Source organism: Thermobia domestica, chromosome 5 (assembly GCF_964235325.1).
Source record: "Thermobia domestica chromosome 5, izTheDome1.hap1.1, whole genome shotgun sequence".
Lineage (NCBI taxonomy): Eukaryota > Metazoa > Arthropoda > Insecta > Zygentoma > Lepismatidae > Thermobia > Thermobia domestica.
The window spans coordinates 102196628-102340806 of NC_137458.1; positions in this window are offsets into that span (position 1 = coordinate 102196628).

Genomic DNA, 144179 nt, shown 5'->3' on the forward strand with positions numbered 1-144179 from the left:
CCAGTGATCATACATAACTTGACAGGATATGACCCACACTTGTTTATAAAAGAACTTGGATGTAATAAAGAAGAAATAGATCTAATACCCAATAATGAAGAAAGATACATATCATTCAGTAAAAAGTTTGGAACTATTAAATTGAAATTTGTAGATTCATTTAGATTTATGGCTTCTAGTTTAGACAAATTGTCATCGAACTTGAAACCTGAACAAATGATACATACCCAACACTTTTATCCTAATCAAGAACAGTTTCAGCTTGTAATAAGAAAAGGTGTTTACCCATATGATTATGTTAACAATTGGGATAGGTTTAGAGAAAAAATACCGCTAAAGGAAGCATTCTTCAACAAGCTTATGAACACACATATAAGTGATGAAGATTATGAACATGCAAAGAAAGTGTGGGAAACGTTTAACATTAAGAATCTCGGACAATACCATGATTTATATTTGAAAACAGATGTATTATTGTTAGCAAATGTGTTTGAGAACTTTAGGGAGACATGTCTTAAAGCTTATGATCTTGATCCAGCTTGGTATATGACAGCACCAGGTTTAGCTTGGGATGCAATGTTAAAGATGACAAATATAAAATTAGAATTGCTGTGGGATTATGATATGGTATTAATGGTAGAGAAAGGTATAAGAGTTGGGATTAGTCAGTGCTCAAAAAGATATGTCAAAGCAAATAATAAGTATATGGAAGATTATGATAAGAATAAGGAAGATTCTTACTTAATGTATCTAGATGCCAATAACTTGTATGGGTGGGCGATGAGCCAATATCTACCGTATAAGGGATTTAGATGGTTAAGTGAAGATGAGATAAGAGAAATAGATTTTACAAGTATAACTGATAATTCTGATACTGGTTACATATTAGAAGTTGATCTTGAATATCCTAAAGAATTACATGACTTTCACAAAGACTATCCATTAGCTCCTCAAAATATATGTCCGCCTGATTCAAAACAATCGAAGCTATTAACAACCCTATACGACAAAGAAAAATATGTAATTTACTATCGAAACCTAAAACAGTGTCTTTCACTTGGATTAAAACTTAACAAGATACATCGAGTAATAGAGTTTAAACAATCAGATTGGTTAAATAAATATATTAATTTAAACACACAGATGAGAACAAAAGCAAAAATTATTTTGAAAAAGACTTCTATAAGCTCATGAATAATTCAGTATTTGGGAAGACTATGGAAAATATTAGAAAGAGAGTTAATATCAAACTTGTAAGTGATGAGAAAAAATACGAGAAACTTGTAGCAAAACCGAATTATAAGAGTACTACAGTTTTTACGGAAAATTTAGTAGCAGTTCACATGAACAAGGTTAAAGTGCAATTTAACAAACCGATTTATGTTGGTATGTCAATTCTAGATTTGTCAAAATATTTAATGTACGATTTCCATTATAATGTGATGAAACCAAATTATCAAGACAAAATAGAAGTATGTTATACAGATACCGATAGTTATATATACCATATCCAAACAGAAGATGTGTACGAGGACATGAAAAATTATATTGATTACTTCGACATTAGTGATTACCCTAAAGATAACAAATATAAAATACCACAAATCAATAAGAAAATACTTGGTAAGATGAAGGATGAAATTAAAGGTACAATCATAGAAGAGTTTGTGGGTTTAAGAAGTAAGATGTACAGTATAAAAGCACCTCAAATAGATTTAACAGATAAAGACTTTAAAGGTAAGTTCGATAAAGAAAAGTGTTGTAAGAAAGCTAAATGTGTTAAGAAGAGTGTCGTGTATAAAGAACTTACTTTTAACGAATATAAGGACTTTTTGATTAGCCAAAGAGAATATTATAAGAAGATGAATTTGATTAGAAGTTACAAGCACGATTTGTACAGTATAGAAGTAAATAAGTTAGCTTTAAGTTGAGTGGATGATGAAAGATCTGTTTTAACGGTGGGGTCAATACCCTACCATGGGGTCATTATAAGACAGAAATGAAATAAAATATATGCAATTCATTTATATAATAAACGCCTAAGCAAAACATAATAATATTAGGCTACTTTCGGTATTATTGCACAACATGTAAATCAATTGCAAGGCAAACAAAAAAGAATGTACGAATGACTCCTGTAGCTTTGGAAGATGTAGTAGATGTGAAGATTATGGATATGATTATATTTGTAAATACGTAGAATAATTTATTTGTAGTTTTAGTTTTAGTTAGATATAAGTTTTTATGATTTTAAATGTCATAAAAGCCTATGCGATCTCACTTTAACATTGTAGTTATGGTAATACTTTGGGCCGTGTAACTTTGTATAATTAGCTGGATCCTTCTGCGCTGGTTAAAAATATGTCCGAAATGTGTTTGTCAAGAGTTTTGGCCCAGAAGTAACCATGATTACCTACTATCAAGATATGCAAAATTTTGTTTCCTTTCCCCACTTGGACATAATTCGTAATATTCAGTCTATATTTGATAAGTGTAAGACCTTAATATTTAGGACAAACACGTGAGTTGAGTTGATTTTCATTTTAAGGTTCCTTTTAGCAGCAAGCCTATATGAGACGGAACATAATGATTAACATGGAATTCGAAACACATCAGCTTCAAGCGGGAATCGAACCTGAGTCTCCCACGTCAAACGCGCTTACGCTAATCGTTTGTCCACGAAGGATCTCTTAGGGCAAACACACACACACACACACACACGCACATATTTATATATATATATATATATATATATATATATATATATATATATATATATATATATATATATATATATATAGCGTTTCAAAACAACACGGACAACGTTTGCGAGGTGATTTCTGACACCAAGATAAGACAAAAATTATAGACCAACCTGGGTGCACAGATGCTTCCTTTCGGATTTATAGGAAAAATAAAACATAAACAATGAACTTTAAAGGTCCATAGCTCCAATATTATGGGACCTACCATAGTCGGGTCAAGACTTCACTAAGGAACTATATGTCCCCTATTCAAACATCTATGTTTCAGAATCCTGAGGTACTTCCGCAATATGTTTATAGAAATAGTTCGTGAGTACTTTAACTTATATGCCCGTAGACAAACTCCATCTATAAAAATTGTTGCATGAGTACCTTAGGATTATGAAATATGGATCTTTGGATAGAGCACATGTTACTTCCTAAGTGAAGTCTTGACCCGACTACGGTAGGTTCCATAATTTTGGAGTTATAAACCTTTAAAGTTTATTTTTTCATGTTTTCGTCAGCTTATAACTCCGAAAGGAAGCGTTTGTGCAACCAGGTTGGTCTATACTTTTTGTCTAATCTTGGTGTCACGAATCAGCTCCCAAACGTTGTCAGTGTTGTTTTGAAACACCCTATATATAAAAACTGATATTTCAGTATTTCTTGATTTGAGGTTTGATTACGTGAAGTCACATTGTACTAACTTCATTTTAATGGGAATTATGTTTCAATTATTGCTTAGCTGTACTGTTAACCGTAGTGTTAGCCGTAATTTTATCCCCAATTTGATTATATCAATTCGCGACAAAACTGTAATCGTAGTGAAGGTAAGAGAGTATTTATTCTTCGAGCCAATCATGTATATGAATAGTGTACGCCAGGAAGGTCACTATCATTTTTGTAAATATATCGACACATGAATTCTTCCAAGTGCCGAAAATTGTAGGCTCTTTAGAGTTTCAATCTGTTGAAGATAAGGAAGCAACAACGATAAATATACTCCAACGCACATGCTGTATATTTGCGATAACTATATATGTATATACATATCACATTTACTTAATGTTCATGCAATAAGGCACGTAAGTAATAAGAGTCAGCCATATTAGTTAGAATGTAAATGGTTGGAAACGATTCCAAATTGAAGACATAAATCGCAGCACTAAACTCTCTTATACTGCATTCTTAAATTTAACCAAGATATGCTTCATTTATTAGTAATATATTTATTTATGAAATCTGAAAAAAATATCCTAGAACTTTTCGAAAAACCTTGAAGAATACTTACCTTCAAAACTAAACTACGAGTTAAGTATTGCAACTTGTAGATATTTAATTAGAAATTGCATATGTTACGCTCTAGGGTTATTACAAAATTGGAACACTACCATCTAACCAATTTTCAAGAAAATTGTCTGGAGCAATCCCCTTCAACAATAAACTACCACATGTAAATATCATTTGAAAACCTCCTTAAGCTCCATTGTAGAGTTGTTGAAAACCTTTTTCTTTTATATGTGACCAAAACTAGCTGAGCAGTTTTGGGAAAATTGTGAAAAAGAAAAAAAAAACTAAGTTAAACTGTTCCTGGTTGGTTTGTCGAAGAGAAATATGAAATTAAGTCATGTTATAGTGTTGTTAATGAAGTTATTATACTTGAAATATGTACAGAAGTCGGCTCAGCGGTTTCGAAGAAAATTGTCAACAAAATTCGCACCCCGTAAACTAAACTATAGTAGTAGGGACTGAAGTATATCTATTCGATCAGCAAATATTTGACGACTCTGATTGGATGACAGAGATCACGCGATCTTAGGTCACGCCCCCACGGAAAATTCAAAATACATCTCGTTGTGTCACACGCTACGACGTGAAGAGGTCACATAATTTTGGACACCTTAAAATTAACCCTACTCTCTTTTGTGACGTCATTCAACCGGGAAGTTTGATTTAGGTGAGGTGCTATAATAGTTCAATTCGTTCTCGTATTACGAGTATAAGCTTTAAAGACTTTTATCCTCTTTGATGAACTCTTTATTACCTTATATTGTTATATAGTGGAGTACAGGGTCTTGCAAAGACGTACATTAATGTTCCCCTGGAGAGCGCTTCTATATTCCATCTTAAATTTTCTCATTCTCTTTTATGGGTACAAAATATTAATTTTGGCGTTTTTTTACCCTCTTTGATGAGATCTTATTATTTTATATGGCTACATGGGTCTGATAGGGGTCCATTCTCTTTTATGAAACATATATACACTAATGCTACAAAGGATTCCAACTGGGTGGTCGATCTTGTTCCCTTTAACGGTTAAAATATACCAAAAACATTGGAAAGTATGGCTAGCTTTTGGGATCAAAAGGTTACTGTATGGAGTCGGTATGTATACGGTATGGCGTCATGAAATCTTACTTACTTATTTGGTTATATGGATATGTATAGTGTCATGGACGGAGGTGCAATAATGCTTCTTACTTAAGGTTCAGGGGTTTTTAAAATTGTCAGAAATTCAAAATTTGGAGAATTTGGCCTCGCCTTTGACGATGTCCTATTATCTTATATGGTTATATGGGTCTAGGAGATAGGTACATTGATATTCCCCTCTTGAAATTTGGAAGGAGGTAAAAATTACCAAAAATTTAAAATTTAGAGACTTTGCATCTTTTAAAATGAAATTTGGAGATCAAAGGTCAAGGTCTTTTTTTGGCAGAACCAAAGTCATGATAAAGGAATAATTTCGTTCCCTTGGGTGGGCATAAAATTTCCAGAAAAAAATAAATTGGAATGTTTTCCACCTCTTTAATGAAGGTTTATTACGTTGTATGGAGATAGACTTTTACAGGGCAGGGGTATGTCATTATGACGTCACGTTTACTCCTTGCTAAATTTTGACTATAGCTCCTCAAATCACATTGATTCTTTGTAGCATTGACTAATCATACTCATCGAACGAAACAATAAAGAGGTGTTAATCATTACGATGCTAACTTGGTTGGTTTTCCGTCTAATGCCATCATAAGACGTGGTTTTATTACTCTAAGGATAAGTGAAGGGTTAATTTTCTGATATCATATTTCCTCTTATACTATTATTTGTTGAAACAGCAACAGTTGCTCAAGTCTTACGTACTGGCCTAGGATTGACCACTCTACATTATTCACTTTTTATTATTTTATAATCGTTGAATAGGTACAATATTCGCTTTAAAAACTACAAGTTTAATAGTATTCCTACTCTCTAATTTTAGAAGGATGAAAGTCCGTCAAACGTCATCTAGTTGAATATATCAATTTTATCGTTTCGATATTGAAGATCATGGTTGTGATAAGTATACGAAGATCCTGAGTTCGATTCTTAGTTAGAGATTATATGAAATAAACTTAAATTCTTGTGGTAATTAGTTTCAATGTTCTACATAGATATCTTGCTTAGCTCTTCAGTTTAATGTCACTTTATTCAAATATAATGAGGACATAAGCAAAATTAATACACTCTTTTTAAAATTTTTGACAAAAGTCAACCATCGGAGCTTTACGATTTATCAAGTTTTAAGTTTATTTTCCTAGCCCTGCTCGTAAGATTCGAGTTCTAGATTTTTATCTAAAATAACCTCAAAGTTTTAGTTTAATTTATTAACTCAAGATATTTTACTCACTACGAACCAAAAATTTTCAGCAAATGCAGAAATATTGTAAATATTTTCTTCAAACTAAATATTTTCAAAAGGAAAAGTTTCGGGATTAAAGGCAAATTTTATTCCGTTTTCAGTTATTCAATTAAACTGTGAATCATCACTAATTTTCGGTTGTTGGAAGAGGTCTATGAAAATTTGAAACTCAAAATTTTTAAGTCATTTTTACTTCAAACGAAAACTTTTGAACTTTGAAAGTTACAAAAATAATTAAATTTAAAACTTAAAATTTTCTAATTAAAATTTACAAACAGAATTATAAAATCAAAATTCTTGAACTGAAATTTTCAAATCAACTATTGTCAAATTAAAATTTCCAAACAAAAATTTTCAAAGAAAATTTTCAAACTAAAACTTTTTAAACAACAATTTTCGAACCGAAATAGCAAAACTCAAAATTGTCTAACCAAAATTTTAAAACTCAAACAATTTCAAAAAACTTGAAAAGTTCTGAACTGAAATTTGAAAGTGATCCCTTAATCAGATTTCATCAAAATAGTGACCTTGGGTTGCGAATTGTAACTAAAGTTCAAAGTGTAAAATTATTGTGGTTATATATCATTTGGTTTTAATAACCATCTATAGCAACTTTCAGTTCTAAAAGCTCAACTACATTCTTCAACTAAACAAATATTGCCAAGTAGATAAGAAACACGTTTCATGGTTAGCACTTAAATTTTATCGGTTTGAGAGTAGAAAATAAACGGTTTCAATTATTCGTTTAACAAGTAAACGTTTTTCTTTCTTCTTTCGATTACATCTACACTATGTGATCAAAAGTATCGGGACACCTGGCTGATAATTACTTACAATTTCGTAGGTCCCTCCATCGGTACTGTTGGAATTCAATATGGTTTTTACCACCCTTAAACTTGATGACAAATGACTTTCAATCAGGTGCTGGAATGTTTCTTGGGGAATGGAAGCCCATTCTTCACGGAGTGCTGAACTGAAGAGAGGTATCGATGTAGATCGGTGAGGCCTGGCACGACGTCGGCGTTGAAAAGCATCCCAAAGCTGTTCTATAGGATTTAAGTTAGGACTCGGTGCACGCCAGTCCATTACAGGGATGTTATGGTTGTGTAACCACTCCACTCCACCTATGAACAGGTGCTCGATCGTGTTGAAAGATGCAATCGCCATCCCCGAAATGCTCTTCAACAGTGGGAAGCAAGAAGGTGCTTAAAACATCAATGTGGGCATGGGCTGTGAAAGTGCCACGCAAAACAACAAGGGGTGCAAGCCTCCTCCAAGAAAAACACGGCCTCACAATAACACCACCACCTCCGAATTTTACTGTTGGCACTACATACGCTTACAGATAATGTTCACCGGACATTCGTCGTACCCACACCCTGCCATCGGATCGCCAGATTGTGTACCGTGATTCGTCGCTCCACACACGTTTTCCCACTGTTCAAACGTCCAATGTTTACGCTCCTTACACCAAGCGAGGCATTGTTTTGCATTTACCTGCGATATGTGTGGCTAATGAGCAGCCGCTCGACCATGAAATCTAAGTTTTTTCACCTCACACGTATCTGTCATAGTACTTGGAGTGGATCCTGATACAGTTTGGAATTCCTGTGTGATGGTCTGAATAGATGTGTGCCTATTACTCATTATGACCCTGTAACGAACTCTTGAACGATTTCGTTCCATTTAATTTATAATAAATTTAGTAATAGATAGATTTTTTTATTTTTATTATACTAAATAATATATATATATATATAGTATTTCTGTTGACAAATTTTACTAAACATATTTTACAATTAGTAATTGAAAAAATAGTCGAGTTGGTGTCTTGTCATAATATAGAGGTGACATACTTCATTTCGGTGCTTTCGGAAAGGAAGAGGAGAATAGTTTTTATTTTCTTCACCAGATTTTCCATGAATTTTATGATTGTGGCCAATCAGAATTGTGAGCCAAATCACGCTTGGTATAGACCAATTAGTAGTTTTCTTCACTTCTCACTCAAAAAGAACGCAAGAGGGAGAGTGTATTATTGGCGGCGGTCGAAGAAAGTAAAATCTTATAATTTAGCTTCCTTAGGTTTTGTTCTAAATCTAGGGAAAGAATGTAAGAAAATTGATGATATCATCCCCAATCTAAGCGGTAAATTATAACGGAGAGAGAGAAACTTAAAGTTGACTCCCACTATTCTACAATCAGGCCTACCGGAAATTTAAATTCTGATATTGGCGTTTGAAAGTGAAAGGAACACAAAAAGGTGTCAAACATAATTCTTTATTTTGATGTAACAGAATTTATTATGATGACTTGTTAATTTCCGAATCTCTCTTTTTCCTCTCCGGGTTAGCACCTTAGTTGTAGTAATTATCATTGTATATGACAACAATTACTTCTTGATATGAAAAGTGGAACATATAGAGACATTTAAATTACTTGATTGTTAAAATTTGTTTTGTTTATTACGCCATGTTTATTGTTAACATGCTTGATATAAGTGATTATAGTAATTACATAAGGTGAGATCTAACATTTCTTTGAAGCGTGCTCATGTCTTACCGATGAAGAATAACTGTAACCCTGTGTGGCAAAATTGGATTGTGGAAAGGATAAGTCATTTGGGATTTAGTCATGTGGCCAATACTGTTTAATATTTGCATAGTAAACACTGAGGATTAGATAAAGCCCGACTTTTCTGTTAGTAATAAATATGCTATTTACTGTGTCTGTTATTTTGTTCTGCGAATGTTCAGTACGTACAAAATTCCATTGTTGAGTTTGGGATTATGCAGGCCTTGAATGCCCACTAAACGCGACCTAGCGTTCTTTTCAGATGTGCTCTCGTGCAATATAACTAAACAGTTAAACGCAGTTCTCAGTTAATTGTTCTGCCTCAATATTTATCAGCTATATCTAATTAAAATAACTATATTTATCACCTGGTACAATTACAGTGTCGAATTTCAATGTGAACGTCTTATGCTGGTGTTTAGAAATTCAGAGCTTCTCTATATATGAAGTACAAATTTCGTATATGAATATAGATACATCAAACAAGAAATCACTTATTCGTGAATTTGAAAAAAGGCATGTTTACAATAATAGTTTTAAAGCAAATCAGGACTTCTTGTACTTTTCCTGGTTACCTGCGTAAAATGAACGTATTCGTAATTAGGCTTAAAGAAATGTATACCTGTGGAAGACGGACCCGTTTTTTTTCTGTAGTCAGTATCAAGAGATAGTTGGAGTAGACCCAAAATAGGACATTAGGATCTTAATTGGTAGTAGATGACTAACCACTGAATCTTTCTAGTACAAAGTTTAATAATCACTATTTTCAGGCTACTATATCAGGTTACAAAAACTACTGTATTTTGACATATGAGCGGCGGAAGCTCTCGAATCCTGTTGTATCAAAAGTTTTACCCGAGCCTCCTGAGCGCCACAGCGTTCAGCAAGCTAGGCCAGGCGACTAGAGGATTTCTCAGTTTGTCAGTTATTGTTTTCTAGAATGGTTAGTTTATACAGAAATTAGACACTGTATGTTTTGCTAGATGATACTAGCCCATTAATCCAACAATTTCGTACACATTTCGTACACAAGTTTAGTTTATTTGTAAATTGAATAGTTAACCTTCTTATTTAATACGAATTGAATAGATATTGTTCTGTCTAAATCGGAGTATACTGTGAAATTAGTTGCACTTGAAGTTAAAAAAAAAGCGTTTTGTAATAACATATTCGCCCCGTAAGTGATTAGTTTTAAAGTACGATGGAGTTGTACAGTTCAAAATTATTATTATAGTATTTTAGGATAGTTTGGATATTAATTTGAGATCATTATTTTGATTATTGCATATGGTTATATGAGTAAAGCTAATAGCTGAGAACAATCCATTCAATTACTTATACTAAAAGAATTAATGTAGGGTTATGCAGTAACAATCAGATTAATAGGGGAGGTGCTCGGAATGGGGAGCCATAGGTTCAATGCTCGGTTTACACTCCATGCACTTCCCCTAGTTTACCAAAAGATGTTTTTCGTCTGGTAGCAACTTCAAAGTTTTAAATAAATTATAGTAGCCAGTTCTATAGTTGAACATAAGGAATTTTGTACTAGATGTATTCGGTTCGATTCTCGTCTATGCCATTTAAGATCTTGTATGTTGGCGTAGTGACACATGTTACGCTATTATTTTAGTATTTCGGAAGGAGAGCCATATGCTTTAGCTAACTAAAGGTTACCCATACCGAGGAATGGAAAAAGTAATTGTTGGTAGATGTTATTTACCGTGTAGTTTCATGGCATTGTGTACATAACTATTTATGGGTTAATACTCCGTCCTCCTCTTATTTACTATATTCGAAATTAAAGTTTACTAAGTTTGAGGAGTTGTCTACAGCGCAAACGTTCATTTTGAATGGCTTAAATTTAATGTCCTTTTTTCCTTCGTCCCTGAGCTTTTAACTACATGTAATGGTTACGCTGATTATTGCTAGGCTAAATGACATTTGTAATTAGAATTTTAAACTTGTGGGATGATCATTGGTATTTCGTCTGTTTTAAAATATGATTACTTTTATTCCTTTAAAAATTTTCATTGTTAGTTGGATTTCTTGAAACTATGACCCTAGCTCACAGTTGATGTTGTGTAACTAAATGTTTTGCGTTGAGTGGGATTCGAACTCAGATGAGTCATAGAGGATTATAGTTTCTCAAATTTTTTTCTAAATCCCTCTTATTTTGATGTCCCTCGATAGCTGAAAAGTGTCGTGATTTTGAATATCTCTGTTTCGTGATATTACTCGAAAATTGATGTTAAACAGTAAAGCAGCATTCTAATAAACTTTAAAATTCTCTCATTAGTTATACTTTAAGTCTGGTGTTGATCTTAAACTGCTACTCTGATATTCTAGACACAGTAATACTGTATTTAACACGAATTTTAAAACTATGTAACAAATTAATTCGATTCTCCGTTGGCGCTTCCCCGGTAGCAATATCGAAGGTAGTTACATAAATCTTGTAAAAGCTCAGACTGTTGTTTCTGCTGTATATTTTGAAAACTTCATGCAAAAGGAAATATAAAACCATACATTCGTACGAATTATTATTATTGAAATTTAAAGTTAGTCGTAAGTTATGTTTGTGGTAATAGAGCCATCGCAGGTAGAATTTCGAAATGCGATGCGTTAGTATAGTGCTTTTGGTTATGCGGGGTTTTGTGATTTAGCTTTTAAATAGTTTTTGATTTATTAATATATCAAAGATGAGAATTAACCTTCGCGTTTATGAGTAACGGTGTATGAAATAACGTAATGTTAAATATTGTATTGCGATGAATATATGCTAGAATGTTTGTAATGATGCAGAAATATGTTAAAAAAAATGGATAGTCGACGGAGGTAATTTGATGTTGATAAAAGGTATATTATTCGAGGCCGGAGCGTTTTCTTGAATAGATCCGTACATTAAGGAGACTATCCCCTGCATTCTAATGCCTTACTATTGTATTACGAAGTTAATGTTGTAATTGTAGTAAAACTTTGTAAGACCCCTCGCGCGTATGTAAATAATTATCTATAACGCCAAGTGATAGAGATGCAGCTGATCAATAGTGTTCTATTGACACTTCTCTCTCTTTTGTTTACAAAATTGAACAGACAGTTTAGCCACTGGTTGGGGAGTTGAAATTTAATCTTTCGTCGAACTTAAACTGTAGTGTTTGGAAGATCATCTTGAACATTATATAGGTCTTTCGGAAAGGACGATGCCGCTTGTACCGCCCGCTATTTACGTTAAAACTCAGTATTATAACATCCTAGTTCTAATAGATCGAGCCTCCATTGTAGAAAACAAAAACCATCATCGTAAGGACATCCAGCTATTCTGTTGTGGACATTCCCAGTCTCCAGTTTATAACAACCCAAGTTTAGTCTTGTTGATAAAATGGTTATTGATCAATCTTTCTTGGCAAATAGTGGAGAGGAAATTTGATCAACCATATATATATTTTTTATTGTTTACCTAGGAAATTTTTTGAAAGGTGTAGTACCATCTGAAAGTTAATTACATAGAAAAGATATAGTGAAGTGACGTTATCGGAGAAACAACGTATTGAACAGTATTTCTTTTCATTCCTTGCCTGATATTAAAGACGGCTATAACAAACGATGATTATCCACGTAGTGTGACATACCTATGGTCCCTCTGTGATTTTTTAAAACTTTTTCCATGTTAGAAAAGAGGAACATAGTAAAAGGACTACCCACTATAAATCTACAACTTATTAATCAAGGACTTGGAAATGACAGTGATTTAGTTATATATCGTTTAAAGACATTTGAAAAATTACCTTCATTTAATGTTTAATGGATTCTTCTTTGTCCTCCTGAAATGTGAGATTACATTGGCCTCAAGAATGTTATTTGATTCCACATGTAGATAGACATTTTATATTATTATTGAAAGTTTCATGTTATATAGTCATACTTCTTTGAATAAGTTAATCTAAAGCTTTAAACAATTGATTATTTTTTTTCCTTGATGAAGCTGTGAGTGAAATACAAGTATTTTTTTCTTTCATCCTCTCTTGAAGGACTTAATAATTGAATGTTTTGTCAAAACAATGTTAATGTCACTCCATGAATGTTACTGTTCTATGAAGTTGATGGGAGAGTTCTTCCGCAACTGTTTTTTTTCTTTTATGTTTTAATATGTTGATGCATTAATTTGTCTTGACAACTTCTGCTTTTTGTTTGTTTTTTCTTTTAATTCATGGAGAAATAAATGTATCCTCTTCTATATTTACTATATTTTATTTCAACTTTCACTATGATATAGTGGTATTAAATGATATAGTACGCTTACTGAATATAAGCAACAAACTTTTCGCCTTCTGGAAAGAGAACCAAAGGATGACCCGTGTGTTTTGATGAAACAAGGACCTGTTCCTTCCAGTAATTTGAGGATGAATAATTATAAGTTTAGAATTTTTGTCTTGTTTTGTTTTAGTAATAATAGATAGTAGAATATAAATATATATAAATGGAGTTATATTCCAATCCTCTTTAACTGTCGGCGGTCTCTGTCAATCAACATACGAGTTCCGTCCGTATGCGTTTGTGCTGTACGTGTCCCTTCATGTTTCCACTTCACTATCACATCACACACAGTGGACCTAGGGATATTTAATAGTGTGGAAATCTCGCTTTCAGACTTCTGACAGAAGTGATACCCAATCACCTGACCATGTTCGAAGTCCGTGAGTTCCGCGGAGCGCCCCATTCTGCTTTCCCACGATGTCTAATGACTACTGAGGTAGCTGGTAATAAGTACCAGGCAGTAGGAGGCAGCACAATGCACCTAATATAAAAACGTATATTTTTGGTTGTATCCGGATACTTTTGATCACATAGTGTATAATCTTAGATTATAAGCTTAAGATTTAAAGAGTAAAATCATTAGTCGATTGTCAGTTTTCATCTCAAAACCCAAAGTTATTGGTGGGGTTAAACAAATTTTTCACCGAAGTAACTTTTCATCAATGATCTTAAACTATGTCCTATACTGACTCATATTCAATAATAGTCTTTCATCTTAGATGAGGTGAAAACACTCATAAAATTTAAATGTTGGCAATGTAGTATTCGTTAATAAATTTTGGTAAAATTGTAATATCATAATTTGATCTATTTGATCATAACTCCTTTGATATATCATGTCCTTTTTGTTTACCATAACCATTTACTGATTTTATTTTTGACATTTAAACCTACAGTCAGAGGTAACGTGGAAAAATCACATGAATTGTAACATTGGACCTACTGGACCTGTATAGTTCTTTGCCTTATAGGATGAACTGAGCTTTACATCTTTAATACATTTACAATGTTAAATACAAACAACAATAGGCATTGGTTATATATATATATATATATATATATATATATATATATATATATATATATATATATATATATATACAGATGGTGATCAGAAAAATGGAAACACCTGAACGAAATTGCAACTTACCAGATTAATATAGTGTCGAGCCACCTTTCGCCTTCAGAATAGCCTTGATGCGACGTGGGTTGGAGGCATAGAGGTCGGTCGTGAATGGTAGCAGGTGGAATTTTACACCATTCCTCGTGCAGGGCATCGGCCAGTTTTGTGAGAGAGGATGGAGGTGGAAATCGTCGCCGGAGTCGTGTTTGCAAGACGGAACACAGATGTTCAATTATGTTGAGATCTGGGGATTGGGCGGGCCAGGGGAGGTGTTGAACTTCATCCCGATGTTCCTCAAACCACGCTGCAACAACGCCAGCCGTGTAAATGGGTACATTATCATCCTGGAAGATGGCGTCATTGTCCGGGAACAACATCCGGACCATAGGATGCAAGTGGTCTCCTAAAATTGCGACATAATCGTTGGCAGTGATTCGTCCGCTAAGTGTGACCACATGACCCAATGAAAACCATCATATTGCGGCCCACAGCATCACCGAGCCGCCGCCATGTTTCACACTTGGGCGGAGACACTGCAGATCATAAGCTTCTTTGGGGGTTCTCCACACATAAACACGGCCCGTGGTTGGGAATAGGGTGAAGGATGACTCATCCGACCATATCACACGTTTCCAGTCCTCAGCGGTCCAAGTTTCATGGTCGAGGCACCATTTGCGGCGTGCGAAAGCGTTATGGTCCCTGATGAGCGGTTTGGCCCGTGCAACACGACCCCGTAAGTTCATGTCATGTAATTCACGGCGGACTGATTGTCGAAACAGGGTGGGGGAGGTGCTGATTGAGTTCCTCCGTTACTTGCTCTGCAGTGGCACGACGGTTCTGTGTGACAATGCGCTTTAATACCCGGCGTGACCTGTCACTCATGATTTTCTTCCTCCCATTGTTCCGCTTCACCGATGTGGTTTTCCCGTGTGTTGTGTAGGCCGGCATCACCTTCGACACTGTCCCACGCGACACACCTAACACAGTAGCCACTGCCGTCACACTCACTCCACATAACCGCGCACTAACAATTTGTCCTCTTTCAAAATCTGAGAGGTCTCCCATTTTACACTACCTCCGTGTGCTGCAGCCACTGGACACTGCTGTTCCACTGCGCCTGACGTAGTATGGGGACCGACCTAATACACCAGCACCAGTGGTCCGGCGCTGCGGGCGACACGACACCACTGCCAACCCATATATCTGACGTGTTGCCAACTACAGGTGTTTCCATTTTTCTGATCACCATCTGTATATAGTGTTTCAAAACAGCACCGACAAAGTTTGAGAGGTGTTCCTGACACCAAGATAAGGTAAACAGTATAGACCATCCTGGGTGCACAAATGCTTCCTTTCGGAGATATAGGCTGTCGAAAACGTGAAAAAAAAGAAATTTAGAGGTCTATAGCTTAAAAATTATAGTAGTCGGGTCAAGACTTCCTTTAGGAAACAACAAGTGTCTCATCCAGATATCCGTGTTTCAGGATCATGGGGTAATTCAGCAACAATTTTTATGGAAGTTGTTGGAGAGTACTTCAAATTACTGATGCGCAAATGCAAGACGAAGACCAAGACCAGGGTGGTTTTTATCTTGCACATCTAGTCTTGGTCTTGGTCTTGCAGTGGACCCCTGGTCTTGGTCTTGCTTGCAAGAGTTTTGCAAGTCTTGCTTTTAAGAAATCTTATGCAATTCGTAGGTAAATTTCACTCTGGGTATAAGGGATAATAAATTTTAGCGTGGTCTTGATCTTGTACATCAGTCTTGGTCTTGGTCTTGCAGTGGACCCCTGGTCTTGGTCTTGCTTGCAAGAGTTTTGCAAGTCTTACTTTTAAGAAATCTTATGCTTTTCGTAGGTAAATTGTACTCTGGGTATAAGGGAAAATAAATTTTACAATGCACCAATAGCAACGAAAATACAATGTACGTTTCTAAATATAATATAGTTACCGTTCTGTAAGTTTCTTTATAATGTCAACATAGGTGATGACCTTTATTTCTAATGGGTGCGCAAACATTATTACTTGTAACATAAATCACAACGTTTCGTAATCTATTTATGCTTAAAGTTCATTTTTTCATGTTTTATGCAGCCTATAACTCCGAAAGGAAGCAATGTTCATCCAGGATGGTGTATACTATTTGTCCTTTCTGGGTGTTAGGAATCACTTCCCAAAAGTTTCCAGTGTGGTTTTGAAACACCCTGTATATATGTTAGTATATTATAGATCATACGAAACGGAAAATAAAATTTTATTAAAGCAATATGTTTTGTTTTGCATTAATTTTCATACCTATGTGATTATTTAACTCATTAAATAGGGGTACCCGAAATAAATACATATTAACTAGAAAGAAGTAAAGGAGTATTTCTCCTAATAGCGGTGTATTACATATAGGAAAAGCACGTGTCAATTCTGGAGCAGTCTTCACTCATCACTATTGCGTGACATAGGCAAATCATCTTACTGCACTTTTTGCAAAAGTATCTGCTCTTACTGTTTTGCACATGTAACATCTTCCTCGTTTCCCTACTTGAGGAGGTACATATATTGCTCTTTTGTGACAGTTATTTTATTGCTGAGCATCTACAGTCAACCCAGACAACATTGCCGCTGATTTTCGAAGGTCTATAGGATTCAGTTTATTCAGTGCTCTCTGTATCAATTCATCCTCTATCCAATATTTTTTGTCAGTTGCTTTAGATATTGTTTCCGTTTCAACTTATTCTCTGTGTTCACTCAATGTATAACATTACCATAGATGGCTGTAACATTTAAGATGTGATAAAAACATTACAGGTATATGACGAGTCACAATATTACTAGCGCGGGTACGTACTTTTACATTTCGCACTTCTTTTCTCCATTATGTTTCATTATCTTTATCCACACAATATTGACTATAGTTAGTTTCATCACTGACAGAGTCTTCCCCATTGGATTGCGCGTACCTATCAGTATCATCCTCACTGCAAATACAGAAATCAGGATTTTGATCACCATCATCCTCTTCAAATGATATGATTGAAGAGTGTGTTCAAATAGTGTTCCGTTTACGGTAGCTTGGCGCTGTGTTTTGACACAAAACCTGGCTAGCGAATCTTAGCAGGCCTTCCATTTCTTTCCCCTTATCGTAGTGGTAACAGTGGCACTAACTCATCAACTTAAGCACTAGTACGGTTTGATATTTCCAAGTTGCATACATTTCGAAACAGTTTACTTCTTCTCCAATCAGGGCCCGTAACTTGTGTGGTACAGGGGAGTGGTAACCGCCCCCCAGGAAGGTTCCCCGCCGTTCGAAGGAGCCCATTTTGAGGCAAAATTTTCTTAATCCATATACGATACGAACATGAAATTACAAATAAGCATCAAACAGTTTCACTAAATTACATAAAGCAGCGCGCAAAAGGTAAATAAAACAAAAGTGAGTTGTGCGCCCACTTCAGTAAAAACGTGTACTATTAGGGGCCCTAGAAATAACATTCTTTCGTATGATTTTGAGATTTGTCAATGTTGTCCCCTGAATTAATTTCTCATGTATGGAATGGGCCCAGGGGCGTAGGTAACAGCCCCGCAGACCTTGCCGTGAGGGAGCGCCACAGGCTCGGGGGGAGGGGACATAAATAGTAAGCGAAAGATAGAAAGAGGAGGGCCCTAGAATGAGAAAAAACTTTTTCTAGGAGGCCCAAATACACGTATTAATGCTTCCCTCCAGAAAACCTCTAAGTCTCTAATGTGAATTTATTGGTACAGTTCTGCTAATAGTTAACTATAGGTTGGTCTCTTTAAACCTTGTGTCGTGGAGAGAAACAATCTTACAGGAGGATAGTATTCAGATTTTAAGAAGGTGGGGAAAAGAGAGCGAGGATGAGAAAGATGAGAAGAAAGAAATAAAGATAATGAAAGAAACGCTTCTACATTTACTTCATAATGAATGTAAGCACATGTAAACGAAAAAGGGATATCGGAACCCACCACCACAATATTTGTGGAAGTGTTGGCAACATTCTGGCGTAATATATTTCCCGCCAATTCTGGGGCCTCGGTGTTTGGCCTAATTCTGGTCTTACAGCATTGGCGTATCCAGGTGACGGTCAGGGCCCCCCGGAGAGAAAACTTTCCTATTTTATATATTTAAATAAAACACATCCTAGAGTTTGAAGCTCTTAAAAGTAGCTCTAAGTAGCAGTACCAAAACTCACCGTCCCCCAGAAGTCCGTCCTCTATCCACCCCTGCCTTGCAGAAGCTATCGTCTAGGCATTCACCTCGTGGGACTGAGGAAAACCTTAATAAGGAATTCCAGCCAGAGCTAGGTTCATGCTCACCCTCGATCTACCTATTTTAATGCCGTCTTTGTGTTGGACAGTGTCTGCTAAGGCATCCAAACAGGGTAAATGCGTAATGCTTTAAAATGTTTAAATGTTAAATTCGCTTTATACTGTACTTTGAACACGTAATTCAATGTGTATTATATTCTTCTTGCAGCAGCATGCTTTATTTCCTAATACTTTAAGTCTATGGTTGTTAGTATCTATAATTATTGCATTATACTAATCCTTCTCAAAGCTCATTCCATTAGTATGAAATTCTAGACTTGGCAGTTTGCAACATTGCAAACCTTCAGCACAGGCAATAATGTGGCGAGAACATTTCCACCTATACTCGCATCGAAATTCTCAGCCTCAGTTTACAATCAGTACAAGATGTTTCTGTCGCCTTATCATGAAAACAACGCTGTCCAGCGAACCTAACAGTCTTCGCTGTCTCTGTACAAACTGCATGCTTCCAATATTGCCAGGCGTACAAGGTTTTCGCACACTTTCGAATAAGAACACTTGTACAAAATTGAGTGTGCATTATATGTAAGATTGTATTACATAATAACTAACTCGATTTGTCATAACGTTAATATCTCAGTCATCCCCAAAGTAGCAATTTATGTAGTAATAATAATTGTTCTATGACTGTGCAAAAGTAGGTAGGCCTACATTCGGTTCGGCGATTCATGTGCCTGGCAACCATGAATTAACCATGTAGGGGTGAAAAGCAAGGTGTTGACGCTCGCACTACAATTGTTGTTTGTAAACAATTTTCCATCCTTGAGTGAACGGACAATACATATTTGTTACTTTAAGAGAGATGTGTGTGTATGAAGATAAATTGTCCACGCTGCATACACATGTTTTAAAGAGAATATTTTACAGGGATTCAGTGGGTAATGACATGAAGAATGATCTGGAGACATACGGAATACATGATACGAGGTTTTCATATTTTCTTGGTTTCCCTCCGAATGGATTGAAGGCAAGCGATTTATTTTATATTTATATTTATAGTAATTATAATAAAGTAAAAGTTAAAATACACTTTAGTTTTTGTACTGTTAAATTATTGATAGCTACCTGCATATAGTTGGTATATTATTTCTGTATATATTGTATGTATTGGTGTTGCCTTGAGTTCACCCGGGAACTCAAATTAGATCAATTTGAAAGAATTTGTATGAAAATAATGGAAACAATTATTTACTTTAACTTTATTCCGTTCACATTATGTGTCGCAGTAGTTAATTATGAAGCAGTACACACTAAGTAGTGAGAAATATTTTGTGTTAGACTTTGCTGGAGAAATATGAATGAAACTACACAAGATTTTCAAAATATCAAATAGTGAGTACACATTTATTTCGAGCAATTATATCTAAGGCTGTCAGTGTGTTATGTGTGTCGAGACCAATAACGTTCTAGAGAGGATGACGTAAGTAAATGTTGTCATCCAGGAGCAGTAGTGGTCTACGGAATATACATTTTCATATCATGAATCGCCGAGCATTGAAGAGGACTATCATAAAGACTATTAAATGTAGTCGGAACACCTGACTGAATAACTCATCAAGCATCTACAATTATATTAATAATAGTAGTTAGGCTTAAGATGCATTACCTCAATATCCGAATTGGGAAAATGATTTCGAAACATCTGCCAAATGATTTCAGAACTGAAGCGAGAAGAAAATTAGATTACGAATGCATATCTTGGATCACCAATGGCGGAAATATGATAGTATTAAATGAATTATCATTGCTGTCATTGTTTCTTTGGATGTCCAAAGTGGAGCATTCTTGGGACAGTATACTGCTGTCGGTTCGGGGTTAGTGTGGACAGCAATTTTATATATCATTTTTTGTATTATTATTATTCTTATTGTTGCTAATTCCGGAAAAGAAAATCACAACCAGTAGAAATCAGGATTTTTCCGGGATCTAGGAGCCTCTTATAATCTTTCCAGATATCATCATGCAAAACAAAAAGCCGGATGTATTAATGTGTAGTCGGTTTCAATTAGTGATCTTCTATCAATTATTTGAGTATAAACGGAAGATCATAATCTTTGGAATTATGTGCCAAACATGTATTTATGGATGTTAGTTGTTCGATGAAGGAAATATGCACGAATTAATTGACTGTGTCTTCCTGAGAAATGTGGTTTCGCTCTCCATCCTTTTTAGAGGATGTTATATATATATATAAGGTTTCCTAGGAGGAAGGGTAATATGTTGGGAAATGGTTGTATTGGTGATGCTAAGCAAAAGAGTTCGTCTGATCATAGGTCCTAGTATCAATGGTTTGAGAGCTACAGGTTGTGAACCATTTTTACTTTATGTTGCGTAGTGTTCAAGCGTTATATACTCTACAGAGATGAGACATAGCGATTTTAAAGAAGATGGAATGGCTTTCGAACGGTATGCAACATTTGCCAGTGGTATGTCTAGAAGGGAAGCTATTGAGAGAAATTTGGGAAAATTAAGGTTACTTAAAGAAACTGGATGGCAACATTGATTGCCAAATATCGCTCAATAACATTTCTTCCAAAGACACCACTGCTACATATTGCATACCATTGAAAAGGCCATATCATCAACTTTCAAATTTGCTATGTGTTGTACCTATGTATAATAAGTACAAGGTGAACAATATGCAATATAGTCAAAGATGGTTCGCAACCTGTAGCTCTCAAACTATGGAGATTAGGAACCATGTTCATATAAACTTTTTTGCTTAGAATCACCCATACTACCATGTTCCGAAGTATTGTCCCATCATCCTCGGACACCCTCTCTCTCTCTCTCTCTCTCTCTCTCTCTCTCTCTCTCTCTCTATATATATATATATATATATATATATATATATATATATATATATATATATACACAGGGTGTCTCAAAAGTCCCTTACCACCCCTATTAAAATCCAAATTGATGTACATTCAGCGAATTTGACGTTGTAGGTGAACTTGAAGGTTAGAGGGACACTTTCTGGCGTAGGGTATGCGGACTGCGGCCATCCTGATGCCGGCAACTTTTTAATTACAAACGCTACGTGGGTCATGTGATACATGACCATAGGCAAAAATTTCGCCGGAAAACCGAATCTGAAGTCAAAATACATTTATTTTTATGTGGTAAACAGTTATCCACAATTGAAGTTGTGAATTTGACTGAGTTTCATTTGTGTTGCAGGTTCTGAATCATGCCGTTAACAAGGGACAAACGCATCCAGATCATCAAAATATAGGGCGAAAGGAGTGCCCGCGCATTGGCTGCCGATTTCAATGCGCGTCATCCACAACGATCACCTGTATCGCATGTTGCAGTTTCACGGTTATTGACCAAATTCGAGGAAACGGGAACAGTTGTTGATAGACTCCGTGGTGGACGGCCAAGGACAGCTACCGACCAAGAAACAGCTAATGCCTCCTTCTCGAAGTCACCGCAGCGAAGCACACGTCGTTTAGCAATGCAGTGTGCCGTGAGTCACAGTTCAGTGCAAAGGGTGCTCCAAAGGTATAAGTGGTATCCATATAAGATGCAATTACAGCAACATTTGTCGGAGGACGATCACGATCGTCGCGTCCAGTTTTGCGAGTGGGCTATTGAGCAATTGAGGGTAAATCTGCAGTTCGCTATGCACACACTTTTTTCGGATGAAACCCATTTCTATGGAAATGGTGAGGTCAATAGGCAAAACATGCGCTATTGGTCCCATGAAAACCCGCTTGAACAGATCCCTTGAAAATGACCGGTGCAGGGAAAACTATGGTATGGACAGGCATATGGGGAACAAAGATCGTCGGTCCGTTTTTCATTCCAGGAACGTTAAATGCAGACCGATAACCTCACGTTGTTGCAGGAAAACATAATGCCGGCTCTGATGTCCGAGGATGGTATCTTCCTGATGTTCTTCCAACAAGATGGTGCACCTCACCATTATGGTATCCAGTTGCGTCAGTTCCTGGATGAACAATTTCCTTGGACGTGGATTGGTCGATGTGGACCAGTGGAATGGCCTGCCCGATCACCAGACTTAACCCCTTGACTTCTACCTGTGGGGCTATGGTGTATACTGTGAAAATTCGTGATTTTCTCCATCTGGAACAACGTATCATGGCTGCCTGTGAACAAATATCCCCAAAAACCTTAATACGTGTCCATAGTAATTGAGAGAAGCGTCTGAACACGTGCATTGCCCAGCACGGGCAACATGTTGAGCACATTATGTAATACGAAAGTCACACCTGCAATTGTGGATAACTGTAAACCACATAAAGATAAATGCATTTTTCACTTCAAATTCGGTTTTCTGGTGCAATTCTAGCCTATGGTCATGTATCACATGACCCACGTAGCGTTTGTAATAAAAAAATTTAATTCAACATGGCGGCCGTCCGCGTATACTACGGGAGAAAGTGTCCTCTCGTCCCTCAAATTCGCCTACCACATCAAATTCGCTTAAAGTACATCCATTTGATTTTTAATAGGTTTGGTAAGAGACTTTTGAGACATCCTATATATATATATATATATATATATATACCACAAAATTAGTACCACAGTATTAGTACTACAAAATTTAAAGTTTAGTAGCTTCTAACGCACATGCAGCGCAACAGAGATGAGGAGGATAATGCACATTTAAAGTACCTTAGTTTTGGCTATCATGGTCATGGTATAACTTAATTCGAATGAATAGGAAGAGAGTTACAAGAGCTTGAAAATTTTATTTTTTGAATGACTTTATTGCGAAAATATCCTTAGACAAGTATCGCATCTAATTCCTTGTATGCTTTGTAATGTAGCGGTTTACAGAACTTCTATATCTCAAACCGTTCCGGAGATATAATAAGCAATAGTAAAGTTGGCAACACTACAGAAAATGGCGTTTTTGTTGAAAATATTTAAAATGATATTTGTCTTTATTCTGTTTTATGTCATTAGAGCAGTACATTTTATTAGCTGTAATTACAAGTTCTCGCAACTACATAGTTTAAGAAGTGTTGCAAACTTCGGCAATGTTTACCATATCTCCGGAACGGTTTGAGATGTCAAAGTGCAGTAAATAGTAAAAAGAATTTACGCATTTGGATAGTTTTCAATTCAGGGAATTCTAATCTGTACATACGTGACCATTTTCTTTATAAAAATTAATGATGTAAGTATGTTGATAGTATATCTTGCTTACAGGCTTATGCTAATATTATAAGACAACCTGGACAACAGTTACACTGGTATAGAGTAAATTTTATATTGTTTAGATTTCAAGATAATATAATAAGTTTAATCTTTATCTATATAATGTAAATTTAGAGCATGGCAGGTAAATCAAAATGATGTTTCCGATTCCAATTGCCAGTTATTTAATTTTTGTAATACTTAAAAAAACAAATGTACAGTTTGTCATTAACAAAGAAATGATGAATTTAAACGCTTTAAATTTGTTATTGAAATACTTTCTTACTCCGAAGAGTGCTGTTAAGGTTCTGTAGGCAACATTATTGTTTTCAATATGTTGTCCCAACAGAAGATAAAAAAGACAGTTTTTTATGACATAGTAACATATATTTGATTAACTTCCAAAATACCATATAAAATAATGTTAGGGGATTTCAAATGCAAGGAAAGGATGTGAAGATGCTATAGAACCAATTATAGGAACAAGAGTCTACATAAGGGAAGTAATGAGAATGATGTTAGATTGGTGAACTTCGCAATATTCAAAGGCTTTATAGTACAGAGTACACAATTCCTACATCTTAACATCTACGTAGAAATATGCTTGAACCTTGCCAACTGCAAAAAATTAAAAAAAATGTAGCGTACAAAATAGAATTGATAAGTTTCAGTTTTGTTAGGCAAATGAAGGTAGACTATCTTGAATGGTATTCGATCGTTCAAAGGAGCTGGCTGGGATACTGGCTACAACCTGATCGCAGCGATTATAAAAGAATGTTTATCATAAGAAAAGGAAATAATCGTTAACTTAAAACGAATAGATTTAGTTTATATAAATTAAAGTGGAGTCAAGAGAGAAGGAAAGAACAGATTAAATTGTCTAGTAGATTATTACTTTTAATATGTTTTGAATGCACTAGTGTTGAAGATACTTGAATTTGAATCAGGGATAGTATTAAAACTCTAGCAAGCGAAAAACTAGAGCACACAGAAACACAAAATAAGAAACCAGGAATGCAAGAAACTGACTTGAATGCAAAACAACAAAACTGATCTATGCGATGACGCTCCACGTACTGACATTTTCATCAGAAAAGAAACCTTCATTTATTTCGCAGAGGGGCGTAAGTTTTCAAAATCTTAAGTTATAGAAATTTACCTAAATATCCAGGACGTGTACAGTATAATATAATATAAACTTCTCTACAGAAATTAAATAAATGTAAATCTACTGTTGTGCATAAATGTCCGTTAAATTTAATTTACATAGACGAAAGTATAATACAAACCTTTTCTCATCGTCTAGAACAAAGAGAAATTGCAACAGAAGTGTAAGAAATGAATCAATTTCTAACTCACAAGAAAGGTGACAGAATTGACTGTAAAAATTAGTAACACGTCTCTTTGTCTCTTTGTCAACATCTTACAAAATCTTCTCAATCATTGTGTTTGCAAAATTGAACCTCTTACATATATTGAAGTTTACCAACAGTAGTTTTAGGCGAAATATCTCAAGTGTCAACCAGATATTTATATTTCGCCAAATCCTGGATAATAAATGAAAATGCATTCATATACATCAATTATTTATTGATTTCAAAAGTGAATAATATTCAAAGGGAAACAGTGTAAATTTATTTTCAAAATTCATGCATGAAACGGCAAAACTAATTTGATTTCGTAAAGCTGAGTTTAAATGAGAAATAAGTCAAGTATTAGTAGACAAATGTCTGTCAAGCTTTCAAGTTGATAATAATCTTAAATACGAAGATATTTTGTTGCAGTTATAAGCCAATTTAGTTCTTGCATATAAGGAAAATTAAATATAACAACTAGAACCTAGATGGTATTCACCAGATTATGGCTTAGGTTACTGATGTAAATGTTTTGATGCCAATTTGAAAAAAAAAATATGTAAGAACATTAGAAAGAAATGGAGAGGTTTTATTATAGGCTTACTTTTATATAGATTTAGAAATGAATGCAGAAAAACAAAATCGCGGTGGAAGAAATGATGAAAATTCGGAATGCGTTAAACATCAAATAACACTATCAGGATAATGGAGATTTAGGATCTACATTAACAGACCAAAACCATATCAATTAATACAATGAATGTTAACACGTTGGCTGCCGCGTTGGGCCGATGGGACCAACATTGTAACATTGAGTTTATGACTCTATTCCCAAACGTTGGCTCATAACGAAAACTAGTTATTCGTGCTGTCGGACCAACACCGCGCACGAAAGTATACCGGAACTAATGGGCTGTGAAAAACGTTTTTGCTTACTAATTTTATGGGAGGAAGAGGAAATCTGTTATACTTTTTTTTCGGTAATTCCAATTAGTTTCTTTCTTAATCATTTTAATGAAGTTTTATACATTTGGGTAAAGATGTTTGCATATTTTTACTATAAAACATGAATTTAGAAAACAAAGTACATGATATACATTTAAAATTAAGATAGCGTGCCCTTGACAGGAGTGGCAAATCTAGATTGTAAAAGTTTTGGGGGCAGCCAGATACCAAACTATGATAGGTGTATCATGAGTTTTCGCAAACCATTTTAATTTGAAACGTATATATAAATAATAGCTTCAATTATTTTTGACGTTCCAAAATTGGGGGGTGGGGGCTTGTCCCCCATCCCCAAACTAGATCTGCCACTGCTTGACACGATAAAACTTTAGACCGAGTTAAGGAGTATTTTTATCAAATTGAATTTTGATCATGCAAGATGCATTGTGACGTACAACTTTAAGTGACGTCAGACATTTGCTGTTTGATGCCCCTTAGAATATATTTTACAGTGCGTCTTACATGGAAAATCTTTAGTTTGATAGTAAAATTGGTGGTCACTTTTATCTAAAGTTTGATCTTGTCAAATGTCCCTAAGTAAATTATTACTACGGAAACGTACATGAATATTCCAAATCTTAAAAGAAGTAACTTCGAACATCACTTTCTATTTACTTCTTTCTTCATATAAGAACATTATAAATAAACGTATCACATTAAACTAAAACTTTTATGCATGTTCGTAAAGTAGTGTCCTCCCAGCACTTCCTATTGTGCGCTGTGCAGTTTGCTGAAGCAGGGCAGACCCAAAGTGGTTGCCCTTCACAATTTTGACAGTAGGTAACTATTATCTTCACTGTGTTCATCGCGGTTTTTCTTCCTTTTTCGTAGAGATTTCCTTGTAGCAGTTCTTCCACATATGGGCAGAACTATTTATTGTTAGGAGCTGGAGAGATGAGAGACGGTTTGCTCCTTTCCTCTGAGAAGGAGAACATCTTTCTTCTTCGCCTTCGGATGTACACAGCCAATGAACCACTCTCTCTCTCTGACATGCACAATACTAATTGGATCATTTGTCACTGATCGATACATAAGGTATGCATTCACAACACTAGTATTCTGAAGAAGCTCAACTACTATTTTTCTGTACAAGACTTTAGGAAGAGCCACTTGAGACTTTTACGAAGCGGCGAAGAATAGGCTGTCATTTGATCCGACAAGTCAACAGATGATTTTCCTTTGTTGTAGTAAAGTACCACTTGCGGCTTTTTTTTATGGTGCTCCTCGTTTCCGGATAGTAGCCATGTTTTCAGTATGTTTTATAGACAGAACAAGAAAATTCCTTTGATCCTTGCAATTCAGAACAGTTATTCCACGCTCGTTTTCCCTTGCCACTACTTCGTTCTTATTCAGTTCCTTTTGTGTCACTTCCTTTCGGTTTGAACGGATGGTTCCTAACAGATGCGTGTCTTTGTCAAGTAATTTATTAGCCAGATCAAGGCTTGTGTACCAGTTATCTGTAATGATCGTACGGCCTCTTCCCAAACGTTTATCACGCAATTTCAACACAACATCAGCAGGAACTATCTTGCCTCCATCAAGCTTCTTTCCACAATAGATCATGACGTTATATGTATATCCTACACCAGAGCAAATTTTAAAGAGTTTAAGTTCATATTTATGTCCCTTTCGTTTCATATACTGATGTATAATGACTCTGCCTCGAAAAGGAACAAGTGATTCATCAACACACACAACTCCTTCCGGTTCGTAGTATTCTTGGAACTTTAAATTCAGCATATCAACCAAGCTTTGAATTTTATGCAATCTATCACCTGACAAGCAATCGTCGTTATTAGCAAAGTGTAACATTCGTAGTAGAATCTCATAGCGATTACGACTCATGACAGATGGTACGAAAGAGTTCTTATTGAGAATATTCCTATTTCAGTAGTCGGCAAACTGTGTCATTTTTACTAGTCCCGTGTAGACGATCAAACCAAAGAAATTTCTTGATTTCAGAACGTGACGTGGGAACCCACTCATGCAACCGGGAGCCAGGAAGTATGTGTGTGTTCTCTAATGTAAGAATTTGCTTTGCATAGAGGTTCGTTTGATTCGCAATTTCATCAAAAATTCATCTGAGACTAGCAATACATAAATCTCTTCTGGTTTACCAGCTGCTAGCATTTCAGCGACGTTGGGGTTCACAGCAGTGGAGCAAGTAAACGCTAGAACAACAGGTAAGTTACCTACAGGCTCAATCCATTTTGAGACTGTATTGACCGTTGCTTGCTGTACAACGGGCACAGAAAAACTGAAATCTGATACACGTTCTTCATGATCCAATTCTGATTCATTTCCAGATCTACTTGACTTGTCGAGGTGTGGAGAATAATCTGGATCTTCATCTGATGTACCAACATCCTTACCAAAAATGATCAACTTGATCAAGCAAAGAGCTAATTTCCTCACTCGATAAGCGTTTTGCTTCCATTCTGATAACAAACTCGACATATGATAAAGCGTGCACATAGGTAAACTTACTTATTACTTTCGAAACACAACAGGGCGCCGCATTTTCTATTTAGAAAGAAATATTTGCTTTTGTGCCGACAACAATTACTAAACTTTAAAAGGAGTAGAGAAATATTGTTTGCGCGGTTATAATATAGATTGTTGGCGTAAGCACCTCAGCCCCAAATACAGAAGGTTTATAAAATTTACAAAATGAAAAAAACAATTTCAGCTTGCAATCGAACCAACGTAACGATCAACACGGCGCAGCGATGCAAAAAGTAATTGTCACGCAGCGTTAGTCCCATGGGACAAACGCCAGAGAATTTGAATTTTTCAGGAACCGTTAGTGATATTTAAAAATTATAGCAACCAGGGAATATTTCAGTGAGAGTTATATAATACTGCATAAATGGCACCGGGGTCCCAATCAGCTAATTTTGGCCGGCAGTTAACGTGTTAACTGAGAGCTGTGAATTCGTGCTACTACTATTTAGCCCAATTGCTTCTCGCTTTCTGAATTTTTAGTCCAAAAATTGTATGCTTAAAATAACTAAAGTGATAATTTTTTACACTGTTTAAAGGACAATTTTTAGAACATGAAATCTAAGATGATCAGTTAGCTTACTTTGTTGGCAGTATGGGAGAAAGTATGAACTTCTCAAATTTAAATCTGGAAACGCAAAACAAGAAATGAAATTATAAACAACTTAGCAATATTTGTGGACAAGATTAAGGTGGATTGGACAGAAAGAGGCACTTAAAGGAGAAACTGCATACAGTTGCCTAAGAACAGAAATCAATAAAGTTTATGTGAATATAGCATTTAGCCTTTGGGTCTTATAAGCCTCAGATATAAATTAGTTAATGTCAGTAATTAAACGACGGTCATGCATGCACACACTTTGAGCAGCTGGAGAAAGATTTTCTGGTATATCATAAATGTTGAGTTTGCAATACAATGTTACAGGATACACATCTGAGATATGGTCAATTTCCCGGAAAATTCACCGTAAGATGTCCTGGTTAACTTCAGCGATTATGCAGTTCATCCAATGGCACATTCACCAATGCAGTTCACCAATTCATAATCTCACTCAATTTCCTGGCCATCCATTGTTCTAAAGCCACTTATTGAATAGTCACAAACTTTTCAATAGTAACGGGGTGTAGCAATATGCTGTTATAAGTAGTAGAAAGCATTGTGATCTGAAAGCTATGGAAGTAACTATTGTTGTTTCACGTACTGACATGTATTAACTATCATGGGATTTTTTCAAAGGAAAACGTATAAAATTGTTGATTGGAAATGACACAAACGATATCTAATTTTGGGGAGTGATGTTAAGATTCCAATAGAGCAGTACTTCCAGAGTCGCCAAAGCCTCACCTTATGATGTTTCAGTTAGCCCGAAATGTGAAATGTTATTTGGTCGTTGAGGAACAAATATTTAGCGAATGCACTTTCTTTGAGGTACTGCTGTAACTCTTCACTGAAAAACACTCTTAAATGCAGGCTTATTGGTTTTAGAGCGCCTATTTTCTGTAAAAGATGCAGAGCACTAACGAGATATTTTAGCAACATTCGCCAGTCTGTTTTCTGTGGACTATCAAGCTCTCGGCTTGCTCTGTGTGTGGACTTTAGATTCCTCCTATTTGTTCCTCACAAATGCTTCACTGCATCATTCTCTACTCAATAACTACAAGTTAGTTTCCTTTCCAAGTTCAACCGGTTTCTTTAAATGCTGCATTCAACTCATAATGGAGTGAACAGAATGTGGGCCAGTCAAAATCATACATGAATAATCACGATACGTTCGTTTATATGAAATTAAAAAAATCGAATCGAGAAAATGTGCATGGATGGTTTTGAGAAAGAATGCACATTTACACCTTGATAACACTTACCATCTGTGAAAACTTCACAATATTTCGACTATCCCACCAAAATTTTAAAATATTCAATTTTGGCCATGTATGATCTGATAATTCGGTAAGGAGAGGGGTAGAAGGTCAACAAGGATATTGAACTTTTTTTAGGTAAATTTAGGTCAAGGATAACATTTTGGGAAAATAGAGACCCAATTACGATCAAGGGCAGATTTCACTATCTTACAAGAGAAGACCCTTTATTTCACAAAAATGCGTTAATTAACGGAGATGATCAAAATACCAATCTTATGCATGTATTTTAAAATGTTTCAGAGTGTACATTCAGCATTTCTTAAGTTTGAATATATGTGTAAATTGCAGTATGAAAATGTGTGTTTTACGCATAAAAATGTTAAGAAAGATTTTGTAATATTTTTTTCTATAAATTTTAAGTGTTATTGCCAATACATAGAAACAGGTATATCATCTACTTTTGTTGTATGCCTAAAGGTGAATTTTAGTGTAGGCAAATTAGATAAAAAGGTTGAAAAAAATCAAAAAGAGAGAAAAAATGCAGCGATGTGTGGAATAGTGGTCAAATCAACATACTAAAAGTGCTGGAAAATCCGAGTGTAACTTCGGCCACCACCTTAGAAAATGGCTGTCTCTCATGGCATAAAACGACATTTTCGTTATTTCGCATACAAAACGCCGGAAAGAAAAACATAGAGAGAGATAAAAATCAGTAAAAATGTGTGGAATAGTGTTCCAATCAACATACTAAAAGTGCTGGAAAATCCGAGTGTAGCTTCGAAAAATCCGAGTGTAGCTATCTTGGAAAATGGCCGCTACCAGTACTGTGAAACGATATTTTCGAAAGGAGTATGGTAGGTTCCAGTATGATAGATTTTATTCCAGCTCAGGTAATAAAGACCTAGTCAATGAGCTTTAACAGACGTATGCGTTGTACCCTCAGTTATTAAAACATGCAGTTTTACATTACAATGGTGTGAGCCAGCAGCTACATATGGAAATGAACAACAATTTTATAACGTAATTATTTATTGATTTTGAAAAAGTTAGCAGAAAGATTTGAAACGGGGCGGTAATTTTGTCTGTCTAAAGAGATAAATGTACATGTCTCACTGATATATTCAGATTACAACTTTCGCCTTTTTACTATTCATGTATTCCTGAGGAGTGTTGTCTTATTTGCTGACACAACTAGCATTGTCCATTCACATTTTTCAAGAGCAAAATCAGTTCATACTATTGGACCCAGACTCTGACTCAGCGATCTCGAAACATCAAGACGAGCCAATCATAGTTAGCATAACAGACAAGGATATTGAAAATAAAACTCATCTGATTACGTTTTACGAGAGATTCCTGTTTCTAGATTCAGTACAGAAGGAAAAGCAAATAGTCAACATATGGATTGAGTATTTACGTCAAGTTCAACTCCTGCGACCATTCGTACATGCTGAAAGAAGTGGAAACTGGGCATTATGTCGTCACTATGTTAATAGTATGCTTCCCTCTCTAAACGCTGCAGGACATTTAATTTTGTGAAGTCATGTCACTTGTACCTTCAGAAAATGTGTGCTCTCCAAAACTAAATGTTCACAGATGAGTACGGAAAGTACTGTGATAGGTATTTTATCATCAGAAGAACTGTCGATTTATGGACCGACTTGACTATAGAGCAATGTCTCATCCGGTCAGATAAGAGTATTGAAGCTCTGTCCCACGGTCGGATATTGTTGTCACTAAATAGATTTTGAGAGTCCCAACCACAACTGGAATTAGCGACAGCCTTGAAAACGTTTGTCGTATCAAGTACAAATCAGGTGCGCGATACTTAGAACATAAGAATTCAAGGAACGCTCGTGACGATGCCGATGTTAAGAAATTGGTCCACTGGCTTCGATGCTAGAATCCTTTTCCTGAACACAGCAAATTTGTGTTGAATGCTTTATTTATCACATGTGAAGATACAATAAATTGTAATGCGGCTTTTGAGATTGGGATGACAGCTGTACGAAGTAATCTTGGAAGCAATTTCAAAGATGTAAAACTAAAGCGACGCTATAAGGTGACAAGCAACAGTGATAAGTGGTGTCCGGATGCATGATGTCATTGTACCTGTAAACATTACTCTACTGTTTCATCGAATATTTGGAGTCGTTAAACGCGCCGAAGATTAGGAAGTGTGCTTCGACTACGAATTGACCAGGACCATTGTCTCTATTTGATAATATGCCTTTAAGAAAAACAAAGATGCCGGTATTGTTCGAATTTTTTAATTCCATCGATGGGGCAAATCCAGGTCATCCCGAACAATCTTTTGCATCGAGTTATATAACTTCAACAAGGAATGTTTGCTGATATTTTCGATTGTAACAGCGCCTACCTCACTTGACATTATGGGCGACAAACAACTATTGTATTGGACGGTTATAGCCAGCAAAGCAACAACAATTGAACAAAAATGACGCTCACGAACCATTTGATCAGCAGATTTCAAATTCACAGCTTCAATGCCAGTAGCAAAGCCTCAAGAAAAATGTTTTGCTAACAATTGAAAAGAGTCGCTTCATTCCCAGTTCTCTCGTCATCTTTCCACAGCTGGATTCTCTGTACTGGCAGCACTACTGAATTCTACTTCCACTCTGAATAATCTGTGACATCAAAACTTCTTGATTGTTATCGCAAAGACCTGTACCTATGTAAGGACAACGCTGGAATCTTTACCACCAACAAGTACGGCTGCCCTCAAACTTCCATTGCGAGTGTATCACTAAGCGCAACAACGGCTGGAAAATGACCTGCCGGCAATAGAATGGGGAAGGCAGCTACTTGGAGCCAATCTATCTAGGTAATACCAATAATGACCGAAAAGCCACCAGCCCCTGATTGCCTGCCGAAGATCATTTTTTGTAACTGCAAATCCGGTTGCAAGAAAAGTTGCAGCTGCAGAAAATTGGGCAGCTCTTATTCTGAACTATGTGGATAATCTTGCGGCACTAGCTGCATTAACAGTTCATATAAAGATAAGGATTATGTAAATGATGACCTACTGATTGATACTGAAGAATTCGGGAATGTGGACGAACCTCATGATTTTGAAGATGTGTGTATCGATACATGAATAGCAAAAAGATGAGAATTGTAATTTAAATATATCAGTGAGACAGGTGTATTTACTTTTTAGACAGACGAAATCACAACCATTTTCAAATTTTTGTACTAACATTTTCAAAATCAAGAAACAATAACGTATATGTTATAAAATTGTTATTCCTTTCCCTATATTGCTCCTGGTTCTCAAATGTGTAGTGTAAAACTGCACATGTTGTAATAACTGAGGTTACAAATAATACGTATGTTAAGGCTCATTGACTTGGTCTTTATCACCTGTGTTGGAATAAAATCTACCATACTCGTTTCGAAAGAAGTTGTTTCACGGCTATTTTCCAAGAAGGTGGCCGAACCTCCACTCGGATTTTTAAGGACTTTTAGTATGTTTATTGGACAATTATTCCACACACCTGTACCGACGTTTAACCCTATCTGACGATTTTCTGGCGCTTTGTGTGCGGAATAATAATAATTGTGTTCCACGGCATCGCTGGCGGCCATTTTCCAAGATGGTGGCCGAAGCTTCATTCGGATTTGCCAAGATTTTTAGTATGTTGATTGAACCATTATTCCACACACCTGTAAGGACTTTCAAGTCTCTCTGACGATTTTCTGAAGTTTTTTGTGCAGAATAGCGAAAAAAGTAATTTACGGCGTCGGTGGCTATCCAATATTGCGGTTTAAGCTCCACTCGGATTTTTCGGGACTTTTAGTATGTTGTTTGGGCTATTATTTCACACATTTCTGTCAATTTTGATCTGTATTATTTTCCCCCCCATCTTCATTATATTTGTCTAATTTTCCCACACTATTTAATAGTGTTAAATTTCTGTTCTATCAGTGACGTGGATAACAATGTAATATCGATAATACTAATAGCAATTTATTATTTTCGGAATATAATAGTTTGAACATTAGCTGTTCCTATTCTTTTCCACCATTATGTCTTTTTGTATTAGGCATTATTGCTCTTACTATTAAATTATTATAATTTGCTACTACCATCTTAGGTTATAATATAACCATTACAGTAGTTGGAAGAGGAAAGCAGCCTTGTATTTATGTTTCTACATCTTCACTCTTCTATTTTCAATTCTTCATTCCTTTCTCCGTTCCAACTTGACAATGAAAGTTATCTTCTCAGATGATCTGCTAGTAATTCTGTAAGCTAGCACTACAACATAAAAGACTTACCATTCAAATTTGATAAAAAAATGGCAACGCAACACGAAGTTTTATTTTTCAAAATGGCATCCGACACATTGTTACATATTTTATGTTCATATGTTAAACGATAACTTACAATATCACATTTCTCATTCAGTGTTCGAGGATGGTATAGTATCAGAAAAATTCAATTTCGAACGCATATACAACACCAACAGTAATAACTAGACGTACACGGCAGTGCACGTCCAAAATGTCTTAGTGTCAAATAATGTATTCGTGATACGATGTATTTCGAATAAAAAGAAATAAAGTTACAACCGATTGAATAATTTGATTTTTGTATAAAGGCTTTACTTCGAAAAAGTTCTTAAATAAGTAAACATCGAATCACGTAAATACCTTTTTAGAACCCGTTAAGATCTCATGTCTTTAATTTTTCCGAAGTTATTTAAAACATGGGTAGACTTTGTCATATTGCTCACAACAACATATTTGTGAAATTTTAAAGAAGTGATATTGTTGTGTCCTTTCGCTTAGGTAGCCATACAACAAGAATTTAAGCAGTTACAATAACGACAGGCACTCATATTTATATAATTTTGAAAGGCGTTGCTACCTTTAATTATGCTTATCATATTTCTGGGAGGTGTAAGATATCATATAGCTGTAAAAAGGCATTATGCGATTTACAGCTATTGAAAAGTATCTATCAATCTATATCTCTCTCTCTCTCTCTCTCTCTCTCTCTCTCTCTCTCTCTCTTTATATATATATATATATATATATCATTGGATATGGTACTTATCTAAGCAGATGGAGAAGCCGCTTACTGAAAGAGCGCTCAACTTGTGGTAAGAGTTCCTTACCCAATACTAATTCGCAAAAGGTACACTTTGATTTTTATAAGCAATTGATTCCACTATTTTATTCGTTATCATCAACACAGTATCCCATACCCTCGGAGCATACGTATATGTTCGAAATAAATACAATTGATAAAAGTTAATTTTTAAATCCTATGTTGTACTAGTCTAATCTTAGCCCAGTCTTATCAACCCAAAACTAGTGATCCTAGCAATCCTGATAGGAGCCGATAAGTCAATGACAAGCGCGACGGAATTAATAATGACAAAGTTTTCATGGGAAAAAGGAATTTGATTTAGAGCCATGATCTTGACTTCAGAAGATGCAGATCGGATAGAAGAGAAAAGGAAAATCTTATGAATAGAGCATACTTTAAAACAATACTTCGAAGAAAACAATTAATTTGCGTAATCCTCGTTTTCAATTACCCCTTTAACTTAAGCTGGTGTTCATACGTTCAATAACCTAAGCAACCTCTCTTAAAGTGTACATTTATTATCTTACAAACCAATATTCATTATCACAGCATGTACTTATCACCAATTCAAGCATCACAGTAAGTTTATCCTATATAGTTGCAAAAATCAGAAAGGAAGAAGAAAGAAAAGAATCAATTACAGATACTGAGTTTAGTATAAGCTTGAACAGGTTCCGCTCGATAAAAGTTTTAGTCCAACCTTTTAGTAGATTTTTACGGATAGATCTCTTCCTTTGAATTGGATAGTTACTCTCTGAAACTATCGTTCTTTTTGACTTTAATGGTTAATTACTGAATGTATAATTTCGATTAAGTCTAATAGTTATTCACTGAAGATTTACTTCGAAATGATCACTAAGAGTATCGTCGTTCGAGAAATCGTAGTTACCTGCCTAGAACACTTTCCACGAAGTTTACATTTACTCATGTTAATAACCATGAAAGCCTTATACTTTTACATATAACATTACATGAATATTAAAAGTTAAAAAGGATTATTTATTATGTTCCTCCAAAGCGCGTGTCAAGACGAGGAAGTGCGAATAATTCACAAACTGGCTCAGGCGTCACCAGAACGAGAACAAAGTGGAAACAGAGAATATTGATGTACTAAGTAAATCGTCTCCGTTGCAAGACAGCGCAATACCAACAACACTGTACTACTAACTTAAATTACAGACACACCTGAAACAGAAATCAGCTACTTCCATTCAATTATAAAATTCCTGTTTATTCCTCGAAACTGACAATTCAATGCCGCAGTTCAAGTGAAACTAATTATAGGCAGCCGACGTAGCATTTACCAGAACGACTGAAACAAGAGTTTCTAGACCTTCACAAAACATAATTAGGAACATTAGCTTTAAGCGTTTGTAAATAACAAATTATCAAGTGATGAAAGCTAAAGAAACTTATACATTTGTTTACCAAACCCCGAGCGAATATGTCATATCTATTACGCACTGCCAGTTACTATAAATACATCGGGACACAGAAGAATAAATCTAAGCGTGCAAAAAATAACCAGTGATACCGGAACTGCTGCTACACTATATTCCGGAAACATCATAGCAGCCAAAAAGTCCCATGTAGTCAAACATATCTTCACTATACAGTATTTTGGCTTTTCCATTCTAATTTATCCTTCATTCCGTTCCCTCTCCTACACAGTCGAATCCTCTGATTGCGCAACTTCGTTACGATTGACTAAGTCAATAAATGGAAAATAATAATGGCAACTTATGAAGAAAAGACCATCGAACAGCGAGAAACACTTTAAACGGCTTACTACGCAACCAAAGAGAACATTAATAATAATAATAATAATAATAATAATAATAATAATAATAATAGATACCGAATATATACAAAACAAAATAGTAAGTTATAACAAATCTTAGGTAAATATGGAAACAAGACACATATATAATTCGTATCTAAGACATTTTTCAGCCAATCTGTAATGAACAAGGTACGTTACATTGTATCTTTCTTTCTATTTATTCAAAATACACTACATGAAGATTATAGTAATTGGCACTAACATATATTGCATGTTCCTCATTCCTTCCGTCTAGCTTGTGTTATTTCTATTGTAGATGACTTGGATATTTATGATACTGCAGTGTTCTTATTTTTAAAACTGAATAAGAAATATAATAATTTAGGATTGCATTTAGCAGATTCGGAATGTATAATTTGTATATTGGAATTTGTATTAGATTTGGAATATGTAATATTCTGATGTATCACTAATACATTTTTAGGTTATGTTCGCAATACTATGAGTGTGGTTACATTACGAAATATGTCAAACAACTTACTCTCATCGATATTTAAATAGTACTTTTTGAATCTTTTTATGTATTAATTTAAAAGTTACGGGTGTGTTTCCACGTAAATGAGACACCGTATTTGTATAGTACAGACAGGATTTTGTTAATTTTGTAGAATTCATGATATTTTAGTACGAATTAACGTCTTTTTCAGCTATATTTACTCGTATATCATATATACAGTTTCGGAAATTTGTTAATACAAAATTATTTATATATAAACTATATTTTAACATATTATAGTTATGGTACAGCGGATTTGGGACAATATTATAAAATAACTGTATCGTTCCAACTTTCGAAATTTCGTCGTAGAGTGAGAGTTGTTCGAGGATTGCTTGACATCATTGGTAAGTTTCGAATTCGTCATATTTTTAATATCAATTTTACTATTTTCGTTTTTGACAAAATTTTATAAATACATTGTTACAGAGATAAAATATTAATTTTGAACATGGACGGAACACTGTGACAATGTTCAAAATACCAAGAGAATATTTATTATAAACTTGTTTCATTTTTAGTAAAGAGTCATATTTTAGATTCGTTTCATAGCATTTTAGGTGGATGCTACTTGCATATAATTTTATACCAACAGGAAGTCTAATATTAAATTTAGAGGAAATATATACTCATATTCCATGTGTATCTATAATAGAATGTTTTTAAACACTATTTCTGTAGTAAAAATTTGAAAATGATACTAGGTAGATTTATTAACTATGTGTCTTATTATGTATATTCACAATGGGTGATTTGATACAACGGGTGAATATACTCAACGGATGTTAGAAGTTTAGAGGCTGATTGTGAAAACACAAACTCGAAAAATACATTTATGTAAAATAACTTTTTTCAAAATATCATCCACTGTTTCTATGATTGGTAGCCCACTGCGAGTAAGAGTCTAAATGAACGAAAACTTCAGAACCATTAATTTGGCTGTCGCTTTCTGACATCATATTTTTTTTCCAAAATTTCTTCACTGGCCTGCGCAATATTTGTCCCTTTTTGAACATGAAATATGTAATGCAGTTTTGTGGAATATTCACACATGTTCACAACTCATAACATTATAAGAATTCCAACATATTTTTCATATCTACTACCTTCAACTGTCGGCATTCGAATGCCATTAAGCTTTACCCGTTGCACCTCATAGCTTGAAATCTGATTTACTAACGTTATGTAGTTCATAAAGCTGAATACGTCTACAATACGAGACATTTTTACAGTTTAATGTTGTAGACCACTGTATTCCAAAATTAACTTCTTGCAAATTAACAAACTACTTTTCTACATACATTATTATTTAGTGCATGACAGACGTCAAATTATACTAAAACTTAAATTGAATATTATCTGACCCCCCTACTTCGCTCGATTGTGGACGATTTCAGAGAAGCTGGACGGACCAAATAGGCTCATCGGAACCAAGATAGAATTACAGGACGTAAACACGAACATTAGGAATCGAACACGGATTACTCAGTTAGCGACAGTCGCCTAATTGGTTATGCTATTTCACCGCAAAACATATTTCCTTTGTTTTAGAGAAAGACGAAACAAGTGTACTAAGTACTTCGTGGAATGATTTTATGTTAGGATTCAAGGGATAATAGTCGCTTAATTAGAATTTACCATCCATTTCAACAGCAAGCCTAGAGTGATGTGAAACTACTGCTCTGCGTAAAATCCGAATCACACCATCTCATACTGAGAATCGAACCTATCTCTCATTGTCCAGAAGATCATAATAACAAAGTGAAAACAAATAATACCCTGGTTTCAGTTACATTTAAAATTCCTATAATGTTTCCTAAGCGAATTTGAAAAGAAAAGAGTTGATAAAGGCTTATTGAAAGGAATGTATGAACTCTTCCACATATTTCACGTCTAATTTCAATCTATACTCATTGTGATCAGTAAGAATGTTTCGTGTGGAGAAGGAAATAAATGTTGGAATTACGAGAATAACGAGGAATTGGAAAAATGGAATGAAATGAAATTTTTAATGTTTACGTTATACAGATATTCCTGCTACGCTAAAGAAGACGATGATAATGAGAAATGAAGGAAAACGGTTTTATGCAGATAGTTGGAGGAAACGGGAGAACTCCCAGAAAACCCACGCACACGGTATTTGTTCACCCCAAAGTTCACTTCGCTCGTGCTGAGATCGAAGCAAGGAGCCCATGCAGCAGAAGTAAACTCTCTACAACTGAGCCAACGCGAGTCTACGTGGAACTATGATAGGATCATAAACGGAAATAAGGATTTCAAAATTCATTTTACTGAAATTGCTGCAGATTCTTTACTCATACATGATCAACGTTCTTTCTCTTTCCTCGCATATGTAGTATGTAGGGAAATAATACATTATTTATGTAACAAGTTATAATTTGTTGATATATACCACTCATTTCGCAACATACTCCAAACAATATACATTAACTTTAGTACCACCAACGAGGGGGTGGGTATTTTGTGCCCACTACAGTGTGTTTCTGGCAATTATTCTTTTAATCGTTTCTTTAAAAGTTAAGAAAATGTTATTTTTCAACATGTTGGGCTAAAGGTTATACCTAACAGTGGTGGAAATTGAACGTTAGTGTATCTAATAAATTTGCTATTTTGTGTTGGTGGGCACAAAGTACCACCCTGTTGGTAAGAGATGTGACTGGCACGGCAATATAATAATAAGCTGTATCCTGCCTTTTCTGAGTTTGGCGGTTAGCCTTATCCCATGTACTGTTCACTTCAGTCACAGTAGATTTCTTTCTTTTCCGAGATATATGCAATCTTAACAGGTTTGAACAAATAACCCCATCACCCCGCTTTTTAGTCCGGGTTAAAGGAGCAGTTCGAGTTAAAACAAGTTTGGTGCAATAGAAAGAGTAACAAAAAATAAGAGAACCGTATTTTTTATATCTTGATAGACCGTCTCGTTCAGCTTCTACAGGCATTTGTTTCTGATGAGTCGTAAATGCTGACGTCACGGGTGTGATACACGAGAAACTCAATGTGAGTCAGCAACCACTCCCTTGTACGCAGCTGATAAACCTTTAATAGTGCATTGGATTGTGCTTTTGATTTGTTAGCAGTCTTGCTGTGTGTTGATTTCGTGATGGACGTTTTTGTTAGTTGTTTTTCCTACAGCATTAGTATAAAAAAGAGTAGAGAGAGAGCAGTAATTACGTTTGTTGTGCGAAACAGTGTTTCTTCCAGACGTGTTTATAGGGTGGCACTGTCTCTAGGAGCTCTGAGAGATTCCCACGGAGGAGACCAAAATAATAATATAATATAATAGTACTGTGTAAAAATAATGTGCCTCTCCGAATACTAAGTGCACCCCCCGGAATTTTTTTCTGAAAGAAACACTAGTGTGAAGCAGAAAACACGTGTTAGTACAGCGCTTGCTGTGTCTGTGAAGTGAAGTAGACATAAGTAGATTGGGTAGCTAACTTCTGGTCCACTTTTCCCCCCACCCCTTAACTACCAAAAATTACATATCCGCCACTGACCATTACACTTTAACACAGAAGGATAGCATAAAGCGAGATTGGGTAATTGCACTGCGCATATGCTTTTATGACATTTAAAATCATAAAAACTTACATCTAAAAACTTACAATGGAATCCTACACAAAATATATCTATTGCATCTTAATTTCCAGTTTATAAGCTTTCATTTGACACTTGAATCATGAAAATCCGTTAATAATTAGCTTTAAAAACTCAATGAGAAGGAATACATATAAATATTACATCTACTCGGGAACACATGATCTGTCACTGATTCATTTTGAACGATTCCAGTACTAACATTGGAACACCACAACACGAACAGCAATTCAATTACATAGTAACACACAACCTGCTCAGCGACATATATAAAAATTGCCTGGAGCATGCATGCATACTACCATCCCACACAGCCAGTAGACACCAGATGGCGCTGTTATGACGTAATCCCGCGAGATGGGACTACGCAATAACTATGACATAATCCCACCGCATGGGACTACGTAATAACTATGATGTTCGTTGATACACGTCATTATATCCTTCCACCTTCAACAAGAAAGAGAGAGAATGACTTACATATAGCTCAACATGATTTCCTCAACATCATTTCCTCAAATAAATGAAAGAAATTCAGAACTCACATGCTGTTCTCACTAGATCTTTTTACCATGCAGTGTCTCCAACTCAATATTTTTTTCGGAACGTTCCAGGATTTTAATTTTTCAAGATATCGCTTTAAAACATATCCACCCCATGATGAATTCACCCCATTACTAATAAATATGATAATTGTTAAAAGTGAGTTGGCAACACTTGCAGACCCACCCCAAATAACGTTATTATTTAATACCTCGGCCCCTAATTAACCGATTTTCAAAATTCAAACGACATTCGACAGAGAAATAAATTTGCCATCTTCTGAATTTTATTGTGGGTTGCATACCTCTAAGGATACTATTCCGAATTTGTTATATCTCCGTTGTTTATTAACCGATTTTTAAAATTTAAACGCCATTCGACAGAGAAATAAATTTGTCATTCTCTGAATGTATTGTGGGTTGCATACCTCTAAGGATACTATTCCGAATTTGTTATATCTCCGTTGTTTATTAACCGATTTTCGAAATTCAAACGGCAATCAATAGACAAATAAATTTCCTATCTATTGAATGTCTTATAAATTGCATAACTCTAAGGATATAATCACAAAAAACTCAAATAACACTCTTATTTATACATGTATCTTTAAAATTCGAATGACATTCAAACGTACTGCTTCTCCTTATGCATTGTGTATGTTTAAAGGTCTTAGCTTTTATGGCATTACCATAAAAACACTTAGAACATACTTAAAATTACAAGTTCGGATACTGATAATGGAATCTTCTGTTAACCTCGTTCTCTATAGGAAACAATGATTTCTTAAACTCTGTCCATTGATCGTAATTCAAGCTGAATAGACTACCATTAATATCAAAAACTTCTTGAACTTCGGTTTGCACATTTTTCACAATTACATTAAAGTTATTAGTAAGAATAAACTTTTTTTGAGGATCCATTTCTAAACACTCCATTTTTACTTATGACAACCTATTTTTGTTCATTTTTGTTCATTTTTGGATTTACATACAGACCTCAACAGTTGGATAATTACCTTTTAGACCAGTCTATTTGATTTTTATTCCATCTTTAACGATCTCATCAATCATTTTATCTGTTAAGGGTTTTGTAAATCTAGGTGGAAGGAAAACCTTAAACTTTTCACATTCAGCCAAAATGCTCTTTCCAAACTTAGTTTTAATCTTTTCCATTTTCACAATCTTATATTCTGTATTTAATTCTAATTCTCTTAATCCAATAACCTCTTTTGTTCAAGACTTCCAAGCTTGTTTAAAAAATCAACGTGTTTTGCCATCGTATTTATTATATAGAAAATCAATCTTCAATTTTTATCTTCACTAAAAAATATTTAATCATTTTTGTTAATTTCGTTTATGGAAAACTTCCGTAAACAATACAAACATACAATTAAATAGACCAGATTCGTTGATGAAGGTTGCTTTACCATCACAGCGGCCGTCGATTTTCCCGACGTGTGTAAAAAACTTAAACTCGCGCCTGTCTTCAATATCAACGTGATTGTTTACAGAGTCTCTAGTGTTTTGATATCCAAGAATTTCCCCAACGTCCTTACCCTTAAACCATATAGTTCCGTTATCATCGATCACAGTTAGAAGCTCTTGGTCTTGAAATTTAAATACACTCATGATAACTGGTTGTCGTATGGTTGTTTAAGGCTCAAGTGGTTCATTTTCGTTAGCGTGTTGAAGTTTGATTAAGCGCTTGATAGACTAAGTCTATAAAGCAAGGTTAGGGGTTAAGGACAGTGAATATTACTATCTAAAACTCTTCTACTACTTTCTCATTCTTGGGGTCATATAAAGTTCTTTCGCCCAATTAAAATCGCATAACATATAGTATCAGCAGCCACAGCTTCTGCAAAGTCTACAACAATCTTTATGTTCGTTCTCTCATTTACCGATACATTCTTCCTCTTACTACAATTAATCACATACATTGGCCTGTTATCTATAAACTCTTTAGGGTCATAGTACATTTCGGTGTTGCCACACGTTATTCTCTTAAATGCAGTATAATCTTCATACATCTTGAAATAATCCTTGTTAGCAATATCTAAGTTTCTTGATTCTTTTGGAAATACCTCATTCCTCCCATTCTTAAGATAGATATTCTTTACCTTACAATGATCGAACTTACTTGCATCTGCTGTTTGTTTGTCACTTCTATCAGTTTGGAACATTACAACTACGAAATCAGGCATATCAAATTGTCTAGAATTAAATTGAGTAGTAACATCAAACTCCAAGAAAGAACCTACAACAATCTTCTGAACACATTGATAAGTATGGAATGAAAACATGATTTTTGGCTCTTTAAGAATATTCAAATTTAACTTGTTTTCGTAATTAGACTCGTATTCAACAATAGGCATTCTTATCTCCATACTTTTTATTGTTATTTTTCCATCATGAGGAGCTGCTCCCGATCCAGTCCATTTGTACAAGACATCGTTATTGTTGTTAGCTTTTGTAAATGTTATTCTCAATCCACCTTTCCACATAACCTCTTTATAATCACTTAAGAAGCCTGGAATTAATCTTAATGGGTACAAAACACTAAAGTCCTTTCTTAGACCAAGCTTATCATCTGTTTCAAATCCTGCCTGTTTTAGATAGTCAACTTCTGGCTTGGAAATTTTTAATGTTCCGACAGCTGTAGATGTTATTCCAGGTAGCTCAACCTTATCTATAACAACTCCATGCTTTCTAACCTCAATTTGAGAAAAGAAGAATGGGAAGAAGTTATCTACAAGTTTTATAGTATCGTTTGCACCAAATGTTCCTCCAACTGATGCACCAACAACTTCAAAAGTCATATGACAATCTGCTTTGTGTGGATGTATAAAGCCATCGCCCACGTCGAAATCAAACTCAATATCTTTGTTAGCTTCATTCAAATTATTAAATGTTCTTGTGTTAGCTTTAAAACTTTGTAACTCGGAACTCTCAACACTATCCATTTATTATAAAGAAAATCTTGAAACAACGCTTTGATGGGATATACCCATAAAAGAATCATTGGCCCTTCACATGTGAAGGGCATATTAACAGTCAAAAACTTATAATCCCCATCCCAACTTAACCTTAGCATTCATAGCAGTACCAACCCCAAAAGCAGCTAATCGTTCACCAATTGGCGCATCACTACTAAATGCTCTTTTCCATGCTTTAGTTTCCAGTTCCTTATTTGCAATATGTCTCGACTCTCTATCTTTATTGTCTCTGTAGTATATATCGTGTTCTTTACAAGCCTCATCTAATGGGTTAATACCTTCATCACCTCATTCTAACCTTTCTTGAAGCTTAGTCCCAGGCCCGCAAAATCTAAAACCTGGAATATGTAATTCAAATGGGAGTTTATTAATGAAATCATTTTCTAATCCTTTTCCAAGCTTCTCATCATTCCAGAATCGTGGTGGTAACGTATTTAAGATCCTAATCAAATAACCTATACCTTTTGGATCATTAGGAATAAATTGTGAAAGCTTATTATTAATCATACTCACTATACCTACTTTCTCATTATAAAAGTTATGATTACCAGCCCTTTCTTCTCCATCTATAACTATTAACCGATCAATTAACTTTCTCACATCATCCATCCATATATATTCTTTAGGTATCTCTGTATATTGTTTAATTCCTTCACCAGTCCTTTTAGGAGTCGTGTTCTTTTTAGGAGTTGGGGGTAAAGTTTGTTTAATATAATTATCCCAAATAGGCTTGATAATATAAATGTACTTTGATCCTCTACTAGACGCTACCTTTTTATCTCGATTATATTTTTGGAAGGCAGCATCTGAGTCTATTATTATTTCCTTCTACTGTTCAAAATCATCATCATCATAATCTTCAATGGTTTTAGTAGTATTCGTCGTTAACAATTCCCATAGACCTACTCTTCCTTTATAAGTTTTACCGTTAATTATCAAATCATCGCCATTCACTTTAACTTCTAAATTTCCTTTCTTGTTTATTATTTTTCCATCTTCTTCTACAGTTCTTATTCCAAACACAGTATCATTTCTTTTACTATAATATTTCGTTGCAATCTTACCAAATGACTGTGCTGTTGTTAAAGGTTCTACTCCTTCCACTTTGTCTTTAATTTGTTTCCTCATTTGTTTTATTTCTCCCGTTATAGGCGTATCACTACTACTTGGAGAACTACCATAAGTTATCTTTTTAGGTGTTTCTAATAGACTGGGATCTGTTGAGACCGTCTTATGTGCAACTGGAACAAGTTCAGTTATTAGATTTTTATTTTGTTCTGCTACTTCTTTGATCTCACTTCCCAAGTTTTCAATAGCATCAATTACAGGTTGTTCTTGTGTTTTAAATTTATCGTATATATTTGCTCTTTCTTTCTTCCAAGATTTGAAGCCCTTTATCAAGAACTCCTTCAACTTAATATTCTTATCAATTTCTTTCTCATCCATTTATTGTAAAGCAAACGAACGAACGTCAATGAACGTCAAAGAACGTCAATAAACGTCAAAGAACGTATAACGTTAAAACGTCAATAAACGTCAAACGTCTATAAAGTGTTTTATCTTGTTCCTATACTTACCATTGTTTACCTTCCTTGTCATATCAATTACTATGAAACCATAATCTTCTTGCCAACATTTTGAACATATCTCTTTAAACTTATCATAAGACATATCTCCTCCAACAAACTCATTATACACATGTTTGAGATTAGTATCATCTTGCCTGAATATACATAGGAGGTTGAGGTTATCTCTTATAAGCTGTTTAGGTACTTTTGAATATGTTTGTGCAAGATAGAAACAGTCTAAATGTCTATGCCTACCTCTTGTAAAGTAATTTCTAACAGTATCTTGATTCTCCAAAATGTAATCGTCAAACACAAGAACAGAGTATTTTTCACATTCATCAATAGGTACAATATAATCATTACCGCTTAAGAACGTTGCTATTTGCTTCTTAAACTTTAGTTCTGCCTTTTCAAATCGATCTTTTAACTGCTCATACTTTGGCTGATTCATGCTTTTAGAATATATGTAGAAGTAATTATTGTTTAACCAACCTGGGTGTAATAAGAAGTTAAATAGCAAAAACGTTTTACCACACCCCGACGAACCTACGATAAGACATCGAACATCATCAGGTATAAGCTCCCCATTTCTTTTCTTAGCTGTTGTTTCTTTTATCATCTCTTTTACATCCCAATTAATAGTTTTCTTACTCATTTATTATAGAGAAAATCAGGGGTCCACCAGCACTGGACCCCTTTCAAACAGTTTGAGGATGAACTGTAAGGCGAGCGTTTTGCTCACATTTTCAGGCCCTTCACATGTGAAGGGCCAAGGATTAGAGTTCTTTATACAAATACGAAACATTTTGGACCTCCGAATACAGCGGGGCAAATTTTATGATCTTATATCTTTAAGTTGTTCTCTGATTTTAAGCAACGTATCCTTTATATATTCGCTATCCATTTCACCATTCAATGTTATTATCATCTCTAACTGTTCTTTAAATGAGTTAATACACGTAACAATGGTTTTATATTCGTCTTTTCTTTTGCTTATGTTTAACTTAGAAGACAAACCTGTTATTATAGCACTTCCAGTTGCAAGAGACGTTGTTAATATTGAGTAAATTGTTACAGGTATAAAAATATTAATAAACCCAGTTGTTGCAGAAAGAATAACCGACAACGCGATCAAAGTGTAGTATGCATATTTAACAATTCGTAGTTTTCTCTTTTTCTTCTTTAAACTATATTCTAACTTTCGAATGACATCTTCTATTAACTTGATTACTTTCTCTCTCGGAATATCTCTAGGTAAATCAAACTCATTCATTTATTATATAATAAATGGCTAAGGTATTTAAGCTAACGAGTGATACTTCTGTTTTAAAGAAGAAACTCCATTACGAATTAGACAACAAGAGCAACTATTTAAGTATAGGACTAGTTGGGTTTTACAGTACATATCTGACACCAAACATAACAACACAAAAAAACAGTTTCTCATATGGTGATAGACAAGTTTTTATACCAGAAGGTCAATACAGCTTAAACAGTCTTAATGAATATTTAAAATCTCAATCCATCAACATAACATTATCAGAAGATCACTTAAGAAATAGAGTTAAAATTGAAACTGATAGTAATGATGTTACAATTGGGAGTATAGGCACTGTCCTCGGGTTTAATGTTTTTGAAGTTTTAGAAAAGAACAAAACACATATTGGAAGTAAGTTGCCAAAGTTTCATCCGTTTGATACTATAAATGTTCACTGTAATATAGCAGATGGCATGTTTGTTAAAGATACAGAATACACGCATAGAGAAACAGGAATTATTGCATCATTCAAAACAGATGCTGAGTTCAAACATAGTATTATTTACGAGCCTACTTATCCATTATTTTTCCCTATATCCAAAGACAAGGTTGACCATTTTGAGATAAGGATAACAGATGAGAGTGATTCCTTAATTGATTTTGGTGGAGCAACAACAACTGTACTTTTACAAACCAAGATTTTCTCTTAGATAAATAGAGAAGATGTGCTCCATTAAAGGTTGTATGTTTAGTGTTCCTTATAACGAACCAAAGGATTTAAATATTGATCATGTATTAACAAAGAAACAACTTAACGATAAATCTAAGAAAATTAAAGAAGGTAAAGGAGTGAATTTAACTTTAACTACTGCACAAATGAAAAAGATTAAGAAAGAGCATATTGGCGGTTTTATCTTTACAATTCCAGCCATATTAGCAGCTTTAGGAGCAGTTGGCGCATTACCAGGTGGTGCAGCAGCAATTACTAAAACTGTACTGGATGCTAAGAAGAATAAACAAGAACTTGAAGAACAAAAAAGACACAATATGGCTATGGAAGAAAAGCAGGGAGCAGGTAAACCGAAGAAGTCAAAAAACTAAAACCATTGACCAACTTCGATATAGGGAGGTTGGCTAAAGAACTAAAGATAAAACGATTTAGAGGTATATTTATGAGTGGTGAACTTCCACAAAAACCTTATGTAAATGAGTGTGGTGTAGTTAACCTTGATAAATCAGAAAACATTGGTACTCATTGGATATGCTATTGGAAAGATAACAACATAAAGTACGTGTTCGATTCTTATGGTGGTGTTCCTCCTAAACAACTAGTACAATATCTTGGTACCGAAAACTTGTTTTACAATGACGAACGAATACAAGACTTTAACTCAGTTATATGTGGTCATCTTCGTGTTAAGGTTTTAAATCTTCTAAATCAAGGGTATCCTTTTAGTGACGTTATGTATATGATTAAAAATGATTAAGTGCTTTTATGGTTTGTATCCATAAAAGTTTTTCTTTAAGATAAATATGGAAGCTATACACAATAGATTTTTAGACTATTTTGAGAAGCATGAGGATGAACTAGATGCATTAACTAGATATAATTTTTATCAGTATTTTCAGGATGTTAGCGAGATAGACTTAAAAGATAAAAACAACGTACATAATGTTATTGATCTATGGAAAAGGTTAATACCAAAATTTTTGTACACGGAAGAAGAGTTGGAAAAGTTACGTCCAATAATTACCTTAAAGGACTTGTTGTCGAATTATAGCTCTAGACCATTAGAGTGCAGTAATTGTGGTAGTAAGTCGTTAACAAAAGGTATGAGCAGTTACATTTGTGATGATTGTTCTGTAGAGAGTGGTTGGGTTTACGATACTAATGAAGGAATGAGAGCTGCTTGTGCGAGAAAACCATGGTACGATACTACAAAAAGATTTAAGTTACAGTTATCTCATTTACAAGCTTTACAGGATAGAATTATTCCCGAAGAGGTGCTCAAGGTGTTATATGATGAACTTAGAGATATACCAAAAAATTTAATATCAACAAAAGATGTTCTAAAAGTACTAAAGAAAAACAAATACACAAAATATTACGATGATGTCTATTTAATACACTATCACCTTACCGATCAAAACCCATTAAAATTACAACATATGGAAGAAACACTTATAAACGACTTCGAAAACTTACACGAGATCTTTAGGGAGCTGTATCCGGAAAGAGCATTGTTTATTAACCTAAAATGTGTATTGTACTATCTGTTGAAAAAGCATGATGTTCATGTTGATATTGATTTTAAACGCTCACCTAGACAAATAGAGATGTTAGAGAAATGTTTTGAAAAACTAGGATGGGCATTTTCTGTATAATAAATGAGTATGGATATATTTGGTAATGTTAAAGACAGAAAAGGTGATGTTGATATTAGTGAGGAAAAATTAAAATTGTTGGAGAATTTAAATGATGTTGTTAGCGTAAGTCAACTTAGGTCAATAGAAGCTCAATTAGAGAACGATAGAAAACGATTTGAAGATGCATTAGAAACGTTACAAGACACATACATAAAGAAAGAAGATTTTCAAAAGATCAGGATGGATACTACTAAATTGATTATGCAGAAAGAAACCATACCTCTATTATGTCGATTGAGAGCTAAAAATGTTAAGGAACCAATCTTTAGAATATTTAATCTCTCTAATTGTTACAAATTTCTCTATAATGGGAAAATAATGCACATGGAATTAAGTTTGGATAAATACTTTCTAGAGATATATTTGGGTGATACTTTGATTGAAAATTTACCTTTTAACTTTAACAAGAGTGATATAATTACAATTAAACCAACTAAAAATTCAGCTATGGAAGAAGGGCAATTATTGTTTGTTGTAATGTACATAGAAAGAGAGCTTTCCTAAGGACGTTTTCTATATAATAAATATGGATATCTTTGGTAATGTTAAAATGACATCAGAGTTAGATAATACAGTTGTGAGAAAAGATATTGCTATGTTGAAAGAAGAGCTTAACTTCATCAAACGGAGTTATGTTATAGAGCTTCATAGTAGATTGATATCAGAAAATGTTGAAACTCCGTTCTTTTTAATACATAATCTATCTATCACATACAAATTTCTTTATAAAGGTAGGATAATGCATATAGAGTCATCTTACAATACGTATTATATAGATATATATTTAAATGATTCTCTAGTTGAAACTTTTCCATTGCACTTTAATACAAATGATAATTTAGCAGTTAGACCATCTAAAGATTCTGATCTGAAACATGGTAAATTACTATTGCTTCTTATGCATGTAGAAAGAGAAGACGAAGATAGTGATCATGATGGTGAGAATGTTGATAGCATAATATTAAACAGCGATAGTTATTGATTTTCTATATAATAAACAAGATGTATTGTGTTAAGTGTAAGAAATTGACAGATACGAAGAAAGATACCATTAGAATTGAACAAACAAAGAATGGAAGATATCTAAAGAAAGGTATTTGTTCTGTAAGTGGTGTTACTAAAACTCAATTTGTTATAAAGCCCGATTGACTAGAAGAAGGTAAAGGTGTTAGAGAAGACATTGTAGAAGAAATTCACAAACCATCTAGAAAAAACTTTGACAGATTAAGTGTAGTTATAAAAGGTATCGATGATCTTTGGCAGGCTGATCTTGTAGAAATGGATAGTGGAGTGTTAAAAGGTGTTTCCAAAATCAATAAAGGTTATAAGTATTTGCTAACGATTATAGATGTGTTCTCGAAATATGCGTTTGCTGTTCCTGTTAAAGATAAGAGTGGGAAGAATGTTACAGAAGCATTCGAATCCATATTAAGAACGAGAAAGCCTAGTAACTTACAAACAGATCAAGGTAAAGAGTTTTACAATAAAGAGTTTAAGAAGTTAATGGAGGAAAATAAGATTAATCACTACTCAACCTATAGTGGTAAGAAAGCTTCTGTTGTTGAGAGATTTAATCGAACACTTAAACAGAACATGTGGAAAAGGTTCACAACACAAGGGAATTATAAATGGATAGAGATATTACCAACACTAGTTAAAGAGTATAATCATCAAATTCATAGAACAATTGGTTTAAAACCTATAGAAGTTAATAAGAAGAATGAGCGAACAATATTGGAGAAAGTGTATCAAAAAGAATATAAGCGTGTTAGCCCCAAATACAAGTTAGGTGATCATGTTCGTATAAGTAAGTCGAAAGGGTTATTTGAGAAAGGATATACACCTAATTGGTCAACAGAAGTATTTGTTATCAGCGAAGTTATTCCATCTAATCCACCTACATATAGAATTAAAGATTTAGAAGAAGAGGATGTGCAAGGTAGATTTTACGAACCAGAACTATTAAAGACGAAACATAAGGATGAATACTTGGTAGAAAAGGTGTTGAGAAAGAAAGGTGACAAAGTATATGTCAAATGGCTAGGGTTTGATGATTCACATAATAGTTGGATAGATAAGAGTAATGTTGTAGTGTAAATATAAATGTTTGTCTTTTATGGTTATTATGCCATAAAAGGTTGGTTTAAATGAGATAAGGGGGTAACGAAACGATGCCCCTCATAGCATATATTTCCAGTGACCGAATTCGGTCCGATGAAATTATCGAAAATTAACAACCCAACAAACTTCGAATTCGTCGGGATTCCGACCACTTCAGAAACTCATCAATACGTTGAGTTTTTGCTGGCTTGGATGTATGCCAGCTAATTTTTGAATTGATAAGATACTACGATCAAAAAAGCGTAGGTCGACTTTCCGGCAGACGCTCTACTTATCATATACGAGGGATTGCTCCAAGACAAAGTTAATAACAAACTAAGTGGACCGAATTCGGGCTACTTTGAAAATTCATCTTACACAGTAATGAAACGTTACTCTCATAACATATATTTCCAAGGTCGGTATTCCGGCTGTGGAAATTATCAAAAATTAGCACCACAACAAACTTCGAAGTCCCAGGGATTCCGGCCACTTCAGAAACTCATCTTACACAGTAAAACTAGCTGGTAACGAAAATGAAGTTAAAAATAAAGATCTTCTATATAATAAATATGAGTACTATGGATAGTTCACTTAGTCTTAATGACATTTGCTATGAACAGATCAAGGACAACTATTGGTATGGGGTTTTTTGGCGACTTCAAGTTGATTATAGACAAGAGTACAGGATACTTTAACGCTACTAAGTTGTGTCAGAGTGGTGGTAAGAGGTTTGATCATTGGTTAGAAAATAAACAATCAAAAGAACTAATAAGGTACTACAATGAAAAATTCAGCTCCCGGAATTCTGGGAAGTGCATTTCCACATTTCTAGTAACAGGAGGAGACAAAGAATCAACTTCGGTTATCTCAGGAACATATATGTATAAAAAGATATTTCTTGCTATTGCCTTATGGATATCACAAGACTTCTACGACAAGTGCTATGATATCATCGAAGACTATTTCGTTTCTAGTTTTAAACAGCTCCGACAAAACACAACCGCCCTAGAAGCAAGAGTTAAAGAAGTAGAACAGTCAATGACTGACCTCAAAATACACAACGAAGAACAAGCAAAGGAGATAACAAAGCTTGAGACCATAGCAGCTGAACACACAGAAGACCCAGGAAAAGTACACAAGTTAATCATCGTTAAAAAGAACCTCACGGCTACTCAGCTTCAAGACATAGTAGACAAGTACGACACAGACAAACATGATCAGGTTAGGCGTTACGAGTCATACAAATATTGGGTTGGAAGGGTTCAGCAGCGAAACATCAAAGCAAGACTTCAGTGTCTTAAAGAAAAGTACCCAAGAATGTCAGTGTTATCAGAAACCAAAGATCCAAACTCGGTCAACCTCCTAAACAAAGTAAAAGAAAAGTATGATTGTGTTATTTCGCATCGTTGTCATGTAGACCTACAGAATGCGGATGGAGGAGAAGAAGATGATGAGTTTGTTATTGATTTGTTTTTAAGTATAAGAGATTTGTAGAGGTAAAGGTAATGAGTTTTGAACATCCCTACCAGAAGAAGTTTTGGTTACAACTTTTATGGTTTAATAGCCATAAAAGATAACTAGTTATGCATTAACCCTCTGCTGCAACAGCGAATGCTACATTCAACATATCACCTAAATTGGGATTATTATGATATTTTCTTATTATAGCTCTCCAATCCACAAAATATTTGTATGCATATATAAAGTCTATAGATAGGTCTTGATAAGTTGAAATGTTAGTCCAATGAACTCTGCTTTCAAACTCTGCAATAAATTCTTCTGTTAAATTTTGATACATTGAAATCATTTCCCAATCTACTTTGTCAGCGTAATCTCTTATAAGGTTTTCTGATAATTGACGAGTTCCAAATATGTACCACCAATTAACTCTATCTGCATGTTCTCGTATAAAGGCTTCAGAGAGTTCGTTTTTGTAAGATATAGCATCAAAATCAACTTTATCTATAAACTCATTAATAAATTCTTCAGATAGCTTTAGATGATACGATACTTCTTTCCAATCAACTCTATCTGCAAATTCTCTTATAAAGTCTTCTGATAAGTCTTGACTTCCTGAAATAATCTCCCAATCAACTTTATCAGCGAATTCTTTCATAAACTCTTCCGATAACTCTTTCCATAAACATATTTCACCCAAATTAACTTTCGACAAATGTTTGCGTATAAAATCTTCTGTAATGTGATCATAGTTATATTCCTCCTCATAATCATCATAACCTATAGATAACGATTGTTCATCAGTCAGTGAATCTAATATCTCATCTGACAAGTTCATAACGTTCGCATAGAGAATGTTTTGTGTAAGAAATGAGTTGTTTTCTTTAGTGGCCTTCTTGAACAAATGATCTAACATACCTATGGACACGCTAAAATTTATTTTGTCTTCATCATTATAACCACCAATATCTAAATATTTACATACACAATCAAATACAGGTTTGTAAGACAATATTTCCTTAGCACTAGTCATGTTTGTTTTTTATTCTTAGATTTAAATTTATTTCATTTTTTGTTGGTTTTCTATATAACAAATATGGAAGCGCATTTTGATTTATTACATGATAGACTTGAACTAATTCATCATGATCTTAAACTCTTAGCAACACTACTAGAGAAGCAAATACTGTTAAAGGAAAAAGAGTTATTAGTAATGCAACAAAAAACATCTGATTTGAGTAGTGATGATGAATATAAATATGGTAGTGATGATTATGGTGATGCTGCTGCTGATGATGATGATGAGTAAGCTTACAAAAATGATTCAGTTTAAAATGTGTATATGTGACTTTGATGGGGTATTCCCATGAAAGCCGTGTTCTAATACAACGCGTAATATGTAGACAATAGCAGGGGTGTACAATGTTAAGCGTTGTACTAGGACAAATGAAAATGAACTTAAATAACCCGGTACTAACGAAGATTTTCTATATAATAAATAAGATGAGTAATTATAGTAAATTTACTGTAGTAGAGTTAAGACGACAATGTAAAGAGAGGGGAATCAGAAGATATTCCCGATTAAGAAAAGCAGAACTGATAGACCTTCTTAAACAATATGACGATTAACAAAGCAGAAGGCAGATTAGAAATATATTCCCATTTAAACAAGAAGTAATTGAAGAACCGAAAATCAAAGTTGAATCACAACCAATCGATGTAAAACTTAAAAGCACAGCATTCAAATCAAGATTAGAAACATGGAGATTTACAACAGATTACAAAGAACATGATCCTCTAGAGCAATATATCACCTCAACATCGAAAGCTTTAATAAATAGATTGAACATCAGCTTACGAAAACATGGATCGTTAAAGGCTAATCTCCTAATAAGCTGTCAATATAAGAAAGGTAAAGAGATTCAAGACAATTACTTCAACATTAATAACAAAGGGGTATTCCAATCATCCAATCTAAAAGAATTCTTAAGTGATGCTAAACAAATATTACGAGCAAGAATGGATGAGTTCCAATCTAGAGGTTCTGGATGGGCTCTTACAAATATAAACTACTTAGAGTTAGCTCTTAATAAATATGCACCATATAGAGGATCATCATACATAGAACTACCAAATGAAATTAAAAAGAAAAAAGCTGTTATCAATGTAAAGAACAAAGATGAAAAATGTTTCTTATATTCAATTGCCTCTGCATTGCATCCTGTTGAGAAACATCCACAACGACCACCAAAGTACAAGCAAGATGTTAAAGACTTAGAAACAATATTAAAAGATATTCATTTTTCTGTAAAACTAAGTGACATCCCAAAAATTAAAAGACGGCTCAATATATCATTTAACGTTTATACATATAGTGATGATAGAAAATATACAATATACGTTTATATCATACTAAAAACAAGAAAGACATCCATGTGAATTTATTATATGTAAAAGAACAAAATGAAGACCAAGTTAAAACACACTATTGTTGGATTAAAGATCTAAGTAGATTAGTAAGCAGCCAAATAACTAAATGGAGAGCTCGAAAATACTTATGTGATAGATGCTTGTTATATTTTTACTCACAATGTGCATTAGATAAACACGAAAAAGATTGTTCCACTCACGAAGCTGTTAAGATAGAAATACCACCGAAAGATACATACGTTGAATTTAAAAACTATCAATTTACGATGAAATTGCCATTTACGATTTACGCTGATTTTGAATGTTTGCAACATAAAGTTATGGGTTGTAAAGAATGTTATCCGGATAACGAGCCATATACCAAAAAATATCAACAGCACAAACCATCTGGATTCTGTTACTATATTGTAAAAAGTGATGGGAGTAAAACTAATCCTGTTGTGTATAGAGGTAAAGATGCAGCAAAAAGTTCATAAGAATGTTAAAGAAAGAAGCTAAACAAATATCAAACATATATAGTCAAAATAATGAATTACCATTAACACGTAAACAGATAAAAGAGTTCAACCAATCCGAATCCTGTTCTTACTGTAAAGTAAAATATACACCAGAAAACCACAAAGTTAAACATCACGATCATATAACAGGAGAGTTTGTAACTGCATTATGTAACAACTGTAATTTGAAAGTTAGAATACCTAAGTTCGTACCAGTGATTATACACAACTTACCCGGATATGACTCTTACTTGTTTATAAAAGAGCTAGGATGTAATAAAGAACAAATAGAATTAATACCTAATAACGAGCAACGCTACATATCATTCAGTAAAAAAGTTGGAACTATCAAATTAAAATTCGTAGATTCATTTAGATTTATGGCATGTAGTTTAGACAAATTATCATCAAACCTAACGAGAGAACAAATGGTGCACACACAACACTTCTATCCTGATGAAGAACAATTTAACCTTGTAACAAGAAAAGGTGTTTATCCGTACGATTATGTTAACAATTGGGATAGGTTTAGAGAAAGAAAATTACCACCAAAGGAAGCATTCTACAACAAGCTTAACAACACACATATAAGTGATGAGGATTATAAGCATGCAAAGAAAGTGTGGAAAACATTTAAAATTAAGAATCTCGGACAATACCATGACTTATATCTAAAAACCGATGTGTTGTTATTAGCAGATGTGTTTGAGAACTTTAGAGAAACATGTCTTAAAGCTTATGGTCTCGATCCAGCTTGGTATATGACAGCACCAGGTTTATCTTGGGATGCAATGTTAAAGATGACAACTATAAAACTAGAGTTATTAACTGATTACGATATGGTATTGATGATAGAAAAAGGTATAAGAGGCGGGATTAGTCAATGCTCAAAAAGATATGTGAAAGCAAACAATAAGTATATGAAAGATTACAATAAGAATAAAGAAGATTCTTACTTAATGTATCTAGATGCCAATAACTTGTATGGGTGGGCAATGAGTCAATATATGCCGTATAAGAGATTCAGATGGTTAAGTGCAGATGAGATAAGAGAAATAGATTTCACAAATATACCTGATGATTCTGATACTGGTTACATATTAGAAGTTGATCTTGAATATCCTAAAGAATTGCATGACTATCACAAAGACTACCCATTAGCACATCAAAACATGTGTCCACCTGGTTCAAAACAATCAAAACTCTTAACAACCCTATATGACAAAGAAAAATATGTAATTCACTATCGAAACCTAAAACAATGTCTTTCACTTGGATTAAAACTTAACAAGATACACCGAGTAATAGAGTTCGAACAATCAGATTGGTTAAAGAAATATATTGATTTAAACACGCAGATGAGAACTAGAGCAACAAATGACTTTGAAAAAGACTTTTATAAACTCATGAACAATTCAGTTTTTGGAAAGACTATGGAAAATATTAGAAAGAGATGTAAACCTATAAAAATAGAATGTGATCCAACAAGAGTAGAAAAACTAATTGCTAAACCAAATTTTAAAGATAGAATTATTTATACTGAGAATCTATGTGCGATCATAATTTATAAAACAAAATTAACTTTCAATAAACCAATATATGTTGGAATGAGTATCTTAGATCTATCGAAATATTTAATGTACGACTTCCATTACAATGTGATGAAACCAAAATACCAAGACAAAATAGAAGTATGTTATACAGATACTGATAGCTATATATACCATATTCAAACAGAAGATGTGTACGAGGACATGAAAAACTACATTGATTACTTCGATACCAGTGACTACCCTAAAGATAACAAATATAAGATACCGCAAATCAATAAGAAAATACTTGGTAAAATGAAGGATGAGATTAAAGGTACAATCATAGAAGAGTTTGTGGGTTTAAGAAGTAAGATGTACAGTATAAAAGCCCCCCAAATAGATTTAACAGATAAAGACTTTAAAGGTAAGTTCGATAAAGAAAAGTGTTGTAAGAAAGCTAAAGGTGTTAAGAAGAGTGTCGTGTATAAAGAACTAACATTTAACGAATATAAGGACTGTTTGATTAGCCAAAGAGAATATTATAAGAAGACGAACTTGATTAGAAGTTATAAGCACGATTTGTACAGTATAGAAGTAAATAAGCTAGCTTTAAGTTGTGTAGATGATAAGAGATGTGTTTTAAAGAATGGGATAGATACTCTACCATGGGGACACTATAAGATAGAAGAGAAATAGTTTTCGATGTAAGATTTTAGATTGTAAGTTTTAGATGTAAGCGTTTTATGAGTAATTTCATAAAACAAATGTTTATTTAGCTTTACTCCCAATTTGAATAAGGCATCATCCTTACCCTCCATTTCAAAAATGCACTTATATAATCACTCCACTTCTTATTATTAATATGATTAATAAAGATATGATGGTTCTTAAAACTAAAATATTAGTCTAAATTCTTATAGGGTAATGCATTATTCCACAGCTCGTGTATTTTATTAAGATGATATTTTGCTCTTTCATCAAGTTGAGCTTTCCCATTCTTGTAGTCGATGTAAAATTCTAAAAACATTAGTTTGATATCATTCAATTCGTTTTGTAAGTCTCTAAATTCTTTTTCAGATAATTGTTCAGGATTTACAACATGATAAGCAAACGCGCCCATTTTTTCTATTTCATCATTTTGTTTGCTCATTTTATTCCGGCATGCTTTACACTCATCTCGTCTTGTATTACCATTTCTAGAGAACTCTTGGTATTGTTTTAATTCTCCGCAAATTACACACTTCTTCATGATTTGTTAAATATAAAATATTCAAAATACTTAGTTCATTTTTGTTTGATTTTTAAATGTCATAAAAGCATATGCGTAGTGCAATTACCCAATCTCGCTTTATGCTATCCTTCTGTTTTAAAGTGTAATGGTCAGTGGCGGATATGTAATTTTTGGTAGTTAGGGAGTGGGGGGAAAAGTGGGCCAGAAGTAAGCTACCCAATCTACTGACATGCCTAACACCTGCTGTGTTTTCGGTTGTAATTCTTGTGCAATTAAAGCTGAGGTCATAAAGTATCATTTTTTACGTTTCCAAGTCGTGAGAAATCACCAGATTGATATAAATTATGGCTCAAGAAAATCAATGGGAAAAAATGTACCAAAAAAAAAATCACTCGTGTTCCAAACATCTTGAAGATCCTGCCTTCGAGAAGTCAAGTTTACTGAAAGAAAAGTTAATGCCAGTGGCGAATCTAGGCTGGGGCCGGGGCCTAGGCCCCCCAGTTTTTGAGTGACAAAATTGATTTAAGCTATTATTTAGATATCGTTGAAGGTTTTTAGTAAACATGATATACCTATCATAGTCTGGGTTCTAACTCCCCCCCCTGAGTTTTTACCGTCTAGATCTACTTCTGACTAATGCCAGGAGAACTATTTACACCCAAACTGAGAAATAATGCTGTTCCAAATATATTATTAAAAGGTTTAAAATCCGAGCTATTGAACAAACACCGATCTATGTCCAGTTACCAACGTACAAATATCGTACAAGACGCAATTGACGGTTGTAGTCAAGACAAGGCAGTAAAGGGTAATTGAGACGATGTCACTCATGATTCTGAAGATACTGCTTTAGAAATAAGCTATACAATGTGAATTAGGGAGTGAAATATACTGGCTTGTAGATGGAATCAGTGACGATGACTGTTCCTCAAAACATTGATTCATCGTTTATTTTTTCTGTATCACGTGACAATGATGATCAAACGGGTAATAAGAGGTGTTCTGCGGACAGCTATGCGAATAAAAGAAATTTAAGCGGTGAAACGTTTTTCGTATTCTGGCAAACTTTACGGATGTTATTTCATTTTTGCCTCATATCTTGCGCTCCTGTACATACCTTGAAGCACACAATTATAGGGTCAGCGTTAAAAATTGCAACAAAATGTGAAAAAGAACATATTTATGTTTGGGAATCGGAAGAATGATTAAAGGAAAGGTACTTAGGTGTCGCAGCACTCTTGTCCGCCATCTATTAACATGATATTAGTTTCGATTTTTTTTGAAACGCTGAACTTATGCTTTATAGAATACGTTTTATAATATTATAAAAACGTTTGAACAGCCCACCATCAGATATCCTTTTCTACATGCAGATGATATTTGTAAGTCTTTGGAATCAGTTCTGGAAAAGGAAACCGCACTTAGAACGTGCCACCGCATCTCTCACAAATGAAATGCTTGGAACAGTGTAGTATGTAAGCCTGCTCTCGATTCTTGACCACCCATGACGTCATTACAAAATCTTTCTTGCTCTGTTACTCGCTAACGACTGAACGTATCGCGATCAAACAAACACCATTCCTTTTAGAATTTTCAACTCTACAAATGGAAATTAATTGTAAAAAATGCATTTCTAAGTCGAACTGCTCCACTTAAAAAATACCTTGGTAGTGCGGGAATTAATCTTAAAGTGGAGAAATTTTCTTGTGCATCAATTACAGAGTAAATGTTGTTTCAGTCTTGCGCAGGCATCCAACTGCTTTAAAAGTTACATATAAGTGTGGTTCTATGCACAGCCGTTTGTGATATCACAATAGTACTGATCCCGAGCCATAGAGCTATAACAGCTAGCAGTTCAAGTACTTGTATCGCTGATTATATACTCACCGCCAAAACTGCTTTTACATCGCCGTGACGGATATGTGACCGCGCAGTACTCCAAGGAAGGGATGGTTGCATATGAATTTGTAATTAATATTTGAAGTGTTTATATTTTAACTAGGAAAATAACGTACATATAGGGAGTAAAGGCACAGATTTCAACCATCAGTGCACTGTCATCTCTGCAAATAATCGTATTCCCAGTTTTTCGATTTATTGTCTTATATGTTAAGTTAAACACCACAACATCAATCGCTGATAGCCTAGCTCGTCTTACTTTTTAAAATTGACTCTGTAGCCTATTTGTCAAACATTCATCTCTAGACATGATGTACAGACAAGATTAAGGACGAGATTCATCATCTGTAAGATCGTCAGAAATCTGAACTTATAGAATCTTCCAAGAATGGTAAAAATATACTTAAAAATTCGAAAGGGAATTACGTAATTTATATTTCTTTTCTTATATTATAGTATACTTATTTCAGAATCCAGACATCTCCATCTAGGATTACAAGAGAAAGGGAAGAGAGAATTATTTCCATTTCAATAATTAACTCAGAAAAATCTATTCTATTTCAACGACACTCGAACTCTCAGACTTTCAATTTCAACATCAGTGCTCTACAGACTGAGCTAATACCTCCTACCAGCGCTTGTCTCTCTTCACGAATTTACCACGACCTGTTCGCAGGACACTTTTCTAAGTCCTGAATGTATGCATGAATTATTTCATTATCCTCACTATCCTTATTTGAGAATGGAAAAAGATTACGATGAACGCAAATATATTTCGCTATCGTAAACCGAGGGCCATAATATATGTAACTAAAGATCTAAATACACTAGGCAAAAAATTGAAACTTTTTTTTTGTAACTCAAATGAAAGTATCTGTTATTTACTAATTTGGGGTCGCTGAATTCAATGGTGTATTTAGATATTTTCTATGAAGTCACATTTCTGAGTTACAGAATATGGCCAGTTTCCATATTCCATATAGGCCCACTATATAGAGCGCATCATGTATTGGGATAGTAAGTGGTAAATCATTCTTTTCTGCGCTGAAACTGCGAAGACACACTAGAGAAATTAGTTTTACAAGGCATTTACTTGTAACTGCTGGAAATAAACCCTGATGATCTTCTTTGTGTGATTTTATGTCGGACTCCCTGCACGAAAACCAACAGTAGTCGCCCATCATTGAAGCATCCCATCTGCCTTGGTACCGGCGTCCCATTTGTGTAAATTCTTGGTGGAATCACTCTCCGTGTTCATCACTCACGTCACACAAGTTTGGAGGGAAAACGTCCAAATAAGAATCAAGGAAATGTTGCTTCAATGACATGCGACAGCCTAGAACTTGATAGGTTGCTATCAAATCATCGAACAACTATACCTAGTGAGGACTCCTGCATTTTCTAGGAAACCGTCACATAACGCAACAAATGCATTCCGTACAGACACTTCAAAATGGCTCATTTTATTATCAAAACCTGGGTAATGAAGTAATTTCTTTATCTGAGGGCGGTAAAAATCAAAACACATTTACTGTGACTCGCTCTGCATCAGCATTTTATTACGTAAGCACAACGCATCACAAGCAAGATACATAAAATATTTAATATTGTAAATAATTTCAATTAAAAAAGAATACAAGTCCTATTCAATTGAATGGTAACATGTGAAGTGAGAAACATCTCAAACGCTTGATTTGAGAACGGTCCAGCGACTACTGCAGCATGGTACTGGTATGTTGGAACAACCTCTGTAGAATTTCAGGAGCAACAGAACGGCTTTGCGCCGTAAATTTTGGAGATGGTAATAGAGTATATCGAACAAACCCTTCTTCTAAAGAAAGCCAATTATTGAAGCACTTTGGTGTGGAGCAAGTGTTACGAGAGTGGCAGGTTTATTTTTATCGATTGTGACATTGTCCTAGGTGATGACAGCGTACAAAATTCACAGAAAATCCACATTAGCAATTAAAAAAGAACACTGATCGAGAAAGAACTCTCTGTGACAGATTTTGCTGACAATTAATGTTCTATTGACATCCAAAATTGTTAGACGATTGTGGTGTAAATGACGGACGATCACAAGCCCAACTTTCCACAGCCAGTGTGAAGAATTACAGGAAGGTATTTAGGTACTAGATCGAGCTAGAGATGCAAACCGCTGGTACTGGAAGTAATGCATTACCACGACGCCATTGGTTCAAATCACGGTGTGTCACCTTTCGACAAACGTCCAAAGAAACGCATGATCTATAGTGTCTTTGCCAAACTTTGAAGTAGCTCTGTCATATAAAATCTACAATATTATGATTTTCTTAGATCAGTGTGCTGACAGTTGTTTGTTACGGCATGGTCCATGATTATGTCACGATTTCCATGGACCATATGAGACTTAGGGTCCAGATGGTTAAAAGTAATGACTGCATATTCCAGGATATTAAAGCGTTCATTCACACAGTAATTGTGGCATCGATAAACATCGATCTTTCTGGGACAACAATTTCTCTTGACTTTAACATAATAGGGCATGGTGTTCCTTTTTTAAGACACGACTCAGACGTAGATTTTCGCCTTCATGTCCTCCTACGAAACAAAGTGATGCACTGCACCTAAGATGTGCAATATTCCACTTATTATCATTACTTATTATTATTCAAACAACCACTATGCCTTCATTGCACATCACATCAGATTTGTCGTTATTGTGTAAGCCAGGCCAATAATATTTGTATCTTATAATTTGCACTTGTTTTGGGATTTCCGATAAAATCGATAAAGTAACTATAAGTATATTCATAATACAGTGGCATATTTAAGGGGGGCTTCCCGCCTTAATCTCCCGCAAATTGTATTTACTGTATTAATGAAAATCAAATATCTTGCTGAATTTTTAGGTTTCCAATAATAAAGTTTGCAAAGCTCAAAGTAATTGATAATACAGTCATACTAATGATATAATAACATCTGTAAAGAGCAAATATACGTAAAGGATACGGGGAACTTCTAGATAAAAACTTTGAAGTGACTGTATTTTATCTGTAAGGTCGCATAATTGTTGTAAATATTTAATTATATTTTCGTTTTTAAGCCACATATCCACACTTTTTAAGCGTTAGTGACGTTGGCAAATAAAGAAAGTATTTTTTCAATACAGGGGTCTGAAGATTAAAAAGTTATCATCCAAATCTTAGTTCACTAACGTTAGGCACACAGTTTTATCTACGAGTAAATTAGCTTTTCATTTTCTGAGAAGATACTATATGTGGGTAATTGAAAAAAATATATGCCTGAATTTAACACATATATTAAGAAACGAAATTGCGAATATTAATACAATATTATGATTATGAAATTTTCATAAATAGAATTATGTTTTATCATTAAAAATGTCTGGTTTTACTACATATGAAATGATATCGCTAATATTAATAAAGTGAATGATTATGTAAGTTTATGAAAAGAATTATGTTGTTTCATTTTTTGAAGGGGTTTTTAGTTTACTGCAAACTATTGAACTAGAACTTAACATCCTTACGAAAATTAATGTTATTATTTTTAAAGTGACGTTTAGTTATTAACTTATTATTGCTTGTCATTATTGCTTGTCATATTGCTTGTCATTATTGCTTGTCATATTTAATTAAACTCAAAGTTTTTTATTTTATTTACTTCTAGTGTCCATTGGAGGTGTTTTCGGGCTGTTCGTAGGAGCTAGCTTCATGAGTCTCGCAGAGGTTTTCTATTTTATAGTTTTAAAACCAATGTTCAAGCTATTCAATTGTCTCTAACAGGTTATAACGTGGCCAAATGTGTAAAGGACGTATTTTATAAATTAATACTAGCACAATCAATAAATTCGTGGACTGGTACCCTAAATGCAGACAACCAGTAGATCCCATGTTGCCGTGCTTGAAGTGAACACAGAGGGACCATTACCCTGATCCACACTAAAATTCAAAATAGTTCAAGCATCATTTTCTCCTTTGACCTGTCTTGTCTCGGGTTTTTGCGTTTTGGCGATAATAACGATTTCCAGCTGGCTGTTTGTCTTGTTAGTTGTGGATCGTAGAGAAGACACAATGTTTAATTTATTGTTATTATCCGCTTCAGGAACGTTCCATCAGCCTCGGCACTTCTGATCGTTGCCCTTGTGTCAGAATGCATGAAATAGGTGCTGGATGATACGCAACATGCTGAAATCCTCCGTCAGAACGTTGTGACAGGTTGGTACCATGGCTGATCCGTACTGCTCCTGGGATGTCATCTATCGACTGGGAACGGCTAGCGTATACAACCAATACCTCTTCGATCTTGCGTTCTGTTCAGACTGTTGTTCGTCGACTTACTGGTTCATAATCCTATAAACTGTTTGTCTTCTTCGCAAATCGTTGGTGCCACTTAAACACTGCAGTGCGACCCAAGGAGTTGTCACTACACACTTGACTGATCACCTGCAATGTTCCTGCAACGGATTTGCCTAGCTTATAGCTGAACTTGATATTTGCTCCTTGCTAAAACTACAACGTTCTCCATGTCCGGCGCGATGCACTCAACTACTTTCTCAGAAGAAACAGTAAGTCTGTTTACACTCTACGCACACACCTGTCTCTTGCTAGTTCGAGAGATGAACTGTCACTACTTTCTCCAGGATATCACTTATCAGCTGCAGTATACCACTAGCGCCACACTGCGTCCAGTCCACGAACTTACTGGCTGTAGTAATATCAGACATTTACTGGATTTGCACTCTGTTTTAGTCGCAAGTACTTTATTAAATTGAACAAGATCTGCATATATCCATACTCCTTTTTTATTTAACGTTATATTATTTACGTCAAAAATGAAATAAATATTTATGCACAGTCTAAAATTTTAATACGTTTGGAATCAAAGTATTATATTGAACATGTTATCTGTTATTTCAATAAAACCAATAAATAACCTTAAGTTATTCATAAGAATATCACATTATATAAAGAAACACAATGTAGATTATTCTTAAGGTGTACATTTTCTTACAAATAATTGAAATATCATAAAGCCAACGTAACAGCTATAATAAAATAATATTTCTAAACTGTGGCGGATCTAGAAGGTAAGGACTGGGGGGACCTGCAAAAACCCAGACTATGATAGGTATATCATAAGTTTACTATAAACTTTCAAAAATATATAAATATTAGCTATTCAATTATTAGTGTAACTCAAACACTGGGGTCCTAAGCCCTCCCGGGCTAGATCGGCCACTGTTTGTGAAGAGAGTAACACGAAAGAAAACACTGCTTTTTGTATCAGTTATTATGAAACTATTCAAACTTAAATTATTAATAGATGTAATAATAGTAAGTATTCAAGTGGCATTCAGGTGAATAAATGCCAATAGCTGCAACAATTACAAAATGATTAACACACAAAAAGTTTTGTACATGCATATTTATGTGTGTGTCTGTATATATCGATAGATATAGACATAGATGTATACAATCTAGTTGTAAACGAGTTGATTTCTGAGTCTCTAAAATTGCACTAAACATGAAGTAATACAAAATGTTGAAGTCTATTGTGTAAAGTTGAGTGAAATTATGTTTTATCTAGCTATTGCTTTTAGCATTTGACTGAATGAAGTTTTGTAACGAGTAGCTATAATTCAAATTCAGGTAGCGATAAATTTACTTTTATAGGCTATACCCATTCATTCGAGCAGCTAATGGACTATGTGCTTTTATAATTTGTTATACTTAATGTTCTTGTGATTCAATATTTTGTGATTTTATAGTGTAAATCAATTTTTAGAGTCCGAAGTAAACCATAAATATTGTAAATTAACCAAATAATTTAGAAATAAAAATAATTACAAAATATATATTTAGTGGTAATTGTAAACTTAACTTTATATGTAACGATTCCAGAAATCGAGTATTGACACATTCAAAGTTTCCTATTTAAGAAGCGACACACTTTGTTCCACAATAATTTCGTTACCAAATTTCCCTTGGTTCGCTTTCTAGAATCTTGAGGAGTATATTTAGCGCAGAGTACTAAATTTCCACAAAACCATAAAACATGAGACTCGTAAATGAGACTTTTAATTTTGAAATATTCATGAGTTGCATGATTCAAGTTAACAGAATTTGATTAAATTAGTCTATTAAATTACGGAATGCATGTCTAGTCCACAAATCGTAAACTCTTAACGAATACTTGCGCTCAGAATAAATTCAACATTATTGTTTAACTCCTCCTAAAATTCAAAGTGCAATTTTATTTTGTACTCTTGTTTAAAATCATTTGTTCTATATTTATTCGCACACATTCTTTTCGATCTTATTTTATACATTAACTATCTTGATTGGAAGCTTGTGCAGTTTAATGCTGTTGTTCTATTTTACTTTGCTTACATTAGTAACAAAAATATTTTTTTATTCTTTATTCTTAGATTAGGTTAGGATAGGGTTAGGTAAATGGAAAATTGATTTTATATGTACTTAGTTAACGTAGAAAGGGTGCTCAAATTTGCCCAAGTAGTTGCGAAAGTGTTGTTAACCAACGTTTGTTTTCTAGCGCCGTAAACCATTTTCTTACTTCTGAACCAACATCATAGACGTCTGCTTTGTCGCTCATATTTCAACTCTCAATTTTCCAATGATTTTAGTACATTGAACCAAAAATCCAAAAAGATAATTTGGCCCAATCTTAGTTTTGAAAGGTTGGGCTATCAGCTAGTCAACGTTTTCCTGCTAAAATTGCGATCACTAGTTACCCATTTGCAACACTACGTACGCACCATTCGTGCAACTAATATCCAACCATGGCACAGTAAAGTAAGTCGAAATTTAGAACAAAATGTTCTCACCGTAACTCGTTACTTTTTAGTCCAATCGCAGTAATATCACGTGAGAATCATCCTTTTCAAATTTCTTCAAGCACGAAAGCTATATTAGTAATGATAACTCAGAGTATAGGAATTGTGGCTCTTAAGAAAGTCACACTGGTAATTTAAACATTATGGATACAAGCAAACGAAACAAACTACATCCGAAACTTTAAAAATTAATACATTTGGTCAACTTTAGTCTCTTATCATGAAGCATAAAATTTAAATTTTTACAAGTGTAACTTTCAATGACTGCTATGTACGACGATTGAATTGTCATTACTAATAAAGACTAATTGCTAATATGAGTTGAAGGATTGGTCTCAGTGATAGTATCAATGGATTTTAGACTAAGAAATAACTAGGTTTTATTTGTCTGATTCTTTGTTTAGAATATTGACCAACTCTCGACCGAAGTACTCCACTGAGCGAGAGCATAAGAATTGTCTGCAGTCTTATTGTTCGTTATTTACTAAAGAGGAGAAATGGAGTTTGGCACAAAACGGAGGGTTGTTGAAAAAGTATTGCACATTTATATGTTGCCATCGTAAGACGGTGTTACACTCGTATTCTCAATATATTAAACTTAATCTGTAATCTACCATAGATGAGCACTTTAATTACCATCGAGTCACTCTGACTTCCACACTAAAAATTTATAATATCAGTAAACAGTTGAACTTCCATTTTCTTCTTCGAGTTGTAATCAATACTTTTTTTCTAATTAATATACAACAATAATTCCTGGGTTGTTTGCAAGTAATATTTAGGACTCAAACGTGGTAGAGCGTTCACCCCTGGTGCTTGGGGTCCCTGGATCGATCTCAGCCCCGCCAAGTGAACTTTGTGGTGGACAAACATCCCTGTGCGAGGGTTTTCTCGAGGTTCTCCCGTTTCCTTCCACTTTCTTTATTCAACCATTTCATTTATTATTTATCATTACCGTCTCCTTTAGCCTAACCGGCATTTCCGTGGGCGTAAAACTCAAAGATTTCATTTCATTTTTACTGTCGTAATTATACACTTCCATTATTCATTAGTTACCATTAGCCTAAAGAGCATAATCAAGAACTTTAAATCATATTGCATTTTCTTCTTAAATTAAAACAAACAACTATATCTGTTGGTAATATCGACTCTTTCGAGATTTGAAAAAAAAATGATAAATTTAACTGTTCATGGCTATCTTCCAAAACTAATTTTAGTTATACTAAATGCAAAAAGCAATGAAATGAAAATGATTGGGGGGAAACACAAGTACAGCAAAATAAAAACACACGTTATTCGTCCACCACAAAGGTCATTTCTTGGTAGAGCTAACGAACCAGGTAACCCACTCGCCAGGGATAGTGTCCTTTAAGAGCCACTATCCGAAGAGATCCCAAATATACGTCACTTAAATTAGTCAGTGCAGCTCATCGAATAAAGCGGATGTAGTCCCTGTTCTCAGTAATTATGTAGGGGAAGAAACATTAAGCAGAAAGTAATCTAACATTGTCTTAAACTGATTTTTATTGTTAAACCTGAAATTTCGAAAACTTTATTGAGCTCAAAAAAGTCAAAATATGCAAGCGAGGATTTCAATGGTTACAAACTAGCTTTCATCAATAACAAGAAAGTGGGAGAAATCGTTCCACTCAAACATTTGAGTGATAAAAAAAACATATTTGAAAAGCCCAGAAGGAAAAATCATGAGTCCCATGCCGGTCAAAAATAAGACAGTAGTGCTTTTAAGACGAATCAACATTTTAAGTGTGTTTCCTAAAGGAAAGTCGACAAATATTGTAAGATTCACAGAAATTTTTAGAAGAAATACTTATGTAAGGAAGGTGTAAGAAATTTAAGTTTGATATTCTTCGTTTCCTTACGTTTGAACTAACAAAGGTTTACCCTGGAACTCCAATATCTCCGTGTAACAAACCACGGTGCGAAATCATTACAATCGAAATGCGTAGGGGAAAGAAGTGAGCAGGAAATCTTTACATTACAATATTACGACATTGAGTTGAAATTTGAGCATGCATAATTATCAAACTTCATAAGACTAACGATATCGCTAACAACTAATTCATTGCGATTTTCGGCGATTATTTCTCAATAGTATGTACATTAGAGTCATTCGATCCGTGATAACATTTACTGCGCGCTCTTCAATCACCACTTGAAATTTGGTTATGAACGATTTAGAAAAGTATCAGGAAAACGAATTCCTAAATCGATTAAAAAGGCGCTTTTGCTGTGAAAAACTGAGTTCACAGAACAAATCGAAAATATCTTCGTCCTATCTCTAATTCTGAAAATCTTAGTTTTCTTGCTTACAATGAGAATTAGGGCACAAAATGCTTTTCCACTGTTAAGTATATGGACACGGTGATTGTGAAAAATGAGTGAAATGGTGGATCAAGAAAGTGGGAGGAAACGGGACAACCCCGAGTGAACCCACGCACATAGTGTTTGTCCAACACAAATTACACTTGGCTAGACGTCGCTAGGTAATGGTCGCTAACTCTCTGTGACCCACTCCGACCCACCACCGACCAAAACCCATTTTCATTAACTCGGACCAACGATCCACGCCCTCCTCTCCATTGACTAAAGAGATTATACTTGTAATAAAACTAGATTGATTTCTGCCACTTCCGGTTTCAACAGAGGGTTAAGAGAAAAGATGGTAAATATTTTTAGAACGTTAACTCGATTGCAAGGAGGAAAAGAACGCTTCTCGCTATCTATTACAGCTTCGATATATGTAAGTCAATATCGAAACCGAAAGTGGTAGTGCATTTTTATCATTTCCGGTCTCAGTAGAGAGCTAAGGGTTGAAGCTGGTTATATTCTTGGGACACGTAATAAATTTCAGAAAACAGCTTCTCCTTACCTGTTACCATTTTTACTCTATATCGATCAACGTAACAACGAGAAGTGGTTGATTTCTGCAACTTCCGGTTTGAATAATGGGCTAAGAGTTAAGATAGAACTTATTCTTAGAATGTTAAATCAATTACGATAAGATAAATCGATGCGGTTTCTCAGTATCTCTAACAATTTCTGCTCTATGTAGATTAAACTGAAACCTGAAGTTGTAGAGAATTTCTACTAGTCAGATTTTATTAGTGTTAAGGACGGAGATGAAATGTATCTTTGGGTCGCTTAATCGATTCCAGAAACTGCGTTTCGTTATCTATTACAGTTTTGGCTCCATAGTGGTAAATGTTAAAAGCGAAAATGGTAAATTTATACATTTCCGGCTGGTGGAGCACCTCCATTAAGGCTGGTGGATCTCCAAGATAATTACTCCTGCTATCGATTGGAAACAACAGAATTTTAAAAAAAAATTATTTCGTTAAAGAGTTATATTGCGGAGTAAAGGACAGACGAATGTACTCCGTCCATTGACTCCATGACATTAAAATATTAGTATAAGTTCAATTGCGTGACCCAAATGAAGATGTAGATATAGTAAACATACTGTAGTAATTTGCTTAGTATTGTATGATTTACGAGTAATTTATATACGTGTCATTTACTATTAAAACTTTACTGTCAAGTAATACGACAAGTTCTAGTCTAAAACACTTTGATCACACTTATTTTCTGAAAGTTATCTACTGAATGTACATGGGTCTCTTAAAAGCCAGCCTCCGAAACTGAGTACTGAAATTATTGCAATTGCGTGAAATTTGTCCACACCAAGCATTCAGTTTAATAATATACAGTATTACTTGAACGTAGCCGTTTCATTGCGTCAGACCAACAATTGATGAACCGCGCCTCCTCATGCTCATAGGGACTAAACTTAAACAAATTCGCGATTCCAAAACTATAAATTGGACAATAACGCATGTCAATTTTTGTTTACACCCTTCCCCGTTGAGCTAACCTTGGACTTGAACTGTTTCTGGAGTGTAACTATTCATCTCACCTACCCCGAAAAGTAAGAGTTCGACATTAATCTGGGTCAATTTGAATATTTTACTTTTCACCTCCGCCCTTCTGCATTCCATGCAGATCGAAGATAAACTTGTAAACCTGAACTTGAAATGCTTTAAGATTGTCACTATTCATCTCGGCGACTCGAAAAGCTATGATTTGACTCTCGGTTAAATTGGATTTTAATTTTTTCTCCATTGCCATTTCCTCGTGCCGATGGGGATAAACGTGCACTTGAACGACTTCGAGATTGTTACTATGGATCTCAGCAAACCCACAAACTTTGAGGTCGACACCAATATCGATCGCTTTCGATTATTTTCACATATCTACCCACTACAAATTTCCCATATGTAGAAAGTTCCCCTTTCAAAAAAGATAATTGTAAAACTGCCAGGACATGTTCTGTTTATTTTAAGTAAAGAGTTAATATACTGAATTTTAGCTCCCTACGCTAAACAGCTGTGAGATGTCCAATTTTTTGCAAACATTTAGACCCCCCTTACCCCTTAGTATATGTATTTTAATTAAAGCTATATTATAACATCACAGTTGGGATTGAGGCCTAAGCTCATTTCAGTTGGCTTTACCATTTGGCAGTGATTATCACGCACATATTTAACATTCATAAATAATTAAAAAAATGAATTTTTGTATAACAATAAAACAAGGTACTTGTTCAGAAACGTTTATAGAAGCTTCGGACCAGGACTGATAACTTGGCACGATCTAGTTGGCTAGGATAAAAGTCAGTGTAGAGCTTTTGTGAACGCGGCATTGAACCTTCGAGTTCCATAGGCCATAGAGACGATAGAGTTAGTTACTTAATTAGAAAAAAGAAAGAAAAATGGAGGCCTTGAAACTAAAACGTAGACAAATTCACCAGTGTTCAGAAAATGCTGCCTACAGTGCACTGAGCAGAGTAGGTCATGGATGGGTCACCGTGGTTGGGAGGTCGCAATGGGTCACGTCTTGTTGACCCACGACCCACTGACTCACTCACAAATCTTAACCTACTCGACGCACGACTCATTCCATCTTTGCCAGTAGAGCGAAGGTTAACATTCGAAATTTCTGGTGTCGATCCCTATAGCCGATATAGTACAACAAAATACAGAGTGTTATATATCGCTGGACCAAGTGCCAAAAACTCATTTTGAGATAATTGAGTCTAAAGTTAATAGATCATACTTTAAAAACTTCTGGATGTTTACTTACTCTTTAGGAATATACTTGGCAACCATTGCTAAGTGATTGTTAGTGTTTTGAATAGTTTATTATATTGCCCAACAGAATATGTCATATACAGTGATTTTAAGAAATGGCGCTTGGTTTAGTGATACATGACGTTGTTCATGTAATAAAAACGGCGAATTAAACATACCCAAATTCATTTGTCAGAGAACATTAGAAAGGTATATTGTCTTAGCTAATTAGTTCATCAAATTATTCATAGACTAAAAATCACCCTTACCTGATATGCAATCTCTGTTCCACTAGCTGCAAATACGACACAAAATTTACAATATTTTCCTTTCTTGGGTTCACTATATGCAAGGCACTTGAAACGGTTTAGCCATTCTCGCTGAAAGCGACGTAGCTGTTTGCTCTCTTGAGCAGTAGGAAAGACATAGCTTTGACTGGACGTCCACATTTGTGTCAACATTTGGTATTTTTCTTGGTCCTTCAGAGCTTGGTCCTTGGTCCTTCCATTGTACTAGCCCCAGACAGCTCGCCAGGTGAAGGATCATTCGTTAGGCGAAATAACTACGGAAATCTTGGCACGGAAAGCAGTGTCTCAGTACCAATTCGGCCTTTATGGATACTGTATCAACAACTGTTGATGTGTACGGCAACCAGAAGACAACGATGACAGATTTGTTGCTGTAGCTGAGGTTATCTCTTAAGAAGATATTGCACTAACGATTTTTAGTAGGACATTCTTCAGGCTTACAATAACATTTTGTGAATCACTGCATATAAACATACCACCTAGCAAAACGATTAGTAGAGTTCGAATACACGGATCCACTGTGTAGTTATAGCCTGTTTCAGTCAGGTTATCAGTTGTTTTCACCTTTGAAGTACACCGCCAATGGTATTGAGTTACTTTACAAAGAGGTTTATAAAAATCACTTCCCACATTTTTGTTTTAATCAGAAACAATATAAATTCAACAACTGTAGACAATGGTAGGAAATTGACAAAATGTCATTATAGATGGTTACGCGTTTGTGGATTCATAATGCTATTTTCAAATCTTATTAATATCTTCCCAATTTTGACCTCCGAAATCGCTATACTGCTTACACAGCTAACCCGATTAACTGACGCCAACGCAGCCAGGAGTGCCGTAACCAGTATTCGTATTATTTCAGAGAAGGTCTCAATAAGTTAAAACATAATACTTCGTCGGATACAAATGGACTTCTTACAAATGGAGCAAAATAGTTCAGACATAAGTTGTTTCAACTGCTCAGGATAACTGTTCAAACAACTAAGGTGCACTCAGGAGTCTACATACTAGAAAGACTGACGTTGAAGTGTACTCTCGCCTCGGTATCCAATTACCATCCCGTTAATTTTCATTAGTGTGTCTTCTACCAAATCAGATTTCAGTGAAATCGAAGTCGATCTACGAACAAATTGGTATTATTTTCCGTCAGAACGTCGTAAAGACATAGCTATTCTTCTGGCCGAGTATCAATCCATGATTTTAAAGCAAGTGGCAGTGCGATGTTGTGACTTTTAGACCACTGCTAAGAACAACACACGACATCCTTGACTGTGGGCTGAGCATGGAATGAACTAGGGTTTCAATTTCTACATTATAACATTCAGTAAACGGAGTTTAGGAAACGCCATTCCTCTGGATGGAAACAAATCTCTGAGAAATTGCGACTACGGACGCAATCGGAATAGGAAGTAGAGCTGAAACTCTAACCTTTGGACTATATTTCTCTCTCCTCAGTATCACTTGGATTCGTTCATTATTCCCATATGTTGGACAATCTATAGGCTAAGAAAAATTGTTGCTTCTATAGTTAACACAGAGGAGCTTGGTCACTGTACAGGGATTTGGAGCTTGGCTTCCTTGTCCACAATTCGTGTAAATAGCAGTAGTAATATTGATGTGTCCAAATGTTCACACATAAAGCAACGAAATGAGGTAGGTATGTTGAAGCGCACATTTAATCTATAATATCCAGCTTTATAGAATTCTGGAAGAGTTGACTTTGTGTGTAATAACTTTCAGAATGCTCTTCAGATAGTGAGATTCCGAACTTGTAGTTTCATCTTTCTTTTCTTGTGTTACAAGATATCGGACAACATGAGTCAGAATATTTATCTCTTCCCAATTATCTTCACTAGTAATACTTCGGTTTCGTTCATATTGATATGAAATTTTTCTTAGAGGGATGAACCAGAACTTGAAATTAATTATCTTTCCATAATATGTTTAGTTTAAAAAGATGTAACTAATAGCTTGTTGTGGTCGTTCCAACACCACACCGAAGGGTTCATGAGGATAGTCAATCTGGTAGGTACGCCCTCACCAAAGAATCAGAATGGAGCCAACGAGATCAAAGAAAAATCGTGGTGAACAAGCAACTATTAGAGTGCACGAAGCAAGTGGCCACATAATAAAGGGAGAGATAAAAAATAAGAAGAGAGTGAGAACTAGAATTAGCAAAACCAAACCGATCGGCGATAATATATAACGTTGTTCTTCATTAATACATGCGCTGAGTTTAAATGAAAGGCAATGATGTACACATGGGTCTTTTTTTCGATTTAATCCTCTAATTGCCAAAATATGCACCCATACAGAAACAAAAAATGTTCATTTTTATTAATGGCGAAATTGAACATTGAACATTGAGAAGCAAATGTTACTCTACCACTAATGTAGCAGAAATTATCCGAATACTGAAACCCTTCCGAAATTTGTTTTCTTGCTCTTCTGTGATACAAGAATGGCAACGGAAGGTGTCATAACGCAATTGACTTTGAAACACATTGCAATTCAAGAAACAGGAACAACAACAATATCATGTTTGTACAATTTTCGTCTTATTTATACAGACTTAATATCCTTGCAATCAAATTTACTATAATAATATTTTGGTGAAGAGCGATGGTATAATTAACAGGTGAAACGTAAAGTAAGTTAACAAATGTATAAACGAAAAGTACTAAAATAACACCAAATCGAAAGATTCGTTAAATGCAAAGAATATAGTTATTTTTTATAAATTTAAAAAATATATTATAGAAAAAGTGGATAAAACTTTAATTAACAACTTTCAAATTAATAAGTTCAAGCTTTTAACTTTCTGAGAATCCATATGAAACATATTTTTATTTCTCAATTGTTTAGAAAAATAAACATTTTATCAATAATGTAAAAACGTTCGTAGCCAATAGTGTAAAATATTCTTACCCAACGTTTCCAATTTTCCAAAGAGTACATCTCTAGTATATGTAATAGAGGGGAAAGACAGATAAAAAAAAATACTAATACCCCATCATACCTTCCATCAATTCTGCAAATAAAATTAATTTAGGCATTGAATTTATAATTGCTCACTAGATTGAAGGAAGAATGATGTAATATTGTGTACACAATGAAAATAAATAAAATGGAAAGGAAACTGCAAAACATTTTCTCTGCCGTCTAAACAAAAGGACCTAACCACGAATATGAACTATCATTTTAGTCTATGGGCCAGTATAGGTAAGGTGAGTATAATTTGGGGGTACTAGAAAGTTCAAAAACTATCTCAAAAAAAAATCTATAGAATCCCTAAATTAAAATTTGCTTTGGATAAATAGTTTGTCTCTATACAATTACTTTTGGGTGAATAGAACATAGAAAGTTACAAAAACAATCTTCTTATTCTATAAAAAGTTTAAACCTATTAAAAATTAAAACTAGATTATTTTCATGACTAGCACATTTTCTTCTCATTCATCGGCGACAGGAAGTAGAAAAAAATACATTCTTACGTTCAGAACTTACATTTGTGGATAATATTTTCATACTTTCAAGACAAAGTAGAAATATTGCACCTAGTGATCTCAAAGGGGTCGGGTTGTCAGGTCAGCTCGGGTCGGGTTGTCGGGTCAGGCAACTCGGGTCGGGTCAATCGGGTCAGCTCGGGTCCGGTTGTCGGGTCAGGTCAATCGGGTCGGGTCTCTCTGGTCGGTCGGGTCAGTCAATTCGGGTCAAGGGTCGGGTCGGGACTCGTTGAGAGCACTAATACTTCCCTAGTATATTTATTTGAAGGTAGTTTAATATTAATTATAACGTAGAAATCACGGTTTTTGGTATTCGATGTATATTAAATCGTTAATAATTAATAATTCAATATTCAGACAAGAACATTAATGAACAGTCTTATTAAAAGTCGCAAAATTTTATTATCAGTATATGGCATGTATAATGTTTTTTATTATTATTATTATTTTGAGCGAAATTGTTAACAGAAAATGCATCAGTTCTGAGATATAGCCTTCCGAAAATGTACGAAAAGAGATTTTTTTAAAAAATAAACAGAACTAGGGAATGAATTGTCGGAGAAAGGTCGGGTGTAAGGAAATAGTGCATTATTGAACCTGGAAATTCGATTCAGGTACAAATCGATGAGGAACAGTGGCGGCGCAAGAGAAGAATCACAGAAATGTATTGTATTACTAGAGGAGCGCTGGGTAAAAGGCCAGGGGGAATTGACAGTGATTCAAGAGGCCATTACAAAACAACAGGCGATATGCCGGTATAAATTGTGGCAGTTTACAGGTGTGTGGCAGAATGTGGGATTTCAAAGCCCGAATATCACCGAACGTTGAGAGCGATCCTAGGAAACATTATCATTCGAGCAAGAAACATGTACTGCATAAACAACAACGAAGTGACGTAGGAGGTCGGGTGCTACAATCGTACAGTGTGTGTATGGTAATGGAAGATTACACATACTAAGGCTAGACAAGACTTAGTAAGAAGAGCAAATGTACTTACATTCACTACAGATGCTCAAAATGGCGTCCCCTGCTTTCGATACAGACATGATATCACCGTAATAAGTTTTGTCTCATCCTCTCGAAGATGCCTGGTTTCCCTAATGATATCACAGGCAGCAAAGATTCGTGCAATGAGGTTTCTTCGTTCTGTATAGGTATGTCGTAGACGAGAGATTTTGCATAGTCCCAAAAGAAGCAATCAATTTGGTTCAGATCAGGGGAGCGTGCCGGTAAACAAATAGGAGTTCCCGATCCGATTCACGTTTGCGGGAAGGAATAGTCAATGCACTGACGTGCAGCTACCCCAAAATGTGCTGGTACCCCGTCATGCTGAAACTAGATACATTGACGAACATCAAGAGGTACATCTTCTAATAATTCAGGAATTGTTTCTTGCATGAACAGTGCGTACACAGGTGCAGTTAAGCGAGGCGGTAAGAGATATGGTTCTATAAGCTTGTCACTGACGATGCCTGACCAGATATTTACCCAAATCTCTGTTGACATCCATGCCCAATGATACCATGAGGATTTTCGACGGCCCACCCAAGATCATTCCCTCTATTGAATAGAACTTCTTTCGTGAAAGAGGTTTCATCTGTAAAGAGTATCGAATCATGAAACTGCGGGTCGTGCAAACAGCGCTGCACTAACTATTCCCTAAACACCACAAAAGATGCTAGGTCTGTAGGATGTAGGTCTTGAACGTTCTGTTGATAGTAGGGGTGTAGTTGTTGTTTACGAAGTACACTCCAAACAGTACTGTGATCAACCACAGATCCATGCACTATTTCCTTTGACCCGACCATTCTCCGATAATTCATCTTCTCGTTCTCGCTCGTTTGTATTAGTCAATCGCAGTTTCGGCGGGCTATACCTCGGGATTGCTGCATTTTCGAAATAGAGATCCATCTCTGGAATTGATTTATGTGTCCTTTTCCATCCTCCCTGTATGTTTTACCTAATTTGTCCGATCGCAACCAGTGCTATCATATGACCCCCTTTGCGCCGCCACTGTTCCTCATCGGTTTGTACCCGAATCGAGTCTCCGTGTCTAATAATGCACTATTTAATTTGATCCGGCCTTTCTCCGACAATTCGTTCCCTAGGTCTATTCATTGTTGTTCTATTTTGGTACATTTTCGGCGGGCTATAACTTAGAACTGACGCATTTTCGGATAAAAACTTCTTATCTCAAATCACATTACTTCTTTTGTCATTCCCCATCATCCCTTGAAGTTTAAACCGTGATTAAAGATACATCCGGTATATATATATATATATATATATATATATATATATATATATATATATATATATATATATATATATATATATATATGTATAGATGGCGTTCCACAATGAGTGACACACGATCTATTAAATGCAGACTACTGTCACATGAAGTATGTTCTAAAATATACAAAAGGCATTTTATATTTATAGTATATGCAAATGAATGTATGTGCCTATCTTCCAGCATACATTTGGAAAAATCTTTGAGTTTTACGTACCTCGATTATGCCTGTTAGGCTAAAGGAGACGGTGATGATGACAGATGAATGAAATGGTGGAATGAAGAAAGTGGGAGGAAACGGGAGAACCCACGCACACGGTGTTTGTCCACCACAAAGTTCACTTGGCGGGAGCAGGGTTTGAACCCGAGACCCCAAAGCACCATACATTTGGAAGGTATAGGGCAATTTCCCAACTTTAAAAAAATTATGACTTATAATCTGGAAAAATATATTAAGAGGCATGACACCATTAGCTTCTCCAGGAGATGTGAGGGGGTGACATGTAAAAGTAATGCAAAACTATTGATATTGATGACGCATTCATAGTTTTCGTAGTCACTAAGATGAATAGTGACAACCCGATGGTGTTTAAGTCCAAATTAATCCCCATTGAGACGGAGGTGAGAAGTAGGGGCAAAATGTATTTGGCGTTTTAAAATAATGAAAAACCTCCAATATTTGTGTCCAACTCATAGGGGTAGCTGGGATGAACCACGATATCATATAAGTCCAAGTTTAGTACCATGAACATAGGTTAAAGAAAGATGATAGATAGTGCTTAGAGAACGTGGCATGACTACAATTTCATTGAAATGTTTATTCTAAAGGGAGAAGAGTTTTGTGTATATATATATATATATATATATATATATATATATATATATATATATATATATATATATATATATATATATATATATACCAGTTTTAAGAATAAACTGTCGAATGAAGTTTGAAATTAACTGAGAATCTCGGAGAATAGTTACAATACGAAAAACAAACTATTTTCTGCAAATATGACGGAATCCTTGTAGAATTGCTGTGTCTGTTCATCTTTCTGTCAAAAGATATCAGAACAAAAATGGAAAGATTTATCAAGATACAGTTTTCTGCAGTTCATACAGGGTCCAAAGAACAGGTACTATGTCCTTTGTTAACCCTCTACTCAAACCAAAAATGGTAAAAGTTAAATCTTTTGTGTTTTAACAACATTGATCTCCATAGAAGAAATTGATAACACTAGTTAACAAATTTAAACTTTTTGTTTGTTACATGAGAATAATCACCTGATCTTAAAGGAACTTTTTGCGCTGAATTCGAATATGCACTCGGTCTCTCTCCATCAAGTACAGTTTTCCCGTAACAGAGGGATTTTCGGGAAATTCCCTCAAAAATTTCCCTTTTTCAGATATTCTATTCCCCTAGCTCCTGTCCCCTTACATATAGTAACATAGAAATTATACCTAAGTATACGTTGATTTATATTTAATAAACCCTAAATGTTTCGTAAAGATCGCTTTGTTCTTTCTAGAGAAATAAATATATTTGTATGTATACTGTGTGCACTGTTTATTGCACCTGATAGTAATGCTTTCAGATCTCCTGAGTTGGGGTAAAAACGATTTGCTTTATTACTACAAACACAGACATAAAAATGAATATTTACAATAGTCAACAACACACTTGTATTGCTCTCTGTAAATTAGAAACGTGTATAAAAATAGAATGTACTTCCAACGTATATTTTTTTTAAACGTACAGTATATGTATATCTTAATGTATATGTACATATATATATATACAATTCTCCAAGTTTTTTCGTTTTGTTCATGAAATGGTTAGTAATATTTGCTATCAAATGTAACAGAATGCAAAAGAAAGAAAGAATGGAATACAGACTCATTGTTGACAACAATGAACTAATGCAGTCTGAATTTTCCACTACGGTATCGTTTCCCCCCTCCCCTTCGCGTTTCTTTCTTTCTTGTGTTCTTGACACCTGGTGAGGGAGTTTTGTACATTTTTATATTGACGTGTGGTTTAACACTACTTCACTTTCAAAGTTGTCTTTGCTGCTAAGAGTGCTTTCATGTTTGATCTTAACGGCATTATACCCAACTATGACCAGACGTTTAGTTTGTGATCAGTACAATGGCGTCAAGAGGACGGCGTTCGTGTGTTAACTCACCAAATAGTTTTTGTTATGTGTGTGGCCAGTTTGTAGTTAAAGGACAGTGTAGATCCATTACGCCATCAGTGAAACTAGCATATTATATATATTTCGGATGTCGTGTGGGAGATCAGGACAAAACTTGGGCACCCAACATAATTTGTGCGTCGTGCTACGTCACTTTATTTGCATGGGCCAAAGGGAAAGGGAGGTTCATGAAATTTGCTGTACCAATGGTTTGGAGAGAACCCACCAACCATCTGGATGATTGTTATTTTTGTCTCACAGTAGTTAAGGGACATTCTAAAAAAAGCAAATACACAATAAGTTATCCCAACGTTAAATCCGCAATTAGACCTATTCCGCACGGGGATGAACTTCCACTTCCCGAGCCCCCTACCAACTGGCAAGAGACATGACCAAAAGACTGTGATGATGATCATGACCTTGATGAACCATCGACATCAACATGTACATCCAAGGATCCAACGTTCATCCCTGACTGTGTTCGCGAGCCACATTTCATCCGGCAATGTGAACTTAATGACCTAGTCCGTGATTTGCACCTGACAAAAGAAGAGGCGGAACTTCTGGGATCAAGGCTCTAGTAGTGGAACTTATTGGATGCAGAAACGAACATATCAGTGTACAGGAAAAGGCATGTTCAATTTTCAAGCTCTTTCTCAATGCAAGATAATGTGTGCGTATGTACGGATATAAATGGGTTGATGGCGGAGCTAGGTATTCCTTACGTTCCAGAAGAATGGAGGTTATTTATCGACGCGTCAAAGGTAAGCCTTAAAGCTGTCCTTTTACATAATGGAAATAAAAAAACCTTCTATACCACTTGTGCACTCAGTGAAGATTAAGGAATCGTATGACACCATGTCAACTTTGCTAAATCTTATAAATTACAAGGACCATTGTTGGCAAATATGTTGTGATCTCAAGGTAGTTGGTATTTTATTAGGACTGCAGTGCGGTTACACGAAGTACCAATGTTTTTTATGTTTATGGGATAGCCGAGCTGATGACAAACATTATGAAGTGAAGGAATGGGAACCTAGAGTGAATTACGTACCTGGAGAATGCAACGTCAAATACGCTCCTTTGGTAGATCCTAATAAGATATTACTACCGCCACTTCATATCAAGTTAGGACTTACGAAAAACTTTGTCAAAGCCATGGACACATCTGGTGAAGGTTTCAAGTATTTGCAAGATAGGTTCCCTAACCTGAGTGATGCTAAGATTTCAGCGGGAGTGTTTATTGGTCCACAAATTAGGAAATTAATGCTTGATGATAGCTTTGACAGCAAGTTAAACAGTTCTGAGCTAGCTGCCTGGAGAGCATTTAAGTGTGTTGTGCGCAACTTTCTGGGCAATAACAAAGGTGAGAGTTACACAGAAATCGTACAGGACATGATACAGAAATACAAAGAGTTGGGTTGTAAGATGTCTTAAAAAATCCACTTTCTGCACTCCCACCTCAGCTTCTTTCCTGCTAACCTAGGTGCTCTCAGCGACGAACAGGGGGAAAGATTCCACCAAGATATAATGGCAATGGAGAAAAGGTACCAGGGACGATGGGATCCTTCAATGATGGGGGACTATTGTTGGGGTCTTGTTAGAGAATGCAACATTTCTTACAAAAGAAGGAAGTAGTGTACGATTTTGTAACCCAATGGAAGTTTTATATATTGTGATAGTTTTGATTGTCTTTTCATGACCTTTTGGTACATTTGTATTATTGTTTATTGTAAATTGTCACACTTAAATTATATTGTATTATATTTTATATGTGTGTTTGTGGTAATAAAGCAAAACGTTTTACCTCAACTTAAGAGATCTGAAAGCATTACTATAAGGTGCAATAAACAGTACACACAGTATACATACAAACATATTTATTTCTCTAGAAAGAATAAAGCGATTATTACGAAACTTGGAGGGTTTGTTAAATATGAATCAAAGTATACTTACGTATAATTTCTATGTTAGTATATGCAAGGGGACAAGATCTTGGGGTGTAAAATAAACGAAAAGGGAAATTTGTGAGGGATTTTCCCGAAAATCCCCCTGTTAGGGAAAATCGTACGTGATGGTGAAATCCGAGTGCATATTCGAATTCAGCGCAAAAAGTTCCTTTAAGAACAGGTATTTCCTTTTATGTAACAAAACCTTTGTTAACTAGTGTAATATATAATTAGAAACGCTTCTTTTAGTACTCCACTCAGAGTCTCAATAAAACATAAAATAATAATAATAATAATAATAATAATAATAATAATAATAATAATAATAATAATAATAATAATAATAATAACATTGTTTGCTATTTTAACTTTTAATAGTCAGAGAGGAAAAGGTATAGATCACGATATTTTTTTTATTTATCAGTTTCATGGAAGGATATCTCCTCCATCTATATTACCCTACTAAAATGAAATCGGTAAAACTTACTGGTGCTTCCTGTTTTAACATTAATCGCAACAAAGGAAACGGTATTAGTAGCAACAAACATTTGTTTTAAAATCGTTTCAGCATGTTCAGAAGCCTCGCCATGTCCACCCATAATACTCTACTAAAACAGGAAGTGTTAAAAGCCTATTGGTTAAGTTTTCGCTATTGATTTTTTCGAGGGTGGCGGCGTGGGAGACCCGGCGTTCGATTCCCGGCGAAAGCTCATTTGGTTGGCAATACTCGTTAGCTGTAGGTCCACATATCTTATAGCCTCGCTGCTAAAAGGGACTCTAAATTCAAACTCAAATCAAATTAAATCATTCGAGAGTGACGAGACTTGGCTTTTCGAATTGATTTAACGTCCCAAGAAAGAAAATGTTTCCAACCGTACTGCTGTACGAATAGAGGAAGTAGTAAATTTTCTACTACTTCAGGTTTCAAATAATTGCCACTGAATGAAAATGGTAATAGATAGCAAGCAGATGCTTCTTGGAATCTATTCAGCTTCTCAAGTAAACATCCCACCTCAACCCGTAAGACTCGTGTAATAATGAAAGATGTAAGCATTTACTAATACTTTCGGTATCAAGTTTGATTTCGATATTAAATAAATAAGTAAATAAATAAATAATAAGAGACATCGATACTTTATCGCAATAAATTCGATGTCCGAAGATCAGTTTCCATCTCTTTCGTTAACACTCTATTTAAATCGACAGGGGCAGAAATTGTTCAATTCGAGTTTTAATATTCATCATCAAGAACAAAGACGGTAATAAATAGCGACATACTCTTTTTTGATCGATTCGTTGTCTTAACAAAATATTTTCTCTTCTTCTATAGCCCTCTACTAAGACGGATAGTCGTAGACATTTTCTACCTAATATGTTTCATTTCTCATTATTCGTCGAATGCAGCCGGACATTATAGGTTTGTTATGACACTTTTATACTCGCAGAATTGAGCCACCTACAGTAGTTTCAAAACTAAGAGACGAAACTCATTTATTTATATATTGCATGTATAGATCAGAAACATTAGTTATATAGTTTTACCTTTTATCATTTAAAATAAAAAATGAAATCTTTAACGTCCCAAAGTTATGGCAGCTAGGCTAAAGGAGAAGTGAGAAGTGAATGAAATGCTGGAGTGAAGAAACTGGAAGGAAACCGGAGAATCCCAAGAAATCTCAGACACACGGTGTCTGTTAACCACAATGTTCACATGGCGCGAACTGTAATCGAACCAAGTACGCACATGCACCAGAGGTGAACTGAGCCACCGCGGCCCCCGCATTTAAAATAAGGTTAAGATACTTATGTGGTAACAACGAGAGTAACTGAAATATATTATTCTGATTTCCGGTTTCTGTTTCTAATTCTGTATATATTCGTCTCAATCGAGAGCACTTATTGCTCACGTCTAACACCCCAGGTATGACGTAATGGTTTCTATATCAAGGACAGTTATATAAGAGGTCACGCATCGCACAAATCAATAAAAATCAACATATTGTCCGCATGTATTTCGCAATCCTTTCATAATAATCCTATTTCAACAGTCACGTTTTCCCGAGAAACGTTACTAGAGGGGCGAAGAAGGCCTTTGTACAAATTAATGAGCTGCAATATTGTACCTCCTTATTTCTCTCTTTTAATATTTTCTTCCTACACATCCTCATTTAAATGTTTCTCCATTTGCATTTTCGTTTTTAAAAACTTCTTTTCTACCAATCTCACCTCATGTCATATGAAAGAGATGATACATTGATATTTGTTGGAAATTGACGTTTAAGATATAATGTATTCAGTACTCTGGCACCGAAAATTGAACCTGGGATGTAGAGCGTCCACCCATGGTGCGTGGGGTCCCTGGTTCGATTCCGGCTCGTGTCAAGTGGACTTTGTGGAGACGAAACCTCTTTTGGGGGTTTTCTTGGTGTTCTCCCGTTTAATCTCACTTTATTCAATCAACCATTGCACTAATTTCTCATCATCGCCGTCTCATTTAGTCTAACCAACATAAGCGTGGGACTTAATACTGAAAGTTTTCATTTCATTTCATTTTGAACCCAGGAATAACAAGCAAACATTTTCTGGTGCCACACGAAATGTGGAACGAGACTATGGTCAATGGATTTGTGTTAGTGAACAAGAAAATCCATACGCGGGGTAAACCCTCGGCCGCAACCGTTCAATACTTATGAAGGGGAAGAGGGGCATTGACAACACAACGTCGTGGATAATGATACGAAATATACAGCGAGTTCGATGAAAATATGCGTAGAAGCACAACATATACTACAATGTTACATTAGATTCGGCAATACTCTGACAAGTGAGAGCAGAGGCGTAGCGCATAACGACAGAGGAGGGGACGGTTAAGCGCAAGTACAATTGGTCATATAATTAAGGAAAACGCAGAAGCAAGACGTCAGAGGAATCGTACAGTAATAATACATGATCAGGAAATCAATCACAAACTATATACAGCTTGTAGACGACACCATGAAGCAGAAATGGGAGAAAAAGAGCTATGGAGGGGATTGTCCGTAGGGCCAGAACTTCCTCCCTTCGCAACGTCCGATGTTTATAGATTGTTATATAAGTGTAGGCATTCATTTTGATATGTTTATGATGGTGCTGGTGATGATGTCATAAAAGTAAGACAATGCACCTGTAGCGAATGCACTTCGAAGTCCAATATATCACTATACATTGACAGATCAGTTCAGGAAGGTGGGAGCAATTGTCCCCTTGCCATTCTACTTTCCACCCATGTACTTGACCAGGTCCGTGATGTAGTACTATACTGTTCCTCTCAGGTTCGGGTCGGATATGTTCATACCTTCTATGGAACTTTTTCCCTACGCTATACTCCACGCTACCCTCCCTCCTCCTCTGTCGTTACGTTCTAAGCCTAGGCATAGTCGCACATGCTAACGACTAGCTCGCCAGGGAGGGCAAACCATTATTATTCGCTATAGAATTAATGTACTCCTTGCTTTCTAAAATTTAATTTGTCTCGGAAAATATATTTCTGATACACTTTTAAAAACAACCGGCAAAATAGTATAGTTATATAATATCTGGTGTAAGGTAAACGATCCACCTAGGTATCCTGATTCACTAAATAAATTTCATATTTCAAGTTTGCATATTGAATCGTTTGTAAACAAATACCAACTTTGGCTAATGATAATTGCAATATCGTATTTTAAAATCCATGCCAAGGATTTTTTAATGTCTACACAGCCTCAAGAATAGTGTATAAAGTGTTAAGTGGGTCTATGCCCTGTAGAACACGGTGGTTCAATGCCACGTTCACAAAAGCTCTCCATTTACTTCTGTTCTTTGCCAACTGGACCCAGTTTTGTTACACAATCAAATACTTCGATAATACTGAAACTATTGTATTACTTATGGTTAGGATTCTTTCCTTGAAGCAAAACGTCATGGTGGTTTAGTGATTGGTTCTTACCTCTGATGCGTAAGATCCCAGGTCCGATTCCGGCCAAGTAAGCTTGTGGTGAATAACATCATGTCCATGGGTTTTATTGGGGTACTCCCATTTCCTCACGCATTCCCACTCCACCAATTCTTTCATCAGTATTAACTTTTTTACCATCGTCTTCCTTAGCCTAACGGGCATATTCGTACGACGTTAAAGTGAAAAAAATATCATTTCATGTTAGTGAAGTAAATATTACAAAAAATACCACTGAAAAATGTAAACAAAAATGCCTTGTTTTGTATAGGCACCAAGACCATCTCAAATATGAGATTTGAAAAAAACACTTTTACGTTATTATGTATACATGTGCAATACATATGCCCAAAGGCCATATCCTTGATAGTTTCATATGCCACAGTGTTGGAACGCTTAAATATGATTTTAGGAACAAGGCAGAAAATATTTATGGTATTGTCTAATTGTAAATAGTTGCTATGCGGTAGATAGTAGTGTGAAGTAATTAATCTTTTATTTAGACTTCTTTCTGAGTAAAAGAATATAAATATAGGGCTGAGCTACTTTTCACGATTCATAGAGCACTAATTATTAAGAAGTAGATAACTGCTTCGTCTAGATACAGTTTAAATGTCATGATACTTAAAAAGATTAAGATACGCAAGTAAAATAGAGGATACTGTTGAAAATCATGAACGAGAAACATTTTGAAAGAGAACAAGAAAACAAATAAAGAAAAAAATTTAAAAAAGTAAAAAGAACAATGAAAACTAAGATTTCAATATAAACATAGTTTACAAATATCATAACATAATTTTGGCAAGGACAAGTTTTGAAATATCTTTTTAAAAAATAGAATATAATGCAATGTTTTCACTACATGAAAATATTTGAAAAAGATGGAATTTTGTTACAGTGATTTGATGACTGAGATTACTTTATACATAAAAGATTACATATTAGCAATATTTAAAGGAATTCAGAATAATATTTAGTATCATTGAAAGAGTGTAGAACACAATGTGAACTAAACATGTACGTAATATCAACACTAAAACGACAAATCGAAAGATTGGCGCCTTTATAGCATTAACTATATCTGAAGTTAAATACGTATTAGAGGAACAACAAGTAAAGATAGCTGAAAGGAAATATGACGAACGTATTTATACAGACGGTGATCAGAAAAATATAAACACCTGAACGAAATTGCAACTTACCAGATTAATATGATGTCGGGCCACCTTTTGCCTTCAGAACAGCCTTGATGCGACGTGGGATGGAGGCATAGAGGTCGTGAATGGTAGCAAGTGGAATTTTACACCATTCCTTGTGCAGGGCATCTGCCAGTTCTGTGAGAGAGGATGGAGGTGGAAATCGTCGCCAGAGTCGTGTTTCCAAGACGGACCACAGATGTTCAATTATGTTGAGATCTGGGGATTGGGCGGGCCAGGGGAGGTGTTGAACTTCATCCCGATGTTCCTCAAACCACGCTGCAACAACGCCAGCTGTGTGAATGGGTGCATTATCATCCTGGAAATGGCGTCATTATTCGGGAACAACATCCGGACCACAGGGTGCAAGTGGTCTCCTAAAATTGCGACATAATCATAAGGAGAAAGTAAATGGTAATAATTATCTGAACATGTTACATACATTCCTTTTGCCAGAACTTACTAGGTTAGTCATCCTTAATAAGGTCCACATGCAACGTGATGGGGCACCGCCTCACTATGCCCTACAAGTTCAAAAGTTTCTTAACAAAGAACTTTAGGAGAGATGGACTGGCCGAAGAGGACCCACACCTTGGCCTGCAAAATCAACAGATTTGTAGCCTTGTGATTAGTGGCTGTGGGGACACGTGATGACCAAGGTGTATTCGCCGAAGCCAGATAATCTGCACAATCTCAAGAACAATATAACAGATGTGATTTTGAACATTCCAAACGAGCACCGCCAACACGCAATTCTTGGTTTCCTAAAAAGACTGCAAGAGTGTTTGAACATGGATGGTGCACAATTGAAGGTTTGACGATGAACCTTAACTAGCTAGAATAAAACATTGAACCTTTCTGTAAGTACACCAAAAAGTATTTGTTAATACATTACGTAGTTTCCAAATTATAGAGTTTTACTCTTCTGCAATACTTTATGGACTCCCTATATATATATATATATATATATATATATATATATATATATATATTTACACGAAAGTCAAGAAATGGTGCAAATACGAGATTCGCCTATATCATAGTCACCTTCGTCACTGCATTTGTAGCATTGGCAACTTTGGATAACACTTCACGAAATAAGATGTATATCCCATGTTGCACTATGAATGTTTCATAGCATTAGCAAAGGCAGTTACAGTCCACTAACAACTAATCTTACTTACTCTCAATCATTATTTGTTATTTTTTTATTTTCAACGGAATATATAGTGATGAAAATTATAGTGTTCTTATTTAGGGCAATTTCGTGTTGCGATACGCACACCTGTGAAATGTATTCTATGTGACCGTAAACACGCATTAGTGAAATAGGAGCTCCTTACCAGAACGTTAACCCGTGCCGAATTGTCAAAATCATGAAATGACCTTTCGACTTCATAATATAAATTAGAGTTTCCAACCGTGATAACGGGGAAACTGAAAGAGACAGAGAAACAAAACTTTGCAGAAAGGAACTAGAGAAAGGACGACGTCTGCCTGTGTATTGACAAACATCACCGGATGAACAGTGTTACCAACCCAACAGAAAGTTATGTTTTAGTAAACAGAATGACCTAATTTGGATACCATCATCGGAAGCAACAATGAAAAAGAAGACAAAAGAGATGCTAAACGCAAATCAGTGTTGCAAACTTTTCGAGAAATAACGTGAAACATGTGTTAAATGCCAACGCCGTGGGGCACAAAGGAAGTGAAGTACTAATTGTTTGTACACCTTAAATTAAATATTGACAAGAACTGTTTACGCTGCGTTGAAGTCTAAAAGGGTTAGTTGAACAGTGTTGCTATCAACATAAGAGAAATGTTCAATTTGGAAAAGGTGCAATAACTCGGGAAAGAACACTAGTGGAGCATATAATACAAGGTGGTAGAGCATGAGGAGCAGTACCATGGTTATTGTGACATCGATGTCATTCTGTCAGCGAGTTCAAAAACCCACGAGCACATAAACTAATGCAAATTGTGCTGTTTTCATATTTTGACCAGGTTGTTGGATTCCATCCCATTGTGCAGCATTGCCATCTTTTACAAACCTTACTTCTCACCTTTAACACAATACCGAATATCTCAGTCAGTACGTGACTTATCGATCTAACATAACCACGGCACTGCTCCTCATGTTCTACAACGTTGCATTTAACACGTTTCACGATATTTATCGAAAAGGTTTGTAACACTGATCTGCGTTTTGCATCTATTTTGTCTTTGTTTTCAATGTTGCTTAAAATCATAATATCCAATTTAGGTCAATCGATTTAGAATTACAAAACATTCATTTTGGTTGCCAACACTGTTCATCCGGTAATGATCCTCAATACACAAACAGATGTCGTTCTTTCTCTAGTAACTTCGTGCAAAATTTCGTTTCTCTATCTCTTTTAGTTTCCCCGTTATCACGGTTGGAAATTCTATATTATATTCTAATGTAGAAACGTCATTTCATGAATTTGATGTCAAGTCGGCATGGGTTAACGTTCTGGTAGGGAGCTCCTATTCCACAAATGCGTGTTTACGGTCACATAGAATAGGTTTAGGGGTCTGCGTATCGCAACACGATTTTATCCTAAATAAGGGACATCCTTATATGTATACATATGTATACATATATATAGGGTATTGACGAACTAGATCCACAAAACGTACGAGATGGTTCCTCTTATTAAATCCAAAATCATGAAAGAAAATGCATTAGTACAAGCTGCTCGGAACACCAGTAACCGTGGAGGTGACGATAATTAACTCAATTCCATGATTATAGCTTCCAATTTTAGTTTATTTTTAGCTTCGAGAATATCTGACAATTCCTTATGCCTTATTAGGAATTCCCTTTGCATACATTGTGCATTGCTGATATTTGCATTTTCGGACAATGTATATAACACTCCCTTTATGTGATCATCAACTGTAAAGTCCACGGTTACTATGTTTGTGTTTCGATGTATTTCCCTATGCTTGTAGGCGGTTCTAACTTAGAACCTATGTACTTTTATTCCAAGGTCTGTAGAAATTTTTAAAATCTAATTTTGATGTGAGAAATCAACTTTTTAAATTTGTCTATCTACTTCTGTAACACAGTTTGTCCAAAGGTTTGAAAGAAATGTAATTGGGTGGTGTATGGAAGCTGAACAATCACTGAAAAGAACTAGAAGCCAAAGTTTCTCGTCAGGAACTAAATTGCTCGCCGTCTTGGAAGAAAGTAGTATGTGAAATGTAAAAATAAGAAAAGGGAATCAAGAAATATATTGATGGATACTACCAAAACCTCAGAAAAAGATACGATAATATCATACTTTAACTGACACACATTAAACAATTGATAGTTAAGGTTTCCTGGATAGAAAAAGTAGCATAGGCTGCGTCCTCAAAATGACTCCCATTATGCGTCATTGTGAGGCCTATTTGTTTTTTCTTTCAGTCAAAACGAACTGTAAGAAAATCTGGTAAAATACCGAATGTTCTCCTGTTAGTGATTAGGTACTGAGATTTGTACTGGATAGACAGTTGCCTAGAAGTGATTACGTAAGTAAAAGTTCAATAAAGTAAAATTGAGAGAGCATGATGATCACTAATGGCTCTCCAGTCACCTATGTATGTTCCAGATAATTGAATTTACCACTATCTCCGCATCGCGTGCATATCGAGTCGGGACAATTTACTGAAAAAACTGAGAATTTCAAAGGTATTCAGAATATTCCACACTATAACATGGCCATATTATTGTTTTCAAGTGAGATGAAATGTTACTGAAGTTTATTCTAAGGCTGTATATGTATCAATTGTTATATTATTTTACCCTTCCATTTAAAGATATTGACTCGAGTCGAACATTTTTTTTAACATGGCAACAAATTTAGTCATAAACCATCAAGCCTTATCCCCAAACAAAACGGCCATTTTTTGTGTAGTCCACATATACATACTGTATCCATTTCTTTACTTGTTCGAGAAATTTGGAATAATACGAGTTTTAACACAAAATTGACGAATGAGTTAGGAATTATTTCAAATTGTTGCAGGGTAATAAAAAAATGCAGTGGTGGTACAAAAGCAAACATTAATAAGTCATATCTCGTTTGAAACTTTAGAAAAATTCTTTTACAATATAAGAAAACGAAAGGATTTGTCAGTAAACACTGAGGAAAATAGAGGTACCTTAGTTCACATTGTCGGTTTATGATTCTAATTCTCTATCTATAATGTATAGTCAAAACCACTAATGCTACATTTAAAACAGATCAGATACATTGTTAGTATTTCTATGTCAAGGACTCGAATATGGATTATTCAAGAAGTCACGCAATGTACGCATTTAAGTCAATACTTTATGTGATTACCTAATATTTCGTCATTGCATCGTTACTACCAGATTAGAATAAGTGTATTTTATCAAAGAACATAAGATTGTAAATAGAATGAAAATGTTTGTACAATCAATTTTGATGCAATGGTTTATACCAAAATAGTAGGAAGAAGCGTACAACTTACTGTTGTGTCCCTTGTTTCCTGGCGCAAGGGCCTTCATCTATGGGTTTATGTTAGGTCAAGAACCTCTATGAATACATGATACCGCTCCTTATGGAAATAAGTAATCTTGGCCTATCCTAGGACGAGGTTTATATTGCCTGAACAGTATCTCTAGATATTTGGAGGTCCATCTCATTCACTTTCATAGGTATGAAATTAACGAAACATTCAAAATTTGGAGGTTTTTGGTCTCAAGGATCATCTTTAATGAAGATTTATTGTTATATAGATGAGTATGGAGTCTCACTGCCCTCTATAAAATATGGCCTTATTAAAACTCGCATTTACTTTTCGGGAGGTGTGAATAGGAACACTTCCTAAATTTTGGAAATTCTTTATTTTTTAACTTAGTTTTTGTAGTATAGGACTTTACTATGCGTCTTTGCAGGTTAGGTTGATCTATCTTGTTCCAGTTTATGGATAAAAAATTGCCAAAATTATAAGTTAGAAACGTTATTGATCTCATGAACCCACCTGTTGATAATGTTTATTACGTAATATGCATGTATGAATGAATATAAGCTCCAGGCCAAAGTTTTTGGGTCAATAGTCAACGGTAAATTTTAACAGACCTCTAACCAAATTATGACATCGCACTTCCTTTCAGTTTATCATTTCTGAATTCTGATTGATGAAAACAGTTACTATTGTTCAAAACGTATGTCATGCCCCGGGATTAACCAATTTAAATTTTCACATTTAATCAAGTTTTATTATCTTGAGTAGGTACAAACTTCTATTGAAAAGTAATAATAATAATAATAAAATACAAATTTTGTAGGATTTGGTCCTTTTATTTTGTAGGGTGTCAGTCCGTGAAAATATATCCTAGAAAATATATGAATTTGGCTTTCTGGTGGACCAAGGATGTCATAGTTATATCCTTTTGTTGTGAAAATGATTAGCATACATGGATCGAATATTAACATAAATTTCTATGCTATTCGTCTTATACGTAAACCTTGAGCTGAGCTTTCTACTTTAGAGTTCACTGTCACTGTATTCAAATATAAAGAGAACATTTTTTAACACATCCATTCCTATTAAAATTTCGACAAGGGAATGTACATGCCTTACCAGAGATATACGATTTGACAGAGTTTAAAGTCATCTTCGCTTTTCTGGTATGAGTTCATAGGATTCGAATCTTAGATGGAGATGATGTTCCGAAACAACAACGACAACGTTGGGAGGTGATTCCTGACACGAAGGTAAGACAAAAATTATAGACCAACCTGGGTGAACAAATGCTTTCTTTCGGAGTTATAGGTTGCCGAAAGCATAAAAAATTAAATTTAATAGTTCATAGCTCCAAAACAATGAGATCTACCGTAGACGAGTTGAGACTTCACTTAGGAACTAGTATGTGCCCTATCGAAATATCCAACTTTCAGAATTCTGAGGTACTTCCGAAACACTTTTTATAGAGATAGTTGATGAGTATATGGAATTGTATGTCTGTAGCCAAACTACCTCTATAAAAGTTGTTGCGTGAATACCTTTGGATTCTGAAACATGTATTTTTGGATAGCGCACATATTAGTTCCTTAGTGATGTCTTGACTTGACTGCAGTACGTCCCATAGTATTGGAACTATGAACCTTTAAATTCATTTTCTCATGTTTTTGGCAACCTATAACTCCGAAAAGAAAGCATTTGTGCACCCAGATTGGTCTATATTTTTTGTATTACTTTGGTGTCAGGAAACACATCCCGAACATTGTCGGTGTTGTTTTGAGACGCCCTGTATATATCAAATAATATTGAAGTATCAGTTTAAATTCTCAAATATAAACAAGCAAAGAAATACAAATCAACACTTTGAAACCAAAATTTTTGAACTCCAAATTTCCAGAAGGAAATCATCAAACTAAAAGATTTCAAACTAAATATATAGAAACCAAAATTTACAAACTAAAAATTTCAAAACAAGATTTTAGATCCAAAATCTTGAAATCGGAAATTTTAAAACTAAAATGGTTCTAACTAAAACTTTTCGTATCAAAATTTTCAAACTAAAAATTTTCAAACCAAGAAGTTCAAACTTGAAAAAATCAAACTAATTATATGAAAATTTTAGTAAACCAAAATTGTCTAAGTAAAAACTTTCAAAAAAAGTCGGAAAACTCTCAACAGTTATTCAAAAGTGATAAGTCAATCAGATTGCAGTAAAAATAACTTTTCAGTAAAGACCTCTGCCTGTGAGTGGAAACTAAAGTTCAAAGTAAGAAATTTTGGTTGTTACGTATCAATCGGTTTTAATAATTATCTATAAGATACCTTTGGTTTTAAAAGTTCAACTAACATTTTTAACAAAAGAGACATTAACAAGCAGGAAAAAAGTGTTTGTGGTTAACCATCAAACATTATTCAGTTTTCAACTATTATATTAGCAAGAAAGCGGTTTTAAACTACCCGATAAACAAATCATTTTTTCCATCTACTAGATTGTATTTGCAATCTAGATTAATGACTACAGTCTTAAGATTTAAAATGTAAAATTGATGACGTATATCGATGTTATATCACTGACCAATTGGGTTTTAAGCCCAAAATTCGGTTCATTCATCATGCAATATGGATAATAGCTCAGTGTTTTTTTTTTTCTCGTAGACGCGTAACTTGGTGGAAAGTCTTTTTTATAAACTTATTGGTGTTGGTGCAAGGTGAAAGATGGCAAGATTGTATATAAACTTATTGGACGGAACTGGACAAGTGTTCCATCGTTTACGACAATGAGTCCTTTAGTGGATAAATGGGAGATTTTATAATTGTTTCTCTTCACATTCAAATCGATGTTGGCTGTTTATTATCACGGGAAAAGAGGCGAATCTTTAAATTATTTTTACAGGCGGTTTATTAGCTTCGGAAAAGATTTCCAACGTCACTTTATGTGTGTCCTTATGGGAAATTGCTTCAAATTTATACTTGATATAAATACCTTACGATGCCTTTATATGAGAAGGAATGGTGTAAACTATAAGCTACTTATGAAAAGTAAGTTGACATTTTGTTCCAGCGTTTAAAAAAATGCTTCTATAGATTAAAGAGGACAATTTCTAGAATATTTTTCTCTATATGTAAAATGACGTCATGATTCTCTGACTCGTCAGTAGTAGCCCCCCCTCTTGCCGCGAATGACTCACCCCTGCGGGGAAATTCCTCACTCTCTTTTATGACCGGGTTTTTGAAATTCGTTTCCTTTTATGGGTAAGATGAGTGTTTTGGTACCTCGATTTTGATTGGAGGATAGAAGTCACATGATTTTATCCCCAGCCCATCTGAGAAATTTAATTTTTGGGGGGTTACGTGATATGAACGCATGAGATCAGGCGATCCACCTTTGATCCTGATTTTAGAATTATGTTCCCTTTTAGTGTTACTGTACTGGTTATGTACTGAAGTTCACCTTAAATATTACCATTTCCTTTTATGGGTAAGATGGTTCTTACCTTATATGTTTACGTATGGGGATCCTGTCCTTGAATTAGTGTGTCTCTGAAGGGATAAATTTATTTTTAACAATAGCGAAAGATGGGTCCGTCCTTGTCACTTGTAGATTTGATTGTTAGTAATCTTAAAAAACACTGTTGTGAGTTTAAGCGATTTTTGTAAACGCTCAGCGTTTTATTGCTCAGTAAGCGCTTCATTAACGGAAACAGTGTTGTCAGATTTTTAACCTAAACTACACTGCTCCCATTCTTTTCGAAACGTTTCCGCAGAGTAAAAGAATTTTGAGAAACCAAACTCTTTTCGAACTAAAAAATTGAAAACTAAAAGTTTTTTGAACCAAAAAAATCTTAAAAAAATTCAAACAGAAATTTCAAACGAAAAATTTCGAATTAAAAAATGTAAAAAGTTTCAAACCAAAACTTTTAGAACCAGAAAATTTGAAGCTAAATATTTCAAAACAAAAATTTCAAAACAAAAATGTTCCCTTTGTGCGTAATTTAAAGCCCAATAGCCTTACTCTAATGCTTAGAATCTTGCCTACATGCAATTCGAACTGAAAATTAAATACCAAATTTTTGACACAAAGATTCTTTAATTAATGTTTCGAATGAAATATTTTCAAACTAATCATTTAAACCAACTCTTGGATACATTTTCCACGTCAAATTCTCAAACCAAATTTTCAAGATTACCATTATTTGAAAACAAGTGTTCAAGGTTACAAGAAATAATAAAACATATTTTTTCAACTTGTTGTATTTTAACGAAAGGTATGTCCATTTCTCATACAATTTTATTTACACAATAAATACAGAATCTAGTTTAATGAATATATTGTCTGTGTTATCCTTCAATCTTGTAGACGTATCCTGTAAAGAAAAAGAAGAAACAATGGATTACTTTTCGAATTTCTTCTTTCCTGAAAGAATAAAAACGAGTAAATATTGATAAGAGAAATAAAACTTACCGGTAAAAAATGGATGTGTAACACTCTCTGTTTAATCCCATCGTCCTCCTCGGGTGCGAGATGACTGCATTTTTTCCGCTGATGGTGTTGGTGGTTTATGAACTCCTCTGGGTACTGAATTTTTCTCTTGGTGTTGCTGCTTTATGGTCAAGGAGGAAAAAAGGAAAATGAAAAAGACTATGTTACAATGGTGCCCTCATTGAGTGCTTATATTTTTTTCCATCTTCTTCTCCTTGTTCCAGCTTCCGTTTTTTAACGTACCCGTACGGAACCGTTTCATAGGAATTGAGTTCTCTGAATCGACGCTTTGTATACTGGATGCTATACATATTTTCTTCTTTGCGAGTGACGATGGTGTGGTCTTTGGTCCTCCATATTTTATGTGGGATGATAATGGTGACTTGTCCACGGCATTGATTCGTAATCATTTCTTTTAGGGTGTTGAAATTTAATTGCTGCCCTGCATTGTAGTTTAAGGTAAATCCTCTAATTTTGCATATGTAGCTGGTCATGTTGGTCTTTGGATTATATATTTCTAAACTGTAATTTTTCGGTCCTCCACTAACATATGTCTTGATGTAGGCTCGTTGTCCATAAGGATCCATCTCATCTGATAAGCATCCCAAGTACGTGGAAGGTTCAATAGTTGGCTCCCCCGGCTTTTCTGTAAATATCACAGAATCAGTGTCGAAATATAAAACATGTTCCTACAACATTTCCAGTACTTGTACAGTTCCAGACGTGCCAGACATGTTGTAAATACTCCTAAAACGACATTAGTGTTTTGAGTTTGAACAGGCACATGTTGATTGTACTCAAAGAACGCATACAACATGGTATCATTGATGGGTACAATTTGATGGAGTTCAATGTCGGGGGAAGTGAGTTTTTCATAAAACTCTTCCGGCCGATCAATAATCGTGGTCTGGCTAATGTTTGTACGTTGCGAGAGATTTCCTCATAGAGAATTAACACAAAGTTCAGATAAACCTGTTCGTGCAGGATTATTTTCAATTTTGATCGGATCCAAAGCAATACATTCACGCTCCAGGACGGTTTGTATAAATTTTGTTTTGTCTTCTTCGGTGACACATAAACTCGGCCATCCAGAAGCTTCCATTTTCGATTTCAAAAACGTTTTGATGTATTCCGTGAACAAGCCACCTATTTTCGTGGAGGGATCATATTGTTCAATGTCATAATTCCAAATTTCAAAGATTTCCACCGGTTGATATCCTAAATATATTGCCTCTTGTATTTCGTATGATACCCATGTTCCAGTGAGGCATCGCTCCTGATTGTTGTGCGTACACGTTGCTGTAGGCTCTGGGTTAATTTCTTCGCCACAAGCAGCACAAGTGGAAACAGTAGTTTTCTGTTGCATTGATATGGGAGGAGACCGTGGCAAAGGTGGCGACTTGGCAATATCGTCATTTTGATCAGGCTATTAATTTTATTTATTGGTGGTATATTTTCATCACCATGTAGATAAATTCTAGGATGTCCTACAAGGTATTAAGCGCAATTATAGGTGAACGGATACAGCGAAACAATATCAAGTTTTTTTTATTTTTTCTCCTGCTTTTTCGTCGACTTGATGTTACAATGTCACACAATTAGTCCTGCCTCCGAAAAAGCTATATCATGGACTTAAGGGTATGCGCTTCATGTACGGATGATTCTTGAGATACGTCGCCACTGCTGGATTTTGTTTCAAGATCTGTTTAAATTTCCACTCCCACATTTCATGACAAAGGTGGCTGTTTTGCAGTTTTTCGTTCATAACGGAATTCCAAGGTGTCTTCTGGATTGCCGTAGATGGGCGGATTACGGCCTGTAGTAATACACACTTTACAACCATGATAAAAACTGCCGGCATGCTCATAGACGTGCTCCTCTAACGTTTCAGGATCTTGGTAGTAACCCTAAAGATGGAATCCCGCAATAAACACTTCTTTTAGTCGAGCCACATGTAAGATTTGTTTTCCTTCGGTATTTTCAATGTAGGCCAGCCATTGCATTGCAGCGATCGATTGCGTACTTTTCCATCGATAACCATGCGCCGGTAGAATTCCAATGGTATTGGGCTTGAGGAAATTCCAGCGGATTACTAAATTGGAAGCACTTGCAATTGTTATCGTCTCCAAGAAGATATTCACTTTGATTTGTGCTTCAAACGACGTCATAAACGAAATACATGCTTGTCGCAGTACATTGACATAATGAATGCAATAGTTCATAATTTCCTTCTGGAAATTAAACGTGTCACTACCTTTCTTCAACAGAGATTTGATCTGTACCATAATACTTCGTTTCTGAAAGTGTTCCAATATACAATTGATTTTTCTTGATGTTGAAAAATGCGGGAAGTAGTTCTAGGTTATAGGGAATGGTTATAGGTAAATTGAACGCTTTCGACAATTTGCATAATGCCATAGGTAGGAAGTTCAAAGAGTCAATGAATGTCAGATTATTCAAGGTTAAACTCAGTATATTGGTCCCATTTAATATGACATCAGTTCTCCATTGACATTGTTCTATCATACCCTTTAAATAAAATGTCCATCCTAGCCCTTCGGGTTGTGAGCGAGACAGAGAATCCTATTTATATTGGGACGACGTTCCCGCAAGTACTAAAGAAAATTATTAATTGGATCCTCTCCTTGGAAAATATCTTGGCGCTGACCACACGTACTGCTAGACTGCTGGATATTATCATTTTCAACACACGTATAACATACTTGTTGTACAACCAATTAATTCGGAACGTGTACAAACATGTTATCGCCAATGTTCTTGTCCTGCATGAATTCTATATCGTAGAAAACCAATAAGGCTTTCTTTGCATGCATGAGTGAAGGAACACCAGGTTTCAAGCATTGTCGATCAGGAAGCATGAAACATTGATGCAATCCTGGAGCAATCTTCTTAAATACATTACAAAAGATCTAGTTACAGTCATGAATGCGTTGCCCACCTCGTACAAAAGAATATACTCTGTAATATTTAGAACATTGATTCACCATTTTACATACAGGTTCCCCTTGATGATATGGAGCATTGCTATGATTACTAAAACATTTTTACCATTAAATTGACTATTGCATCGTTGCACAGCACCAGCATTTGGTTCTTGTCGCATACAGGTCTTTGTAGGCATTTTGGACACGTTACAGGACAATTTTTCACATGCTCGTTCGATGATCATACTTTTTATGGCACGCTTCACAGTTGAACATGGAGGCAAAACAAGCCGTTAAAGATTGAATAATATCGAAATGTCCAGCCAAACAAATGGAATTTATGGGAGTGCGATTTTCATCGTTGGGTCCTTCGTACATGATGTCCCGGCTTGAGAAACTGGTGTACACTGTAATTTTATATTCTTTCAGATAAGACTGGAATTGCTGAATTTCATTTACACTGGCATTATGGTCCAAATTGACTCCTGCATTAGTACATAACGCATCGACGTCTTGGTCTACAATACATTTTGTATGATATTGATATTGCTTATATCGTTTCATATCTCCACTTTAGGCCAGACACCTTGAATCTTGATTTTTACGCGTACAATCCCTCGCTTGCTTCGTAACAATTCTTCATTTTGAAGTACTCCTTGCAGCAAAGCGCCGCCGTAGCCACGTGGAATATCCACCCAATGAAAATAAACGGTGAGTGGTTCGTGAAGCAGAAACGAATCATTCATTTGTAAAACTTTTTCAAACGAAGCCCACATCGTCTTCAGTGTCAGGTTTCGTTCTTGGCGAAAAATCACCCAAATGGCTTATTGGTGTTTCGTGGCGATATTACCGATAAACCAACCATCGCGTCATCGTCAACATTAGCTAATAAATAATCCAGCATCGCTTGAAAACTATTATGCACGTATTGAATAATATCGGTTCCTGCGGGTGGTGCGTTAAATTGAAGTTCCATCATTCTGCCATCAATATTAAATCGTCTACGTGACGAATGATTTCGTTACAAACGATGAAACCCGATTCGGCTATCATTAAAAAGGAGAAAACAAACAAACACGTACAATTACGGTAAAAGAAATATGTAATGCGAAAGGGAATTGAGCAGCGTTAATTTACTACAAAAGAAAGAAAGAAAAATCTAAATCACCTGATAAATAGGAAATCCATAAGGTTTGTGATAAAATCTTATCTAAGCAATTCATGCAAAGGTTCTGAGTTTGATTCCTGACGGGGGCGCTCACTGTCCCATTATTAAAGCATACGTACTAGAAACCAAAGTTTTTTTTCTAACACCGTGTTTGAAATAATTATGTTACTGAAATGAGTGTTTTATTGTTGTCATACTGGAAATCAAACTAGAGAGCATTACATCAGCATGTAACTGACCTACGATTCTGTAGTCATAAAAATGCATGAAATGAATGAATGTTTCAACAGTGCTGAGATACGACAAAGTATACGTAAGCATTTTTTTTACTAGACATTAAAATGATGCGTTTGCAAGTTTTAAGAGAACCATCAAACATTGACGTTACACATCTGTAATTGTGGAAAAACAAAATTTGTATAGTGTAAAATTTTAACCAAATATTCATGCAAGCTTTTCCCTCATAGTTAAGTGATTAGCGTTCGTGCTTCTAACGTGGAAGACCCTGGTTCAATCCTAGGTGGTTGATCGAATATCACGTTAAGCTGAAGGGACCCTATACTAAAACAATGGTTTCAAAAGAAATCAAACAATATTATTCTCAGGAATAGTTTTCAAAATTTTGTAATGCATTATTTTCAAAAACTGAGCTAAATGATTACTGTACACATCTCTCGCCATGGTTCAATACCCGACGGGAGTTCAGATTCAACATTAAGCTGTATTTCTAGCCCAGACTACTGAAGGGACGCTAAATCAAAATAAAATGAAAACATATCATTTCTCGTGCTTAGTTTTAGAGAACACGATACTTCTAATATCTGGTGTTCCTGATTCGATCTCGTGAGTTTCTTCGAGGTACTCCCACTTTCTCATTCCACTAATTTCTTCATAATCATTCAAATGCTCTCATAGCCTAAATATTTCGTGCTAAAAGTAAAACAGTGTATTAGTGATAACAACGTTATCCTCATGTGTAGTTTATAACTCCCGCATATATTAAATAAAAATGATTTTCGAATCTTGTGTGAAAATAAAATCTCACTCAACTTACCTCAAATTCAATCAACAAAAAATCGCCGTAGTAAAGTTTGAAGTAAAGACACTTATAAAAAGCACACCTTCTTCACTTGACAGTTGAGAGAGATGTAGGACTTGAAAAATGAAATTTAGAATTTTATTTAGGTAGCTATGAAAACGACGTCATCATCAACCAATCAGAAACGAGGAAATTCATAAAATGACATCACAACTAACCAATCAAAATGTAACTTTCAATATTGCGATCGTTATGAGTCACGAACCTAAACGATGTTTAACCATCGATCGTGACATCATTCACGTTTCTCAATAGTTATGAAATTTTTATTACGACATCTAGTATCGCAATTCTGATCATGACATCATCCCGAATGCTTTATGCCTGGATCACCAGTCGTAAATTGTGATGACACTTTAATTAACTCATATTCCACAACAGAATATCAATGTTTGCTTTTCCTAAATCATGCTGACACGTTTGTAGTAAAGCAAAAGTAATACGATATGCATTCGCTGACGCTTGCATTTCAATCATATGTGCTTCTATGTCAACACACAAAGAAGTCTTTCAGCATTTTATTTTAATCCAAGAACGAAAACGTTATTTTCTTTTACACATCTTAAAGTATTTCAGCGACCATGGTTCGAAACCCACCAAGCACGATTAAAGCCGAGCTTATTTAAGCGGTTAGCATACACGTCTTTCCTTTGAAAGACCTGAGTTCGATTCCTGGGGAACATTTATTAGAAGTTTTTTTAGTTTTCTAAAACGGTTTAAAATTTCAAAATTTGGATTTATTTTTTTTTGTTCGAAAATTTTAAAAGTTCAAAAAGTTTGATTTGAAAATTTGTAGATTTGATTTACATCTTTAGTTAGAAACTTTTGTTTTTAAAACTTGGTTTAGTTTGAAAATAATTGGTTTGAAGTTTTAGTTTGGAAACATTTTTTAGTTTCAATTTTTTCGTTCGAAAAATTTTTGTTTTGAAATTTTTTAGTTACAAATATTTTTTAGTGCGATAAAACTTTAATATTTTTTGTTTCAAATTTCTTGATTCGGAAAAATTCTTAGTTTGAAAATTCTTGCACTAAGCGGGACCGTTTCGAAAAGAATCGTTGCAGTTTAGATAAGAACAATCTGGCAACACTGTTTCCATCAATAAAGCGTTTACTGAGCAACAAAACGCTGAGCGTTTAAAAATCGCTTAAACTCACAACAATGTTCTATAAGAGTTCTAACAATGAAATCTACAAGCGACAAGGATGGACCCCTCTTTCACCATTGTTAAAATAAATGAATCCTTTCAGAGACACATTAATTCGAGGACAGGGTCTCCACACGGAAACACATAAGGTAAGAACCATCTTTCCCATAAACGATAACGGTAAGGTGAATTTCAGTACCTAATCAGTACATTAACAATAAAAGGGAACGTAATTCTAAAATCAGGGTCAAGGGTGGATCACTTGATCTCATGAAATAAAAGGAAACGTAATTCTAAAATCAGGGTCAAGGGTGGATCACCTGGCTCTTGACTTCATACTACGTAATCTAAAAAAATTAATTTCTCGCTTTGGTTGGGAGTAAGATCATGTGACTTCTATCAACCAATCAAAATCGAGGTACAAAAGTACTCATCTTACCCGTAAAAGGACACGAATTTTAAAAATTCAGAGTGAGGGATTTTTCCCCAAAGATGACTCATGACGTTATACCATGTAACCTGCTCATCGTGTGGCGGGTCTAAAATCATGTGACCTCTATCACCTAATCAGATTTGTAGTACCAAAACACATCAAAGAGGATACCCGTAAAAGGAAACGAATTTCAAAAATCCCATGGCCTAAGATCACGTGACCTCTATCAACAAATCAGAAACAGGTATGAAAGCACTCATCTTACCCGTAAAAGGGAACGAATTTCAAATATCCCGGTCATGAAAGAGAATCAGGGATTTTCCCGGGGGTGACTCATGACGTCATACCACGTGACCGGGGGCGAGGATAAAATTTGAATTTCCCGCGTGGTCGTTGCCTAACATCACGTGACCTCTATCAGCCAATCAGAATCATGAAAACTTTTGCTGACTCGACTAGATATACGCGGGAGACTACTAACCTCTTCATTACGGGAAAATAGAGCAATTAGGAATTCACTTTTTTGCATTGCTAGCATTTAACTGAAACTAGATATCTGTGACGTCATTTTCATAAATAAATTGTATCCTAAGGAACGAGGATTAAAATAAGGGGTGATCATTTTATGATGCATAATATTCGTGTTAAGAACACTGGTTCTTTACAATTTTTGAAATTTAGTTGATGCTTGTCTAGGTGTTGGCTACGTAGTTAAGCTGTAGCTGGCATCAACGTGCAATATGTAGTAATTACACGCAGAGACCGCATAATCATTGTGGTTCCAGAAATTGTACTGTAGTGTCGTTTATGAATAATATCAATCTGGGTGTTTTATTGTAAAGGTGTACTTGGGAAGAAAGTCCTATGGCACATTAAACAACAAAAATCTTGTTTGATTTCCTGGTGCAACTTTGACAAACAACTCAAAACTAACCACGAATCATCAATTGCTTTCGAGAGGAATGCTCATGATAAGAAGAAGAATAAGCGTTCTTCAATATTTACAAAACGGAAATTGTCAAAGTACTTGCATTACTTGAATAGTCTCCAAGAAACTTTTTCTCGTAACTTATCATCGCAGACAGGTATATCGTACGAGGGTGCACAAAATACTACAAGAAAACTAGCACTGCATGAATTCTGAATACTTTGTACACTTCAAATGAAAGTGGTTTACAAACCAATTGTATAGTAATGGAATTGCCATACTGCATAATTGATATTTTAGTGTAGAGATATCATTTTACCTTACTGGTGATATCAACAGCCAAGTCAACATCTTTCATAAATTGCTGCAGCACTCACATAAGGTAGAAGTTCGTTATGCAATTTCTGGACAATAGTGGGCCAGATTTTGTACACAATGTTGACGGACTAGCATACCAGTATATGATTGTGCCAAATGTAACTTTTCATAGACCTGATAACTATTATTGTTGTCCCACCCAACAACTTTCCATGCATCCAACAAAATTCTGGAATTTTTGAAAGTGATGTTCGATAGCCGCTTGATTTCGAAATGTATGTGGCCTTCTAGTTTCCCTGATTTATCGATACATATCTTTTGACTTTTTTTCGACTGGGCATGCATAGCAAGAAACTTATAATGGTATGCAACTTTCAACGATCATTGCTGCAAAGATGAATTCCATCAGCAAGGATGTTCTGTAAAGGATGCCATACAATATGGAACAAAGTGTTTGGACCAGCCTTCAGAAAAATGGTGGGAAATTCCAATACCTACTGTAAGCCATTACAAGTAGTGCATAACTACATAGCGTGGATGAAATCAACGCGATTCTAAGTATATCTCTATTATAGCCCATAATGAAATTACAATTATGTTTCAATTTTGTTTTTACAAAATACTAAATGTGAGGAAACGCATGAGGCGCTTAAATTGTACTTTTTCACGATCAGAGGTTGATCTTGAGGAAAGCCACAGTAGATTGTTTGCTACAAACTAGAAGAAGAAAACTTAAAACACTACTTTATTCATTTATATAAGGTCTTTCTAAATGATTATAGGAAATTTAATTATGTGTTTCCTTTCATATACAATAAAGAATTGAAAAATACTTCTAGCAGTTGTAACTTGAACTGTTGTTTACTACTTTAGTGATGTTTCTTGTAACCGCACCATAGCATTTCGTTATTTGTAAAGTTGACGAGGGCTCGAGAGCATACAATCTTCTGTATCATCTTATTAATAAGACGAAACTCAGGAATTATATTGTGATGCGATGTCAGCCATAAAAATCAATGTGATCCCTATGCGATACCATCACCCGAAAGTGGTACAAGCAATTTAAGGACGCGAAATACCTCTCTAACCGTATGCCCTGTCTCAGGAATAAAAGTGAATCTGAAAAGGTAGGGGTGTGCATAACGTCACGCCGTCCCTCTTGCCTATCTTTGCACATTGTATCTTTTCTAGAAAGGGTGGAGACTTCACAGATATTTTCTGGAAGTAGGGGGAAGGCGTCCCTCCGCGTTCCCCCGAACTATTACCCTTGCCCTGTCTGTGAGGCGCTAAGGTATTTTTGTTTCCTTGGTGTGGCAACAATGGAGGCGCTAGAAACCTGCCCTCCACAGTAGCCTTTCTCCTTTCACCCTGCACCTCTACTGATTTCTAGGACTCAGTACGAGATTGGTATCTTTGTGCAGTTGTTGAATTTTTGAGAGTTAGTCCGTCTGACAGAAGGCTCATACGGGAACTCTTACTTTTTTCCACAGTCTGTGTGACGGGGCGTATGGTTAAGCGTATAAAAGTTTTAAGTCTGGTGTTTTTTTATGAACTATGTTTCTATGAATCTGCAATGGAGAGGCATTCTACTAGTCGTGGAGAAATTGCTCGTTCAACCGACAGTGACTTGATGCACGTATTAATTGTTTACTGGCAGAAGAAAGTGATGTTTCCAGTGGCAGTTTTAGGAGTTTGACAATACGGACTCAGACCCGGATTACGTACCTAATCATATGAGTGGTGTAGAAGTAGATACAGGAGAAAGAGTTGGGGGATGAGGAGAAAGATAACTTATAAGAAGAAGATGTTGAAGACCTGACAGTAATATCACCGCCTGACCTATTACAAATTAATGTTTCCCCGGCAAATTATATAGTCAAGGATGTTTAGACATGGTCTTTTCAAGAGACTCCTAGGAGCAGCAGGACTTTGCACCATAACATCATTAGAGGTTTGATTCCTGATTTCACTATTCAGGCTCCAGTGCTCGGACAAAATCCTTCCAAACATGAGGTGTGGTACTTACTTTTCACAGACGCAATGATAAATGTTATTGTTTTGGAGACAAACAAAAGAGATGCTATAGATAAACAAAAGCATTCTAATTCCAGTATCAAATAACTACTTATAGAAAGTCTGATACGGTACAAGGAAAAGATCTGATTGGTATGTTACTGACACATTTTGTTGTAACTCTGATAACAACCTTGCCCTTGCCCTTGTCAGGGAACTTATATCTGTGTAAGGGGATATATATAATGTATCTGTGTAAGTGTAAAATTATTTTGTTGATTTTTAACGTCTTTAAGAAAAGTATAAACCATTCCTAAAATGTTCTTAAACTATATATATCGCTGGCCGTCTGAGAGACGGGGCATACTGTTAAAAGGTGGAGAATAAGGCATACGTTTAAGTGTTAAACACGGACAACAAGATGGCTCGTGTAAGTGCAAAATAGGTTGAAAGCTTGTTTCTTTCAACGATGGATCGGTGGTCAATCTAAGAATGATGTAACTCTTTTACAATGTATCCAAGATCTCCTGATCTCATCCCCAGCCACAAATGTCTATTTGCGGAGGAATGTAAAGATCACATTTACATGATATTGCAATTTGTTGACACTCTGATTTTCGATGCGGGGTTATTGCAGCAGTAAAATATTTTACTACACACGTATTATCTTCGCTGTAAAAAAAATGAATACATGTTACATTTGTGTCGTGTCGCAGCGGTATACCACAATGGGCACTTATAACTTGTGACAAAAAATATTCAGAAGTAGATGTACCCCACTACAGATGGCCGAGTCATCAAAAAATTATCTTGTTTTCCTAGAAATTGATATTATTTCCTGGAATTGGGAGGCAAGTTTCGACAAGCCTTTAGTTGCTATCTTCATAGCCTTTTACGGCAACCACAGGAGCGCGTGGGAAAATGTTTTTTTTTGTGAGAGCCTGCTGTTGCTATGCTTATACTCTTGGATGCCTTCATAGTCTTGGATGCTCTTGGACGGATCAGAGTCCTATCAGTTATCACGATCGAAGCTTCCCAATTGATTGATTGATTTTTGTCTTTTCGTTATGTATTGAATAGCTAAATGCTCTTGGACGGATCAGAATCCTATCAGTTATCATGATCGAAGCTTCCCAATTGATTGATTGATTTTCGTCTTTTCGTTATGTATTGAATAGCTAATTTTGAGATGAAATTAGCAATTTTCTTCAAATCAAAGAACAAAGCACAAACTTACTGACAGATTCTTTGTGGTTACAATATATTTCTTTCATGGCAGTTGATATTACGAAATTTTTGTCACATTTTAATTTGAAAATTTAAGGAAAAAACATAATTACTGCAAACATTACGTAAATAAAACGTTAGAACACAAGTTGCACCTCTGGGAGAAACTGTTACAAAACGAAGGCTTGATACATTTACCAATTTGTGTTAAGTATGGAACAAGTACAAGGCCTTTGCTTTGTACAGGATGCATACCAAGAAGCTTCAGCATTGGAAAAATGAATTCAAAGAAGGATTCCGCGATATCAGACATATCAAAGATTAGCTCTCCTTGTATTCTTCTTCTTTCTGAACTTACATAAGGGAACTCGTTTCCACATGGAATTAACATAAATTCAGCCCTATATAACTCGAAACAAAAATTCCATGAAGAGGGTTTACCAGAATTTTACAAACTAAAAAATAGAAGTAACTAAAAAACAATAAGAGTAACTAAAACTAAAAAAAATGAATCGTACATTATTTCCATGTTCGGTAGTTCGTATCACTGTGAAGAAATTTTCTCACTTATGAAAAGAACAAGTCCGTAGTGAGATTCACGTTAAAAACATTATCTGACCAATGTTCTAAAATTATTTATGTGAGCATCATGTTTTTATTATTATTATTATTATTATTATTATTATTATTATTAATAATAATAATAATAATAATAATAATAATAATAATAATAATAATAATAATAATAATAATAAGTATTCTGCCTTTCGGTAGGTCCTGGGATTAATGAGGATATTTTTTAGATTTGGTACTGGAAATGTTTCTTCCACTTTTGTCGATCTTCAACTTCCTCTTTTAACTTCTAATATTTTCTCCTATCTTTCAAATCAACGATCAGCTGTGTTCTTCTTCTTCCTATTCCTCGCTTCACTTCCATCTTTCCTTCTATGGCTGTATGAAGAAGACAATTTCTTCGCAAGATGTGTCCAAACCACTTGGCCTTTCTACGAAGGATGGTGGCTAGAAGTGTCCTCTTGATAGTTTTAAACTGTGTTTCTTCATTCTGGCAATATGTCTCCAAGAATAAGAAGAGTTGCTAAATCTAACGTTCTCCCAAATAATAGGAGAGACATAATGAGGAAGAGAAGAAGACAGAAGAAGATGAATTCTACGAAACGGAGCTTTCATACAGCTTCAATATATATATATATATATATATATATATATATATATATATATATATATATATCTTGTTAAAATTATTGGTCATTCAGGCCATTTTCGACGTGAAAGCTCGTGGACAAAAATTTTCCTACTCGAATTTTACATTGAGATTCACAAAAGTTACACGCATTTCAAATTGCTAATTTTACCTGTCACGCATCGGAAGAGGGAGGTACCTTAAAAAAATAAAGCGGAAAATATTTGCAGTAGCGAGGCTTTCTATACAGAAAAACTTGACGAGCAGCATTGCAGATTTTAATGAAGTCATAGAAAAACTTGAAGCTCAAAAAGAACGAAGAAAGACCATAAACAAACTCTTTATTTTATTAACGACGTATCAAATGAAAAACCTTTATGTTCCATTGTGACGTTTATGTTGGATCCCTTATCAAGTTGGGTATGGTATTGGAAGATATCAAACATTTTAAATTGCAACGTTGGGCCAAAAGTAGATTGTGTACAGTGAGCCAATTAACTATAAGACAACAGTGTGCTACGTTGAACCACTGTTTTGTTTTCGCTTGTTGGCATCGATGGTTGTTGGATTATCGAATTTGCCGTTGACATTTTGATAGTGGCTTTGCCATCGATGTCTACAAATAGACAACGGTTGGCACACCGTTTGACAACGAAAATGTTACTTGGGCACTCCTGCGAGGGCCGTCACTTCAACCCCTTAGATGATATTTACTAATTTCGGACATTTTATATATTTTTTATGTTTTCGGTTCACTTCTCTGATCCCCCAAGACCACATACATACATACAGACATACAGATAGACAGACAGAAAGATATACACTTAGATATGTTTACATTTATATTTCACACGTATAGGGACGAATGTTCATGAGGGTGTCAAACAATCATTGCATGAGTAATATAGTTTAATCTTTCGTTCCAGGGGGCCACGGATGCTCAATGATAGAACTTCACCTGTGATGCATGAGGCCCCCGTGTTCAAATCTGCCCCCCCCCCGCAAAAAATGAACTTTATGTTAGATAAAATCATTGCATGAGTGTTGTGCTTTGACCTAGGGGGCCTCGGTGGTTCAGTGGTAGAGCGTTCATCTCTGATGCATGAGGACCCCCCGTGTTCAAATCCTGACCCCCAGAAAAGTGAACTTTATGTTGGATAAAATCATTGCATGAGTACTGTGCTTTGACCTATAGGGGGAGTCCTCGGTGGTTCAGTGGTAGAGGATTTACCTGTGATGCGTGAGGCCCCGTGTTCAAGTTCTGCTCCCGACAAGTGAACTTTGTGGTGGACAAACACCGTATTTATTCGGATTTCTCCTGTGTCCCCCCACTTTCTTCACTTCATCATTTCACTCATTTCGCATCATCACCTTCCATCTATTAGCCCAGTAGGCATAACCGTGCGACGTAAAACCCATTTTGTTTGATAGCTTTTCGATTCCCTTTCCCCATTATCATCGTAGGCATAAACGTGGAACATAAAACTCAAAGATTTCATTTCTTTTTTCCCTTGTTCCACATTTTTTATTATATTATCATCACTTAAAGATAAAGTGACTCGATGTTCCAGGGCTCTCCCAAGCACATACTACATACAGACAGGTAGACATGTTATTATAAAACTTTAAGACACATAATATTATTTAATATACAACTAAAAGTACTCTATCTTTTACCGTCCGATGTTTACTAATGTTTCTCACGGCAGTTGATATCATTCGTTTAGGAGGACAGTAGATCAGTCTGTTGCCTAGTTGCAATACGAATCATGAAAACATTTGGAAATGTTATCTTATCTGTTGCTCTTGAAACTAAACACTTTTAAGACGGAATTCAATGTGCTAACAAACAGAGAGAGAAAGAGATACTAGCAAACAGACATTCACATATATGTATGTATGTGTCTCTGTGTGCGTTGTTTTTTAATGTTAGAACCTGAACGGAGCTATGAATAAATACACTTGTTCTTTCAACTGCCATTTGAAAGCATTTGTTTCTGTTGCTTACGATTACGTGAGCTTGAGAATGATACGTTTCGCTCCCCCTTTTATTGCTTGTCTTCAACACAGTATAACAATAAATTCGAAACTAGGCACTGCAGAGTATCGCAGTGAGAACATCCATAATAAATAACAATTTCCTGTAACAATTTTAAGCACGATGTGCCTTCAGTGCGAACGGTACCGAGTTCGATTCCCTGTGGTGGCACTTGGTCGAAAATGTAACACTCTTTTTAGGCCAGTCACCTTGAATGAGGATTTTTTGGGTCTTGCTCATACATATCATGCAAAGCCCTAGGGGGATGGTACCTAACTTTTCACAAAATTAAGATTTCCTGATCGAAGTGATTCTACTTAAGGAATGTCTAAGACGATTTTTCGTTTCTTTTACTTTTATTAAAAGTGTAAAAATTCCAAACAAATGTACAATATCAAATTTAAACCTAATAGCTCTCTCTCTCTCTCTTTCTCTTTCTCTCTCTCTCTTCAATTAGATTTTTATTTTAATTCAACGTTAATTAACAATCGTAGACCTACGTCTCATATAGCATTGCTGGTGTATAGGACGTTAAAACACAAATCAACACAATCGAATCATAAGTTATGGGATGTATTTTTTCAATGATGAGCATGAATAGTAAAGTACGATGATTATGTAAACGTAATAAGCATTTCATTAGTTAACTAATTTAAATCTTTTAGTTTTCAAATTCAAGAAAAGCGTATACTTAAATTAGATACTACTAATAATGACTTCAAATACGATTTTTCATACAACGTAAAATATTGCTGAACTAATGAATGATACATATTCAGAACTGTATAAAATATATCACTTTCACTAAAATCACTACACTGAAAACACTTTTTTTCTTTTCATAATAATGAATTCAAATACGATTTTTTTTCACACAACGTAAAATATTACTGAACTAACGAATGATACATTTTTCAGAAATGTACAAAATATATCACTTTTAATAGGACTGCAGTATTTAGGGTTTTTGAAGAGGAGCGCCAGTTTGAAAAAAAAACTAAATGAAATAGTCTATTTCAGTTTAACGTTCCAGGATTATGCCCTTTAGCCTAAGGAAGACAAATGATTAAGGCAAGTAAATGATGACGGAAGAATTAGTGGAATGAGAAAGTGGAAAGAAACGGAGTACTCCAAGAGAGCCCATGGACATGATACTGTCCACTATAAACTTACTTGGATGGAGATCGAATCAGGGATCCCACGCTTGCCAGTTCTGTCTTGAGAGGGTCCCTAACAACATATATCGTTTTCATTTTTGTTTGCATGTATACCTCATAGTTAAAAAGGCAAATGTCTCGTGGCGGACATATCTTTGGCCAGGTAATGGTGAGTGTTTTGAAACAAATGCAGAGTATGAGAATTAAATCTGTCATATGTGTAGTTTCGTGTGGAGAAGAAACAAATTTGTGAAGCAGAGGTTTAAGAACAACTCATGTTATTAATATAAACTTTGCCAAAGATTATTAACTTATATCATCATCATAAAAGAAATACGAGAGATTTTTGAAAGGAAGAAAAATAACAACTTTGCAAACGGAGGCAAGGAAAGCTAAAGTAACCAGACTAAAGACAAATCATTTACACTGTAATAATCGTGACTCAGTGGGCAAGGCACTTAACCAGTAATCTGGAGGTTCTTAGGTTGAATCCACGTCGGGCATTTTCTTTTATTTACTTAAGTAATTTTGATGATGATTGATCAGCAATGACATACGTTTTATTACATTCATATACTTGAATACTCGAGTGTTTCAGTACTTGAACCATCAAATCTTCAGGAATAATAGTAATAAAGATAATAATTATCTCGTAAAAGATTAAAAATTAGAAACTTATTATCGCTCAGTTCATACCATTACACGCAGAAACGTGATATTAGACAAAAAATATTTTGGTTTAGTTTAATGTTGACCATGAGAAGAGGAATTTCTCATCTCGACTCTAAAATAAACCAAACAAAATGAGGGATGAGACTTAACATTTTACATTCGAGACGGGACTAGGCTAACTCAAATTATCGTCTCGCTTTTTAGATGAGAATCGAGACGAGGCGAAAAATATCGTAAATATTTCTCGTCTAATCTCGTCTAATTCTCGAAATAGTGTATGCCATTCTTTAAGTAACAATTGCTCTGTAGACTGATTGTTACACGTTTTTTATTACTTTGTATTTCAGAGCTCACCGAATTATGATCTGTGTATATATTGTAGCAAAGCTTTTATAATTACATCAGCATATTCTACAAGTTAGTTTATTATTAGTTTAAAACGTTTATTACCGTTGTTAATATCCATTATTATTATTATTATTATTATTATTATTATTATTATTATTATTATTATTATTATTATTATTACTGAAGTATTGTTAATTTAATGGTTCACCTTTTTCCACCCAGGTCCCTCCTAGTGGGCATTGTGCTGAACAAACACCGTGTGTCCAGGTTTTCTCCGGGTTTCGCTTCCTCCCACTTTCTTCATTCCAAAATTTCTTTCATTCTCATCATCGACGTCTTCTGTAGCTTAGTCGGCGTAACGATTACTTAAAAACAAATTTTCTTAGGGCTCTTATGAGTTCAGTATCCCTGCTTTCTACATGAAATTTGCCTGGAAACTTTCCGTTTAACATTAGGTAGTTGTATGTGCTTTCAAAATGAAAGCATATTTAGGGTTCAGGTTCGATTCTCGATGTGAAAGCATTGAATATTTTAAGACATTAAGTATGCTTTTCGGTTTCCCAGGAGGAACGGGTCGGGGAAAGACGAAGACTTATCAAATTGGAGTGCTTCGATCACTGAATATCAAGGGATTGGGGGATAAAGGTCTAACCTATGCTATGCAAAATAGCTATTCAATACATAACGAAAAGACGAAAATCAATCAATCAATTGGAAAGCTTCGATTGTGATAACTGAAAGGACTCTGATGAAGATCCGATAGCCGTTAAAGAGTATGAGCATCCAAGGGGGCTAAATCGCTTATGCTCTTCGACTTCCCAGAAGGAACGGGGCGGGGAAAGACCGATGCTATACAAAATTAGCTATTCAATACATAACGAAAAGACGAAAATCAATCAATCAATTGGGAAGCTTCGATCATGATAACTGATAGGATTCTGATCCGTCCAAGAGCATTTAGCTATTCAATACATAACGAAAAGACAAAAATCAATCAATCAATTGGGAAGCTTCGATCGTGATAACTGATTGGACTCTGATGAAGTTCCGATAGCCGTCCAAGATCATGAGCATCCAAGACTATGAGCATCCAAGGGGGGCTAAATCGCTTATGCTCTTCGACTTCCCAGAAGGAACGGGGCAGGGAAAGACCAATGCTATACAAAATTAGCTATTCAATACATAACGAAAAGACGAAAATCAATCAATCAATTGGGAAGCTTCGATCATGATAACTGATAGGATTCTGATCCGTCCAAGAGCATTTAGCTATTCAATACATAACGAAAAGACAAAAATCAATCAATCAATTGGGAAGCTTCGATCGTGATAACTGATTGGACTCTGATGAAGTTCCGATAGCCGTCCAAGATCATGAGCATCCAAGACTATGAGCATCCAAGGGGGGCTAAATCGCTTATGCTCTTCGACTTCCCAGAAGGAACGGGGCAGGGAAAGACCAATGCTATACAAAATTAGCTATTCAATACATAACGAAAAGACGAAAATCAATCAATCAATTGGGAAGCTTCGATCATGATAACTGATAGGATTCTGATCCGTCCAAGAGCATTTAGCTATTCAATACATAACGAAAAGACAAAAATCAATCAATCAATTGGGAAGCTTCGATCGTGATAACTGATTGGACTCTGATGAAGTTCCGATAGCCGTCCAAGATCATGAGCATCCAAGACTATGAGCATCCAAGGGGGGCTAAATCGCTTATGCTCTTCGACTTCCCAGAAGGAACGGGGCAGGGAAAGACCAATGCTATACAAAATTAGCTATTCAATACATAACGAAAAGACGAAAATCAATCAATCAATTGGGAAGCTTCGATCATGATAACTGATAGGATTCTGATCCGTCCAAGAGCATTTAGCTATTCAATACATAACGAAAAGACAAAAATCAATCAATCAATTGGGAAGCTTCGATCGTGATAACTGATTGGACTCTGATGAAGTTCCGATAGCCGTCCAAGATCATGAGCATCCAAGACTATGAGCATCCAAGGGGGGCTAAATCGCTTATGCTCTTCGACTTCCCAGAAGGAACGGGGCAGGGAAAGACCAATGCTATACAAAATTAGCTATTCAATACATAACGAAAAGACGAAAATCAATCAATCAATTGGGAAGCTTCGATCATGATAACTGATAGGATTCTGATCCGTCCAAGAGCATTTAGCTATTCAATACATAACGAAAAGACAAAATCAATCAATCAATTGGGAAGCTTCGATCGTGATAACTGATAGGACTCTGATCCGTCCAAGAGCATCCAAGACTATGAAGGCATCCAAGACTATAAGCATAGCAACAGCAGGCTCTCACACACACACAAGAAAAAAAAAACATTTTCCTACGCGCTCCTGTGGTAGCCGTAAAAGGCTATGAACATAGCAACTAAAGGCTTGTCGAAACTTGCGTCCCAATTCTAGGAAATAATATCGATTTCTAGTAAAACAAGATAATTTTTTGATGACTCGGCCATCTGTAGTGGGGTACATCTAAATCAGGTCTTCTTTCTTTTAAGTAAGTTTGATTTTTGTGCGGTTTATGTAATATATATAAACTACAAATTTCGTTTAGGAACAACATGCAGAGTTTATAGTGATACAAAGTATAAAAGTGTACTAATTAGTTTGATTTCTGGCAATCAAATGTTTATTTTTAATAATGTGACTTGTGTATTCAGCATAATTATCACTTCGGTCAGTATTTGGTCTTGCCTCGAGTTGGTGATTCCTTGCTTTAGTTCCCAAAGCGAGTGGAAGTAGTTATGAAATAGACAGTTATGAAACATGAGACAAGAAAAACAATTTTTTGTCTCTAATAGCATGCAATATTAAAATCAATGATACGTGCGCATGATAATTAGCTTTTTGTCTCTTTTGTTCTCCACTAGTAAAGGTGTACAGAATCACGTATTCTCTGGCCTGAGTGGCTCTTTGCACACTTCACTGCACGAAAATGGCTGCCAAGAAAGGAAACAGGTGACTATATTTTTTAAAACTCTTGATTTATTATCTTGAAACATTCATGTTCACATATAAAATGTAACGTTTGGTCTCAAATGAATAAAAGTACTTATAATTTTGCAAAAAGTAGAAGGTGTTCCCTGTAGGGGACACTGGGCACTGTACGCACATAATCTGTTTCTTTGTATAATTTCTGATTTTGAGAACATAGTTTGAATATATTATGTCGTAGATTTTTGACACTGTATACAAAGTAGATAGGCGATACTTTGCTTATTATATACTAAGTTTGATTTACGTCCAGTTTTCTTGAAAGGCAAAAAAGGCCTTCGAGAACGGTTCTTGTCTACAGAAAGGTTTTCAAGATGAATGTATCTAACTACTACATAACAGTGATAATGATTGTTGTCAGTAAACTAAAAATTAAAAGACAGTTATAAAAATTGCATTGTATTGTTGACGTTTACATAACCAAACCAAACCTAATCAAATTTCCCAAGCCTAATCTGTTTGATAACGTTTTCTATGTGTAAGTAGGTTGTGCTTTGTGTGATAATTTACGTGAAGCTAATTTTTTTTCAGCCTCAAGCTCCATGAAATTGTAGAAATCCACTAAGATTTGACTATAAACTGTGGTCGCTGCCACCCGAATAGGTTATTTGATTGCGTTTGAACCCTATCAGGGAGCTCAGTATAGAAAGCTACCGTATCAAGAGATCTTGGTCTAGGTTCAGGTGTTGATTTGGATATGGATTCTAGATTACCGCAAGGCCTTGGACCTTACAATTATTATTTTGATAACTTTTTTACAACATTGTCACTTATTGAAACATTGTAAGCGCATGGAAATGGAGGCACTGGTACAGTACGAGAGAACCGTATCCAAAAATAACCGTTGCAAGAGACAGAGGCACTGAAGAATAAGAAGTTCGTTTTCTTTCGCAGCAAAATGTGATATGGCACGATAATAGTATTGTGAGTAACAAAACTCTCTGTGGACAGCCCATCTCTTATTCAAAAATACAATAAATATATAGGGGGAGTCGACAGATTCGATAAAAATGTACACTCAATGCTAATTGCTTTCCAAGAGAAATAAATGGTGATTTCCTCTCTTCGCGTCTGGTATGGATGCCATTCTCATAATGCATGGCTAATGCTAAAAGAATGCGGCCAAGGTTAAAAACTCACTTATTGTCAATTTCGTAGAATGTTTGTTCAAATTTACTGCGGTATTTATGGGAAACCACCTGTGAAGAGTGTCACTTGTAGTGCACCATTAGATCAAAGAGTTCCGAATGGCGCACAGTGGGGCGAAAACGCAAAAAGCTGGCCAAAAGTGAAAAAACGAAAGTTTGTAATATAGAATTTTTTTATGCAGTTGGCTAGAGTGATGTTAGAAGGGCTCAAATCCATAAATAGAATAGGGTTTTACTTTATTCCGACTACCTGAGCCACTCTTAAGTAGACCCTTCAGCAGGTAAAATGCGTAGAGAACAATCGAAGAATTGTGACGCGTCCGTTGAAACAGTTCTAACTTTCGAACGCGTTCATAGTTTTTAAATCTGTAAAGTTTTCCTATATCGTACTGGTAAGTAGAATAAGTGTATGAAGTGAAAAATTAATAATAATGTTGTAATAATTTATAATTTGAATCGCAAGTCAGGCTAAATTTTCACATTGTTTATATATTTTATTAACTTAAAGCGTTGAAAACATTATGTGCACCCTCGTGCACCACGTTCATATTTTGTAGAATGGTAGTCTGAATATTAATTAATGCTGTCGACACAAACGTAGCTGCTAAAACGTGCCAATTACGAAGCGTGTTGATGTTAATTATTGTTCATTTAATGTTACAGTGACAAGCCGTTGCAGTTATCAACCGAATCAAATACCAATAATTTGTGTCATTTAAGTAATAATACATTTCTAATAAATAAGAACGTAAGTAACAAGTAATTGTTCATCAAAATATGTGAAAAAAGTGAATGTTGTTAAAGATACATTGTGAAAATTACGAAGTATGTTGACATTCTTTTCATTCCGCCATTTTGGATCCGCCATTTTGTTTTTTTTTCAACTTTAGTTGCAGAATCGTAATCAGTATCCTCAATAACCCCTTAATACTAAATTTCATTCAATTTGATTATAGTTATCATATTTTGGCCAGCTTTTTGCGTTTTCGCCCCACTGTGTGGCGTTCGCCTCAACTCTGACCCTAAGAATCATGTACAACAGAATTGCGCATAAAGAGGTGTGGTTTGTGCCACAAACACACAAGAATCATTATCGAAACTGTGAGATTGGGTTACATGTTCGTCGTTGGTATGACTTTAACAGCCAAAAGTAAACATTGAAGGTCCCAATTGTAATTTGCGTTCTGTAATGCTATTGTATTACCTTGCTTTGGGCAGCGTATTGAAATGTTATAACCAGAATATCCGTATTTAATATTTTTCATTTTGTATAGTTATTCTTTGTATACGTGATACTTGTGTTCATTTATATTTTATTTACAATAAAACCTCTATCTTTTAAGTCAATAGTCGTTTCAATATATGCCCATTGTATTTCTAATGCCCAGTGTCCCCTACAGGGGACACCCCTATATCTCCGCATTGGGAGCACGTATGGAAATATTTTCCAGATAATCTCGATTTAGTGTCTATAAAGGACGCAAAAAACAAGAAAATTATTCAATGCCCACTTTGTAGTAAGTATGGGCTTTCCCGGGTTAATTAGGCTGCTGAGGAAATGACACTAATTGTTTTGTAAGTAATATATTTCACGTAACGCAAATTAGACAATATTAATCAGTTTCATTTCGTAATGATATTAATAAATACTAAATTTTTATTAGTATTTTTTCCAAATTATTCAATGATTATTTAACGCCTCGCCGCAACATTGTGATGCAGCAGACGAAACAGGTATATTTGAGGAGCTAACCATTTTCTATCAAGCCTGATCGCGTTGGATCAGTGATCGAGCGTCCACCTCTGGTGTATGGGGTCTCTGGTTCGATCCCAGCTCGCACCAAGTAAACTTTGTGGTCGACAAACACCGTGTGCTTGGGTATCCTCGGGATTCTCCCGTTTTCTCCCACTTTCTTCATTCCACTATTTCATTCATCTCTCATCATCACCGTCTCCTTTAGCCTAGCCGGCATAACCATGTGTCGCAAATCTCAAAGATTTTCGAAAAAAATGTAAGTCGATAAATATGAACGACTTGAAAACTGCACACCAGAAACCGACGATGTTAAAACAACTCGCTTTTGTCCCAGCTTAATTATCACTTTTACGTGTTATTCTAATATTAACGATTCGTTGTTGTGGTTAATGCAGACCTAATCTTACCGATTTGACACATGGACGGTGTTCAGCGGGGCGAAAAAAATAGCATATGTGTGTTACAAAACTGGTTGAATAAATGAAGTAACTCCGAAATAAAAATAGCCACATAATGATCTATTATATATATCAAGCGCTCTTAGTAACACGCCATTTAGCACGCTGAACGTAGCGAAACCTTTCATTTCTTAAAACAATGCCTTAAAAAAGGGATCACATTAGCCTGAAAATTATGTGTATCACATACACCCATCTATGTAGTAATTGTAAGTTAAGACATTCCGATCCAAGGATATTATAAATATCTAATAACTTTAATTGAGAATTTTAAGTAAAAAAAATGTGGCTAAAGCAAATTATATTTAACAAATAATTGTGTTGCTGTTTCGTCAATAATACAACGCCCAAGCTGTAAAATTATTATTTATTAAAATAATTTCCCTTGGTCAGATTTTATTTTTATTCGAGGCACATAGACTTTTTATACTGCATTTATATCTTTTAGTCTGTAAGCAAATTTTACGCACTATATTTGACATAAACGATACGAAGTACTTGGCATATATCAACTTATATACAGCATTTCTTGCAATCTTTCACGAAATTAGAGGCTCCATTGTCTGAATGGTAGAGCGTTCACCTTTGGTGCATAGGGTCCTTGATATTATCCCAGCTCATGCCTATTGGGCTGTGTGTTGGACAAAGACCCTATGCTTGGAATTTTCTAGGAGTTCTTCCGTTTCCTTTTATTTTATTTATTGCATTAATTTCTCGTCACCTCTGTCTCGTTTAGTCTAGCCCGCATAATCGTGGGACGTGAAACTAAAAGATTTAATTTTTTCACTAAATTGTTTAGCGAGATTATGGATTTTGTAAGAATATTTGCACGACTTCATGTGCTGACATATGTTGTTCGTTTTTTACCATCTTCACATTTATTGATGATTATTTTCCGTTCCTCTTTACACTTATAAATAACGTATGACTCACTTTATTATTAGGCATGAAACTAATGCACGTTTAATAAGAATGAAAATGTTTATGTATATCTAGTTCTTGGTAAGGAAATTTAAACAACAGGTCAAGAGAGTCATGTTAATAAACGGATTCCTTATCATGTCAGTTGGTTGGTTTAATACTTAACATTTTAACACTTTACTGGAAAATACGGTGGTCCATATGTAAGGCATGTGTAAGAAATTAACAAAAATAGGTTAACAATGAACTGTCGCGTTAAATTAACACAGTCACTTTTTTACTATGCAAGTACTAATGTTTACAGTGAATCATGTCATTTTGTTTACTTGACAATGTCCAGCTATTTGCATGTCCCATCGTTGGTCTTTCTTTGGTTAAACGTTATTAGAAACCTTAAATTACTGAAGTTGTTTGTGTATCCCCTTTCCAACTGTAGTTGTAGTTTCAAGAGATACACTTAAGATCACTTTGAAGCTCTATTGTTGGATAGGGGATAGGGAATTATTAATTTATATGAACTCTATTGGGTATGGAAACTTGAGCTGAAAAATGTCACCTATGAAAGATAATGTCCGTGAATCTTAACCGTTCAAAAAAAATTATATGGTTAAATAAGGCGACATAGAAACTGAAAAAAAAAACAGTCAGTTACCTATCACAGTTGTGTAACGGAATAGCAGGATGTGTACTAAACTTTGTGTTTTGCTCCGTTTCAAAAATGAATTAATGGATATTAATTTTTTGTGTGTCTTGCCGAGATAGTGCATTATAACACAGCAATATACGGAAAGTTACTCAGACAGTGGAAAGGTGACGAAGGACTGTGGCACCTACAACTTTGTTCAACTTCCTAGATATTTCTTTGAACGGAAGTCATTTTTCAGATTGTGATTATCGTATCATAAAGTAATTGAATGTTTCCAATAGGCTAGTTACGGAAAAAACAATTTCTTTATATAATTTTCTTGTCGACATTTGGGTTTTTTGGCTGCACATTGATAAAAGAGATGAGCAAATATTGTAGTTTGTTAAATATGCCTGTCTACTGTTTCTATAGCTAGATAATATAACTTTATTGTTCACTTATTTTCTTTAAATCACTGTTTTTTTTTAATAGGAGATGATTGTGCCAACGATCATGGACTTTGATGTTCGAATGGTCAACAGTTCGATCTACTGTTCATTATTCTTTCTAAGGATCTTAGAAATAAATCTTTAGGGTGAGTGAAAAACAATAAGATATTTTAATACTTTTTTTAAGGATTATATTATTTTTGATTTCCTGTTGAAAACATTGCTACAATATAAAGTATTTATTTTGGTTTTACATTTTTTGCTTCATTGACTTCAATTTTTACATTTGGAAACTGCACGTGAAATATAAAACATACATGTGCGTGTTTCATTATGAACGAACTTTTTTGATGTTGGATTGGACGGCATGAACCTCAGCAGGAAGTCCAAATCTCATTTCGTGTGGCATTTATTTCTCGTGTGGCTACAGTAAGGGTTAGGTGTACAAATACAAATCTCAGAATAGTGGAATTGGGGGCACGGATTCAAGGGCATATTTTCGACCTCTCAAGTGGCTTCCTTCAGAAAAGTATTAATTATATCCCTGTCCGTTCGAATAATTTAGTCAAAATCGCAGGCGTCAATATTCATATTTAACTTATTTTTTTCGTTTTCTTATATAACAAGGAGCATATGTTTCTCTAATAACTAAGAATCAAATACGCTGTAATTTATAGTAGTTTTTAATATTTAGTTATTTTGCACGTACATTGTGATATTTGGAAACAATATCTAGTTACATCTTAATTGCATGTTTTTGTTTCAACAAATAACTTTAAAAAAGATAAAGTATAAATTATAGGAAATATGTGCGCATAGAGTATAAGTGTAACCATTCTAAAAATAGAACCAATAATCTGCTAATTAAATTCAGTAGTATATTTTCCCATATATGCACTATGTATATAACCTCTCCCTCCTAGCAAAATAAAAATTGTCAAGTACTGTTCTGGACGCTTTTAGCAGTATATAACTTTGTATTGTCTTTTAAGAACTTCTCAAAAACTCCAGGCCTGAATTTACCCTTAACGATGTTATTTTGCTTAGTTTGTAGTCTCCTATTGATTGATATGAGTCTTATAGCTTACTATAATTTTCGTTAAACAGATATTAAATATTTCAGGAGATAGTAGTAAAACACATAATATGGGTAAAAAATAATACATTATAAGTTATACAGGGCGTTCTTTTTAAAACTCATAGATTTCATTTGAATCTAGAATTTCTAACTAAAGTCCGATTTTCATGTGGTGTGTGGCAAATGATCAAGAAAGGATGTGAGATTTACGCATCTATTTCATGGGTTTAAATTCATCCGGTGTTGTATCGGCCACAACTCACGAAAAACACCACATATTCGCCAGTATTCCTTACAATTCAACTGAGGTGAGGTGCGTTGTGAAGATTTGAGTTTTCTTCGTTAGATGCCAATCTTGTCAAGGTAAACAAGAAACAGGGAACTGGTATGTTGTATTACAAATTGTGCTATGTAGTTCTCTGGCACTCTGTGAGTATGTGCAGGACACAGTGAGAGTTGTGTCCTCTTTGAACCAACACGAGTTTATCGTTAAAAGTATTGGGAAAATGACTTTGTTTTTACTATGCAAAGGGCATTTACAAACAATTTGCTTCACGTTCTGCCCCAGAGAAGAATATAATAAGGTCGCTAGTGAATAAATTGGAAGAAACAGGATCGCTTCTCTGTGAGACAGGGAAGCACCGAACCCCGTAGGTGGGTATTCTGGAAGATGTCAGCTATCGACTCATTGGGTAGCTCAAGATATCAATCCGTCGTTTGTCGCAAGAAACTGGCTATAGCTATTCAACATGTGGTTTATGGATGTATTGTAGGTGTTACCACTAAATTTGTATTCTGCAATTCCGCTTCAAAACTATAAAACATTATTCCAGTTGCAAGGTACACTGGCGAAAATATGTGGTTTTTATTGAGGCCTGGTCGATATTATTCCCGATCAATTTAAAGCAGTAAACATAGTCTCATAAACTTTCTATCCTTCCTTGATCATTTGCCACAAACTGCATGAAAATAGGACTTTAGTTAGAAATTGTAGACCGGAAAGAAATCCGTGAGTTTTAAAAAATCCCCCTCTTTATATTCTATATTATTTCTTATAGATTTTCTTCTCCCTGATATCTTCTGCTGTACTAATGGAATTGGAACTCTTAAAAATTGGAAGATTTTCTTTGTACTTATTTTCAGCAATTTAGTATATAACAAATGTATATATATATAAAGACGATTACCATTTTTGCACCCATTACATTTCCGAGGATTATGACAACCACTAGAAAACGTAAAGTATATTTAATTCTAAGTGCGAATATTTTCAATGTCACATACTGTCAGGATAAAAATCGGTTTTGATTTTCCAAATCCCCAGAAAAAATATCACTTTTCATTCGATGAGTAAAGTGGAATCCGTTCATGTTACATGATTATGAAACCCGAAATAGAAGGTTCCACAAATTTTACTTTATTATCATTATGAAACCATTCAATGCACAGGGGTACCAACCTTTGATTTTGCAATATTTCTTGCCAATTATTTTAGTTATACAAAACGACAGAGAGTAATGAAAAAAGAGGGACAAATATTTTAGTTTCTTTTGAATTATTATCTGGTGTTTTGTTGGTATTCCTTCTTATTATCCCCTTTCTCTATCCCACAAAGTTTAATTTATCAGAGAATATGTTAGATATAATGCAAACTTCTACTACCCGACCGATATCTCAGGAATCGAGTTGCTCTGGTTGGGTAGAGTCAACCCGCCCATTTTAGAGTTAATCAAAAATACCCCAAGCAAACGTCGCACAACATCTAAAATTTTACACTTTTTATTTTCCTAGGGCAAGAGTGAGCCACCCTTGATACGCGTGCCGAACATTGCAAGCCGATGACTTGTTTCTGGCACGGCAAACAAGTTCTTGCTAAAATTGTTTACATTTTTTAAAGATATCTCAATCCAAAATTTTAAGTCAGAAGAGAAAAGTAGAGTCTCATGACCTGCTTGTTCTGGTTAGATGTGACAAATATGCTGTACCTAGATTCCTAGATTGTTGTCAGTACAAAAGAAACCTAGTAAATCATCTCCCTAGTAGTGAACATCAAACAAGACACACAAATACATACATACTATTAGAAAAGAGAAAAATGTGGTTAACTGAAAATGGCTTTGTCCCTTCAAAACCCGAAACAAACAAAATTCACTAAAAGTTAATGTCATTTCTCTTTGTGTAATTTCAGTGGAAATTAATAACTATCCATTACATCAAACCCAACGGCTCCGCTACAACTTAAACACACATATTTTGAAATTAGTAGCATATGTTTTTCTCGTTGGGTAGTATCTACTTAGTAGGCCTTGATACAAAATGAATGCAAAAATTGGTGTGAAACATCCAAGTAAAAAATGAGACCTTTCACGGGTAGGAAAATTTTGTATCAGAGATTTGCTAGACTTCGGCACGAACTCTCAGAAAGGTTGCCCACCCATGTGTTTGGACTATAAATAAGTGTTGGACATTAGGTCAAGTGCGCTGAGGGACATGACTTCTAATTGAGTGACTCGGGTAAAATCCCCGGTGGGTGTAGAAGAAAAATTCAGCTTAGGCCGGTATCTCTCAGGGATTGACACACTCTGAAAGTGAGTAGTTTGGTCCCTTTAGGCTTCCTTGAGACTAGAAGAATAAATAGTGCAGTCAAAATAGCGGTATGCTGACAAGACACGCCTCTTAGATAGCCCCATGGCAGTCTCTGGCCTTGTAGGACTATTGGGCTAAACAATTTGGTTTGGTTTAGAGCTATAAACAGAAATGTAGGTTTGCCAATTATGCTAACTGTAAGCTAGTAAAGTTTACTGTCTTTTATCATTTTGTGTCTTCTGCTATATAGTATGTACGTGCGCTGGTTTTCTACGGGAGATGAGCATTGTTTTAGAGCTTTCTGTCTACTAAAAATTTGGAGAGGTTGAAACAATGCTGATCTTATAGATACAAGCGCTCTCATTACGAATTTAACCTTTGTTTTTCAGTGGTGTGATTAGAATGTCACTTTTTAAGGGGGCAAAGTGATTAATTAAGGTAGTTTTCATGGTTTTAAACTACCCTGTCTACAAACCATTTATAGCGAGGATGAAATTCAATAGGTCTTATAGTGTCAAAGGCGATGATCAATCCGACCTATCTACAGTTGCCACTAGAGTGACTTGAGAGCAATTTTTGGAAATTATGTTGAAATTGAAACAAGCTGATCTTATAGATTAAAAAGCGCTTAATATGGTTCTGAAATTTCGGTAGTGTGAATATAAAGTCACTTTTCTGGGGAAAGAAGAAGTAAAATGATAAATTACGGTAATTTTCATTTTTCTAAAGCATCCTTTCTAGAGAACATTCTTTGAGAAATGCAGTTAAGCTGATCTTATAGATTGAAAGGCGCTAATTACGAATCTAAGATTTATTATTGCCTAATTTGACTATAAACGTAAGACAAACAGAGAAAAAATGATAAATGAAGTAGCTTCCAAGTGTACGGTTAGAAACATTGGTTCTGTTCATTCGTCTGTCTACAAAAATATCTTTTCTAAATCAGCACAATCGGGGAAAATATGAAGCCAACGTTTTAAACAGTTTTGGAATAAAGAAAATTGGAGTTTTTTTTTTTTATTTTTTGCGAAACAATGAACCGACATCAAGTTGAAAAGAAATAAGGAAAGAGAGGAAAACAGAATCTGGGAATAAATCTGAAGTTATGTGTGAAATTCTTTATCTGACCCCAGATCGGTATCAAACTTCGTTTGTACCTAGACTTATAATAAGCTATAATGATTAAGAAAATCATTACCGTACTATCGATTTTCTGTTTTATTTTGACTTTTATTCGTTTCCGTCTATGTTGGTGAAGTATAACACCAACAACAGTTGTGCAAAGTGACGACAAGCAAAAGAGAAGGCATTGAGGCAATGAAGGAAATCTCGGAACATGCCCGGATTTCAAGTTCTCTCTCTTTCTCCTTTCTCTTTTCACAAGTTCAAAACAAAACAGTTGAAAAAGGATGATATGAAAAGGGGGAATATGCAAAGCTCTTGGTCTTTTCAGTTGACCTGGTCTCCTCCAGAAATCACACTAGTTAGTCTCTCGCAGACCGTAGTGAGGGAGTCCAGACTTCGTAGTCTCCTCCCGATCATATGGGCTCTTATGGTCTCACCCAGACCGGGTCCAAAGTAAACCCCTTATTCTCATCCAGACCGTATGGGTATTATAGTCTCCTGCAGGATGAAAGTTTTCACCGGCTTGGTAGCAGTCTCATCCAGAGAAGGTTTCGGATTCGAAATCCGCTTCCGATCCACCAGATGGACGTCTCACCGAATCGTAGCTGTCGTTGCCCGCTTCACAAACATCGTCTAATTACCACTTGTACTAGCTCTATCTCGGGTTCCACATGTACCAAAAACGTTACGGAACATAAGCAGAAAGAATCGAAGTAAATACGAATAGGAATATGAAGCCAAGTTTCAGGATATGATTGAAAGAAAGAGCTATACTCAAGAAGAGGATTTCGAGTCGGGCCCTGGGATTAGGACAGATCACGGTACCGCCCTCGGATAAAGCACAAAGTTGCTTAAGGTTTAATTTGTGATATTGAGTTGCCCGAGTTCCAATAATATGAAAAGTGATGCATTAAAGGAGGAATTATGGACTGAATTGAGGATGGCTTCTCCAATTTCCCACTGTTCTTCAAGAGCTGCGTTTCACGAACACTAGGGATCTACAACAAAGGGGTGATCTAGGAAAAAGACTAAATTTGACAATGAACACTTATTGAGAAAGTTGAACCAAGAATTGTGAATGGGAATATACACGTTTAGTGTGTACATAATGTTGTGCATAGAGGAATGTCTATATTATCTGCATTAATTTTTGTGGTTACAAGAATTCCAAGTGTTGTTTTCGTCAACAGTATGGTAATTAGCGAGTGTGAACTGGCTACAATTCTCTCGTTGCGGCTAAGTAAATGCGGCGCAAATCTGTGTTCAGCATTGGGGAAGGTGGGGCGCGGTACGGGTAAGACTGTTGCACCCATAATATTTTTCTAAGCGATGTTCAAAATATTTAAGAAGTTGAGAAACAATGCTGTGGAAGATCAGGGGAGCAAGTTGTCTTCAACATTCGTAGGCGAGCAGATTTGAGGCTTATTCTGGGGGCATATCAATTTCATCTCATTGTCCTTCGTGACAGTCGGACACAAATCATCACATTTCTCCCAAAAACACGTACTTCAAATCGGATTATTGGGATGAGAGTACCCAAATTTCAAGATTAGGAGACATGTCCCCATCATCCCCCGGGATTTGCGCCAGTAAAGCCTACTGCAATTTTCGGGATAATTATTTAGTAGCGAACCCTCACCGTAACATAAAAACGGTTCGACAGATAACGTGGGCCAAGGGAAACGTGACCAACGATCATCTGACCCACCAACGGCTCCGACAAAAGACAAACGTCCCATCTTGACCCGCTCTCACCTACATCCTACCTTGATCTAATCTTACCCACAACCCATCTTAATCCGTTCTAACCCACCAACCCACCTTGACCTCTCTGATCCCACCTTCATTGAGGGTGGCCCACTCTGATCCACGACCCACCGTGATCCACTCTGACACATCAGGGTCTGATATAAATCAATGGCCAAAGAAAAGATTGACACTTTTTGTAGCAGATATAGGCTGGTTGAGTGGAATTAGAAGTCGTGAAATAAGTTTTAACACACATTATACAGTAGGGTGGAGCGAAATGTGGGGTAGATTATCAAAAGTTGTCCAACAAAATAGCACTAGGAGTCAAAATTTGTGTATTGACTAGTTTAACATTTGTGAATTTTTTCATAATTTTTGAACTTAATCTTCATTCCCTGCAAATGCCTTAAAATGTTGCATTTTTTAAATCAAAATTTGATATATTTTGAAAATATTAAAAAAAATTAAAGCTGCCCAATGAAATCGAACTAGGTGGCAAAAGTTGCATAATGGCTAGATTGACTACAACATTCATGATTTTAAAAATAATTTGCATCTTCATTCCTCACAAGGGCATGAAATATTGCAGCTTTTATGGTAAATTTCGAAATTTCACTCGTAATATTATAAAAGTTTTAAAATATGCCAAATCACTTCACACTTGCTTTAGAAAGCGTTGTGTTCACTACCATAATACCTATGGTTTTGAAATAATTTTTGTGCTTTATCTTATTACCTGTAGAGGCCTTAAATTTTTGTAATTTATATAGTATATCTCAATATTCATTGAAGACACTGACAATTTTCAAGAACTGTCAAATAATATCATGCTAGATGTCAAGTTTTGTGCGTTATTAGAATAATTTCGGTGGTTTTAAAAATATTTTTCTTAGTCTTCGTTACTTCCAAAAAGTTTTAAAATGCGGTTTCACAGTAATATCTAAAAATACATTGAGCATAATATTAAGATAAATTATATAAACTTAACAATTTTGCACTGAATTAATTTTTGATACGCAAATCTTTGCTGGTTCTTAGAACTCACCACGAGAAGGTGGCTCCTTGTAGAGATCCGCCCATCCTCCCATTCCATCCACCCTACCTTTGGAAATTCTTTCTTTTTATTCTTTGGTTTATATTCAGATTATGTTTCGAATTTGGGCAAAATTGACCTATACAAAAGTATTACTCTGGTAAATACATCTCGAGCTAAAACACACTTCTCACGAAGGTTACACACTTCAGACGAAGCTTCGGTAACAGTTTTAACACACTTCTCGATTGCTTGGGTATGACATGGCAAGTGGAAAACTGGTAGAAGTACAGATGAGCCTTCCGTTATATATTTCTGTAGGTCCTCCTCAAACAAATGGCTCGTCAGGAGTAGCTCGGTTATTTCGCGCTCCTTCCAGTTGATTAGGTTAGTGTAATCCTGAGCACTAAAGTGTATTGCTGGAATACTGAACTTACGTACAAAATGTGTTTGGTTTGAGATTAAAGACCTTGTGTCAAGGATTCTACGCATAGCTAATTTTCGAATATGCTTTCGATCATCGGCGAGCATAGATACCAGTAAATTTTCACGATGCGCGAAGAAACCATTAAGCTGAATTTCCTATCTCCAATGAGCTTCAGTACATTGTTTTAGTACAGTGCAAAGACTATAGTATGACATAAGTTCACAGGAGCATCCTTGATAATAGGATTACCTTTAATGTAAAACCACATCGAAGCATACACTTTCATGATGAGTGTAACCACCTCCTTCAAGTTCGACCAGCTGCTTCAAGTTTGAAGATGTGGTAGTAGTGCTTATGTACACTCTAAGTACTATGCAGCAGCACCGTAACTTACAGATACATTTTCCTGGAGGGGGGCAAGAATTAATACGCGTATTTAGGACCCGTAGAAAAGTTATTTTCCTAGTTTTCGGGCCCCTCTTTTTATCTTTCTCTTACTCTTTATGAGCCCCCGGAGCCTGTAGGCCCTCCCGCCTGGTAGAGTCTGCGAGGCCGTTAGTTACGCCTTCTTGACTCTTTCCATACATGACAATTAATTAAGAGGACAATATTGACAAATCTTAAAGCCATACGAATAAATATTATTTCTAGGGGCCCTAATAGTAGACATTTTTTTTTTACTGAAATGGACCCAGGACGCATTTTTGTTTTATTTATATCTTTTGTGTGCTGTTTTGTTCATGTAATGTAGTGCACCTGTTTGATGCTTCATTTATAATTTCACGTACGTATCCTATATGGAGTAAGAAAATTTTGTCTTAAAATGGGCCCCCGCGAACGGCTGTGAGCTTCTCTGGGGGCAGGTAATTGCCCGCTACCCTCCCACAACTTACAGCGCTGGTGGGAGTAGTTATCCATCAGACAGAATAATTTTCCCGGACTTCTTGATACAAGGTTCGGTGAACACTTACCAGGAGAGATCGCTTTGCAAATACCCCACATAGATCTGTGCTAAGGTTTCTGGCATCTCTCTCTTTCAATCGATTGAAAATTAACGATTGGTAAATCCTCACAATCACCGGTGCATATCTGTCTTCAACTTTTTTTTTTTTTTTTTTTTTAGCAATGTTCAAAATATTTATGAAGTTGAGAAACAATGCTCTGGAGGATCAGGGGAGCAGAGTTGCTTTCAACATTGGAAGGCGGGCATATTTGAGAATTATTCTGGGGGACATCAATTTCGTGTCATTTTCTTTTGTGGCAATCGGACACTAATCATCACATTTCTCCCCCAAAAAACACATCTCAAATCATATTATTAGAGGACAGTCCCCACAGTTTCAAGATTGGGCGACAAGTCCCCCACATTACCCCGGGATTTGCGAAAGTGCTCACAATTGGTTAAACGTTTTCTAGAATTTTCGATGAAACACTGTAGAGCCATCTAAATGCTCTAAAATATCCCTTATTATATACCATAAAAACTGCAAAATTTCAGACTCTTGTGGGAGATGAAGTTGCAAATTATTTTAAAAATCAACATTGGTGTAGTCAATCTAGTCATAATGCCACTTTTGTCACCTAGTTCGATTTCATTGGCAGTTTTTTTTTAATAAATCTGTATTTTAAAAAAAAATCAAATTTCATCAAAATTGCAAACATTTAAGGCTCTTGCGGGGAATGAAGATGAAGTTGAAAAATTATGAAATAATTCACGAATGTTATACTAAGTCCATACACAACATTCGGCACCTAGGGCTATTTGATTGCACAACTTTGATTTTTTCGCTCCACCCTATTATACCGTATAGCTATAGTGCGTTGCTGTACGTGAACACATTTAGACTCAGAAGCTATAATACTTAGAGAGATGAAATTATGACAAAGATAATCGAGTAACCTATAACAATTTAAATACCTTTTAAATGTCACCGTTCCTGAGATATAGGGTTCAGTATTTTCCATATATGCATTTTTAACCTTTAAATATATAAAGTGAATTTAACATAAATTAATGTAAATAAATACTTTCCAGGAATCCTGGATACTTCCGGTTGCTATCTTGAATAACGAATATACCACTATATCTCGTGTATTATTTGGAATGTTTTAACTAAACTAAAATACACTTCCGCTCACATTGATGTTTGACTTATAATAACGTTTTTTTTTTTTTTTTTTTTTGAGGAAAGAGTTACTTTGCGGCCCCATCTTGAAAAGTGAATACAGTCTCGGAAATTTATTGCAATATTTTAATACAATGAAGTAGTAGTAGTAGTAGCAATAGTAAGTTAACCATGTCTCGATTTTCGGGCATTGTCTCGGAAAGAACACATTTGTAGTGGGTTGCTTATGTCCCAGTTAGTCCCCGATTTCCAGATAATAATAATAATAATAATAATAATAATAATAATAATAATAATAATAATAATAATAATAATAATAATAATAATAATAATAATATAATAAACCTCAAGTAACAATTGATCAGAAATTTGCCAGCATATTCTCTCTAGTTTGATGTTCATTTAAAATACAAAAGACGCAGTTCCCTATCATTGCATTCTCACACGTTGATAGAGTGAATGAGCAAATCGGCCAGGTTGCAGTACCGTATAATGCATTCTACTAATATATTCTGGCTGTGAAAAAAAAATGTAACCATAATCTAAACAAGTGGACATCCTATTTGTTTACTGTCCTTTGATGTTAAAAAGAATTTTATGTGGGTTCTTTGCGTAGGAGGTAACTAGTTTTTGAGCTTATACCAGCTGATTGTCCATTGTTATCCGAATATTTACGTCAGTGGAACTGCAAGTAATAAGATCAACTACGTTGAAAACTATGGAATTCCTCACTAATTTGGCCATTTTGGACATGTCAAACTTAGATTTGAGTGGCAGTAAGAAGATCGCTATTCATCTCAGTAAGTTCGAAAACCATGAATTTAACAGTAATGTCGGTCTTTCTCGATCATTTTTATGAGCTACTCTATTTTAACTCTTACTTCCAATGCTGATACGACCTAAGTTATAGCATCGGAGTGTCTCTATTTATTTTAGCGACCTTTAAGCCACGATTTGGCGGTAATGTTTGTCGTTTTCATTGTTACATGTCATCCACTTCCATCCCTGCCTTTACCCCCATGCCCATGAGGCTGTCTTTGGCATTAAATGGCACCGGGATTTTCATTATTGATCTCAGTACTTCCATTGACTGTCAATACTCGGTTTTCGATTATTTTACATGTTCCTCCCCCGAAAATATTGGTACGGATGTCTTCAAAATACGCTCTTTTTCGAGGTTATAATTTATATGTGTACTAACTAAATTTAGTTCAAATTGCTCGATGAGTTCCAGAGTTATGCAGGAACATACATACGTTTCGTAAGATAGATAAACTGAGATTCACGTTTACAAATGCCAATACAAATTTATGTATTGGCATTTATGTCCAAAGAAATACAAATTTATGTATCATGTTTTCGCATGAAACTCTGAGGTTGATCTCTCGAGAGGTATTCCAAATGTTACACTATTTGTCTTGGCAGTATTTTGATGTTTTACAAACGATTTACTCATTCAATTTTGGTTTGAAGGGCCTACTTGCACCACTAGCGTCTCTGGGATGTATTATTTTCGGAGGGGGGCGTCAAAGAAAGTGATTTAAATGTTAGTACATAATCCACCCTTTTTATCTTTAATTCAATTTGTTACCTTCCTTCTTACCTTCACTGACCCCCTGACCCACTAAGAATTATGTTATAAGCCTAATCGTTTCACAGTCAAATAAATATAATTATTATTAATTCTATGTTATTCTGTCGATAGTGAACAAATAAAATTAGAATAAAATATTGAATATTTTGTACTCAAACTATTGGGGGGAACTCGTCCTTAAGTTCGACCGCCAGAGACGACCATGACCTGCACTACAGGTGAAAATAAAGATAAGACGGGTAGTAAGATATAACTTAATCCATAATTAATTGTAATTCTTTATTTCAGTGTGTGATAAAATAAAAATATTCTAACGTTTTATATATTAACTATAACTTCTGTTCTTTCTTTCTCTCTCTCGGAATGAACTACAAATCTCGATTTTTTCTTTTATGTGGAATTATTCTAAAAGTATCTGTTTTAGTTCTCACGATTTTCCAACAGAAGGAAGGTGTTTGAAAACAATACCAAATAGTAGGCCTATATAATATATATATATATATATATATATATATATATATATATATATATATATATATATATATATATATATATAATTTGTTGCGAGTGTAGCATGTCTTCTGAACTAAGTCACCGAGCGGGAAGGAAGGCGGAAGAGCAGATGTGGAGCCGAAGTCCATAACTGACATGCCGTCACGAAGCGACCAAATAAACAGAGTTCAACGCCTTTTGCTCAACTGGCTAAGCAGAGCAATCAATCACGTGGATTCGGAAGAACTCGCAGATGGTGATAGTGAATATAATGCATTTTAGTAAGGTGTCGTAGATCGTTTTAGAAAGGTAAATATTGCAGAGATCTTCATGCACTAGCGGATCCAGAATTATCGTTTGGGGGAAGGAAGTTATTAGCTTCCTGGAGGATGAGCGAAATCTCAATGTGACCAGAATTTTAATTTGCAAAAATGGAACGCATTTGAAGCCGGGGCTGGATTGAGATGTAAACCTGATTCCCAGTTTCAATTTTGGGACCCGAAATTGTGTGTGTGTGCGTTTTTTTAAAGGAAATTATATACTTTCTGTAGATTTAAACTAAATACGCAATTCTGTTTCGGAGCCGTAACGGTCATGATTCACATAGTCACCGCGATATATCAGATGCGCTGTTTTGCACAGTACTTGCACAAAAGAAAACACTATATTGACGATGGCGTTCATTTTAATGTACAGTTTTCTTTAATCATTTATATTTTGAATAACAATTGCGTGACAACAGTCGAAAAAAAAAAAAAAAAACAAGACAGGCTCGGTCTAAGCAAAAACGGATATCAAAAGTATACATGCAGAAAGAATAATACTCAACGTCAAGAAATAACAAAACACTTTATGATATTTCTATGTACACTCGTGTCCAAAATGATTGTCGCATCTCTATAACTGTCTTCTTGTAAGAATATAATTTGATAATGCTTTTGCAGGGCACTTTTAATACTGGTTCTATGTGTATAATCGGGAATTGTATATTCGTGGTAAATTTCATAGGAAAATAATTATAAATACGAAAATTAGAATGAGTAAAACAAAATGTTGCTAAATGGACAAGAAAGTTTTATTGTTCTTATTTACTGCTCTTTTGAGATGAAAGTTGCCACAGACGTGTCTTTGCCGATTAACAGATACTAACATTATAAGAAATACTGAACGAATTCGTTATAAAATTATATTCATACAACAATATATTTATAGACATGCGACAAAAATTTTGGACATGAGTGTACATTTCTTGGTTGCTTAAAAATAATATAATAATTAATTATAATTATAAATGATGTTTAATAGTGTATGGCACACAGTGTTTCAAGTGGGTTCAAAATATAGGGAAGTAAACCTTTCATTTTGCTTTCATTTCTGTTTATATCAGGACATAATTCAGCAAATTGAAAATTGGAAAAATATAATATTCAAACTGAACTACAAGGATTTTTTAGTGACTCCGTGATTATTCCCTGTAGTAGTGATTACACGAACATGAATTTCGTGACTTTCCCCCGAAATAAGAATATTATGATTTTTCCCCTTAAAAAAACTGGCCTCCTCACTCAAGGGCATAGATGTTGTACAGAAGAGTGAAATTAATACAGCTTCTAACGCATAATACTAATCATCACTGCATTTAGACCTTGTACTGTACTACTAAGAGGAACCCGGAGCGGCGAGCGGTTCGAAGATAACCTACAATAGTAACGTATAAAGCAGAGCGAACTAGAGCAGGAATAACTTGAAAACCGCTTGCTGTAAGCTTGCATTGCAAGTCGACCAAGCTTGCATCGAGTTAGATTGGAAAGCGTGCAAAAATGCTGTAAGCTGGATTCCAGTAATGAAGTTACATGGGCGCAACCTTGCATTAAGTTTTCCATTCAACCTTGACGCAAACATTTTACGCTGGAGTGATAATATGACCCTCTGCGAAGTGTCTAAAGCATCCCTTGTAAGTACAACAAAAGGCAGCTTGTACGAAAGCATGCGTCGAAAATGCAAGCAGAGAAAGTCAAAAGCCAAGCACTTTCTTGCTACTTGGGCCGAAAGCTTTCTTGCTACTTGGGAAGAAATGAATTGTGAATATAAATCCTGTATGAATATAATATATTGCAGTGGTCCTTATCCATATAAATCACTAGTCACTGTGAAGGTAAATGCACAATTTATTCAATAAAATATGTCAAATAACGTCATAACAAAATATCAATACTATACTTTCTGCTACACAAACTCAATAGAAATCTTGTTAGACCTAGCAGGAAATGCGCATAAATTTTTACATGAATTAAATTTATATAGTATTAAATATGTCATTATAGTGCATAAAGAATTAAGAAGAAAATGAAATCCACTGAACGATTTGCAACGCATGCAATAAAATGAACGAAATATCTGAAATGTAAAACCAAATTGATGTTTCCGTGCATTACTGCACACAAACGATACTTCCTTCAACATACCCACTGTCAATGTTTTTTGATAATATTTGATGTTTGGGGAAAAAATACTAATTCAAATTTAATTTTGAAAAATTCTCATCTTTCAACGAAATTACCAATTGAGAAACATGTACGTTTAACAGTTCTTTTATTTTCATCTCAGATATAATATGGACCCCCGTTTGGCCCACTGGCTAACGCACTTTGCCTTTGGCGTGGTGCGCGTGATCCCACGTTCGATTCCCGATGGGAGTTCAGTTGAGCGAAAAAAGTGGTTCTGATTCCACCATAATCTGTAGGCCCACGTCTCCTTTAGCCCTCATAGCAAAATCGTTTGACGTTAAACAAATATATCAAGTATCATGTATAAAGAGTATATAACTTTAAAAAAGCAATTTCAAAAACTTTTTTGAGTTCGTCTTTCTTGATTTTGAATTCCATTTATATATCCATTTTTAGGACACAATTTTAAAATATATGTTTTTAGTTCAAAGAGTGAGGCGGCCGCGGTGGCTCAGTGGTAGAGCGTTTACCTCTGGTGCTTGGGGTCCCGGGTTCGATCCCAGCCCCCGCCATTGAACTTTGTGTTGGACAAACACCGTGTACGTGGGTTTCTCGGCACAAGCACGGTTTTTGTCCACCACAAAGTAGACACGGCGGGAGGTGGGATCGAACCAGGGACCCCAGGCACCGGAGCTGTACGCTCGAACCGCTAAGCCACCGCGCCCCCTTTTAATGCGATTGGAGTATCAACATTGATCTCAGTGACCGCGAAAACTATGAACTTGACACTAGTATTGGTCATTTTTTAAATTATTTTACATGTCTTGACGATCCCTCTATTATGGTCCCTTTTCTTAGCAGATGAGGGTTAAATTTCGAAGTACACCAGATCTTAAGTTTCACCATTGAGTTCAGCAACCTCGAAAACTATGTCTTTCTTTAGTGCGGAAGATGTCTTTCGTTAGCCTCCATTCTTCACGGTATTACGTCACTAATACCTATCAACCAACTACTTCCTGTGGAATGAAATAACACACACGGACTAGGGCAGATGAAGAGAGAGAGAATCCTAGATCAAGTGTGCCTAGGCAGGTTTTTAATTGGCTCTCGCTATTCCCTCCTAGGAAATAATTAAAAGCCGTTTCAAGTAGCCAGGCAAGAGTACAAACAGTTGTGTCGGTTGCAACAATGCCGCTACTATGGATTCGCTGTCTTCCATATGCACATACAATTTCCGATCGAAACGCTACACGGGGAATGTACTCGAACTAAACATTTATACGTTTTTCATATTTCGTATGTTTTATGGTTACCATTGCAATTTTTTCAACTAAGTTACTTTTGATAACTTGGCACATGACGAGCATGAGGAATAGAATTTAAACTGACGACCGTATAAGTTCACTGTAGTCAAGCGGCGGCTGCAGTCTGAAGGATGAAAAGTAGGAAAAGCATGGAAAATGATACGACGACCGTATACAGTCGTTATATAAAAGGGTGGATGCCACATTAAACGTAATTTTTAAATATAAGGGTTCAACAATGTGTGCGTGTGTGTGTGTGTGTGTGTGTAAGCGTGTGTGTGCAGTAGCGTACGCAGGAATTTATTTCGGGAGGGGTCCAAACTCAATATCAGGGTATTTTATATTGAAATTCCTAAACTTGTCCCTAAAATTAGGCTAAATTTACACAAAAGTTGGAATTTCGGGGGTGGTCCGGACCCTCAGGAACCACCCCCTCCGTACATCCCTGTGTGTGTGTGTATTTCCTTAAAATTAATATTTTATACTTTCCACTTGTGGTATTCACTTCAAATTTGGTATACGTATGTATCTTAACGAGGGACATAAATGGGGAGAGAGATATTTTGCAATCATTTCCGGTTTCAAGCAGACACTGTTGTCGCCAGACAAAATGTATTGTTGTCTTGTATGGACACTATATCGTGAAAATGACGCCCAATGTCACTTTCAGACTCATTTTGGGGGACACTGCCTCCTCAGAGCGCCCCTGGCGAGATCAAAATAATACGTTTATAATACAATAACAAATAGAATGTTATCAGCAATGCCCCTGGGCTTATACTCCGCCCCCCAAACATTGCTTCCGAAAGAGACACTGGTGATGCTCCATTTCCAAAGCTACATATGTTTGATTTTAAATACTTCAGTATCGTCTCGAAACTTTACAAAAACATACTGCCTCGTTTCGGGACCATCTCAAAAGTTGCCATGTAAATATATCTTTTTCCTCTAAGTATGTATTAATGAAAATATTTTGTTCCCGCAATACGAACAGAAAGTACTTTGCTAATACGAAGAAATGGAGATAAGAAAAAATACAAAACCGATCGGTCGGGAAGAGAACCCAGACCTGCTAAATAGAAAGTTCACACGTTACCTCTGAGCCATGCTCGTACGTTGATTTATGTTTGTTCTATTATGCTTAACATAGCTCATAACAAGGCAGATCAAGCCAATTCAACAGCATGACAACTTTGCATTCAAAATGGCGACTTCTCCAATGATTTGTTTCTCCATTGAAACTGCCCTTCATCCTTAAAAGTATAGCAAAACATGACTGTCCTATCGTCAGAACAACTTAAATTTTTATGGTTACAAACTTTTGAACCGCCATTTTGAATCGAAGATAACGACTTTTCCAACATGTCCGATTTTTCCCCTTACTTAGGCTGTAATCTACACACTTGAACGCAATTTCGTGATTCCACCATGTCTACAAGTTGTCTAGAATTAGACGACCCTTATAACATTCCTAGCACTTTCTTACATCGAAGATGACTACTTTTTTTAAGTTTAAGGGCGGATTCGCAAACTACGCATCAGAATAAACATCACCTCGAAATTTCAACGTCCTAGACACAGCCGTTACAAATTTCATATTTTCTCGATTTGTGCCTCCAATCGAAAACGAATTTTAATGCTCTTTTCCCTAGCACAAACTATGTTACTAGCTTCACTGCCTGACAAAATATGACGTTTCTATTATGTGAGCAACTACTATAAAAACCAGCATTTCGAAACAACGAAAAATTTCGACACTTCGTTCATATGGAAAATGTTGCCTTTTTCAAGATATCGGAATTTTTCCGTTACTCACATCACATGATGAACATGTATGCCAAATTTGGTGTTTCTATGTTTTCTGGAAGTAGGCAAAGAATTAAGTGTGTTTCCGACTTTAGAGGTATATAATAATTCCACAAACGCGGGCCCGCTACGTACCAGTACTATGTGAGCAGTAAGTAGGAAATGAAAAGTTTAAGGAAGTCAGTAGTGTAGGGGAACGACGTGAGACTATTGGGCAGGAGACCTGGGTTTGATTCCCAACAAGTTTTTCTCTAACTTTTTCTTTATTTGAGAGTTTATTTTTATAGCATAGGTGATTGAAAATAAGCTTGTCTCTGTTATACACGGTATTTCATTCCAACCGGATCCGCAACTAAAACTATTAAATCGAATGTGGCACTTTTCCACGTATCTTATATATTAAAACTATGTACGCTGCCGACGAGACAATTTTCAAAAGGTGCCCATTTGTGTGTGTGTGTGTGTGTGTGTGTGTGTGTATAAGCGTGTGTGTGCAGTAGCGTACGCAGGAATTTATTTCGGGAGGGGTCCAAACTCAATATCCAGGTATTTTATATTGAAATTCCTAAACTTGTCCCTAAAATTAGGCTAAATTTACACAAAAGTTGGAATTTCGGGGGTGGTCCGGACCCCCTGTACCCACCCCCTGCGTACATCTTAGACTAGGGCTTTTTTTGTTTAGAACGCTGTTGATCCAGACGGATGATTATCAGCTGATTCCAGATTCCATGAGATGTTCCTGAAAATTCCATATCCAGATGTCTTCTTTCTTCTCTCTTCTTTCTTCTGCGATGAAAGTTCCAATTGGTGAAATCTAGTCTTCTTGACAATTGGGGTCAAGGGGTGCGAAAATAGTTGTAGCACATAATTAAAAGCCTCTATTATTTTTTTCAACACAGAGAATAACTATTCTCACTTCACTGTGAACATTCACTTTAAAATAAGCTTTGGAATATTCACTATTTGTTTGTGATGTGTATAAACTTTGGGCTAAACTGATTACATGAAAAAAGATACGTGGTTTCACCTGTATGTGTGAAAATGTTTATAAGGCTATATAGTTTTGTTTCTATTTATTTATTTTAATATATATTCTTAGTTCATTACTTTCCTTTCTTTTGCAAAAGTATTCATGCTTGAATAGTTAAAAAAAAAATATAAATTGACAAGTATAGAAAATGTGATAATACAAAACACTAAAAATCTTCAAAATACTGGAATATATCGAGTGAATACATTAACTTCAAAGAGAATTAAAAAAATCGATTTATTAATCCGATTATGAATAATCGTAAAATATAGGTTAATTCATCTGTAAACGGATGTTAAATCGTAACAATCCTGAAGGTTTAAACGAATAAACATTCGTGAGATAATTTTGTGTGAACTGTGAGAACGCAAAATTGTGCATACTAATAAACAAAAAATTTAAATTCACAAACATGGGTAAGACACACATATATACCTTCAACAAAGAAGAATTCTTTTGAAAAAACATTTACGAGTTATTTCTTCATCCAAGTGTATCCAAAATACTCTATGAATTCGCATGCCAGTACATATATATCTTGTTGAATCATTATAACTAATCTCATCCATTAACTGATGAAGATGCCAGGTCCCATCTAAACAGTTCTTTAGTCTTATTAAGGTAAAGCTAGTTAACCATTATCGAAGAATGCATGTAAAAGAATATCCATTAGTCTTTATGAGGTAGTGAGATGTTACACAAGACGTTTGTAGAACATAATCATGTTCAAAACAAAATATAAGAATGTAAAGGAAAACTGATTTTGAGTACTTCCAAGGAAATTCTTGAAGTCCAACTCCTAATGCTTATAATAGGATAGTAAAATTTTGTTAACACAAAACCAACAATGCATGACAACAATATATAGGCATATTATAAATGCAATCATCTCTCATGATGCAAAATTCCATTGTAAACAAACGCCTAGCTTTGGCGTAATGGATGCTCATCGGCACTTCCATAATGTCCACAAAGTCTGCAATAGTATACATCAACATGATCATTAACGACACATGTATATTTATCATAACCTTCACACATTCGCCATCTCGAATTGTGATTTAACTAACGTATGGCTAAAATAAAGTCCTATTAGCAATTCATTGCAATGACCATGTAGAAGCATAATAACAAGTAATTCCTTAGGATGTCAAGATGAAAACACAAGACGTAAACATTTCTGAAATATTCATTATCGGTGAAAATAGGATGTCGTAAGTCGAAACATTGAAATAATATAAAGACTTTAAGAATATCTCTCGAATAAACTTTTTAGCTTTTTAGCTGTAAATTCAAACAAATGGTTAACAACAAGAATATTAACGTGAATATTATTTCACCTAGATAGATTTTAAATTTTGGCATCGACAAAAATTAATGGAAATTAGTTGGCATGATATTGTTACCGTCAGAACCCGAAATTAGGTAAAACTAGAATTTCCTAGTTAAAAGTAGTTTTCTCGAAGCCGCTTCGAAAGAACTAGTATTAACTAGTCAATACTAGAATTTACGATGTTAGTTAGGTAGTTCTAGTTTTTACTATTTTTCCTTCTAGTTAAAAGGTGTTATTACTAGTCAAAACTAGTATTAACTGAAATGTGTTACCGTCAAAACCCGACATCTGTTGAAACCAGAATACCCTAGTTAAAACTAGTTTCATCAGACTTTCGTATTAACTCAGTATTAACTAGTGAATTGTAAAATTGACAACGCTTATTAAGAATGCGTAGTTTACTATTTATTTTCATTAAAATACAATATTACTAGTGAAAGCTGAAGAAATGTATTTATTAAGACACTTAGAAATAACTTTTCTTTTGCACAAACATCATAAATGATTCTATATATTTCTAAAAAGTATTATGGCATTCACAATGTCATAGAAATCCTTTGTTTTTGCAGTACCTTGCGAAATATAAGCCCCCTTGCATGCATAACATGTGAATCCTTGTCGTTCAAATACAATTCTATAGAAACACTTATTTATTAAGAAATACACAGAAAAGACTTCCGTTTTGCAGAAATATCTGAAATGCTTTTGTATCTTAGCACAAGGTAAAATACACACTACTATTGCACTACTACTTATTCAATTCGTTGGTGCCAAAGCCAATCTACTGACGTAATATTGTATATTTATTATGAAATAAAAAGAAAAACGTTTTTATTGCTAAAACATCTGAAATGTTTCTATTTGT